The following is a 144,179-nucleotide window of genomic DNA, read 5'->3' as shown; positions in this document are numbered from 1 at the left end:
TTCTTTTCATCGTTTTAGCTTTTTGTCAGTCGTTATCATAGTATTTCCATTTTTATCTAAAAGAGTTGTGTTGTGGTTTCTTTTTTGTAGCCCTGCAATTTCTTTAACCTTTTTATATAGGTTGAATAGGTCGTATTTGTTCTAAAGATCTTCTATCTCTTTACATTTTTCCTCATAGTAAGTTTGTTTTGCCTCTTTTATCATTTTTCTGATTTCATTGTTAATGATTTTGTAATTGTGACCGTCTTTGTTCTTGGCTTGTCTTCTTTGGTCCATCCTGCCGAGTATTTCGTCGGTCATCCAGTTATCTCTCTTTTTATCTCTCTGTTTTCTCATAGGTGTCAGTATCTAATTTATCAAAGTTTTCGTATATTTTCTGTTGGAGTTTGTTTTTTATATCAGCTTCTTTCAGTTTTCTGATATCTAATTTTGGAGTTCTTTGGGGTTTTTTAATACGTTTAAGCGTGACATTAGCGATTAGGGGGTTATGGTCTGATGTAAGATCTGCTCCTGGATATGTTTTAACTGATTTGATGGTGTTACGATATCTCTCTTTAATCATTATATAATCGACTTGGTTTCTTACCACTTTTTCCGGTTTATCTGCTGGTGAGTGCCATGTAAATAACCGTCTCATAGGTAATTTAAAGAACGTGTTTGTGATTACTAGACTTTGTTCTTGGCAGAATTGTATTAGACAATCTCCTCTATCGTTGCGTTCCCCTAGTTCTTGATCTCTCCTTATTGTTCCAGCTCTTCCCTTGCCGACTTTTGCATTGAAATCACCCATAACTACCGTGATTTTCCTGTTACACTGTCATTTTCAGTGCATCTTTAATTTGTTGGTAGAATGTTTCTATATATAATGAATATTTGCCTACCTCGTGTAAATTATACTATGTAGTTAATTAAAAAAATACTTAAGAATTAAATTTATTTTAATTCTTAATTAATTTTTAATTCTTAAATTTTAAGATTGTGTCTGAAAATTTCAAAACTTTAATTCTAAAAATAAACAGTTCAATTTATTTTCAATTTAGTTGAGTGGTGGGGGGGGGGGGGTTGGGGGAGGGCGGAGGATTAATCACCTAGAACGTAAAAAATTAAAAATAATTGAATTTTGGGAGTGAGGGCATTTTGACCATTTTGCCCTTTGATCAAAGATTACTAGAGTTTTGTCAACGAGTCAGTCACGACTATTTTTCCCTGCCTTGCGTTTGTTCTATTATTTGTAGGTATTTATAATTCAATCTCTATTAATTTCTTTTGACCATTGGTGATTTGATTGACAGATTCCTCTTACTTCAGTGGTTTTCGATACCAAATCGATCAAAATGGGTGAAGCGGACTGTATAATATACAATGTCCTGCTAAACTGCATGAAAACTTGGACGTTGGCAATTAACTCATGTTACGAGGGATTGAGGTGTAACTGTTCTGTTACATATTCAAAATCGCATTTGAACAATTTGTAGTGTTTATCACTAGCCTCCACTGAGGAGACTGCATTTAAAGAATAAGTTACAGAGAATTTGTTAATTTGAGTAAGAACAATGTGGTAAATAGTACGTATTCAATTATAGTTTCTAAAATGCTTTAAACTGTTTTGTTATGATATTGATTATTTTATTATTTTGTAGTAATTGTTATTATATTGATCGCTCGGATACTGAAACTTGCTCTACATGAAAACAATATACAAACTCAATAAAGCAGAGACTCGATATACACACAAGTAGGTACATACCATCAGTGCGATAGATGCAAATGCTATTCAAATACGCGTTGCATATTTCACATCAGTCAGATAGTCATGACAAGATGAACCTTATAATTGACAGCTGTAGACGCCGGCAAGGGGCCAAGTTCGACCCGACTAACCCCCGACGGAATGTCAGCACAATACCGGCTATTGACTAAGTTCAATACCTTCTGAGATATTGAATTTTTTGCGTGATATGCCGCGAACATGCCAAGCATTCTCGTCTCTCACTCGATGAGGAATTGCTGTCAAAAGGGCCCACCTTTGTTTTGTTCCTGCAGGATATCAGTTATGACGAGTTTCTCAAATATTTGGACATTTTCGTGTGGCTAGTGGACGCAGAGTATATTAGCGGAATGTGCAATTAATAAATACCTCCAGGTAAAAATATTGCCGGCTGTCAAAGAGATCTATGCGAATTTATATGGTAAAGATAATATAAAAACTTTGTTCGTAAGAATTCCTATCCATTTTTTACTATATAAGTGATAATTATGTACAAATAAAATAAAGATATTTCTGCGTTTTAATTCAAATCAAAACAAATAAAGAAGAAATATATGATTTTCAAATCTATTAGAAAATAAATATAATTTCTAGTTTTAATCAATTTCAATATACTAAACTAAAAATTTCAATATTTGTTTATTTGTTAATTTAGTTTTAATTCATTTATCTGGGTTTTTATTTGAGTTTAAATATATATATATATATATATATATATATATATATATATATATATATATATATATATATATATACCATATATTTCCATTGCAATCAACGTTTCGGCAGGAAACCCTTGCCTTTGTCAAGATTCTAAAATGTACATGTATAAGACAAACAGTTATTGTAAAATATGTATATATATGACTTACCAAAACGTAAAACGGGAGACAGACATTATTGAACTGACAAATAAAAGTTGATATCTGATATCTCATGGTTTACTGTCATTAGTATATAATTATTTTTATATGAGCGTATCATTGATGTTTTCGAAAAAGGTAAAATGAAGATATGTTATGACTTTAAGAGCTTTTTATGGTGATATATTTATTATTATTTAAATCAGATTGAAATATATTTTATTTAGGTTTTGTGTATCTTTTTTGTCATTTATTGCGTTGGTATTTCTTTTTATTTCTATTGATTCGTATATCTTCCTCTTCTTTTTGTTTTGTTCTGTTTTTAAAACTTTGATGTTTTCAAAATCAAATTTATGCTTCTTCTCACTTTCATGTTTTGTGAGCGCAGTGACGTTGTTCTTGTCATATTTGTGAGAGCGAATTCTGGATTGAAGCAGTTGACTAGTTTGACCGATATAGACACCTTTACAGTTAATACATGGTATCTCGTAAACAACATGTGATGTTTTAAGTTTTGGAGTTTGTGTTTTTAGTTTTGTGAAATATTTATTTAAAAGGTTGTTGCCTTTGTGGGCCACTGTTATATTATGTTTGGGTAAAAGATTTGTTAATTGTTCGGATAAACCTTTTATATATGGAAGAGTTGTGTAATTAGTTTTGATGCTGATGGGTTTGTTGTTATTTGTGTTGTTATAAAATTTATTTAGTCTTGATTTGAAAATAGTTTCGATTAGATGTTCGGGATATGCATTCTTTAGAAGGGCATCTTTTGCTTTTTTTATTGCAGTTGGTCTGTATTTTGGATCTGTTAGTTGTATAGATTTATCTGCAAGACTTATAATTACAGACTTCTTATGGGAAAATGGATGATGAGAATTGGAGTTAAGATATCGTGAAGACCATGTTTCTTTTGTAAACCACATGGTTTTTAATGTATTGTTTATGCGATGTAAGGTGATATCCAGAAAATTTATTTTATTATTTTGTTCAATTTCTATAGTAAAATTTAGTTTTGGATGGTAGCTGTTGAAAATATCTAAAATTTCGGTTATTTTATTTGTTGAAATAGCACAGATACAGTCATCGATATAGCGGTAGAAGAATAGTATATTAAAATCTAAATGACTCATGACAGATTCTTCTAAGTCTTCCAGAACCAGTTGGGCAATGACACTAGAAATACTTGCACCCATTGCACATCTATCCATTTGTTGGTATATTTCGTCCTTGTATGTAAAAAAGTATGTTAAGTTTAACGTTAACTCTACAGAAGAATGGAATTCTTGCAATGGGATGTTAGTGTACTCTTTTATGTCATTCCACTTCTTTTTAATGATGTCAGTGGCAAGTTTTATTGGGATGTTATTGTATAGTGAAATGACATCTAAAGATATTAATTTATGGTTATCTGGTACGTGAATGTTTTTAATTTTAGAAATAAGGTCATTGGAATCTTTAATATAATAAGGATTTTTATTTGTGACATTAGAGATAATGTTTTTCAAGAACTTTGAAAGATTTTCTAAAGATGATTGAATGCAGGAAACGATAGGACGTAGAGGTATATTCTCCTTGTGTGTTTTAGGTAAACCATAAACCTAAAACACACAAGGAGAATATACCTCTACGTCCTATCGTTTCCTGCATTCAATCACCAATATATATGCTGACAACATAAGGAAGTAAACGTTAAATATTGGGTTTGCAGCAATAAAAGGTGAGTGTACTCTTATAAATTTTTGATCCAAGCTTTCGGACATTGGTTATGTCCTTCATCAGGGAGCTACCAATGTGATGAATAGTTTGTTAACGTTGGTCTAATTAATTAAAAAATTCCCTACTTACAAACTTATTGAGGTTGTATCATCAATGATGTTATATAATGTTGATACAATTTATCACAGTCTGACATCTTTGTTAAATATAAAACCTCTTCCTATATTTAAAATTCAAACATTACTTCACATTCACAACACTTTGATATATTTGTTTTTATTTGTTATGTCTACTCTCCTTTCCATATATTGCGTTTTTGTTTGGTTTATTATTAATCCGTATCTTTTCGCTATTTCTTCAAACTTCTGGAAAACTTTTTCTAAATGTTTTTTTGTTCTCGCTAGTATCACTACATCATCCGCGTACGCTCTGCACTGTTTCCTGCTATTGAAAATAGTCCTGTTTGCGCTTATATTTGATTTCCTTACTGATCTTCAAGGATCCCCTTGTTTTAAACCTCTATTCACTGTGAACTGTAGTTCACATACCTGTGAGTTTAAAAATACCTTCATATTTATCTAGTGTAACAACAGGAATAGAAGACAATAAATAAAAATCAAATATGTTTAATATTTACAATTAAAAATAATATTAGAATAAATACATTGGAAAATTATTACACGTATTAATATAAATTAATTAGACATATCAATGCTATCCTATCCTGACAAATTGATCTGCGTAGCCCAAATTTAACTAACTTTTGAAGTAGATGTTATCTTATAGAAAATTAACATATAAAACATCAATATTTCATAAAGAGTAAATCTTATATTTTTATAACTGGTTTTTACTTGCAATAAATACTGCAAAACTTAAACTGTAACTTCTATTTATGTCTGTCGTGAATTTCAAAAAGGATATGACTTTTAGTGTGTAAGTAAAACGTGTTGTGTTAAATATATTGAACTATTATCTGAACTTAAAAAATGGTGACAGGTTGACTATTACTGTGTAGCATGTATAAAGTTCTTATAACCATCGAATATTTAAGGTAAAAAATTTTTTTGGTACGCTCCTGGGCTATGTTTAAAATTTCGTTGAGTTTTAGTTTATATTGTGACGTAAGCGTCTGAACACATAAAAAAAAATTGCACTACAAAGTAAAATCATTCATATTTTGCGTTTTAAAAATTCTTGGAATTTCAACCCTAGCCATATTAAGGATGAATCTCCCTTGCAGTCTTTGAAAAGAATTACCATTGGCTAGTCCCTTCGACTTTAAGGGGAATAAGAGGAAACGACGGAGAGCAAGGTCAAGTTTTAGGTTTGGGAGAATTTCTAAAAAGACAACACGCCGCGAGTGGTCGGCGTTAAAAAACCGGCAAATTTGTTGTGAAAAAGTGAATTATACTCAATGTAATGTGTCAGTTTTGATAAAAGTAGCCACTGTTTTATTTCTCATGCAGTCTTTCATCTGAGACATTTGTAAAACGACGTTTTTCAACAAATTTGAAAGATACCCACATGTTTCATTGTTGAGTTTTTAAGAAGCCGAGTGTCAAAGTTGGCGTCCCAGTGAACAGCTTCCATCCTCGTTTTGTTTGCCACAGGTCATCAGTTGGAGATGCATTTGCTTGTGTGGCAGTCAATCTGAATCCAGTTCTTACCTCAGAAATTTTAAGGAAATAAAATTAACATTTAGTGAAATCCAGATAACTTTTTTTGTTGAACTTTTAAAGTAAAAATAGACATTTACTATTAATAATTGCTTTCATAACAGGCTAATAAATTGTATAAATGTTGGGGTATGGCTTAGCTGTCATATTTGTAATGTATGCCTCTTTAGGACCGTGGGACATAATATAACATAAAGCTACTTACGATAGGTTTTATTAAGCTTAATAAGGATATATAAGTTATTATTATTAGTCTTGTTCACATGGAATCCATAACCTAAGTGCGTTGTCCATGTCTGGTTGTCATGTCACAGCTGTCACTCGTGGTTCCGTTTACCAAGAGAAGCGTTGCCAAGTATATGCGTACATGAGAACCATACATAACACGTCGCCTTTAATAAAAACAAAATAAACTAAAAATAATTCACATACTTTATCATAGGTACATAAATAACAATAATTCACAAATATATCAACAGGTAAATCAACAGGAGGGCGAATGACTCTACCACTTCTGGAGGTTTTCAAACCAGGTAAAGTACTGTATGATGTAGAAGGTAGATTAATACCATTGATGGGTGATGTTCCATTAGATGTTGAAGGTACATCAACATCTTTGATAGTCTTATTTGTTTTACATTCTCTTGTATCATCGGGTACATCTGGACAAATAACTGTTCTCGTATTTCCCATACTTGTCCTTCCAGTAGTCACAATATAATTTTCATGACTAGCCTTCACATATGCTTGCTCACAATTTGCATAAGCATGGTGCTCTGCTTCTGACCGTACAGGTCTAAGATGGTGTCTATTACGTCTATAATCAGTATAATTTACTTTAACCATATAATCCCTTGATCCTTTCTTTGCCTCAATCACTACAGGATTCCATTTTCTTTTCTTTTCTTGAAGTAAAATTTGTTGTCCAGATTTTAATTCTGGTAACCTATTTGTTCCTTTGTCACAATAGAGTTTTTGTTTTCTTTGATTTTCTCTCAATTGTGTAAAATTTATTTTATTAGAATGTCTGGGCTTTAGAAATTCGATACTGACTGGTAAGTTGGTTCTGAAATTTCTTCCAGTTAGCAATACACAAGGAGCAGGTAAATTTTGTTTAGGATTTCCCTAAATTCAAAGTTTATCATGTTCACTTTTAGAACATCCAAAATCTAAAATATCACCAAAATACGTTATTAGTTCAGACATATATTTTTGAAAAATTTCAGGTGCACAGGTAAGGCCATATGGTAATCTCAGATATCTATAACGACCAAAAGGTGTAGTAAGAGTACATAAAAGTGAACTTTCATAATTCAAAGGCAACTGAAGAAAAGCAAATGATGCGTCTAATAATGTGAAATAATTAGCCCCTGAAAGCTTAGCAAATAAAGTATCTTGAGTAGGAATTGGAAACCTTTCTCTTTTAACATATTTATTTAGATACACGGGATCCATACATATTCTAATATCAGATCCCTTATTTTTCGGAACATCTACAATAGGATTTTGCCATTCTGTGGGTTCACTAACTGGTACGATAAGGTTTTTACGTACCATATCATCAAGTTTATCTTTAACTTGGCTCCTTATAGCCAGTGAAATTTTTCGTGTCCCACTTATGAATGGCAATGCATCACTAGATAAAGTTATATTAAATTATATACCTGTTGACAGTAGTGATCTTTTTTGTTACACAAAGAACAATATCTGAAAAATAAAGGACACTTACCCCTAATATGCTGAAGTCTAATGGTTACCTGTATTTTTGTCAGTAACTTTGTGGCTTGTAGACTGCTCCTTCTCATACTTTGACTGTGCTGTAGATCCAGGTCTGCTTTCTTCATTTATTTTCGTCACAACACAAACACTTTCACTTTTTTTGGTTATTTCACGTTGAGTAACAGCACTATTTTCTATAGCCCTACATATGTCTATACCTTGTGCTAGTTTTAAATCAGCACATTGTAATAATTTTTCTTGAATTTGTAGATCATGTGTACCCAAAACAATCCTGTCCAAAATTAAAGTATCCTTTTCTTTAAACTCAATATGTTGATGCTAATTGTTTCAAGGCAGTTACAAACTGATCGATACTTTCATTTTGTAATTGATCTCTTTTAAAGAATTTAAAATATTCATAAATTAAATTCTAAAGAGGGCTGCAGTATGTATCAAACTTACACAAAACAACGTTGTACTTCTGATCATCTCTATAATTTTTATACTCGAAGGTATTGAATATCCTTAGCCCTTCATCTCCCAGCTGATTTAGGAGAATAGCAATTTTTATGTGGTCTGGTTTTTCACTTTTGCCGCTGTTAAAAATAACTGGAACTTTTGCTTCCAAAATTTCAACTCGTGTGAAATATTATTTCCTTGGAACCTAAACGATTTTAAGCCTTTACTAGTATCTGTCATCTTGATTCGAGCACAGTATAGTTCCTTTACTTACGTATATTTTTTATATGTTTTTTCACATGCACCGGCTTTTAACACAACTTAACCTATCGTCACTTTTCCGCTACCACCATGTAATGTATGCCTGTTTAGGACTGTGGGACATAATATAACATAAAGCTACTTACGATAGGTTTTATTTAGCTTCATAAGGATATATAAATTCACATTATTATTCTTGTTCACATAGAATCCATAACCTAAGTGTGTTGTCCATGTCTGGTTGTCATGTCACAGCTGTCACTTGTGGTTCTGTTTACCAAGTGCAACGTTGCCAAGTATATGCGTACATGAGAACCATACATAACAATATTAATTATTCTCAAAGTTTAGAATTTAGTATTGAGATTAGACAGTAGCTTTATTTTTTTTGATAGTTGATACATACCTAATCATATTTGAGATTTTGTTTTGCTTCTGTTTTTTAAAAAAGGTTAACCTTGATGTATAGTCCCATTTAAAAAGATATTTTTCATTTGTAATAATTTATTTCTGCTACAAAATATCGCCCAGTAACAATTGTAAGTTCTTATAGTATCTCCAACTTCTAGAGGATGTAAACGGATAGAACATAGTAAGTTTGTTTTTTTGTTATTTTGTATTTTTTGTAACTATTTATATAGTATTCTTTGTACAATTTATATTTGTAACTGTTTGTGGTGAGATAACAATAAATATTTAATTTTTTTCCTAAACCAATTTGTTTATTTCTTTTAAAAACAGTTTCTAACCCCTTTTGTATTTTTTAGGAAGGAAGAGCCTTTCTTTCATCCAGCAGGAAGATTCTTCTAAGCACCGTCCATTCTGAATAGCTTGAGAATCTTCTTGTGTTGTGTTTGTCCCAGGAGATTCATGTAAGTACCCCTTTTTGTTTCATTTTTGTAGTTACCCCAATCCAGCCCCCTTGTCATTCACTCATCCACGATCCAGCTCTCCAGAAAAACCCTGAGTAGCCGTTCGCAAACGTTCCGGTTTGTTTTGCTTACCTGTCACCACCCCAGTAATTCCTGTCCTCAAATTTCAACCCCTTATAGTAATACCCTATGTGGTAGGCAAAATAATCGTTACCAATTGGCGCCCAACGTGGGGAATTATCCGAAAGAGAGGGTTTCATATAAATGAAAGAAAACTAGGGAAAATTGAAAAAAAGATAAATGGCTTAGGGAAAAATTATCTGTCTTACTATGGTAAGACTACTTGTAGGCAAAAAAATGAAAATTGTTGCCACTTTGGCATCAGATGCAGGAGTATTCAGAATTTAGAACATGCCAGCCACGTTGAGCGCTAAATTGTAACGAAAAAAATTAGAAATAAAAAATAGGGTTTACGCTTTTGAACAAAACAGATTAAAATTCATGTGGTTATAATTTACAAATGTTATAATGTTACAAATGAAAATTGTTTATTTTTAAATGAAAAAAGTTTTACAATAAAATGGTAATTGGTATTTCACTCAAATGTTTTTTTTCTTTAAAAATTTCTGAGGTTAGAACTTAATTCAGATTGACTGCAACACAAGCAAATGCATCTCAAACTGATGACCTGGGGCAAACAAAACGAGAATGGAAGATGTCCACTTTAAAAACTGGAGCACATGTAGTTATCCTTCAAATTTGTTGGAAACGCCGCAAATCTCTTAGAAGCAAATCTCTTAGATGAGAGACGGCATAAAAACAAAAAACAGTGATTACTCTTTTCAAAATTATACCAAATAACGTCAACATTACATTAAATATAATTCACTTTTTCACAGCAAATTTGCCGGTTTCTTCAAACTAAACACGCCGTGCCCGCACTCAATCAAATCTCTTCCAAACCTCCTTAACTGCACATAAAACTTCACACTGCTACTATAATACATATTTTTCCATGATAAAGGACAAAAAACGAAAATCCATTTCGAATTTAAAGAAAAAATTCGGACCAACACTGAAACCAACTGCCTTCGACAGCGGCCTCACTGAGAGTGAGTAATTTTTAAAATCATTCGCCCAACTCGGTATAAACAAAACATATAAACGAGAATATTTCTGTTTACTTGGCGCGCAATACATCCTAAAGTGGCTCTCGATCAAATAATACCGAAGAAATATGCACCTGTGATATATAAACAAACTTTAAAATCTGTTTATTATCAATTATCGGTGACGCAAAACGAATTGAAATAACATTTCGGTGTTTTAACTTATACAAGGTGATTTGAAATGCTACAACTGTGGAAAAAGTTTCAAAAATGTGCGGTGTGAGTGTTCGCAAAATTTATGACATCCGCGAAGAGGCTGAGCAAGGCGAACTAAAACCGGTACAAAAAACGGAAGGAAATCAGTTTCCAGTCCAATTCACGTAAGAATACTTACGATAAGGGAGTGAAATTTCGAATAAGGAAAATTGTCCATGATTGTTTTTTTTTTTGGAAAACATACCAACAACCGTCGACAGCATAATGAACAAAATGAAGGATAATGAGGACCTACCAGCTTTGTAAAAAACCACATTTCGTACTAAAAACATGTTTTGAATATGATAAAAGAGGTCGAGATTCGATAATGATTGAAAGAAAAGATATCATATCCTGTAGACACAAGTACTTCAAACAAATAAAAACAATGAGAAAGAAGCATAATGTAAACCTTGTTTATACTGATGAGTCTTGGACTAACGTCGATGCTTCAGTAAAAAAGGAATTGAGGGACACAACGATCACGAATCCACAAGATGCCTTCATAAAAGGGCTCTCTACTGGACTGGAAGATCTAACCCAAAGAGTTTGTTGGGTTTGTTCTTCTTCATGCTGGAAGCGCAACGTCAAAAATAGTTTATAGGGTATTCCATTAAAAAAACACAATTTTAGTTCATTCCGTTCTTTCGAGTGACTATGTATAATTGAAAATAATTTTAAATTATAGTCGTCTTTGATATACATACATCAGGTTTGTTAAAAGAAAATTATACTCCATAGTTTATACATAATCGAAGAAAACCAGCAGTTTGGCGCACCCTGTACATATGCTGATCATTATTTTATATATTTTATTCAAAATATAATTATTTTGTTTATTCTCATAGGAGACAAAGTAGCATTTTACAATTTAAACGTTGGAAAATAATTTTTAGTTGAAAAGTTGTTTTAAATTCACAAAACTTAATTGACTAGCGCATTAAATATACAAAATTTTCGTAAAAAATTATACCAAAACTTTTTAACTTTTCCATTACTGTTTCCCCGATGAAATAATTATTCAACACACCATAATGGATTTTGCTGGTAAAAGTGTTAAATCGTGTAAAACCGTACCTAATTATCAAACATTCAAACTACAATAAAAGAAACAAAACTGTCCAGGTGGCGCTCGTAGCAATTTTAAAGTATCTATTATTTACTACTTTCGAAATATTCTTGCCAAACATCCTACAATTTATTCAAGTTTTTTAGTCTACGACAAGTGGTCAAATTCGAAAAAACGTTTTAATTTACTAGGTCTGTTCACGTTTTATGCTAGTTTATATTTTAGGACTATGTGTCAGTTTTATTTCAAATTTATCTTTAGTTGTAAAATTCAAGAATAAAAAGCGTTTATCACCCAAGTTGTTTAAGTTAGTCATATTTAATTATTCTAAAAGTGTTACAATATACAAAATGTTATCATACAATCAAATTCTATTTTACAATACAACTATATATTATTATGATCTGAAATAAACAAAAGTATGCAATAATTCAAAATTCTCAGAGCTCATTTATCATATTGTAGCGAGATTAAATAAAACTAGCGGTTCGAATTTATATAAATATATTTATTTATAAGTTTACAGTTCGATAGTGTCTTAACAACTAAACTTTACTCCTAACATCGTTACATATATATACCAAAAGTATTATGTTCGAGAATATTCTGGGGTAGTCCCACCTCTAATTCGTCTCATCGAAACCGCATCGAAAGACGGGCGCTATTGAAATGCCAATTCTTACGTTTTCTAGATTTATCTTTCTAAGAATTATGACGTATCGAAGATGGGCTATTTCATTACACTGCTACCCTCTTAGATCTGAGTGTCCCGATCAGCAACTCCAGATGTAGGCCCAGGATGGCGGAATCTACAGAGCTCTTTAGCTCTGCATGAACCCGCCAAGAAGAAATAACAGTCTACAGACTTTGAAGGACACGATCTCTTCGGGTTAATACAACACACAGTAATTTGTACGCCGGTTTCTCGGAAGATCACTTCAAGCATGCTTCTGACAATCTTCCAGTCCAGATTTTCTAGTGCATGGCCAAATTCTTGATGTCATAATTGCACACGATTTTCTTTAAATTAGTTAGAGCACGCCATATATCCTCGTAGCTTGCCCTGTCTGTATACGACTTCCTGGTCACCATATACAGCAAAGATCGAGGACCATCTTCTAATCTCAGTACCCTTCCAACTTTGGGCTGCTGGTTTTTTAACTCGTCCAAACGACCGAACTTCCTATAGAATACAGATGAGATTCCTTTAGTCATCTCAAGATCTTGGGCAACACAGTGGGCTAGAGAGACGTTATGCGGAACACTAAAAAGATCCTGCTGAACTTCTGTCGTCACACCGAATCTAGCACTCTTTCTGTCTGAGTAATTTGACATAAATTCATTAAAGCTTGGTCGCCGGTCATCTTTGATCTCATGTTGAAGGGTTCGTGCTTCTTCTGTTTCATTTGAGCCAGTATATGGTGCAAGACGATTTATGTGAACTACTTTTGGTTTACCTTTCGGCAACTTCTTAATTCGGTATATTACGTCATTTATTCTCTTTTTAATTTCATACTGATCTTCCTATTGTCTTTGCAGTTTGGGAGACAAGCTTCGACGACGTTGTAGATTATAAAGCCAAACAAGATCACCTACTTCATAGCTTTCACTCTTGCATCGAGAATCATATTGATCTTTCATTCTGTCACTGGCTAACTGGATGTGTTGTCGGGCAAGTTCATGAATGTTATTCATTCTTAACTTCAGGCGGTCGACATAATCTTCGCTTGCAACATGTTCTTCAGAAGGTCTGCAGCCAAACTCTAGGTCGCAGGGCAAACGAACTTCACGACCTAACATCAGGCAGGTTGGAGTCTGGCCTATAGTTTTTAATTCACGGCCGAGCGGTAGGCCATTAGGAATAAATGAATGTGCTGGTCCCAATCTCTTTGATTTTCTTATACAACTTTGAACAGGTGTTTACCCATCGTTCAGTTCATCCTCTCGACCATTCCATCTGATTGAGGATGCAGGGGTGTCGTTCTGGTCTTATTGACACCAATCAATTTACAAACGTTTTGGAAAAGGTTTGACTGGAAGTTTCGCCCTTGGTCGGAGTGGATCTCCAAAGGAACGGTAGCAGCAAAGTGGCTCTGCAACGGTAGCAGCTTCTTGATTTGGTATCGCGTAGGCCTCAGTCCATTTCGTAAAATAATCCATAGCTACCGGGATATATTTATTTCCATCATTCGTCTCTGGAAGTGGACCTGCAATGTCGATTGCTACTCTTTCCATAGGACTACCAACATTGTACTGTTTCATGGGTGCCCTCTTTTTACCAACTGGACTATTACTGGTTGCATACAGTTCACATTTCCGGCACCATCTTTTTACATCATCTTTACAGCTCACCCAATAGAACCGTTCTCGAACCCTTTGCAAAGTCTTCATAATACCAAAGTGTCCACCTCATGCACCGTCATGCAACTGACGCAATACTTCTGACCCTCTACTTATAGGTACAATCAACTAAATCTTAGATTCTGTACCATCATCGTTCTCAAAGGTTCTATAAAGAAGATCATCTTTTAGCACTAGGCAATTCCATTGGCTCCAGTAACACTTGACTTTAGGACTACATGCACTAATGTCTTGCTAAGATGGCCTTTCACTTCGACGCATCCAATCCAATACTCTTTTTATACATGGATCATCTGCTTGAGCTTTTTGTAGCTGTTGAGGCTGCCATTGATCATTAATGACGGTGGTTCGTCTCACGGGGCAAAGTCGTTCTTCTAATTCAAGACAATGATTACGATTTGCACTGCATGGCCGTCTTAACTGAGCATCAGCATTAGAATGACTTTTTCCAGCCCTGTGTTAGATTTTTTCTAGCTTTCTGACTGTTGTATTATTTTCTTGCAATTTACGACGAATGTGACCTACGTCGCCATCATTCGAACATCTGGTTTCGTGTCTCCTCGGCATCATGTTACAAACTACTTTCCGTACGATTTCCTCTAGACGTTTATTGCTTTGTTCGTCGCTCTCTTCAGAGGTTTGTACTCGATAGCTTCGTGAAGCTTGACTAGCTGTTTCATGTTCCAAAGCAATAGCGAGCGCTTCATCTAAAACTTTCGGTCTTGCTAGTCGTAAAGCTTTCTGTAGTTCACTGTCTCTAAACTCATTGACGAAGGCATCTACAGCAATTTCTTCCAAAATGTTGTCTGATGCCTCTGGATAGGCCAACAGCGCTATACGAGCAACATCTGCTTCAAACTCTTGCAAATTTTCACTTGCTCGTTGAATTCTACTTCTTAGTTGCGCCTTGTAGACTTGTTGTAGATGGGCATCTCCGTAACGTTTGTCTAGTCGAGTGAACAAGGTCTGGTAACAGTTTTCTTGACCCTTAGGAATCGATCTTAGGATATCCGCAGCATCACCTCGTAAAACAGCAGTCAAGGAAACAGCTTTTTCTTGTTCTGTCCAATGATTGGCTGTCGCAATAGCCTCAAATTGTCTAAGGTATATGGACCAAGAGGACTTTCCATCAAATGGTGGCAATTTGAATCTCATATGATGTGTCGTTTCGTCTCTAGGTGATTCTTCTTTCACTACCGGATCTAAGGCTACTGTATTAACTGGTGGTAGCACTTTTGTATTGGTTATCATGCTCTCTAACTGTTTGATCTTCTTTTCTACTTTATCAAATGTTTTAGAAATTTCTTCAAATTTCTCAAACAAATTGTTCTTATAACTGAAATCACCATAAAAGTCCACTCTTCTTCGAACACTTCTTAATTTTAAAATATTATATTTACAAATTGTATACAAATCATATAGAGGGAATTGAAAATCTATAGTCCCGTGGTCTTTTTCATAAAAAATTATTTTATTTTTGAGTTAATTTTGAAGTACAACAATATATTTATATATTTATTGAATCTGAGGACGGAATTTATTTGATCAGGATTACGTAGGATATCTCATATTGGGTTTGAGTCGATTTGAACATAGAGTTCATATTTTTTGACAAACCGCGTATATGACTGAAAAATTTTTTATAAATAAGTTTTTTTTATAATTCTACAGATAAAATTTTTTTCCATATGGTGCAGACTTAATTGGACCGATGTACTAGATGCCAAAGATATAGCTACACAAAAAATGTCTGCTATCTTTAATACAGGTGTGTAATATAATATAATCTAAATCACTCAATAGCTGACTGCCCTAAAAAAATTCGATCTGATCTGGTAAAATGTGTACTTTGCAGTAATAACCACCCAGCGAATTACAGAGGATGTAGTGTACATAAACAACTGCAGAAAGCAAGATTTACAACCTTAAGAAAGAAATAGTCACCGAATCAACTACACAACAAACAGCTACAAATATAAATACAATACATATACCTACATATGCTCAACTGGTAAATACCAACCATCCAAGAGATTCCACTCATCAGTCAGATAAATGACATATATGAGATAAAGAATATGATGAAAGGGCTTATGACACAAATGAGCACCATGCTAAACTTACTTAAAATACTTGTCTCAAAAATGAATTAATGACTAATGCAGTGAAATTTGCACTATGGAATGCTAATGGCCTGACATAACACAAACATGAGTTGCATGAGTATGCAATAATTAATCTTAAACTAGACATAATACTTATTTTAAAAACACACTTCACGAATAAAAATTTCATAAAATTTAACAACTATAAAATATATCACACAACACATCCAGATGGAACTGCACACTATGGCACAACAATCATCATGAGAAACAACATCAAACATTACCAGACAACCCAGTATCAAAAACCACATATTCAAGTCACAAATTAGTTGTAGAAGATTGGACAGGTCCTATAACTTTTCAGTTATATATTTTCCACCAAAACTGAATGTTTTGAAACAATTAGAATTTAAAACCTTTTTGGTACACTTGTACCTAGGTTTATTTGGATAAGGCATTTCATAAAGTCTGGCATAAAGGTCTCTTATGTAAACTAAAACAAAGTACTATATAATTTTAAAGTCCAATATCACCATCAGATGAGAAAACAAAAAAGTTAAAACTACAGAGAGGGGTTAGAAAAGAAGATTATTTCTCACCCTAGATATTTACTCTTGCTCTAAGAAGTTCCGAACTTTAGAATGAGCAAATAAAAGAATGACGTTATACAGCGAAAACCTGAATCACCTGAGATTTGCCGATGGTAATGCGTTAATAGCAAAAGACAGAGATATGGCTGAGTACATAACTCTGGACAATAATAATACAGAAAAGGCTGAGTCGTATTTATACTTGGGACAAAAAAATCGAATTAACAAAGTTTAACGTAAGCAAACTATTTACTTATGTACACAAACAATATAGACCCTACTGCTTTTGTCTGAAAGAGGTTGGGTGTGGTTCTTTAAAAATTCATATACAAGCTATTTGTGTTATTTTTAACATTAAAATAAATTAGGCACCATTCTTTAATAGTTTACCCTCGTAAGGAAACGAGCTCAGACAAAGAAATAAAGTGAAAAATTTAAAACAACGGTAATCTTTATTATTTTGTAACAAACGAAAAGTTATTAAAAGATTTTACGATAAGAGGTTACGTTATCTCAGAAAAGAAATGAACAGTCTGTGTTTAGGTATCCAGTTACAAATGACAAGTGCTTATACGAAACTAAAATTAAAATCATATCGTAAGAAAACTAACATTTTATATCTTGGCATTAACTTATTAATGAAAAATATTTATATGAAAATAAAATTATACTTTATCCCAAATTTCGAAATTCGTTCACATAAAAAAAAATATATTTATGTATTATGTAGTTATTTATATATTATATAGATACCTATTGTAATTAAAAGAACAATAACAAATCACTTCACTGTTATTTAGTTCATAGATAATCTTTACTGTCCAATAAAAAAATATAAGATTGGTGTAACCTAAATTATTTAAATGGTTGTGTGGCTTGTAGAAAGGATATAATTTTTACCAACTAGGTACTAATATAAACATCATCTAAGTCTATGCTCCCTCTGCAGACAAAGGGGAGAAAGAAGCAATTGAGTTCTATCAGAACATCAACAGTTCATACAGAAAATTCCTCGAAGGAAGTTCTCATCATTATGGGTGATTTTAATGCCAAGATTGGAGCTGGAGATAAGAAACAGTACATTGGAGCACATGGACTTGGAGTCAGAAACGAGAAAGCAGACCTCCTAGAAAAATTCGCAGAAGACTCAGAACTAGTTGTCACCAACACATTCTTCCAATTACCACCTCGCAAGGTGTACACGTGGCAATCCCCTCAAGACAGACCCGGGAGAGTTATTAGGAATCAAATAGACTACATTTTAGTAAATAAAAGATTCTGAAACAGCTTACATCTGTAAAGACTTATCCTGGAGCAGACTTGGAGACCGACCACGTTCCACTGGTGGGAGTATTTCGAGTAAAACTCAAAACAGTGCAGAAAAGGAAAACACAATCATCCGACCTACGTATGCTGAAAGACCTTGATACGAGGATGAGAGTCCAAGCCACGTTAAACGACCAAGTGACTACAATCTACAAAGACGAATCAAACGAAGAACAAACGATAAAACATATTACAGAAATAGTGTAAAATGTAAAGGATAAACACTTAAAGACAGATAGATTAATGAAGAAAAAATCATGGATGACAGATGAGATCCTGAAACTAATGGATGAGAGAAGAGAAGCCAAAAATGACCCAGATAAATATAAAGCCATAAATATATTAATAAGAACGAAAATCAGAAAAGCGAAAGAAAAAGAACCAAGGGAAAGATGCGAAGAAATTGAGACTCTGCAGTCAAAGTACGATAGTCACAATGTACATAGGACAGTTAAAGAACTCACAGGGAGACTAAGACGAAAGCAGAAAGGAAATATAACTGCTCTGACGGAAACATCACCTTGGACAAACAGAATAAAATAAGAACATGAAAAGCATATCTAGAAAAACTATTTGAAAACGGAAGAGATAACACCTTTGCAAAGCAGCAGGCTCTGATAATATAGAAGTAAAACTACTCAAACTAATGGACAATGAATCAATAGCAATAATCGCAAAGATATATCGCAATTCCAAATAAACCAGGAGCCAAAAAATACGAAGATTACCGTACTATAAGCCTCACGAGTTTATCTCCCAAAATTTTTCCTACTAAAGATAATTCATAAGAGAATCTACAAGCTGTGTAAAAGTCAAATTTCCCCCAACCAGTTCGGGTTCACAAATGCTGTTGGTACTAGAGAGGCTTTGTTTTCAGTACAAGTCTTATTCCAGAGATGCAGAGACGTCAACTGCGACGTATACGCATGTCTGTTTGATTACGAGAAAGCGTTTGATCGAGTACAGCACGCCAAGATGATGCAAATACTAAAAGAAACAGAAATAACAACCAAGATCTGAAAATAATTATAAATCTTTACTGGAATCAGCCAGCAAATCTCAGAGTTGAAGGTGAACACACTGACTATGTGAAAATCATGCGTGGAGTGAGGCAAGGCTGTATTTTGTCTCCTCTAATCTTCAATCTGTACTCTGAAAGAATATTTATCGAAGCTTTGCACGAAACTGAAAAAGGTATTCTACTAAATGGTTACCGGCTAAACAACATCAGATATGCAGATGACACCATAGTATTTGCGGACAACTTAGAAGACCTAGAAGTTCTTATGAACAAAATCACGTATTACAGTCAACAATATGGACTCAGTATAAACGTTAAAAAGACAAAGCTTATGATAATTAGCAAGAAAAGGATAACAGAAGGTCAACTCTACGTCAACCATTAGATCACGCATCGGAAAAGCTAGATTCACCTTCAATCGGATGGGGGCCTTCTTCAAGAGTCACAACCTCTCTCTTGATACAAAAGAAAGAATGCTGCGATGCTACGTCTTCTCTGTCCTTTTTTATGGTGTTGAATCGTGAACCTTGAACGAAGATATGTGCAGAAAACTGGAAGTATTTGAGATGTGGCTATATCGGAGAATGCTTAAGATCCCGTGGACTGATCGAGTCACAAATGAGGAGGTCCTCAGAGAATGAATAAGAACCGGAAGAATTTGGAAAACGAGCTCCAGGAAGAAGAAGAACATCTTGGTTAAAGAACCTCAGAATATTGTTCAATACAACATCTGTGCAGCTTTTCCGCGCTGCTGTAGGTAAAATAAAGATTGCCATGATGATCGCCAACATTCGTAACGGATAGGCACATCAAGAAGAAGAAGAGGTTCTCAGGCTGGGATTTTAGAACGTAGAATCTATCGGGAGCAGAAACATAATATCCACCATAAAAATATATAGGATGGGCGGCTAAGCAAACGAAATATTCTTCGAATTGTTGGTTTCAGAACACATTCCATAAATCCATAGCTATTTAGATAAACTCGGGTCAATAAACATAGTTCTGTCAACTATTAGGGCTCCCGGTAAGGGTCTACAATAAATGGTTAAAAGAAAATTTTGTCCTGTCTGTTGGCCGTTCAAAGAGAGAAAGAGAGATGCATGGCGGGGAGTTTACAAACGCTCGAATTTTGACGCCAAGGTCGGAGCTATTGGGAACTACAGTTGGATCCTTGAGGTAATTTAGATGCAGTCGGGGAATAGATGGCGTGAGTAAAGTTGATTTAAATATTCACTAGGAATTAGATAATAAATTTTTGAAACTTTGAAAAATAATTTGAAACTTTTGAAACGGTTACCACTTAAAGGCTGATTTAAATAGATGTTCCTTACATAGTATTTAAACTCCAAGTGACTCCGAAAGATATGTAACGGAGAATGCTCAACATTAAGCTGAGCGATCGCAAGTCCAATAAAGAAATAAGAAAGAAGGCAAACAACAGTTACAGATGCAATCCAAAAGATTGCCATGTTAAAATAGAATTTGACATGACACATAGGAAGAATGGAAGACAACCGTTGGACGAAGCGAATTATTGAATTATTGAATTACAATCGAGTTGACTTTATATTAGTTTAACTGGATATTATGTAAACAGTTTGTACACTTACAGTTTATGTAAATATATTACTGAAATTCACAATTTATAACTTCTATTAAAACATTCGGAGCCCACATTAAATAGAACATTACAGTTTTCGATGCAGAACCGAACTCAAAGCGAAAAATTATTACACCAAAAGTAATATTTTATTCATAATTAACCAATATTGCACCAGCGCTTAAAGCAAATATCATTTCTCGTGATTCTATTATCAAGCATATTCGTGCCCGGGATTCAAAGAGATCGAGTACAAACAAGTCTTTCATACAGTAATATCATCGTGGTTGCAGTCGATCAATACGTAACGTAGATCTCAATATATCTTCAATAAAAAACTTCATCATAGCTCTAACATCGAACACAAACTCATCAAAGGGGCCAGTTAAATAAGCCAGAAAGGCATTTCATCCCAACCGATGGATTGCAGACAAGTGTTTACAGGGTCAATACGGTCCAGATTTCAATTAGAACACAGTATTTGCAGAGCTCTCGTTATGATTTCATATCGAACAATCCGGGCCAGAGTCAACGACAATCTTATATGAGTATCAATATTTGGATTCGTTATTTGTCGGCGAAGTCTTTGTAAACGTTTATATACGAAACCTATTTTTGTGCACGTGATATCACTATATTGCTAGCAGATCAATAAAATAATATTAAAATAGTCTTTCAGTATTTAAATAAAGAACGTTTTTTAGATTTTCATGTAAGTTTGTGACAATTAGGTTTATTTATTCTCATAATTTGTAATAGACATTTTGATATATATGACATACGGGCGCCCGTCCATTAGTCATGACTACGTGCGCCTTGTATTCTGTACACCAACTACTAAAAAACGCAAATAAAAGCCACAACTAGGTATTTTCAATGGATATATTGTACAAAATAAATGTAGGCATATTTTAAAAAATGTCTTAGGCTTAACTCAGACGTACCACTTTCCACCAACAAGACAGTGGTCGTACGGTGGTTGACTTGTCGATCAAAACGACCACTGTCCGTCAACAATTTTGTGGACGTGCTGTGGTCGGATGAACCACAAATCAACCACAAATGAACCACACAAATCACACAGTACAGAGATAGATTTTGAAGAAGAAGCATTATTGTGGCTTTTACTGCGCCAAAAAAGACGGCGTCGTAATAGATTGTATTGGGTTCATCCTATCATCGAAAATAAAAAGGAATGACAATTTCAACAACTTTATCATCATTTAAGACTGTATGATGACAATTTTTTAAATTATTTTCGAATGAGCAAAAGTACATTCGATTATTTGTTAACTGAAACGAGAAGATACATCTATGAGGACAAGTATTCCTCCTGACGAACCCTTCGCAATTGCTCTAAGGTCAGTAAAACCATTTTATTATTTAATGTTTATTGAAATATTTACACAATAAACATGATAAAGTCAATCAAAAATTTGAGATAAAAGCGACTCCTGGAAAAGTGGTGAAAACTCCGGTTGACTTGGCGACAAAGCTTGAACCGGATTCTCATGTGGCAAAAGCTCCGGTTCTGTTGGAGATAGTGGTGCTTGAAGACTACTTCCTTGTGAACATTCCAGTTGAACTCTTGGCGATCGGGTCTCGAAATGCTGGATCTCAGGTCGGTCAGTTCGGATACCATAGCGGTCTTTGGGAAACAGCTGTAATCTCACTTGATATGTATTAGTCGTATTGTAACCATACTCGTGGTCACCATCGAAAGCTCGATCTCTAACATTGTAAGTCTGTATGGGTTCAAGAAAAGAGTATTTTTTAATAACATTTAAAATTTCTATTTGAGCATTCATTTTAAGACGGCTGTCCATCGCTTTAATGCGGTCATGTAACGACATCAAAAAGTGCGTATCACTATCATTGTAAGCTGGCTTTGATTCGTCACTTATCCTATCGGATAGACGGCTTGACTTGTTTATTAGATCTATATCTAGGTTTGTATTTTTTATATTCTTCTTCCGAATACATTTCTCTCGTTGATAATTTTTATTTTGTTCTTCACTTTCTGTAGGGGTAGGGTTCTGAATGGAACTTTCTGTAACCCTCCTCTCAGCTATGGGTTTCAAAAAATTTAAACTGTCGAAATACAAATATTTTCTTCGTTTAGATGCCCAGATCCACTCTTTTGTGTGTTGTTTGTTTTTACTTCTCTATTGTAACAGTGTTTTTAAGTTCACCACTTCCGTTGAAGTTGTACAGCTGTAACAAAAAGAAATTATATTTTTTTATTTGTTACAGATACTATTAAAACGGATGTTCATTTAAGGAAATACATTATACGTTTAGATATGGTGCAACAATAGCCAGTACATCTGAGTTAAGCCTTAACCTCCTCGGACCCCAGGTATCATATATGATACTACTGTTCAACAAATTATTTTTCGCATTCGACGGCAAACGCAGTTATTCTGCCCGTAAGTATCGCCCGTGTTAACCCTTTCACTGCGGTAATAATATACGAATGTAGACATGTGCGGAAATAATTTTTTGCGTATATTCAAATATGATTTATGAATTATGTGAAGGAAATCGGTTGAGAATCTACTGCTAATGGCCATCTTACTTACTTTTTGTTAGACACGATAAGGAAGTAAAAAAAATTGGAAATCTTTGGAGACTTCTGCAGAAGAAATAAAAACGTTTATTGCATGCTGCTTGCATATTGGTATTTATAATTTATCACGAATCCGAATGTTTTGGCAAATGGATACCAGGGTACCAATAGTTTCAGACAACATGTCAACAAATCGTTTTTTTGCCATTCGAACACGACTGAAAATTGTTGACGATGATTTTGTAACCACGGAGACTAAAGAAAATGATAGATTCTGGAAAGTAAGACCATTGTAGTATCAAATTCAAAGGGCCTGTCTGAATAATAAAAAAACCGAAAAAGTGTCAATCGATGAGCAAATGATTCCTTTTCATGGAAAAGTATTATTGAGTTTATGCGAGGAAAACCTAACCCTTTAGGATTGAAGAATTTTGTCATGACGACTACAGAGGGGATTCCACTTGATTTTCACATGTACAAAGGTAAAGGCAGATTTATTGAATCCAGCTTGGTACTTACACCAGAACCGCTGGATATCAGGGGAAGGGTTGTTTTAAAAGTTACAGATACTATGCCAGTAGGAGTACCTATTTTTGTTGACAGATATATTACGTCAAAAATATTAATTCACGGAAGCTTTATGTAACAGGAACACTAATGAAAAATAGAATACCACCGACAATAGATCAGATCTTTACTCTAAGACAGCTGCTTGAAAAAGGATGGGAATTTAATAGAACTATTCATAATCTCCTCATAGATTTCCGTCAAGCGTACGACAGCATTAAAAGGGATCAGATGTGGAATGCAATGGCAAAACTTTCAGTTCCAAACAAACTTATCCAGCTTTTTAAGTTATGTGTGAATAGCTGTGAATCCAGAGTACGGATAGGTACTCAAACAACAAACAAACAAACAACAACCTCTCAAACAACCTCTTAAACAACAAACTCTCTGAGTCTTTCGAAATAAGCAGTGGCCTGAAACAAGGAGATGCGCTGTCACCTCTCCTCTTTAAAATCATCCTGGAGAAAGTAGTAAGAGCAGCACAACTTAAAACAGAATTTTTTAAAACAGATTAGATTTAAAACAGAAAGATTAGAATACATAAAACGGTGATTAGACCAGTGCTCATGTATGGGTGTGAGACGTGGACCCTGACCAAAGAAACTGAAAGAAAACTTGGATGTTTTGAGAGGAAAATCCCCAGAAGAATCTTTGGGCCCTATCACGACATTAATAGCAACCAATATCGAATGAGAACAAATGCTGAGGGCAAGCAGATATATAAAGCGAGCGATATAGTCCAAGAGATTTAATCCCAACGTCTAAGGTGGTTAATCAAATTAGATACTATAAAGAAGTTGGAATAATTTGTGATGTGGTGCTATAGAAAGATTTTGAAAATATCATGGATCCAACGAGTTACAAATGCAGAAGTGTTAAGAAGGCTACAAAAGGATTGCAAGGTCATAAAGCACATCAAAACAAGAAAGCTGGAATATTTAGGCCACATTACCAGAGGTGCAAAATATGAGATATTAAGGCTTATAATGCAAGGTAAAATCAAGGGTAAAATATCCATAGGAAGACGAAGAATTTCCTGACTAAGAAATCTAAGAGAGATCTTTTCAGAGATAAATGTATGATAACCAACCTTCGATAGGAGAAAGAATTACAAGAAGAAGAAGGTTGCCTAAGATTTCTATTTCGTCACACATTTTATTTATACATTTTTCTTTTGCTTATTTAATTTTTGACTCTATGATTCGTTGGATCTCTTCAGAAAAAGATACGAGTTCCAAAATATATTCAGTCATAAATTTTTTCCATTTCGTACTTTTCATATTCTTAGGTACTTATCTTTGTACTCCAACTATGGTATTTTTCAAGGTTTGCCATATATTTGCTATTTCTTCGTATGATTGTTTTTTTTAGGTCTTCATTAAGTTTGTTTGCTACTTTTAAAAAGAACATACTGCATTCATTTTTTTAAATTTTTGTTGAAATTCATTTCTATTTCCCTTTTTTCTTCAGTTTAGGGAAATATTATATCCATTACATTTATTTGATCATTTAAACAACCGTAAATATATTTAGTCAAAATTACTAAATTATTAAACTAGTACATACAAAGTGGACGATGATACTTGCATGCGATTATATTGTAGTATTGAAAAATATATGCATTTGCATGAGCTTTGTCCCCTAGTAATAATAATCATATGAACAGAACATTGGTGAAACCGCAGCACATTCAGAAAGGCAACAATAGAAACCAGCTCGAAAATCGGACAAGTAAACACACTGGCAACGGGGATAATACGTGTAGGTAAACAAAAAGTATGAAATAGTGAGAACTACAAACATTGTATCCCCGCATTACTGACACATTTTTCAAAACGAATATTAGAGTTTGTGCCTTTGTATCAAACCTCTGGGAGCGATGTTTAGTTAAGAGTAGACAGTTGTTTGAATCCTGGGTGATGGATCGTTTTATGTGGCTTAATCGCATCAGGACACTGATGAGGCCGAATTTGATTCACCCCTTTTGTTTGAGATGGATGAGTTGGAAGAAAGTTATTCCTTAAGAAAAAATTAAGCTTTTTTATGTATTCGTAGCATTCACATCCTTATGTCTATTTATACACCATTTTTTTATTTATAAGTTTCAATGAATTAGAAATAAAAAAATCCATTGTTAATCAATGAATTCGGTATAAATAGAAATATAAACGATACATACAATAAGGAATTATTTGCTGAGAAAACAAAAAAAAAACAATAAAATAATATGTAAAAAAGCTGAAGGGTTGTTTATGGAACGGAAAGTAAAGTACCTGTTGTTATAAATCACATGAAGTTGATGAGCTATCTGACGAAGAAAATATAGATGAAAATGCTTTGTTAAGGTACATACTGTTTACTGATTAATGTACACCAATTCATACCCAGAACTATTTATTTAAAGACAGAAAATTTAAAAGACGTGGTTTGGAATGTTTTATTAAATCATATAATGGAGTTTTAAATAAACTGACATTAAACAAATACAAAAAAATGATTGCGTATTATGTACTACGAAATAAAACATTTTTCATGTACGACAAACTTATATTTTATACATTTTTTATTGGTTGTTGAGTGACAAAGGACGTCGGGTTCGTTTTTCTTGGGTAGAAATAAGGTGGTCGATATTGTCGAATCGAAAATTTTGTGTAATCTTGTTTATGGAAGATTGAGAAGTACCAGGTCTTCTTGGAGAAGTTCCAAACATCCTCAACAAGGCTATCGCTATATTTCGACGAAACTGTAGCAAATCCATTTCGTTTTGTTCAGGGATAATGTGTCTCATTCTACGGTAAATTAACCAAGCATTTTGTATAGAGACTTTACGACCCCAGATAAATAAAGACCAATATTATTTCTTGGATCTTATAATTGTTCTGTAATAGGCAACATTTTGGTCGATCGATTTGGAAAATGTGGTTGTGTTGATTTGATTTTTTTGGTTTGGGCAAAGGAGTATCTGTTTGCTTCGTAAACTGGCGTTGTTTTATGGCAATTCGATGTCAAAGTAACTATGCTGTTGTAATTTCATCTATATAAAAGCACCTTATTTTTCTCGTACCAATTTTCGCAAATTCCACGTATGGATTTTTTAAACGTTTTACTGAATGGACACTTTTCTGTTCTATTTGATCGTATGTTTCCTACGTAACCTATTCCCTTCTATGTTAAAAAAATTAATTAGTTTTATAGAGGTGAAATAATTACCAGCATATAAGCAATGACGCATAACCCTATCGCATTGAATTTTAGGAATAAGTTGAACAAACTGCAATAATTTCCTCCTCCAAGGCCAAATTATTTTTTGTATTCATTGGATTTTCCCTTAGCTCCTTCTTCTTCTTCCTACTTTATAAATAGGCAAAATGCCTGTTTTACTTCGGGTTTTAGCCTCAATTGACGTTGTCTAACCATCTTTTCCTCGGTCGTCTCAATGATCTTCTTCCATTTGGCTATTTGTCTCTTACTATTCGTACTATGTATTCTATTTTCTGTCCTTCTTTCGATGTGTTGATTCCATTCCACTTTTCTTCTTTTGGTCCACGCGTTTATTTCCTCTATACCACATCTCGCTCGTATTTCCTCACTTCTTACTGTGTCTCTTAGAGTTTGGTTTGTTATTTTTCGTAAGACTTTCAATTCTGTTGTTTCCAGTAGTCTTTGTGTTTTCGCCGTATCTGCTCTTTTTTCCGCTGTGTACGTCATTATCGGTCTTATTGTTGATTTATATATCCTGGTTTTCGTTTCCGTTGTGAGGTATTTGTTTCTCCAGATTGTGTTGTTGAGACATCCTGCTGCTCTGTTTGCCATGTTCACTTGTTTTCGTACTTCTTCTTCCACTTTTCCGTAGCTTGACAGTTTTATTCCCAAGTATTCAGTTTCCATCGCTTGTTCTATTATTTTGTTATTTACGACTAGTTTACATCTTCTCGGTTCTCGGTTCCTTCCATCTATCGCTTTAGTTTTCTCTGTTGAGATCTCCATGTTGTATATGAGCGCCGTATCTTCGAATTCTTTAATTAATCTTTGTAGGTCATCTTCATTTTCGGCTGTTATTATGGCATCGTCGGCGTAGCATATTATACTTATTTTCTTTTCTTCCATTCTATATCCTCTTCTTTTTTTAACTTTCTTTATGATTTCATCCATTATCAGATTAAATATTAATGGGCTCAGCGAATCTCCTTGTCTAATGCCAGTTTCATATTTGATATGTTGCGATAGTTTTCCTTTACATCTTACCATAGCTATGTTATCTTTATCTATATTCTCAATGGTTTTTACTAAATCCAGTGATATTCCCTTTTCATATAATAAATGTATCGCGTCCCGAATTCTCACTCTATCAAACGCTTTCTTCAAATCTATCAGAGAAGCTCCTTGATACATATTGAAATCTATGAGGTAACCAGATTTCTGATTGTAACAACACGATTTATACCCAAAGCGTGTGGGCTTGCTTTTTATATATTGTTTCATACCATAACGCTTATATTATGGTATGATAGCCTCATTCACGCTAGATTCGGTTTCTCATACAGTGTATTCAGTAAATAATTTAGAGAGAGATTTATGAGCCTTTCAATGTACGGAGAAATTTTGTATGTTTTGTCTAAATGATCTATGTTTAATGGTTATCGTTAAAATGGAGGAATCTTATAATGGTTTCAAATCGCTTACGATGAATATTACTTAAAATCAGTATATTTTTAACGTCATCAGATTCTTCCCAGTATATGCGTCTTCTTGGATTCGTGCTGTACGCACTAACTAGTAAAATCCCTATAAAGGCTTTTAACTCGTCTACTCCAAATTCTAAAGTAGTAGCTTTTTGAAGATTATAACGAACTGTCTCCTTTGCAATATTTGTGAAAAGCTCTTCATTAAAAAAAAATCAAAGATCTGTAAAGAAGTTAGTGGTTATGAATAAAATGAAGGACTGTACGTGTTCCATTGAGTTTTTTTTAAGTTCAATATCCAAATAAAGGGAATTTTTATCTGGTAAATCTCCCTGAATCCATTTCCGTGGTAGGAGAGTTACAATTTTTGCACGAATCTCAGTAGATGCCACTTGAATATCTTTAATTTTTTTATTTTGTGTCCCTATTTCTGTTTCCATCTCAATCCCTTCCGTATCCTTTTCTTCCTGAACTTCTGTCACACTTTAAATATCTGCCTCTTTTCCATATAGATTTATATTTTCTTCGTCGATCCTACTTTCTTCTTCTTGATAAATTACAGCTTCTGATTCCGCACCCAACATATTTTTGTTTAGGTTATTGAATGTTTCTCTACAGTCTTCATCTCCACTGTCTTCATCAGTCAATTCAGTGGAGTCAGGAGGTGCTAGGAAAACATCGGAACTGGTAGCCCACTCCATAATGTTCGATTCTTTCAACATGAATATAATTTTATGAGCCCTTGATTCGTAAAAAATTTACGACCGAAACTGGTCGAGCCAAGTTGATTTGACATCTCATTTTCACCTTCTAGAACAAAAATGAGTTATGTACTAATAATATGCCTTGTGCTCACACTGGGCAAAAAGTTTTGAAAGTAATTTAAAATTTACTTTTAAATATGCGACATACAATAATCGGCATGATTTTACAATGGAAATCACTGACTTAAATATTATTTTGGGTCCGTTTAAAACATACAGGAATACTGAGCGATAAGAAGTATTCACTTCAAAAATAAAAGAAAGTTGTAATGACTATTAAAAAGAAGAAACCGCTCTACCCAGGACAATTATTTTAACCTAGCATGAGAGGAAATTTAAAAGGAAGAAGATGGTTGGAAAAGAGGAGATATTTCTAGTGCAACAAACCTGTGCAAATGATTCAACACTACCAATAATACTATTAAGAGCAGCAGTCTCTAAAGAGGGCATAGCGTTATTGATAGAACGTCCAAAGGTTTGTCCTGCTAGAAGCCTTTTATGTTAAATCATTTATATTCTGAATTCAACAACTTATTAACATGACATAAAAAATTGTATGCGCTTCGGGTAAACTATACCCTCGGGCGACTTACAAACCTTCCTAAAGATCCTGTAAGATTGTCGTCCGCAAAAAACATAAACATCTACTTTGTAACTATTTCGACAAATAAAAATTTTTATTTTTCATGATCATTCGTTTATAAAACATGGTTATGTTGGGCGATGTTGAAAATAAAGTAAATTTTAAAGCGATACTAATTTCGGTGACGAGTGTAACGTTCCACAAAATTGTTCCGAACCAATGGGTTTTATATCTGCTGCAATAACCCATAAACAAGAGGACAGACAAAGCAGGCAATGCTCGTGCATTACATCCGACAATAATTGTGTTTTGCTCTACATGTGTAGGACACGCGTCGCGACGACAGCAATCCACTGCATTTCGACGCCACAACGTCCACTGTTTATATTTGTTCTTTTATGTAGGATAAATCGGAGTAAAATAACTGCGTATTAATAGTTTTTAGATGTATTATTAAAGTTTCAGTACCTATAGTTTATTTACGTGGCAAACAAAACAACAACAATCAAAAACTATTGGAAAGAATATACAGCATAAACAACCTACATCTTTCTCTCTCTTTCTTAATAGAGTTATTATTATCTCATGTGTGAATTTAGTGCGGCAATAGTCCAATAAACAAAAAATAAATTGTAGAGTAATTCGTTTCAGAATGAAAAAATTGATTGCACATGAAAATATGAATTTATGTCAAAATTACCAGTTTAAAATAACGGCGTCATTGTTTAAACATTGATTTTATAGCAAAAATCACCCAAATTCACTCTTTTTATTATTTTCAATACTTCTTTCATAATCAAGCTTTATTTTTTTGAAAAGTTATGCAAAAATGATTAATTTGAGACCTTCTGAATTCAATTTAAAAGCCCTATGGGATAGGAGTTCTCTAGTAGTATAGATCTCAACTTTTTTAGTTCCTGGTCCCTGAACTCGATATGTGACAAGTTGATAACTCTAGTTTTTAGGACCAAAATCAAATTTATTTTCATCTTAGATGGATGTTGAGAATGAAAATTTATGAAACGGTTACTAAAACATGGTTTACGATACCACTCCGTCCTTAGCATGCCATCACTGCCACGATGGAGAAGCATGTCTAAAAAAGGAATCATACTATTCGCCTCTCTCTGAACCGTAAACTTTAGGTGTTCACATTGGACGTTAAGGGTGTTTAAAACATCAGTTACTTTATTTTCAGGGACCGATAAAATCAAATCATCTACATATCGTTTAATAAAAGGTATGTAAAATGGTATCTTTTCTTTACACGTTGTTATAAGTTCATCCAAAACAAAGTTACATAGTATGGGGATATTTTGCTGCCCATTGAAGTGCCAAGGATTTGTTTAAAAAAATTACCATTGAACAAAAAGATGTTAGAGTCAAATATAAATAAATCCGTAAACTAATTTTCGAAACCAAGTTCAGATTTCTGCTTTAATCTGTGCCTTCTAAGAATAGCAAGGCAAAACAGAGGTGGATAAAGATGTTATTAGAGACATGGAGAATCTAAAATTGCATTCCACAACATATCTCCTCAACTAAGCACAAATCCTTAGCGAATTGGTTTCTCGTACTCATAAAGAGTAAATCGGAATAAAAAGAAAAGACAGTTAAGATTTGACAAGAAAAGACAAATCTTAACTGCCTTTTCTGAGATATGTTGTGGATTGTAATTTTAGATTCCACATGTCTCTAATAACATCTTTATCAACGTCTGATTTGCCTTGCAATTCTTAGAAGGCACATATTGAAGCAGAAATCTGAACTTGGTTTCGAAAATTAGTTAACGGATTTTTTTTATCAGATGTCGCTATTGCGTCCAGATCGAAGCCATTTTATAGTTGCTTCTAATATGACAGGAAAGATTATTTTCACGTTCAGAGCGGTTGTGAATAGCCGCTCAGAAGATCCCTTTTAGGGTGAAATACGTATAAGCGGATACACAAACGCCCTGTACGTGAAATCAAATCTTAATTGTCTTTTCTTTGAAAAATTCTTGAAAATTTACAATGCAGTTGCACCTAGGTTTTATACACTGCCTAAAGTTCACAAACCCACTATTTCAATGAGGCCTATTGTCTCTTCCATTGATGCTCCTAATAGTAAACTTGCTAAACACCTTACAGATATTCTCACAAATTCCTACAATGAATCCAATGAATTCTATATTAGAGATTATTTCAAGTCTAGTAACTTCATTAACAATGTTAAATTTCCGAATAATTATATATTGATTAGTTTATATGTTGTGTCACTGTTTACAAACTTACCACTAGATGTTATTCTTAACAGCATCAAAAATAACTGGAACAGCATCTCACCGCATACCAAGATCAGTTTAGATGATTTCATAAGAATTTATATTTGACTCTAACATCTTTTTGTTCAATGATAATTTTTTTTAAAACAAATCTTTGATACTCCAATGGGCAGCAAAATATCCCCATACTATGTAACTTTGTTTTGGATGAACTTATAACAACTTGTAAAGAAAAGATACCATTTCACATACCTTTTATTAAACGATATCTAGATGATTTGATTTTATCGGTCCCTGAAAACAAAGTAACTGATGTTTTAAACACCTCTAACGCCCTATGGGAACACCTAAAGTTTACAGTTGAAAGAGAGGCTGATAGTATGATTCCTTTTTTAGACATGCTTCTCCATCGTGGCAGTGATGGCATGCTAAGGACGGAGTGGTATCGTAAACCTTGTTTTAGTAACCGTTTCATAAATTTTCATTCTCAACATCCACCTAAGATGAAAACAAATTTGATTTTGGCCCTAAAAACTAGGGTTATCAACTTGTCACACATCGTGTTCAGGGAGAAGGGACTAAAAAAGTTGATATCTATACTACTAGAGAACTCCTATCCCATAGGGCTTTTAAATAAACTCATTTTCCGTTCTCCTTTTCCTTCGCAATTTTCTGATAACCAAAATTTTCATAATAATGAGGTCCGACAATTGACATTGACATACAACACATCAGTATTACCATCTAAAATAACTTACGGTTGCCTATCCTACATTCCAGTTCTGACACCTAAGCTAATGAATATATTCAGAAATGTTAGTGGCTTAAAAATTACAACTAAGAATGTGAAAACGGTATCGAAGTTATACACAAAAACAAAAGATCCTTTCACAATACAGGAGTCATCGAATGTTGTTTATTCTATACCGTGTACCAATTGTAACAACGTATACATGGGAGAATCATCTCGTAATTTCCACAGGGTGATCTCACATCGTAGTGACATAAAAACCAAAAAAATAAATGCATGTGCACTTACAGAACATGCATTAACTTTGAAACATAAGTTTACATGTTTTGAAACATAAGTTTACGTGAAACATAAACATGTTTTTTTGGAAATGTGTTTCATAAAATCTAGTACGTCTTGCATAAATAAAAAGTCTGACATAGACAAACTGAGCAACATTTATTGTTATTTACTGGAAAAACATCAACAATAAAATAAATATTTACCTCTACATATCCACGTCATAATATACCTGTATGCATAACATGTTGCATACCATTAAGACAGGTTTAAAAATTAAAAAGTAAAATTACTCATGATGGGCCTCTTGGTTCTTGAAAAGAAATACAATATTAAGAACACCTAATTACATTTTAATCATATTGTTTTTTATTTCTGTTCTCTATGCATCAGAGTTAAAACACACACCATCAAAAGATGTCATAAACTAAGTTTTACTATCCTTATCTAAATTTTAGAATGTATTTTGTCCATTATTTTATATTTTATATTTTATATTTTATATTTTATATTTTATATTTTATATTTTATATTTTATATTTTATATTTTATATTTTATATTTTATATTTTATATTTTATATTTTATATTTTATATTTTATATTTTATATTTTATATTTTATATTTTATATTTTATATTTTATATTTTATATTTTATATTTTATATTTTATATTTTATATTTTATATTTTATATTTTATATTTTATATTTTATATTTTATATTTTATATTTTATATTTTATATTTTATATTTTATATTTTATATTTTATATTTTATATTTTATATTTTATATTTTATATTTTATATTTTATATTTTATATTTTATATTTTATATTTTATATTTTATATTTTATATTTTATATTTTATATTTTATATTTTATATTTTATATTTTATATTTTATATTTTATATTTTATATTTTATATTTTATATTTTATATTTTATATTTTATATTTTATATTTTATATTTTATATTTTATATTTTATATTTTATATTTTATATTTTATATTTTATATTTTATATTTTATATTTTATATTTTATATTTTATATTTTATATTTTATATTTTATATTTTATATTTTATATTTTATATTTTATATTTTATATTTTATATTTTATATTTTATATTTTATATTTTATATTTTATATTTTATATTTTATATTTTATATTTTATATTTTATATTTTATATTTTATATTTTATATTTTATATTTTATATTTTATATTTTATATTTTATATTTTATATTTTATATTTTATATTTTATATTTTATATTTTATATTTTATATTTTATATTTTATATTTTATATTTTATATTTTATATTTTATATTTTATATTTTATATTTTATATTTTATATTTTATATTTTATATTTTATATTTTATATTTTATATTTTATATTTTATATTTTATATTTTATATTTTATATTTTATATTTTATATTTTATATTTTATATTTTATATTTTATATTTTATATTTTATATTTTATATTTTATATTTTATATTTTATATTTTATATTTTATATTTTATATTTTATATTTTATATTTTATATTTTATATTTTATATTTTATATTTTATATTTTATATTTTATATTTTATATTTTATATTTTATATTTTATATTTTATATTTTATATTTTATATTTTATATTTTATATTTTATATTTTATATTTTATATTTTATATTTTATATTTTATATTTTATATTTTATATTTTATATTTTATATTTTATATTTTATATTTTATATTTTATATTTTATATTTTATATTTTATATTTTATATTTTATATTTTATATTTTATATTTGTGTTATTAATGTTGAGTGTCAAAGCTTTTTATAAATAATCTCAACGACTAGTAAGTTGCACTGAGGAATTGTGATATTTTGTAAATATTTACATATTCTTTTTATCTATATTACAGTGTCTTGAAAAAGGAATAAAATTCCGAAAGCTAGACAAAAAGCCAAGAGTGTTTCTTTAACATCCCGGCCAAACTTTTGGCTGCAGCCCTAATAAACTGTGTTGTTTGTATATATATATATATATATATATATATATATATATATATATATATATATATATATATATATATATATATATATATATATATATGTATAACAAGAGATTTATTTGTAGTAGTTAGTCTAAGGAATAAATTGTTAGCATTAAGTAATAAATATTAAAAATTAATTAATTGTGTTATTAGTGTTAGTATAAATAAATTAAAGTGTTAGAAATCTGTAAAAAAAACTAAAATAAAACGTCACAGCATGTTAAGTCTTCAAGCCTAGCCTTTATTTTAGTCTTCAATAAAAGTTGCACTAGGACAGTGAGGATTTAAAAGTGATCTCATGGTTTCCTCTTTGATTTCTGAACATTAATCGTTTAGTTTTTTAAGTCGAAAACATCCGAGTGGTTTTTTGAGACTTAACGGCAGGTATAATTACATTAGTCTACTTAATTTACCAATTTTAAATAAAATTTATTCGCCTTGATTATTTATTTAATATTATAACATATTATATTCGGATGATCTGGATCTAGAGTATTTTCACGATAACTATGGCATTTCCAGTAAAAACTATCATCAGAAGAGACATTATGAAACCAAGCAGTTTTAAGGCACCTTGTTGTTTTTCTCCTGCTAACCTAAAATAAAAAAATTAGTAAGTAAACCGAACACTTTTAGTGATCGTAGATGATATTAATTTTTTATATATGTCTTTAGTTTTATAAGACAGAAAAATGTCATTTTTATTAAACGTCAACATCTACTTAATAAGTATTCAAAGCACGTGGTGTTCGTGTGTATTAAGGTATAAAAAAAATTGCTTATTACAAGCTTAAATTTTTATTTTAAGAAGATCTTTTCGGAATTAAATCATTCCATCATCAGTTAACTAAAAGAGAGAGTAAAAATACCAATATTAAAAAACACAAGTTAAAATTTAAATATATAGAAATAACACGTTGGCTTTTTACTACTTACATAAAAAGTTGTTAAAAAACATTGTATGGCCACTTAAAAAAACTTTCGAAGGACATCCGTATTAAAATATAATCCTCATGGTTTTATCAAGGTAAATGCAATAGACTTAACTTATTGATTATTAAAAACTGAAGATGGGGGCATCTTACATGACCCCCTGTAGCTGGTGAAGTTTTTTCGACTTACATTACCTCTGATCTGTTCTGGAGTCTTGGGCTAACTGATATAAAGATGGTATGAAAAATCAGTTAGTACCCATCAATGTCAAGTGGAATGATGTAGTAGGAGCAAAAGTCATTGTGCTTAAGTTTGTGAATAGGCAGTTTTTAGTGAAGTATTGTGTTTTGTGTGTAGTAAAATCAATAGCAATTTTTGGTATTTTAAAGAGGTGGTAGAAAGTAAAACAATGAGTGACTGTGATGTAATTTACATTCTACCTACTTACTATTTACATTCTACCACCTCTTTAAAATACCAAAAATTGCTATTGATTTTACTACACACAAAACACAATACTTCACTAAAAACTGCCTATTCACAAACTCAAGCACAATGACTTTTGCTCCTACTACATCATTCCACTTGACATTGATGGGTACTAACTGATTTTTCATACCATCTTTATATCAGTTAGCCCAAGACTCCAGAACAGATCAGAGGTAATGTAAGTCGAAAAAACTTCACCAGCTACAGGGGGTCATGTAAGATGCCCCCATCTTCAGTTTTTAATAATCAATAAGTTAAGTCTATTGCATTTACCTTGATAAAACCATGAGGATTATATTTTAATACGGATGTCCTTCGAAAGTTTTTTTAAGTGGCCATACAATGTATTTTAACAACTTTTTATGTAAGTAGTAAAAAACCAACGTGTTATTTCTATATATTTAAATTTTAACTTGTGTTTTTTAATATTGGTATTTTTACTCTCTCTTTTAGTTAACTGATGATGGAATGATTTAATTCCGAAAAGATCTTCTTAAAATAAAAATTTAAGCTTGTAATAAGCAATTTTTTTTATACCTTAATACACACGAACACCACGTGCTTTGTATTCAACAGGTATACTAGCCACTCCTGGATATTTCCACTTCATGGATTGTTCCAGTTTCACTTTTAACCTTTTAATAATAAGTATTCCTTAAACTGCTTATTGTAACATTGTGAATCAGTTTACACTCACAGAATTTGTCGGATTGGAATATTGGAATATTAGTCGTACTTATCCGTAACTGTCAAATGTAATCAAAAAGTACCATATATATTTTTTTATTATATTTATCGTCGTACGAACCACTAATATTATAGACTACAACAACGGAAGAACACATACACATTATAAGTATTTCGAAAGCCTCAAGGCGATTTAAATTCACAGTCCTAGACTCGACACCATAAAGTAAGAACTAGAACACGTAGCAGCGAAGTAGGCAGATATGCAATGCCAATTTCAGGTCCCTGATATATATAATATCTTGGACATTCTTCTAAAAGCGGCTCTGGCCTTCTCAATATATATATATATATATATATATATATATATATATATATATATATATATATATATATATATATATATATATATATAATGGCTATACACCCCAGGGTGGGGTTAAACCGCGAATGCTTTCTAGATCCTATTTCTTGAGTGGATCAGTCTCTTTTGTTTATCTTATCTTCTAAACAATATCCCCCATTTTTTCCTGTCTCTAGTTCTTCCTCTTCATTCTCTGACTCCTGCCCTTTGGAGGTCTTCTTCAACTTCTTGCAGCCACTTTGAGCTCGGTCTTCCCTTTCTCTTTCTTCCTCCTGAATTCCATTCTATCATTGGCCTGCTCAATGCTGGATCTAATTTCACCGTAACTCTTTGCAGTACAATTTATAACTGATATCCAAGGTAAACAATTTGTGCAAGTTGAATGAACTTGCTCAAGTTTGGTACTATTTACATATATAGACGGTTTTATATTCTGTTAGTTACTTGTTTCGACTATTTTGGTTTTTCGTATGTTCAGATCCAGACCTGCTTCCTTATAGCTCCCGACGATACTGTCAAGTAATGTTTGCAGATCTTCTTGAGTAGAAGCTAAGAATACTCTGTCATTTGCATATCGGAAATTATTGATGATTTCACCGTTCACTATTATTTCATTTTGTTTTTTAGAAAGTGAATTTCTGAAATTTCTGAAATTTTTTTCGAAGTAAACGTTGAAAAGCATCAAGGGAGCAAGGCAGCAAGGGACATACTTGCCGTACTCCTCTTTTAATATTAAGAGCCCGTGATTCCAAATAGTGTATTAAAGTGTACTGGCAAGTTTACTTGCAAGTAATGGCTTTTTTGAGTGGTGTTTTTGTTCGGTCCACCTTAATAAGCACGACTATTTCACTAGACTATTTTTAATTGATAAAACATCAGAGCAACGCTACGTTTCCTACTGATAAAACTGCTTTTTGTCCGTGATTTCTCAGCGACCAAATTATGACAGATCCGTCAATTAAGGCGTAATCAATTTTGGATAATAATAATAAGTCAGGTGAAGATATCAAAAAATTGGTTTTGGAAAAAGTCCCTGATCTTAAGGTCTTAAGAGGAATACTTGATACAATCTTTGAAAACGTTATCTCATAATCTTGAAAACTCTATGTAGTAACAGATGTAATATCCTTTATAAGCATAAGGAATAGGTAAAGGAAGCATTTAGGAAATTAAAGAATAGAAAATCACAAGGAGAAGACAAAAGTGGAAGAAGAACTAATCGACTCTATTGAAGCTGACAATGGAATAAGACACGGAGGTTCCATGAGTCCTCTATTGTTCAACCTGATTATGGATGAAATGATAAGAAAACAACTTAAAATAATCTGATATGCAGACGACGCAATACTACTTTCTCAAAGTGAAGACGATTTACAACGTATGTTGCACCAATTTAACATAACCGCCAGAAAATTTAACGTTAATTTCACCAAAAAAGACAAAATGCATGGCATACATTATCTAGCTACGGAAAGCTCTACACTGAAGTGGAAGATCAAGTGAATAGAGCAAACAGAGCCGCAGGCTGTGTGATTGAAACAATATGGAGAAATAAAAATATAGGGAAAGAAATGAAAGGCAGAATTTACAAAACAGTCATCAGACCAATAATGACATATGCGGCAGAAACACGACCTAACACAGAGAGGACAAAGAAGATGTTACAAACAGCAGAGATGAAAACACAAACTGATGGCAAGACACTATCGAACAGAGCTAGAAGTACATATATACGACGTAGATGCCATGCGGACCATATCAAGAACTGGGTAAGAAATAGAAGAGCAGATTGGAACAATCATATAAGCCGAATGACAACAAATAGAGTAGTAAAGACAGCAAGAGACGGTTCCCCAATAGGAAGACGATTAGTAGGAAGACGACGAAAATGATGGAATGACAACTTACTGGAGGCACATTAAAAAACAGAGAGTGTCATGTCTACATAAAAATAAGAAGAAGAAGCATAAGTAGGCTACGATGTCACGAGCAAACAAAAACTGTTCTTATACGAACAGCTTTATTCCTGCCTGTTATAAATAAGACAACGATCACGTGAAAACTGGGATGTAATGATGATTTAGTCGAGAGCATGAGAAAAATTGGTGCAGCAAGCAGACTGGCAACGGTTCGTAATGAACAGAAAATGGCTGAGAAGAAAGATCTAGAATCATCTAGGAATATCATCATTATATTTTGCTCGAGAAGTCTGTGGATCCTGGCCTGAATTGGTCAGTTGGTCTGTGTCTTTTGAACTGACAAGAACCACGTCACGTGTTCCAGTCGAGCAAGTAACCATGTTGCTCTTTAAGTATTAACATTTACAACCAATGTCATCGACCTAGGGTCACAATATATTTTAAATTTATAATATGTAAACCACATGTTGATGTCTCCACTTCAATTTTTGTGTTAGCTACAAGTACTAACAGAATGCACTGAGGATGATCTGATTCAGATTGAAAACGTTATGCATTTTTCATTTTTGGATTTTGCAACAATTTTAATAAGTTTTAATAAAAAATTTTATATTTATACCAATATACAAATTTGAAGTTTCTACTTCTGTATTAGATAATTAAATCTATTAAAAGGCCAAAATGATCAGCTGTAAGAGGTCAGTGTCATTTATTCCTTTAAGTATGTTCGTCAGGTTCATTCAACTTTTCTAACGTATAAAATGAATAGCTATTTAAAAACAAATCAATTATCTTTTATACCAAACATATAAATAAATGTAAATTTAGATTATCATTCTATTATATTATCATTATTATCATTCATTTTTATTGGCTGGCTTATATGCAAAATCCAAGGTTTCATAGTCATGGCAAATTACCAAAACGTTGAATTTAAAAATTATATAAATGTACACTATTTGACTTAACGTTGTAATTCTAATCCTTTTAGTACACTTTTATGGCCAAAATCAGATACTATAAATCTTATACTAAGTAGCAATACCACAGGCTAATAAATAAATCTTGTAAATCTAGATCCTATTATAAAACTAATTCTATTCTATAGATAAAACAAATTTAAATTATAATAGTATTTATTATAATAGTATCTAATGCCTACAATTAAATAATACCATCTAAAACATTGTTTAAATATATGACAACATGCATTCTTATTTTTCGTTTCTTTTATATATGGATATTGCCCATTTTTCTTAAATGTTGCGTTTCATGCTATTGAACATTTATCATTCCATCTGTTTCTAGGAGGATCAGTACCCGCTTCTCCTGATTGGTGACTTATCTTGGGCTGTTCTAACTATTCTATTCTCTGCGGTTCCATAATGTGGCTGTTGGATTCTTCCTTTCTAACTTATGGACAAAAATATCAAATATTTTGGAATTTTCATTTTTTTTTTGTAGTCACTATTAATTCAAAATCATTTTAGATTACTGATGTTAGTCATATGGTGGATTGATGTACTCAATTGGTTTGAAATATTTTAACGTTTATTTTCACGTTTATTCAGCGTTTAGTGCCTAGACGCCCTGTCAAAGTTCCACATCTTCTCCAAAAGAATAAAGCTGGTCAAAGAGATCAAAATACTATTATGGAAGCCAGATGGTCAAAACCACGTCTACAGAAGCGTTGGAGAATGATTCGCCACCTGCAACCTCAGCCAGACCGTTAGTTTTGGAGATTGTGACATCATGCTTTGGGGAGGTATTAGTTGAAAAGGACGCATCGCACTAGTGGAAGTGATTGGACGGATGACTGGGGACTCTTACGTTCAAAACACCCTGCAAGATCATGTTTGCAATATGTTGGTTACAATGGATATAACAGATTCATGTTACTGCATGATAATGCTTGACCACACGCTGCTTCCACAGTGAATTATTATCTTGATGAGGTCCAAATTCGAGTATTAGATTCGCCACCATTAAGCTCTGATTTAAATCCAACAGAACAAACGTTGGATCAAAGAAATCCCGTTCCAAATACGATAGAGCAGCTTCGGCATGCTGCACAGAATGAGTGGGATCATATCCCAAAGGATATGTTCACAACTTTCTTGAGCAGTAATAAGAGCTAGAGGGGGAAATACTCGTTACTGATCATGCACTTGTTTAAGTTAAAATACTTGTTTAAGCAATTTAAATTAGTATTTAAGTTTATAGTAAAATAACCTTATTTCCCTAACATTAAACATTATTTTTTTGCAATTTTCTCCGCATAAAATCTTAAAATTGTTTATTAAACATTGGTAAAATAAACTATTTTTCACGATAAATGACTTTATTAGAATTTAGTTTTCAAAGATAAAAATTCGCAAATATTCGATATTTTTGTCCATGAGTAAATGTTGCTCTCACTCATTTATGTTGAGTTCAAAAATATGTATAAAATTTTAATTTATGTATTTCAAATTCCGTTTTCTATGAAAATTTGTTTCACGTATTTTAAATTCCATTTGATTTAGAAATCAGTAACTTTTATTCGATCCTATATGGGATTTTAAAACATGCTATACATATTGTCGAATGTTTGTATTAACTTAAGTGAAGTGCTTCCTCATTGAATTGCGTTAGTGGCAGTAAATATTTATGGTTATTTTTAAAACTTCCTTTCTTGATTGGGCAAAATCATCACCCGATAAAACCTGCAGCGTAATTTCGATGGGGAATGGGCAAAATTTTCAACAAGTGCCTCTCATTGCATTCAGGTAGGTAGAGTGGGGGTCTAGCCTTTGGCAAGGTTGAATGTGCAATTGCAATTGCTGTAGTCCTCGTATTCTTCAGTTTTAAGTGGTTTGAGCCCTTAGATTTCTCTTTAGTTTACTTGCCGAAGTATAGCAGTGGTATATCGTTATTTTTGGTTTTTGATTAATGAGAAACTTGCCATGATTTGGTTATTATTGGGAAATAGTCTATATTCTATTTAAAGAACTAAAATGTCTACAATGGAAGCAAGTTAAGTAAAACGAAGGATTGGCAGTTTTTACCTAATGTTTATGTACTATGCAATAGCCAATAATTGTTGACCTGAATATTTCCATTTGATGGTCATTTTAAAAAAGAGAACTTATGATTTTTATTTTGCTGCTAATGTACCCAGTGTAGTGTAGTGTTGGTGATTTTTGAAGGGAATTTTTTTAAATAACATTCAATATTAAGATCATTTACAAATATGTTTACCAAGGTCACCAAGAGAAATTTATATTAAACTTTCTATAAAGATGTAAGTAAGAATGTATTAATTTTTAATGGACATTTCTGTTTGTAGCATCTTAATTAAAATGTCGAGCTAAATCTATGTTATGATTAATAATAAATATGGCTTGTACTTAATATTATTAAATTGTTTTTAATTTCTCTATCAATCTTTCTTTTTCTTGGAACACTAATAAATAATTTCTAACATGTTTGCTGAGCAAGCATACGAAATAAGTGTGATAAATACTCTTTATTTGTCTATGTATGTATTTTGGTTATTGTTTATTGTATTTTTTTATATACGCCTTTTGACTTTGTAGTGTCTTTATCCCTAAAAAAAACACAAAGTGGCCCCTTTTTGGCAAATTTTTTAGAACTTCGTTTCTGCCATTTTTGGCAAATTATTTATGACTTTTCTTTATACATCTTATATTTCTGGTTTAGCTCTAGTAGCTATCATCTCATTGATTTTTCTTCTTTTCAATTTGTCTTTTGTTTCTGAGCTAGTAAGTATGATACAAAGAACCACGCCCTCATCTCCATCGATTCTGAGCAACGCAACCTCGTTCATGTTGCTTGCCTTAAACATCACCAACGTTTGTTGTGCTACATCATTAAATACTGCTACTTCTGCAATATGGGAAAGCGTGTGCGGGAATATGAAAAGTTAATAGAGGAATATTGGATGGTGCATAGAAATCACATCGAAGCAATTGACCCAGTCAGCATTTACAATCCAAATGAAGATACCGACGCCAGGGATTGTGAGTAGTAGATTGTGGATCTAATTTTTAACTACACTATAACGTAATATATTTTCATTTCTTGATGAAACGTTTTGAGCGTTATTGTTATTACTTTATTAGTAAATACCTAGCACTACAATTTAGAAACAATAGAATTTGTCGTTTTCCTCTATTTTTGCACTAATACTAGGGCCAGCAGACTAAAGCACATAAGTCAAAAAAATCGATTTTTCTTTTTGTACATGCAGCTGTCTATATATTTTTTCTTCATCGACTTACTTAAGCAGGTAAGTCTTACACGTTTATTTTACATTGATTTTAAGTAGCGTACTTTTTCAACCTTTCAATTCCTACAAATCTTTAGACGTTATAAAGAACATAAGTTGACTTGTGACTTGTGATAAGTTGTGAAAAAGTACAACTGATATATTCAGTTTTACTGATTTATAGGAATGTTCCTCAAGTGCTTGACGTGATCGTCTTACTTGTTAAAGAATATACAGATATTTAACTTTAGGTACCTCTTAAATGCCGTCTACACTCTCGATCGAATTTCTTCGGATGAAGTGTCGAAGTGAAGATAATCGAGGCGAGGTGATTCTCTACATACTCGTTGAATTGCCAAAAAAACTCCGTCGGTGTCGGTAGGCAGGCTTTATTGCGCTAGCAATGACACAGTATATTACTAAAGAATTCTCTATTAGCAATATACTATTATGGCTATGATATCGAGTAAAGTGAAGTCAAGTAATAAAATGTGACACTTCGTATTCGAACTTCGTGCCTTTTGACTCGGACGCGAAAAACTGACACAGAACGGAAGTAGATCGAGGCGGCGAAGCGAAGTCGCATGCAGTACCTGTCTATACTCTCGTATTTGTTGATTCGTTAAACAATAATGATTATTTTGAGTTTAAATTGTATAAATTCAGTTAGTTTTGTTCTACGATTATTAAAGAACGGTGATACTTAAAGATATTTTTATTGTAAAGAGCCACAAGAATGGATTCTTATAACGGAAAAAAACTAGTAAATTTATTTTTGGTAAAAGCTATTGTCGAAGGTAAGTGTAAAACATTTTTTAAATAAAAAGTAGGCAATTTGACGATTTTTCGTATGAATATTTTTGTTCCTACATTGGTCTTTATTGACGTTTTATTTTTCAGGTCACCGAAATCAGCAAACAACAAGCAGTTATTTGATCGAGAATGAACTTTCAACATCATCAAGCCTTCATGGGAACACGTTTATTCCATAAGATTTGGATTTTTCAAGTGATGATTCCATACAAGATCCACATTCAAGGTGCAGAAATAAAAACAGTACATTCAAGTTCAAGTGATAAATTGACTTGACGAATCTCTCCGACAGTGTTACCAAAAAAGAGCCTTCGCTCCATTAACGACAAGAAAAAAAACGAAAAGAAATCTGGGTATGTCATATAAAACTCTTAAAGGAAAAGTTATCGCTGATAAATCCATAAAAGAACTGCTAGCATGTCGCATGAAATGCAAGGAGCGTATAACTTTGGCTAAGAGTCAAGCGATATTCAATGAATATTGGCTAATGGGTACATACCAAAAAAGGTCTGCTTACATGTCATTATTAATAGAGATTGAAGACAAAGCTACCCAAACACAACGCGCAATAGATCTTTGTCAAGATGAGCAAAACAAAACTGAAATAACTTCGCAACATGATGATCATAAAATCGCAGCAGATCAAGCTTACGAATCGAAAAATAAATGACACACAGGTGTATCAAAATGATAGTACCGTACAAGTGTATACATTTGATTTACAACAGTGTTTACCGACTCCATTATTGACTTCTGTAGGTTTTCATTAACGTCAGTTGTGGATGTTCAATTTGACCATACGTGACAATACCGGAAGAGCAGTATGTTATGTATGGTATGAATCTATTGCTGCTCGAGGAGCGAATCAGATTGTATCTTGTCACTTTAAACATCTTCAAACAAACCTATCTAATAACACAAGAAGCGTAATATTTTACTCTGATACCTGTGGAGGTCAGAATAGAAATTCTCACGTCAGTTCTATGTTTACGTGGGTTGTACATAAGTTACAGTTAGAGAGAATCGACCATAAATTTATGGTTCCCGGATATAGCTGTTTAAAAGTTGATACAGATCACGGGATAATAGAAAAGAAGAAAAAGAAAACAGAAATTAAAATATATCATCCTCATGACTAGATACAACTTATTAGGTCCAGCAGTAACAAATTTGAAGTTGTGGAAATGCAGAATACTGACTTTTTGGACTTTGCATCGGTACTGAAAGGTTCTTTGGTATTAAGAAATAAAGATGTAGATGGAAAGTAGTTTAAATGGTTGGACAAAAGGTGGCTGTGCTATGACACGGAATGATTTCTTAGAAAGACACCTTTTGCAAATGGAATCAGAATTTCATATATATATATATATATATATATATATATATATATATATATATATATATATATATATATATATATATATATATATATATATATATATATATATATATATCTACGGCATTAAGTGAACTCCGCCCATGTTAAAATTCAGGTTCAATTGAGCTCCGTGGTCAAGTGGATACCGATATACGGAGCTCACTTGACAATTCCGTAATATTGGTTCAGTCGATTCATCAGCATGTAGAGTTTAATAATTTATAAAAATTTTTTGGAGCCCGTAAATACCCCTGTATCATAAATGTATATCGCTTAGTTCACGTGTATATATTATAGGGGTCGTTCAGATCTTCTTCATTGTATATTTGAACCATACGTTTATCGGTTTAACTAAGCTCTGAGAGTTTGGCAACTGTGCGATTATACCGTATATTTTCAACATATACCCTGAACGGTTTATATGGGCTCCTTATTTTTATCTACTGTTTGTAGACAGTGGAATGTCATACGCATAACACTGTGTAACAGAGGATATCATATTACCTGGTATAACTACGTACTAAAATGTAACTGGTTCTTTAAAAAACAGGTATGAAGATACAAAAGGATTTGGGCTTATTATTGAATGGAATGTTCGCTTGCATAGAAAATTTTATTTTTTCTGTATTTTTAAAGATGTTGTTTTTTCATTTAATATAATTTTATTAGTTCAATGCCGGACTTGATGTTTTTTTTTTAATTACAGAAATTTCGTAATATATTTTGTTTACGTGAGTGTCTTTGTACATTTTATGTAAGCATCTGATTAATAAAAACTACTTTTATTTTATTCAATCTTCTGCGATATATTATATAAAGCTTTTTTAATATTTTAGTTCTGGTCTTATTTGTGTACTACATGTGATATCTCGATAGAAGGTTATCTCAAAATAAATATGGTTAAGTGCTACAATAGATATTTTTGTGTTAAAATGGGTAGTAGTGTGCACAAAAAGAAAGAATGGTTAATTTGTCTAACAAGGTATATTTGGCAGCAGAAGCATATAGTACAAGCGTCTATGTTTTAAGGGCGGAAGGACGTGCGCCTCATTTTTAGCTGACAAGCTTGCGAAGAATATTATTTCTGGTCCTCAATTTACCTTTTAGTTTTAAACAATAATCTATGACTGACCCGGTGTGATACAAACTATTTTCAAGGAATTCATAGGAAGTTTACAGTTCAATGATTTTATGACAAGATTGGATGTTCAGTTTTGTGAAAACGTCTATGTTGAGGAAATTGAAGGAGCACCCACGAGTTTTTCAGGGGTTTTGGCTGAAAATTTATTCATAGTTTATTTTTATTGTGCAATAATAGGTGTCTCGTCTATATAATAGAAGTCCTAGTATCTACCGGTATGGATCGTTTGTTTGTGTAAATGTTATACAGTGTAGGTGCCTTTATGCTACCCCAAGCGAGACTGTTCTTCATCTGCCACTCTTACCAGTGAGTGATACAAAAAATATTCTCTGATGTTGGCATACGCAGACAATGTAAGTGAGCTTGTTATCTAAGGGGATATCATATAGTTTTTGGAGAAATATTCTGTAATTTAAGGTGTCGTAAGCGGCATTTAGATTGAAAAATACCACCCCTGATACCGGATATTTTTCGTACCCGTCTTTTTTTTGCCAAGTTTAAGCAAGGTAACAACTTTGGCTTGTCTCTAAATTTTGGCTATCTCCATAATTTGAATACAGTTGTTCATCATGCGGATAAGCCATTGTAGAGTGTTTTTGGTCCAGGTTTCGTAATAAGCTTTGTGCTCAGATCCTCAATGTCGGTAGTTGTATTATTTTTCATTAAATATGTAGATGGTGGATCCAAGCTCAACATCGTTAAAAGGTTCTCTCGGCTGACTGGTTTTGTCCTTTCTTACTTTAAGTTATTCTTTGCTTCTTTTGCGACAGAAATAGCATGTCTATATCTATGATCTGGTTTTCAGCGATCAGCTATATACCAAATACCCTAGGTTAGACCCTATATGTGTTTCCTGCACTAGAGATAAGTTACATTCGTGTTTAGCTCATATGTCTGATAAGTTTAAGTAAAGTAAAGTTTCTTGATCTCTAGATAAACCCTTAACAGTTATAGACATATGTTATTAGAATAGTTGGTTCTAAAAAGGACCAATTTGACAAAATCATATTAAAGGGGTGACTGAAGAATTAGCCGATTAATTAATTAATCATTACCCGGGGTATGCCCGATTGCGGTGATCTTATTAGTACTTCAATCTTCCTTAACGCGCGTTCTTTGAATCCCATAAGTAATGCCTAATCTTTTACTTTTTATTAAAAATTTAAATTTTACATGCCGTGTATTACTTTTTGACGATATTTCGAATCAGATTTGTATAGTAATAATTTTAGGTATTAACGAGCCTCTTTGTGAAAAATAAATAAGTTTGTGATATCGGTCGCAACTCATATCTAGATAATAACAAAATAAACAGTTAAAATAAGTGTAAACAATTTCAACTACATATATCGGTGCCACTGTTCAGGTGATGGGTTTATCAGAGATTATCAAAGATTACATTTTAATTCAATGTTCTATTTACGTATTTTCAATATTAAAAAAGTAGGAAAAGACATGTTTATGCTTTTATTTTTTTAAATCTATTCTATTTTCTTTTTAGAGTTCCGTCTTTTTTGAACGACCTGTGTTCTTTTTTTAATTGGGCACTTGTCCAAAGCTATGACAAATACTCTTTCCTCTACTATTCTACATTAATATGACTGATTCATTATTTTCTCTAAACACTCTGTCCTCTGCTATTCTACATTAATATGACTGATTTATTTTATCTTTCTTGCAGCAATTTTAATGTTTATCCTGTGTATCTTCTTCTTCTATTTATATAGACATGACTGTCATTTTTCAATGTGCCTCCAGTAAGTTGCCGTTCCATCGTTTTCGTGATCTTCCTACTGATCGTCTTCCTACGGGTTGACCGTCTCTTGCCATCTTTACTACTCTATTTGTTGTCATTCGGCTTATATGATCGTTCCATTCTACTCTTCTATTTCTTAACCAGTTCTTGATCTTCTCCATCTTGCATCTACGTCGTATATCTGTACTTCTAGCTCTGTCCCATAGTGGCTTACCATCAATTTTTCTAAGTGTTTTTATCTCTGCTGTTTCTTATATCCTTTTTGTCCTCTCTGTGTCAGGTCTTGTTTCTGCCGCGTATGTCATTGGTCTGATGACTGTTTTGTAAATTCTGCCTTTCGTTTCTTTCCCGATAGTTTTATTGCTTCATATTGTTTCATTTAGTTAGCCTGCGGCTCTGTTTGCTCTATTCACTGGATCTTCCACTTCAGTTTCGAGCTTTCCGTAGCTAGATAATGTGATGGCTAGATATTTAAACTCCATCACTTGTTCTATTATCTGACCTTTCAGCTCCAATTAACATCTTAGTAAATTTGCTGTTGTAACCATGAATTTTGTCTCTTTTGGGGAAATTAACATGTTAAATTTTCTGGCAGTTATATGAAATTGGTGCAGCACACGTTGTAAATCATCTTCATTTTGAAAGAGTAGTATTGCCTCGTTTGCACAGCAATTTTAATTTGTTTTTCTTCCATTTGGTATCTTTTTTTAGTTCTTACTTTTTTATTATTTCATCCATAATCAGGTTGAACAATAGAGGACTCAGGAAATATCCCTGCCTTATCCCATTGTCAGCTTTATTAGGGTCGGTTGGTTCTTCTTCTACTTTTACTTTTATTGTGTTATTTTGGTATATATTTTCGGTCGTTTTGATTTTTCCTAGAGGTATCTCTCTTGCGTACAATAAGTGGATAACGTTTTTTAATTTGTGTTTCTTCTGCATATCATTATTTCTTCTGTGTATTAAAAGTTAAATTTTGCTTATTATTAAGATTCCCTTAACGTGTTTATTAATTGTCTTGTTTCTGCAGTACGAATATATGTGTATCATGATAGATTGTAATGCATATTTCATTTGCGTTTGCCAATTACTTTTTCACTTCCTCAGCGATAGGTCTTTTTTTCCTCATCAATAACCTTATCTTATCCTCGCTCGATACAGGTATTCTAAGATATTTATATTTCACTATATGCTCTATCATTTGATTTTTATCTCAAATTTGCACCTATGACGAAATTTATAATACATATCTAATATCTGGTGCTTTCATATGAAACTGGAATAAAACACTTGGTAGATAATATTTATTTGTTTTGAGTACACTTTTTTTAGAACCTAGTACATAAAGGAATAAATATTTGTCTGTTTAGTGTTTTCCAAGTCTGTAAAACATAAACAGGCTTAAATATTAGATTATACATTTATTAAGAATATTCAATATCGAAATTGAAGATTTTGTATCACAAAATATGAATAGGTTTTTACATTTTGTTTGACGTTTTAATCTTCTAATCGGAGTTCATTTTTCGAAAAACTATAAAATTGTGAGAACAAATTGCTATATAAAAGTACGAGGCAATATTCTCATGCTGTGAGCTTTGCTGCTCTGTTACTTGTATAACGCTTAAGCTATTTTTAATTTTTTGTCAATATTTTTGAGGTGTTTCCTTAAATGACCATGTTTAAGGTTAGTACGTTTGATTAAATGAAATTGACATTAATTTAATAGTTTCCATTTTATTAGTACTGATGGTATATAACTAGCATCTGTTGGTACTATATATCAATTTTAACATGTGGAAGTGAGAGCACTCTCTTGTTAGTATTTTTAGTGTAAATTATGTGGCAGCCGTAGCTCAGTGGCTGTGTTACTGGTTTAACAAGCTGGAGGGCCCGGGTTTGAATCCTGGCACCGACAAAATTTTCAATTTCTAATTTAACTGCGCTGCCACCGTGCTTCGGAGGGTACGTAAAGCCGTCGGTCCCGGCTACGAAAGTAGTCGTTAAGTCATGTTAGGGGCGCTTGCGCGACCTGAAAACCCTAACACTAGACCTTAGCCAGAAGGTTACACGAACTTACTTACTTACTAGTGTAAATTATGACGAAACCAGAAATAACCCATAATATTCCCCCCGTGTGATCTTAGTATTTCCATTGATTGAATAATATAGGGTCTCCAATATTTCAGTCAATGGTATGTCAGAGTGGTTTTTATTAATTTTTATATATATTTGCAACATGAAGAAGAAAGTTCAGTATAGGCAGTTAAACAGCTAACCTGTCAATTTAAAAGTAAGAGCAAGTACCAACTTGCTGAAAAGCATACCCATACACAAAAGGGATGATAAAATGTACTGCACACACTATAGCGGTATAAGCTATATATTAATTATTAGGATATACAGATTTTTTTCTAATAAACCTATAACGATTGAGTGAATAGGTGAACTATCAAATAGGAGACTATTAGTGTGGAATTAGAAAAAACTTAATAGAGACCTGGACAAAGAAATGAGAGATCAAGTACTAAAAGCAAATAGACTGGCAGGATGCCTTAATAACACTATATGGCTAAACAGACACATTAACACTGAGATGATATCAATTTATAAAGCCAGTGTAAGACAAATAATGACATATGCTTCAAAAACAAGACCCGGCACAGCCACAACGCAAAGAATAATGGAAACGGCAGAGATGAGAGTACTGAGAACAATTATAGGAAATACACTGAGAAATCAAAAGAGAAGTGAAGACATTAGAAGAAAATGTAACGTAAAGTGTATAAATGAATTTACACAAAATAGAAAAAAAGAATGGAATAATTACATAAGCAGAATGGAGGAGACCCGTGACGTCAAAATTGGAAGAGATAAGTCACGAATCGGCAGAAGAAGTATCGGACGATCGCGCAAAAAATGAAGTGATAACCTTCCATAGAGGTATTATTCCACCAATGAACAAGTAAAATTGCTTATAAAGAGAAATAATAACAAGAAAAAAAAGTAACATCTCTCAAATAAATAAGCGGAACAACAGAAACTGAGTATAAACGTGAAATTCCAGAATTAACATTAAATAAATTACCGCAAATCGTACGAACTGAAATAAGTATTATTTTCTGCTCATATATATATAATAAGAACTATATTTAAACCAAGTGACAGAAAAAAAATTATATATACATTTACTTCTAAATGATTAAGGTCTATAAAATTATTATTAAAGTTAAAGCTTATACAAGCGACAAAGTTTTTAAAACAATTAGACCGAACATAATATCATAACTGAAAACATAAAATATACGGAAACAATAAAGAAATAGATATGTTTAGTGGTTATGAAACCGCTTGTCGTCTGCCATGAATTTTATTACAGAATCAAGTTACCAATACCATAAGACACCAAAATATTTTGTCTGAGTAATGACTTACTACGATAAAAAGAAATAGAATACTTTTATAATACAGAACGTTATAACGTTGTGTAAACGCATGTTAATAACAATTGGTAATAAAGACATAAAGATACCCACTAGAAAGTTTAAAATTTCAAAACTACAGTAAAATAAAGTTCAAGTATATTATTTTCATTATTTGTTCAATACTGATGCCATCAATTTTTATTTTACATCTAGTTGGTTCTTTGCTGACTACTATTGTTTTAGTTTTCTGAGATGAAATTGTCATAATAAATTCATAATGCCAGGTATTTTATTTCCATTACCTATGTGGTTATTCCATTCTTTTTTTTTTCTATTTTGTATCTATTCATTTATACACTATACGTTACATTTTCTTTTCGATTTCTCAGAGTATTTCCTGTAATTCTTCTCAGTACTCTCATCTCTGCCGCGTCCATTATTCTTTGCGTTGTGGCTGTGTCGGGTCTTGTTTCTGCTAATGCCATCAATTTCTATTTTACATCTGTGGTCCTTTGCTGACTACTATGGTTTTAGTTTTCTAAGATGAGATTGTCATATTAAATTCTTTTGCTCTTATGTTAAATTTGTGGACCAATCTTTGCAGACTATCTTCATCTTGGGCTATTAATATTGCGTCATCTGCGTAACGGAGTATTTTAATTTCTTTGTTTCCTATTCTGTATCCTCTTCGTTTGTTAACGCTTTTGATGATTTGATCCATGATCAAATTGAAGAGCATGGGGCTCAATCTCAACGAATCCCCTTGTCTGATTCTGCTGCCTATTTCTATAGGTTCTGTAAGTTGTCCCTCTATTCTGACTTCAATTTTGTTGTTTTGGTCGATGTTTGCGATAGTTTTTATAATATTTAGGAGAGCTTCTCTATTATACAGAAGATGGATTACATCTTTCAGTCTTACTCTGTCAAACGCTTTCTTTAGGTCAATCAGACACAGAAATGCTAGTCTATTATACTTCAGTGATTTCTCAGTAATTTGCTTTATAACGAATTTTGCATCTGTACACGATCTACCACTTAAAAAACCCGGTTGTTCATGTGCTAAACTTATATTGTGATTAATTAGCACTTGTAAAATTTTAGTTGTAAGTTTTAGCGTAGTATTTAACAAGTTTATACTTCTGTAGTTTTTTGTCTGTTTTTATCTTCTTTTTTATATAGTAGAGTTAGTTCGCTCCTTCTCCATTCTTCCGGCATTTTATTGTGTTTTATGATTTTATTAATTAATATTGTTAATTGTTGTGTCATTGCTGCTCCACAATATTTCAGTATTCGTTTGGTATCTCGTCTTGACCTGCTGCTTTTCAAGTATTCTCCGAACTTCCTGTACATTTATATTAAGTTCTTTATATGTTGTAATTTCTGATGTTTCCGGTTCTAGCGTCGTTTGTTCTTCTCCTGTATATAGCTTTTTTAGGTAGTCAATCCACGTATCATTTTTTATGTATTTTAGTTCTATTAGTTACTTTACCTCCGTTCTTTGACGTCTGATGAAGCGCTATATTTCCTTTTGCAGACGAGAAAAATTATGTTCCATTTCTTTCGAAAAACGTTCCCAGTGACCATTTTTTATTTTTCTTATAAGTGCATGTGTTACGTTTCTAATTGTCTTGTAATTATGTTATGCCTCTTGTGTTTTGGTTGACATGTATTTCAGGTAAGCTTTTTTGTTTTCTTTACATTTTTCCTTCACTTTACTTATATTTCTTTTACCGAGAACTTTCTTGGCCGAGGCTAAGATATTAGACTTAAGTATTGTTCAGCTTTCTTCGACTCCATTACTTTCTGTGATATATGTATTTCTGTTTTTCTCGGTTCTTCTTTTCTGGAATAGGTATCTTGTCGAGTCATCCTGTAAGCTTTCGACTTTTATCTTTGTGGTGTATTTCGGTGTTTTGTTATCACATATATGTGTTTTCATTCGGCACAATACCAATTTGTGATCGCTTCCTATTTCTGCTGATGTTAGTGCTATCTATTCAACAGAATATAGTCTATAATAGATCTTTGTCCTCTACTGTTTTCAAAAATGTATTTGTATTGTTCTTTGTGAGGGAAAAATGTATTATTATTACGTATCTGGTTTTTGCTGCAGAGGTCCGTTAGAAGGTTTCCGTTTTCATTTCTGATATTTTCGTTATATCGCTGTTTTATCGCTGGAACTAAATCATTGCCAACACGGGCGTTAAAATCACCCATAATGATTATATATTTATCATTTGGGGTCTCGTTTATTACAGTCTGAAGGTGATCCTAGAAGTTTTCCCTTGTGGTGGTATCTTTGTTGTTCTCTGGAAGTGAATTGCTACCACATGCAGAGGTTTAACATCCAGTATAATTTTAACACCTACTATTTTTATACTTGGTGTAAAAAATTTTTGTGTACTAACAGAGCGACTCCTTCTTTGGCTCTGGTTTCTTTGGCAACACCACTGTAAATCATGAGATGGTCATCTATAATAATTTGACCTTTTCCTTTTTTCTTTGTATCTTTTAACGCACACATGTCTATATTTTTTTTTCTACAAGCTCTTTTGTAATTTTCTGCTCTCTTGTAGAGACTTTACGTTCAAAGCACCGATAAGTGTATTTCTCGTTTATCACAAATTCGTTCTCCTCTTTCTCCCGTTAGTCGTCGTAATGAAATCATTCCTGTCCCGAGGCATAATTCTGTTTCTATGAGCTGTATGGTTTTAAAGTCTATCAGTAGGGTGCTAAACTGGCTGTAGACCCCCTCCTCCTTTATTTGGGCTTGGAACCGGCAACAGTTCTGTCGAGCTACTCAATCTACCCAAAAAAACTGCAGGCGGATTTGAGATATGTTACTTAAGGATGTACTTAATCTCTATTAATTCTTTGATCTGTTTTTTATTCTCTTTCAGATCTATTTTATATTAGGTAAATTCTTATTTCATTCCTTTGGTAAATTCTTATTTTAAACCCTCCGGCGCACTTTCAGGTCTACATATTATATAAGTATTTTAGTTTTTTTTTTTTCATTTTACTTTTACCTCTTTTTGTACTTACTTTACTTTCCGTGTCCGGAACACCAACAGCTTTAAATTTGGTATTTCCAATGGTTGGCTACATAAATGGCCCTGTCATTCGCTAAAAATAAATCTTCTTCTGTGTAGGTCTCTCTCATGTAGGTCTCTGTGTATGCTAGTAGATTTTTTGTGGTAACAAACTTTATGATCATACCGAAGGGGCTTCTAATTTCAGAAACTGTTACACGATTACTCTATTTGATATATGTACATGTAAGTACTAAATGTTTTAGTGCCAATGCATTTTAATAAAAAATACTAATTAATAAAAACGGAGATTTTCGCTTTTCCAAGTTTATAATACACACTTTCTTATGTTTGAAAATATATAAAAGTAATATAAATTACCGCCTTGCTTATTAAAACCAAAAAGTAAAATAAAGGTATATGGCGGTTAACAATTTATATTTAACTACATAAATTAGCCAAATAGTCCTTAAATTCCTCCATGATTAAATTGATGGATATTTAAATAAATTTCAAGTTCCAGAATGTATCTGCTGTAAAATTTGAAAATCTACTACTAATACAATTATTGGCAACATCGCAGGAGTTTAGAAGTATAAGCAATATCGTAAATACGGATCCCAAAAATGGTTTATCCTTTTGTGGAGTCCACTTAATCCTACGTGTTGGTCGGAGTCTACATAAAGCGCTACTTAGATAATAAAATACACGGTGTATATTCTACTGGAGTTAGTATAATACCGTTTTAGAACGGAGCTTACATTAACCGCTAGATGTATATATATATATATATATATATATATAGATCTAGCGGTTAATGGGGGCTCCGTACTAAAACGGTATTATACTAACTCCAGGCGAATATACATCGTGTATATTATTATCTGGGTAGCGCTTTATGTGGACTCCGACCAACACGTCGGATTAAGTGGACTCCGTAATAGGTTAAAACACTTTTGGGATCCGTATACATTTCTTTGCGTATACAACTAAACTCCTCCGATGTTGCCAATCATTTGATTAGTCGTAGATTTTTAAATTTTACAGCAGGTACGTTTTGGAACTTTAAATTTATTTAAATATCAATCAATTTAGTCATCGAGAAATTTCACAAATAGGTACTTGGTTAATGTAGTTAAATATTTTATGGTGGTTATTTATATTACTGGCTTTAATTATTTTCAAACTTAAAAAAGTATTTATTATAAACTTGGAAATGGCTAGTTTTCGTTTTATTTATTATTATTTTTTGTTAAAATGTATATGCACTTAAACATTTAGTCTCTAAATGTACTAACATCGAGTAGAGTAGTCGTGTAACAGTTTAAGAAAGTAGAAGCCCTTCGGTAGGATTATAATAAACTACATAAAATTAAATGAAACTCTGTAAACAGGAGATCTTTGTAATTTTTCAATTCCTGCAATTTATGACGTGCAATATTTGTTTCATAAAGTAGTTAAATTAAAACTATAATAATTTATGGAAAGCGTTTAAAGAAGTAATCGCTAACCTTAATTAGAATACGGCACAATAAGAAGATGAAACTTACTGTATTTTTACTTATTATATTCACAAAAAGAATATCCAAAGTAAAATTTAACACGTTTTAATGGAGTTGTAGTGAAATTTGACTTCTTATTACGATACCGGATAATGTAAAAATTTTTTTTTTTTTTTTTTTTTATTTAAAATTAACGTGTCTCGACAGCTTATGGTCATTGACACGGGCACAGTAGTTTACAACATTATACATATTTTATATAGGTATAGGTACAAGAATTTAATATGAACATTTTTTTTTTTTATAGAAAGGTTAGAACAATAAAGCTTATCACTATGCACTGTTTATATTAGCTGAAATAAACTTGTTTCTTTTAAAAATCTAAGAACACTGTCAAAACGGTTTGGAACACTGAGAATGTCTTTTAGATTTCCTTTTAGGCTGTGCTTGTTTCTGGAAGAGTCATACTGGCAGCAGTCCACTATCACGTGTTTGATGGAAAGGACGTTATTACAGTAGTGGCATACTGGAGGGTTTTCTGATGCCATAAGGTATCCATGTGTGAGACGTGTATGCCCTATTCGTAGTCGGTGAATAACTGATTTTTCTTTCCTGTTCATAGAGGAGATATTGACGCGAGATAAGTTGGGCTGAACTTCATGCAGCTTAGTTTTTGTTTTACTCCACTGGTCCGCCCATTAGCTGAGGATTTTTTGTTTTACCAATATTTTAAGATCCGTATGGATTTGGACCTCTTGGAAGGCTATGTCAGAAGAACATGCTGCTTTAGCGGCTTGGTCTGCTTTTTCGTTTCCCAATATACCAACATGAGATGGAGTCCAGATCATTACGACTTTTATGTTAGCAGAATATAGTTGGTTACAGATAGTGTGGATTTCCTGGACTAGTGGGTTTTTCGAGAAAATGCATCTTATTGAATAAATCGAGGAAAGAGAATCAGTGCAAATGGCGATTTTTATGCTTTCATTTGAAGTAGGACGGATTGAAGTATTTAATGCTTGGAGTATTCCATATAATTCTGCGGCATAGATACTACAACTTTTAGGCAATCGCACAGAGCTTATTGTCGTCGTCAGTGTGGACACAGCAGAGCCACAACAGTCTTCATTCTTGGACGCATCGGTGTATAAAATTTCATCAAATTGTGTTAAGTTAAGGATGTTTTGGAAGGATTTTCTAAGGATTAAGTTTGGGGTTTCTGTTTTGTCGAATCTGCATAAATCAGTATTGAATATTGGAAGATTGTGCATCCATGGAGCTGTCTTGGGGGTATAAATAGAAGTAGTATTGGAGAGGTTGATGGAATCTAATAAAGGAGATAATATTTGTGGTAATGTGAGAGACTGATTGGAAGCGTTTACTGGGGTAGGTTCTCTGGGATTGATTAGATTTATTACCGGGTTACTTGGGTTTGCTGATATTCTTACAAAGTATGAAAGTAGAAGCTGCTGCCTTCTTAGATGGAGTGGTGGCTCTGAAGATTCAACGCACAGACTTTCAGCGGGGCTTGATTTGAAAACACCGAGGCATAGTCGTAGGGATGTATTTTGAATCTTGTTTAGAGACTTTAGTAGTATATACTGCCATAATCTAGCTTAGAGCGAATTAACGCTCTATATATTTTAAGAAAAGATTCTTCGTCAGCTCCCCAAGAGAAACTAGCAAGAGATTTAAGTAAATTGATTCTTTGGGTACAGTTTCCTTTAAGTTTCTGAATATGCTGTCTCCAGATAAGCTTTTTATCAAAGGTGATACCAAGAAGTGTCAAATAATTAACTGTTTGTAAACGAAGTCCGTTTAGAGTTATAGAAGGTGGATTAGGTCTATGCTTTTTGGTAAAGTGAATTATTTTGGATTTAGGAGCTGAAAACACAAATCCAGCACGCGTAGACCAGGTGTCTATTTTGTTTATTGTGTTTTGTAGCAAAGTGCTGGTGGTAGCTGTGACTCTGCCTCGGCAGTATAATATAATATCATCAGCATATATCGAGTACCTGACTGGTGGTTCTATATATGAGGAAAAGTCATTCATGCTAAGTAAAAATAAGGTAGTGCTTAAGACTGAGCCCTGAGGCAAACCGTTGTCCAAAGCGTGTGGTTTTGATATTTTTCCATTTGTTAATACTCTAAAATATCGACTTGTTAAAAATTTTTTTAAAAATAAATAAATGTTACCAGTTAAATTATATTCCGTTAATTTTCTTAGAATTAGAGGTCTTTGTACAGTGTCGAAGGCACTTTGGATATCTAAAGTTACTGCTATGACTTCGCTTCTATTCGAAAATGCATTAACAATGTCAGTATGTAGTGTGACCAGGTTATCCATTGTACTTCGATTTGATCTGAAACCTGTTTGGAATGGGTCAAGGATATTATTTCTTTCTAGATACCATAGTAAGCGTTTATTGACCATCTTTTCTAACAGTTTACATAGTGAACAAGTGAGAGAAATTGGTCTATATGATTTTAGAAGATTTGGAGATGAGTCATTCTTTTTAATAGGAATTGTAGTCGCTTGTCGCCATAACGTTGGGAACTGGTTTTGAGACCAGATCTTATTATACAACTCTAGCAGTTTGAGATGTGTGTCTGGATGGAGATTTTTTAAGAATATTGATGGGATATCGTCAGGACCGGCTGCTGAGTTTTTCAATGAAGATATGGCTTCGTTTAATTCTAGGAGATTAAAAGGAAGATTCATAGAGCTGGTGTTAGAAAATATTTTGGGGCTGGAAATGTTGGTATCTGAGTTATTGGAAAGATTCGGAATATTTGACTTATCTGAAAAGTGAGAGGCAAAGATATCTGCAATATGTTGATCATCGGTAACTGTATGATCCTGCAGGGAGATGGCGGCTATTTTGCTGGATGTAGTATGACCTTTCATACGTCTTATCTTTGACCACATTTGCGCGGGAGAAGTATCTTTTGTGATTGAACTAACATATTGATTCCATGAGGCTTTCTTACTTTCTTTTAAAATACGCCTAGAATTGGCCCTAAGTTTTTTAAAATTTATTAAATCCGTGGTGGTACGGGTCTTCCGGAATTTATTTAATGCTTTTTTGCATTGTTTGACAGCTATTTTGCACGACTCATTCCACCACGGAACAGGTTTCTTGGAAGGATCAATCGCGCATTTACCAATACATTCCTCAGCAGATTCAGTTAAACAATTATTTAATAGTTTTACATCTGTATCTATATCATTGTTAAAAAGTAATTCATCGGTTTTTCCCTTAACAGTGGTTCTGAAAAGATCCCAGTTTGCTTGAGTGATTTTCAATTTTGTTATAATTCTTGAGGGCATTTTTGACTGGTCAGAGATAAGAATAGGAAAATGATTACTATCATAGAGACTGTTTAATGTGTACCATGAAAGTAAAGGAAATATTCCGGGATTACAGAAAGATAAATCTATGGAAGAGAAACTACCTGATTGGATGTGAAAGTATGTACTACTTCCTGAATTTAGTAAGTTTATATTTACGTTATTTAGGAAATTTTCGATTGTTTTACCTCTTCCAAATGTCTTTTCGGATCCCCACATAGTATTATGTGCATTAAAGTCACCTACTAAGATAAAAGGTGTAGGAAGCTGAGAAGTTAAATCTTCAAGATCGGAACTTATTAAACAGTAGTTTGGAGGGATGTATATGCAACAAATTGTAATTTTGTAGGGACACCAAGCTGTAACGGCTATAGCTTCGAGGTTTGTGTTTAGCGGAAATTCTTTATGGAAAATATCAGTGGAAACAAAAATTGATGCTCCGCCACTGGCACGAAGTTGGGTAGTTCGAATATAGTGGTAACCTGTAAAATTTTTAAGTTGTCCGGAATATTTATCAGTGAAGTTTGTTTCTTGTAGGCATAGAAAGTCAGGAGAAGACTCAGATATGAGCTGTTCAAGGCGTGGACGACGGGGATAAAATCCGTCACAATTCCATTGTATCAGTGTGAAGGTTGAAATTAATATGTAGAGTGTTTGGATGTTTGCGAGGTTTGTGAACTATCAGACAGGTATTCTTTTTCACAAGCATCCTGGGAATTATCAAGACTGTTTATACTTTCAGAATCATCTGTTGCAGAATGTATTTTAGTTTTAATTTTTTTAATTAAGCGTGTAATTCTGATTTTTGTAGACCTATCTTTAAAATTAGGGTTTATTGATTGCAAAGTTAGAATGAGTGATTTAATATCTGTTGTGAATTTAAATGCTTCTGAGACAGGGTCACAGCTGCCGTATGCGTTCTCGATAAAGGCAATTATATTATCAGGAGGAACTGCAAAAGCTTCTGGGTTTTGTTTATAGGCTTCGTGTATTGCTTGCTTGGAGTCAGTGGATAGACTGGGGTCGAGAGAAGAACTACGTTTTCGTTTCTTTTTTGTGTTGGAGGTGCTAGAGGAACTAGGAACTGTTTGTTTGGGAGGAAACATAGTTTGTTCTATTGCAGGGTTTTCCCCAGATTGAATGGTCTTATCGCTTATAGATGATACAGATGAGCGTGGCCTTTTCTGTGAAAGATGAGAACTTAAACATAGTTTATCTGACTTTTCAGATATTGTATCATTTTCGCAATTCTCTGGGGAAGAAGACAAATAAAATAGATTTGTTTGGAAGGAAGATGATTCAGAATGAGATGGAAATTGTGTATTCTGTTGCTGTGACGTTGATTCGGTGGGGGGATTTGGGAGGACATGGGAAACAGTAGGATTTTCAGATGATAAGTTGTCAGATGAAGTATTGGGACAATTAGAAGCAACATGTCCCGATTGTTTGCATAAGAAACATTCCATTTTGTCCGTAGACAGAAAAATTCTATTATCATTGCCTTCAAAAGGAATTAACAAGGAGGTGTGAAGCTCAAAATTATCAGAGGGGGGAAAATATATACTTGACGGCGGAAGCTAAGGATGTGGGCGTATTCATCACCTGGAATGCCCGCTTTAAGAAAGGACACGGGGGAGGCTATTTGAAAACCAAGACTTTTCACTGCATTTTCGGCCAGTTCATGGGGAATGTAAGGAGAGATGTTCGAAATTAATATTCTTTTTGTTGGGGAGACAAGTTTACGAATACTTAAAGTAAGGCGTCCGATTTGAACGGTTGGATGGGATTTCAGAAGTTGATCAACGAGATTTGAGTTCACTAGATATATGCAGATCCTATTGTTAGATATTCTGGATGCAAAGGAAATATTTTTTGGTCCGATGATGTCACCAATGGCTTTAACGTAGTCTAGAAGTTTAAGGTTTTCTTCTGCGTGAAGAACTATCGCCTGTTCTTTTTTTGGGAAAGATGGTTTCGGTGTAGATTTTGCAGCGGTTACGTATGAAAGAGGTGTAGTTGCTGGAATGTTGTTTGTAGCAGTTTGAAGGGCCATTGTTAAGGTAGAAACTGTAGGAGTATTGTTTATATTTGTACTGTCCATGTAAATACAGACAGTAACCTCGTTTTATTACTCTTCTTTAACTAATTTTGCTATCCAAATTTGTATTAAAATCCATTGAAGTGGATGGCCAGCAAGAACCAGCAGACTGGTAAAACCAGTCTCTGGTATGCACTTTGTATAAATTAAATATAATTTATATGATTTAATAATATAACAAAAGCAATACGTACAAAACTTGTCCAGAAATCACTTTTCGAAATTACACTATTAAATCTAAATTAAACACTAATTACTACCGATAAGGCAAACTGGATTTTAATTGTACTTGGCACACGTCTTACTCGTTCGAGTGCTAGAACAGGAATCGTAAAAATTTTAAATACATTAAATCTCCCGTAAATTATTAAACTTATTTTTAGAATAAAATAACAAACTTCTTAGTAATTAGGTACAATATACCGTTCACAATTATGTGATAATTTGTAGGTGTCAAGATTGCACGGTCATGTGCCATAAGGTTTCATCTTTCATATAAACATCGATAGTTTTTAACTTTGGGTGTATTTGATTCCACCGTCCTGTAACCGATCCAACTTGAAAAGTGTTATTTTACATAAAATTAGCACGTTGGCCCTAATAATGACCTATAAATATACATTGCTAAAAATTGTATACATTTATCAATTTAAAACATTCTTTGTCGTCTTCTGATCTTCATCTCCATTCGTTCCTAATTAAGCACATGTTATTTACAGGATACCTCTCTCATTTTTAAATCATTACTCTTTTTGCCTTTTGCCATGGATTTCTTTATTTTGTTTATTCATATCGTTTTTACTTATAACAAATATTGGGTAGATTATTGTATCATTAAACTTTCTCCTTATATGTCCGTATCATATAAGTTGTCTAGTTATTTTAGCGTATATAATGTCGTATGTTAATTCCATTTTGTTTAACAATAAAACAGCAAAACTTCTACAAAATTATTTCTATCTTATCACTACAGCTGTTTCGGAGAGTGCCTATCTCAAGTCTCAAGTTTCTCGAATCCATCAATCATCCATTGTATTTCTTATACTTTCATTTTAATCCTCTCCAATCAAAGATTTTGAAGCAGCTTTGCTCCATAGTCCATTTTTGTTGCTTTTTGTCACTGTTTCTCCTTTCTCTTTATCATTATCAATACGTAGCGCTACAACACTGGGTAGGTCTTCGCTGATTACAACTTATCTCCAAGTTGATCGATTTTCCACGAATCTGCAATCAAATGAAATGTTCATTTTTTGAGATATGATTGGATGTTTTCTCTCTATTGTATACTGACATGCCCAAGTGGCATTCTTCTGTGCTAACTTCCTTCCACACCAGTTCTACAAGTTTGACATCTTGACGTCTATGCACGTGTCCGATATACCTTAAGGGATTTATTTTCCTGAACAATATCGTTATGCGAGCTTTCTTTATTCAGTATGTTTTCTTATTCTATACGGATTTGTAGCGATATGATAATGAGTTCTGAAGCTATTTTCTTGTGGCATTTTAAAGTAATTACTATTTAAATGGGAATAAGCCACAATTAAAGCTTAAAGTTAGTTTATTGACGTTTCAATTTCCACTTCGGAAATCGTTCTCAAAATACAAACATTAGTGAGAATGATTTCCGAAGTGGAAATTGAAACGTCAATAAACTAACTTTAACCTCTAATTGTGGCTTATTCCCATTTAAATAGTAGTTATGATAATGGGGTTAAATAAAAATTTCTGATTATTTTTCTTTCAAATATTCGGAGTGCTTCCTTATTTGTTTTAGTCATTCTCCATGACTCACATCCATGTATTAAAATAGGTCTGAAGTTTGAATTATGCTCTGTATTTCTTTAGTGGCATTATTACTAACCGTGATTAGTGATCTAAGATATTTAAAGTGTTCCATACTTTCGAAATTGTAGTTGTTGACTTTAATGTTTTTTCTAAATTTTTTGAATTGGTTGATTGGTTTTCTGTTGATTCGCTTGTATTTGGTTTTTATTTCGTTGATTTTAAGTCAAACATTTTTTGTGCTCTCTTCACTTTATTGAAGTTTGTGGACGAAAGAGTTTCTCATTAGAGTTATGAGTTCTATATCATTAGCATATGCTAGGAGTGCTTTGTCCCTTGGGCCGTTAATAGATTATATCTTAAATAGGCGTTATTTCTATTTTAGTAAGCTGTTCATTAATTTTTTGATTATTGGAATCGAGAATCTGTATTTTATTCGACTGTTTTATAACACAGAGTTTCTTGGAGCATATTTTTATCTTTGGTTTCCAGTATCATTATTATAAGGATTTTGCTGGATATGGACATAGTGAACCCGGTGGTATGTACATGATGTTTTCATAACCAACGTTCAAAAATTTTTCTTACTGTAAATTTATGATTATTTTACTAGGAAATATAGTGTTGTTTAATAATAATAAAGTTCAAGCAACAATTTCTATATGCATTAACTCGGTAATGATAATTCTGCTCCCCGATACCAGGTAGCAGTACCGAAAACATTAAAACTGCTACACTCATGCTTCTCATTATCCAACAATTAGCCAGTTCAGAACTATACGCCTTATTATGGTACTGATATTGCTGCTGCTCCTCATAAGTGAATAGAATATGCAAGGAAGGTTTTGACAATTTAATAGGATTTTGTGTGTTAGAATATTATTTCTCCGAGAAAGTGAAGAATATCTATTTGCTATCCGGATTTAATCCATAAATTAAATAATAGAATGCTCTAAAATAATGCTAGTAGCAGCAAAAAAAACGGTCTAATAGTCATCATCATCATCAATCTGTCATGAGTTGTCCATTGTTGAACATAGGCCTCCTCTAGACTTTTCCATCTGCTTCTGTTCTGCACCTCTGGTATCCAATTGGTCACGATTCTTTTAAGGTCGTTGGTCCATCGCTTTGGGGGTCTTCCTCGGCTTCGCTTGTCAGCCCGTGGTCTCCACTCAAGCAATTTTTTGGTCCAACTGTTGTCTTTCATTCTTGCAACATGTCCTGCCCATCTCCATTTTCTTTTGTAATATGTTCGATAATGTCTTCCACTCCGGTTCGTCTACGAACTTCCTCGTTTCTTATTCTATTGCTTAAGTTTATTCCAAGCATTGATCTCTCCATATTTCGTTGTGTCCTTCTCAATTTTTCGGCTGATGTTTTTGTGAGAGTTAAGGTTTCTGCTCCGTATGTGAGGACTGGTAGAACGCACTGGTTAAAAGCTTTTCTTTTTAAATGGATCGGTATATTTGTTTTAAATACGTCTCTCATTTTTCCGAATGCAGCGCAACCCAGACTTATTCTTTTGAGTAGCTCGCATGTTTGGTTATCTCGCGTTAACCTTATTTCGTGACCCAAATACACATATTTTTCTACAAGTTCTATGGGCGACTTTTTGATTTCTATTAGCTCATTGGGGACGAGATTGGTCATCATTTTTGTTTTTCCATGGTTTATTTTTAAACCGACTTTCTGGGTTACTTGCTGTAGTTGTTGTAGCATAACTCTGGCTTCTCCTAAGTTGTCTGTTATGAGAACAATATCATCGGCATATCTGAGATGATTGAATATCTTTCCATCAATTCTAATACCCTTTGATTCCCACTCTAGCCTTTTAAATGCGTACTCCATGACTGTTATAAATAGTTTTGGCGACAAGGTATCTCCCTGCCGCACCCCTCTGCCAATTTTTATCTTCTCAGTGCAATGGAGGTTAACGGTTGTTGTCGCATTTTCGTATATATTTCAAATAATATTTGCATACCTTTGATATATTCTGCATTCTGATAGTGCTTTTAAGATAGCAACTGTTTCGACTGTGTCAAATGCTTTGTGGAAGTCGACAAAGATAAGAGCAAGGGGTCTGTTATATTCGATAGACTTTTCAACTAGAGTTTTAAGGCATTGCAAATGGTCGTTTGTTCCGTGTCCCGCTCGAAATCCTGCCTGTTCTTCTGATTGAAAGAAATCGAGTTTTGCTTCTAATCTGTTTGTGAGTATTCGAGTAAAGAGCTTGTATAGGTAGTTAATCAAACTAATTGGCCTATAGTTTTCGAGATCTGCTTTATCCCCTTTTTTGTGGAGGATGATTGTAACCGAATTTTTCCCTTTACTTAGAATGTTTTCACTATGCAGACATAGATTAAAAAGTGTTTGGATTCGGGACATCAAAACCTTCTAGTTTAATTGTCTCAATGACTACTCCATCTTCCCCCGGACCTCTATTATGTTTCATATTTTTGAGGGCATGTTGAATTTCTTCTCGTGATATATCTGGTATATCCTCCGATCCTACATTATGTACCTTTTGTATTGGTTGTTCGATGAGCTCTGGAATAAGTTGACTTTTATATAATGTTTCCATATTTTTCTTTAAGTTGGAAGATTTCTTTTTTGTCATTTTCTATTTTTCTCCTCAACGCTTTAATGCTTTTGTTGTCTTCTATAGTTTTTATAATTTTCTCGTTGTTGTATTTTCTAATATCCCGTCTGATGGCTTTAGAGATTTCTTTATTTATGTTGTTTATATCTTGTAAGTCAACATTTCCTTGACTTCTCAGCATTCTACGATCTTCCATTTTTTGTTTCGTTTCTTTACTATTTTTTTGTTCTTTTCCATGTTTAGGGCCAAATTTTTCCTGATCTTGTGTTAATGTATCTACTATTTCTTCGTTTAGGTTATTTATGTCTTCTCTTGTTGTATTTCTGAGTAAGTTACTGGTGATATATTTTTCAAACTCAAGTTCATTCGTTGGGCGCATCCAAGGTTTGAATTTTTTACTTTTTATCATCTTCAGTCTTTCGTGCTTAATATTGACTTCTACAGTTGCTCGGACCATTCTATGATCGCTTGCAACCGAAAATTGATTTAAAGACTGTAACATCTTTGACTATATGTTTTTTGTCAGTGATGATGAAGTCGATCTCATTTTTTGTCTTACCATAGGGGCTCTTCCAAGTCCATCTTCTATGGATCTTCTTATAGAAGAAGCTATTCATTAAATATAGATTGTTTTCTAATAGGAAATTTAAGAGTATTTCGCTCCTTTCGTTTCTACCTGGTGTGCCAAAATTTCCGAGGGCATTTTCAGCTGGGTCAGTGCTTATTCCTATTTTGTCATTAAAGTCGCCACATATTACCGTAAAATGTTCTTGGTCTTCTGAAACAGCTGTGTACAAGTCATCATAGAACTGTTTTATTTCTTCGTCAGCGTGACTCGATATTGGTACATAGACTTGAATGATCTTTATGGAGTAACGGGTGTTTAGTTGTAATTTTGCAAGTATAACTCTTGTGGAAACTGCTTTTACTGATATGATATTCTCAGCTAGTTTTTTATTAATAAAGAGCCCAATGCCTCCATTCCCATAGTTTTCTCCGACATGATAGAAAATGTGACCGGATTTTAAAGTGGTTAGGCTTTCTTTAGTAGATGTTCTAGTAGATGTTCTTTAACATACAAAAGAGAGGATCGAGGGTAGGGCATAACGGAACAATAAAGCCATATAATTTTGAAAGATTGCAGCGTCTTAGATGCCGTAGGTAATGTTACATAAAAAATAAAAGGGAATATTTAGGTAGCTAACTGATGTTTATGTATATATAACCCTCTTTTAAATCCAGAAGTCTAATTCGAATCTCTAGAATCAGGATATATAAAATATTGATCAAACCAGTGCTAATGTGTGGATACGTGACGAGAACGTATTAATTAGACTAGGATTGCTAGAAAAGCCATCAGAGGTATTTTCCGACTTACAGAGGTCCGAGTACTAACCAATACCGAACAGAGCTAATTCCAAGATCAAACACATATATAAAGATAGCAACGTCGTACAAGAAACTAAATCTCAGTGCTAAAGTTGCGCTGGCTTTATCCAAAGACTCTATAATAACTGCATTGCCAAGTTAAATTGGGAGGATGACCCAAGAGAAAAAATGCCTTTAAGACTTCCACAAATGTAGGAGGAGGTAACATATGGTCAGATTTAGGAATAATGAGACTATCTACCGACCCATTATATTTATCAACACCTGCTATCCTACCTACAATCAATACTTATCTGTTGTGGAATATCAAATCAATTACATGTAATCAAACGAACTGGGCTTAAAAAAAATTATCCAAGGAAAGGCACTTCAGAAATATTGACATAGATTTTAAAAACGTCATTTACCTGGCTGTATTTTCAATAGGAAAGGGAAGACAAAGAAGAAAAGGCAATAGAATCTTGTTCCGTTCTGACTATACGATGACGATGATCTTTATATAACATATAGGGAGAAAGAGAGAATAATTTTTATGTTTAATTTAGAATTCGCTGGTTTTCTCCCTTTTGAATTGGGTATGTATATGTATTATCATAGAAAATAAAAGCAAGAGAACTATAATTATAAAACAAAAAGATTACGAAATAAAAAGATTATATAAATCCCTTATATTTACACAGACTGTTTTACAAAAGGTGAACAAATGAGCATAAACGGACAGCTGTTTTACAAACTTAATATTATTAGACGCATTTAGGATCAATTTCACTCAAAATATGATATGCTAAAATATGATACGACACGAAAAAGGCAATGACTTTTACAGCTGATTGCCACATAAATATCAATGTAATGTTTTTTCTAAATTTATTAAATTGGTCTCTTCTGTTGATTCGCTTGTATTTGGTTTTCATTTCGTTGATTTTAAGTGAAACATTTTTCGTGCACTTTGTTAAAGATGTTTGCGGACCGGAGAAAGTTTCTTATGAGATCCATATCATTAGCATATGCCAGGAGTGCTTTGTACCTTGGCCCGTTAATGGATTACATCTTAAATAGGCGTTATTTCTATTTTACTAAGCTGTTTAATGATTTATTGACTATTTGAATCAAGAATCTGTAGTTTATTCGACTGTTGAATAAAACAGACTTTCTTGGTGCATATTTTTATCTCTGGATTTTTGTTTGCCGTCTCCTTATTACAACGATTTTGCTGGATATCGACATAGGGAACCTGGTGGTATGTACATGATGTTTCCATAACCAACGTTCGAAAATTTGTCTTACTGTAAAGTCATGATGATTTTACTAGAAAATATAGTGTTGTTTAATAATAATAAAGTTCAAGCAACAATTACTATATGCATTAACTTGGTACTAATATCTCTGCACTCCGCTAACAGATGGCAGTCCCGAAAACATTAAAACTCATGCTTCCCATTATCCAACGATTAGCCAGTCCAGTACTATACGCCTTATTATGGTACTGATATTGCTGCTGCCCCTCATAAGTGAATAGAATATGCAAGGAAGGTTTTGGCAATTTAATAGGACTTTGTGTGTTAGAATATTATTTTTCCGAGAAAGTGAAGAATATCAATTTGCTATCCGGATTTAATCCATAAATTATTAGAATACTATAAAATAATGATATTAACATAAAAAAAACGGTCTAATAGTCAGTAATAAAGCATATAAATGTTCTTTAACATACAAAAGAGATGACGTAGAGTACGGCATAACGTAACAATAGACCCATATAATTTTAAAGGATTGCAACATTTTAGATATCGTAGATAACGTTGTAATACAAGAAATAAAAGGAAATATTCAGGTAGCTAACTGATGTATATATAACTCTTATAATACTTTTAAATTCAGAGGTCTAATACGACTTTCTTAAATCAGAATATATAAAACAGTGATTAAACCAGTGCTAATGTGTGGATAAGTGGCCAGAACGCTAACAAAACAATGTACGTAAAACTCAGGTATTAATTAGATCAGGATTGCTAGAAAAGCCATCAAAAGTATTTTCCGACTTACAAAGGTCCGCGTACTAACCAATACCGAACGGAACTAATGCCAAGGCCAAACACATATATAAAGACAACAACGTCGTGTAAGAAGCTAAATCTCAATGCTAAAGTTGCGCTGGCTATATCCAAAGGCTCTATAATAACTACATTGCCAAGTTAAATTGGGAGGATGCCCCAAGAGAAAAAATGCCTTTAGGACTTCCACAAATGAAGGGGGAAGGTAACATGAGGTCAGATTTAGGAATAATGAGACTATCTACCGACCCATCATATTTATCAACACATGCCTGTTCAACTACCTGCTATCCTACCTATAGTCAATACTCATCTGTTGGGGACTATCAAATCAATTACATGTAATCAAACAAACCAGGCTTAAAAAAAATCTCAGGAAAGGCACTTTTAAAACGTTATTTACGTGACTTATTAAAATTTAAATTTTTAATGAAAAGTAAAAGATTAGCCATTTGTTATGGGGTTCAGAGAAGAACCTTCACGATGTTAATTTTTTGAGATATGATTGGATGTTTTCTCTTCATTGCACACTGAGACGCCCAAGTGGTATTCTTCTGTGCTAACTTCCTTCCATACCAGTTTTACAAGTTTGACATCTTGGCGTCTATGCATGTGTACGATCTACCTTAAGCAATGTATTTGCCTAAACAATATCGTTATATGAGCTTTCTTTATTAAGTATGTGTTCTTCTTCTATACGGATTTGTAGCGATATGATAATGAGGTTAAAACAATTTTCCTATTATTTTCCTTTCAAATATTCGTAGTTCTTCCTTATCCGTTTTAGTCATTGTCCATGATTAGCATCTATGTATTAAAATAGGTAAAAAGTTTAAATTATGATCTGTATTTTTTTAGTGGCATTATTATTAACCGTGATTATTAATCTAAGATATTTAAAGTGTTCCATATTTACGAAATTGTAGTTGTTAACTTTAATATTTTATCAAGATCTATTAAATTGGTCTCTTCTGTTGATTCGCTTGTATTTCTTCTTAGCTTGAAGAATTCTTCTTTTTTCATTCTGTGAACTACTAGTGGGTACTTTTTACGGAATTTTTTCATCACGTTTAGGTAATCATCAACGGTATATAAACGTTGTTGAAATTTTAGGGCGTTTTCAAAATCTCCAAAATCACTACTATTGGGTAAAAGCTATGACTAGGAAATAAATAGCGTAATGTAATTTTTTCAATGGTAGGATGAGTTTCCAAAATCATTTTCAGAATCAAAACTATTTTAATGCTGCGGTTTTGGCCGCCACAAAAGTCTGACCACAAAATTACATGTTTTGCAGAAGTAACATTTTCTTCAATGTGTTTCTTAAGACAAATGCCTACGTCCTGGGCTCCCCGACCAGCTTTACCTTCTATTCAAATATAACAATGACTTTTTTATCCTTGGCGCTATGAATACCAAGGTTGTAAATACATAATTGACGCTTATAATATACAATATTTATTAGAATTCTCGAAAGGGGAAGAGTTTTTCTTTAAATCAAAACAAAAGGTTTCCACTTCTGGTTGATCGTTGCTTATCTTCATGTCTAGCTTTCTTTCTTCTAAGTGCACATTTTTTCTTTTTTTAACGCTTAATTGTTCTTTATCTTCGCAATTTTTAATTTCTAATTCGAAACAATCACATCTACTACAAGTATCTTTTTTCAACTTTTTTCTTTGAAGATTAAATCGTGTTAAAAACATTTTTTTGTAACGAAAATTTAACAAGATCATTGTCTGCTTCTTCAATATACAATTCATACATTTTACTTAATGTTATGTCTTTTGTTAAGTGTTCTCTTTCTGTGTTAGCTCTTCTGTAATGTGACTATTATAGAAAAATTTAAGCAATAACTGCCACTACTTCTTAACCTAAACGCGTCAACAAGTTGCCAACGTCACCATTGTTAACCACGTTTATGTACATATGTTGCCAAATATTCGATTTACAATCATTAAAACGCTCGCAAGAGGCGCTTGGTCCAAAACTAATACACAAAAATTAGTCGCTTGCTCTAGTTATGCAAAATTCAAAATCCAAAATAAAAAGAAAGGTACTTAATCTTTTTAAATATATCTGGTTATCCGTTACTAACAGGTTAATGGGATTTATTATGTAGATAGTTTATGCATTTTTCTATCTTCTTCTTTAAGTTCCATCTTCTATCGAAGGTTGGAAATCATCATGGCTATACGGACTCTGTTGACTGCCGCTCTATAAAGTTCTGCACTACTGCATTCAAACCATTCCCTTAAGTTTGAAGCCAGAATATTCTTCGTCTTCCCACATTTCGCTTTCCTCGGATTTTGCCTTGCATAATAAGTTGTAATAATGCGTATTTTTGCCCTCTCATCACATGTCCTAAGTACTCAAGTTTTCGTCTTTTGATAGTTAATATTATTTCCGCCCCATTTCCTATCATTCTAGTTACTTCCACGTTTGACATTCTTTGAATCCATGATATTCGTAGGATTCTTCTGTAACACCAAAATTCAAAGGCGGCCAACTTATTCAGATGGACTTGTTTTAGTGTTCACGCTTCCAAGCCATAAAGAAAAGTAGAGAACACGTAACATCGAAGCATTCTCAGGCTCTAACTTTATATCCCGAAAACAAAGAAACTTTTAAAGTTTAAAAAATAATGCACGTGCTATTTCAATGCGTGTCCTAATTTCTTTTGTTTGGTCTACATCTGATGTTATCCTGTTGTTCCTCTTTTCCACCAGAAAGCGCCATAATCCACAATTTAAGAAATTGGGGCTGGGTCTAGTGATGCATAACGCCGTTCATATAGCAATTTGTTGTCACATGTTTATAGTTTTTCAAAAAATGAACTCCGATTTAAAGATTAAAACTTAAAATAAAATATAAAAACCTATTGAATCTTATTCAGAAAATTTCAGAAAAGAATAACTTTTGTGAAAGATTGTAGGACACAGTCATATTTTAAGATAAAAACTTCAATTCAGAGAGTGGACATTCTTAATAAATGTATAATCTAATATGGAAGCATGTTTATGTTTTACAGACTTAGAAAGCACTGAGCACACAAGTATTTATTTTTTTATGTACTAGGTCGTAAAATAAGTATACTCAAAACAAATAAATATTATCTACCAAGTATTCTACTCCACTTTAATATCAATGCATCAGATATATTATAAAGATTTCGTCGTAGTTGTAAATTAATAGGAGATAAAGCCAAATGTAGAGCATATAGTGAAATCTGAATATCTTAGAATAACTATATCGAGCGGGAACATTATTGATGAGCAAAAGGGAGACCCATCGCTGAGAAAGCAAAGCAATTGGCAAAAGCAAAGGGTACTTTGTACTAAAGTACCCATACTCTAAAGCATAAGCAGGTCTTTTCGTACTCTTTTAGTAAGTGATAGATTCGACCGTTACTTGATGGAAATTCATTTTATCTAACAATTAAACAGGTATGCGTTTACACGTCATATTTTGTAACTGAATAAGTTGAGGAGGGGATAACTGTTTGTCTCAAGTTGGTCATTCAGAATTATGTCTGTATTTTTTAATTTGCTAATTTTCATAGATTCTAATATTCATGGAATCTACAGATAGCTTAAGGCCTTTATTATAAATACACTTTTTTTGTAATAAAAATATATAAATAGAACCTAGAATACGCCTGTAAAAGTATGTAACCTTTGATCTCTGGGATAAACCCATCTCCTAAATAATGGTGCCGATATATGTAGGTAAAATTTTCTACACCTATTTTAACCTGTTTATTTACTCATTTACTTATGGAGACTATATATTGACTATAGTTATTACTATACAAATCTGACTCGAAATATCGTCTTAAAATAACAGTAACAGAAAAGTGAAAGATTAGTCATTTTTTATGAAGTTTAAAGTAGAAGCGTTCACGAAAATTGAAGTACTAGTAAGACCACCGCAATCGGGCGTACCCTGGGTAATGAATAATTAAGTAATCGTTAATTCTTAAATCACCCGTTCAATATGTTTTTTGTCAAATCGGTCCTTTTTAGGACCAACTATTCTAATTATGTGTATAAATATTAATATATCTAGAGATAAAGACACTCCACTTTACATATGCGCTTAACAAAATGCAGGAAACACGTAGATGGCCAATCCTATGGTATTTGGTATTAAGCTAATCGCTGAAAATTACATATTAAATGCAGGCAAAGAAGCAAAGAAAAACTTATAATAAGAGAAAACAAAACCAGTCAGCTGAGAGAACCTTTCAACGATGTTGAGCTTGGATCCGCTATCCACGTATATAATGAACAATATTACGGCTCCTGGCTGAGGATCTGAGCACAAAACTAACTATAAAATTGGAACTAAAAATACAACAATAGCTAATATTCAAAGTCTTTAGACAAGCAAAGCAAAGACAAAGTTGTTGCCTTGCTTAAACCTGGCAAAAACTCCAACGACCACAAAAGCTATCGGCCAATATATCTATTTATTTTGTCAGCTATACAGAATACTTCTGTACATGATCCTTAATATAAACCGATAATAGAAGAAAAACTCAAATTAAAAGACAAAAGTGGCTATATATGACAGGTTAGATCATATATGTCACAAATACTAAATCTTGCCCAACACAGCGAAGAGAAGTACGAAAAATATCAGGTATGAGGAGTGGTATTTGTTAATCTAAATGCCGCTTATAAATAGTTATTTAAATAACTTATAAAATAATTAGTTATAAATTAGTCAGCCAAATTCAGGGAATATTAAGACTCACATCCATACATAAGCTCTACAATATCGTAGCTATCAGTCCACCTAATATCCGAAGATAAGTAGCTAGAGAGCAAAAAAAACAAAGTCCAGATTCGTGACATCCACTCCACGAATACCAGCCCATTTTATGACTAGAATCAAAGAAAAACTGGCTATATCAACACATCTGCAAGATATACAAACAAAAATAAGCTGCTCCTCTCCATCTGATCCCTCGAACGGAACTTCCTTATGGTAGTTATCTTCCTTAAATCTGCCAGGAGGACTCTTGCCTGCAAACACCGGTTAACTTGTGTGCATGTGGGGTGGTACAAGACTTATCGCACTTTCTTAGTTAACTTTACCGTTCAAATCGCTCTTTTTGAAGGAACAAGGTTTATTTATGTGAACTGAACATGTAAAGACAGTCAGTAAGCTATTACTTATAAAGATCATTGCCAATTTGACACTAACTCCACTTATATTGATTACATATTACTCCTAAATACGAGATAAAACATTCAGAAATATGTAATATTGGTGAAGTGGTATAATTCATGTTAGAAAAATTAATCATTCTTCCCTTTTTTGTGCACTACTACCCATTTTAACAAAAAAAAAAATCTATTTTAACACTTAAATATTTATTTTGAGGTAACCTATCCAGAATTAAAAAATAGAATAATAAGAAATAGAATCCAGAAAAAAATAAAATAATAAAATAGAAGAATTAAAATAATAAAAAAGCTGTATATAAGATATCATGAAACAATGGATGAAATAAAAGAAGTTCTTATTAACCGGATTCTTAAATAAAACGTATAAAGACATACTCACGTTAACAAAATACATTAGGAAATTTTCGCATATGAAAAAACACATCCAACTTGGTAATGAAATCCTTTTGTATCTATAAATCTATTTTTAGAAAAGCACGTACCTACCAAAAACAGGTATTTGGTAATACACATATCTGTTACATACTGTAATGCGTATGAATGATAACAAAAGTAAGGAGTCTATATGAACCGTTTAGAATATACGCTGAAAATAAACGGCTTAATCCCATAGTTGCCAAACTATCAGAGCTTACTTAAACCGATATACGTATGGTTCCAATATACACGGAACAAGATCTGAACGACCCCTATAATATATACACGTGAACTAAGCGATATACATTCATGATACAGGGGTACTTAGGGGCTCCACAAAATTTTTAAAAATTGTGAAACTATACATGTTGACGAATCGACAGAGCCAATATTATAGAATGGTCAAGTGAGCTCCGTATATCGGTGGCCACTTGACCACGGAGCTCTCTTGAACCTGAATTTTAACATGGGCGGAGTCCACTTTATGCCGTAGATATATATATATATATATATACATAATATATATATATATATATATATATAAAATATATAACTGTTTTGGATGGGTTGGAGTCAATAATAGGGCTATTGGTTAACTATTTTTTTATTCTCGAGCTTTCAATTGTGTTTACAATTATTATCAAGAGCTAAAAAAGACAAAATACTTACAAGGTTGAACTAAAAAGAAAAAACAATTTTTGTTAACTTACCCAATAAAAATTAGTTTGGTAAGTAAAAATCACTGTTTACATGTTCAAAATATTTAATATAAAAATGTTTTGATCTAACAAATGTTTCTCCGAAAATTTTTTATAATTTTGAAAACATTTTTTTTAATATAAAAATAATTGAATTTATAAATAAGTTCAAATAGCAACCAATTACAAATAGCCTCAATGTCATAAATGCCAACATAAAATTTTTATTTTTGACAATTATATTGCCAAAAGTAAAACTTCGTTTAAACATTCTTTTTTGTTTAGTAACAAAAAGAAGAAGATTTATTCACCCTTGACAGATGTCTGAAAGAATGTGATAGATATATGGAGAATTAAATATGACATTTTACAAGTTTTATATATAAATATACATATATTTTATATATATATATATACATAATATATATATATATATATATATATACATAATATATATATATATATATATATATATATATATATATATATATATATATATAATTTTGATGTTATATACATAACATATATAACATCAAAGTTATATATAGAAAAAAAATGACTTAATTTCTCTACTAACATTGATACCAAATGTTTTCCATAAATTTTATATAGTTTTGCCTAGTAAGGATAATGTAGCTAATATGGATCCTGATATTTTAGATGATGAGGATGAATAATATTAAGAAAATATTGTGATGTAACAAACTAAAATACCCAGTTGTGCTGTTAAACATAAGTCATATATGCCAATTTTCTTTTTAACATAAGTCAGGAAAAACAATTGTCCATACTTTTTTATGGAGTCATACTTAGCTACTAGTAAATATGTTGTACACACCTCTCATAAAATGCAATAAACGTTTTTAAGAAATATTGAAATATTTTTGTATATAGATTTATTCAATTTCTGAAAATCTACAGTTTTCGACTTATGTACTTTAGTCTGCCGACCCTACGATTGTATATTTCTCTAAATGAATGCAAAATAGATTATTCAAATCATGTGAATGCAAATATTGTGAAATGTGCTATTTTTGTATTATTGTGGAGGTTTTCCGGTCCAATCCTATATAAAAGTTTAAACATAATACAATATTCAATAATTCGAAAAAATATACTAAATTGGGATCATGAAAAATACGAGATGAATAAAGCTTAAATAGTTTAGCTATTTTAATTCTCGAAAAAATATTAAAAAATACTTACGGCCTGACACTCATAAAAGCAATATTCAGCAAAAATCCCTGAGTTATGGCATTAAAAATATGGCACGTGAGAAATTGCCAATCACGATCGAATATCACAGGTAACGTCCTCGGTTGTGCATTACTATATATGTAAAAAGGTACGATCAATACTCTTAATATTGAAGCAATTATGTAAAACCATTTGTTTGAATGCTGAAATATCAATTTTTCTATTAGTTATAAAAATAAAATATGGCAATATAAAATATCCTCTTACCACTACTATCTTTAAAGAGATATATGGTTGAATGCTCGAATAAATGTACTTTGTGTGTGTGTTTGGTGAGTTGGCTTGGAAACCAGTCCTTTAGTCACAGAATTGTAATAAAAGATATTAGTTTTTAAATAATGTATCCAACTTTAAAATGAAAGTTACATATTAGTTCGTATACTTCTCTACTATTTAAAGAGATAAATGGGTAATATTTATGGGAGTCTGATTTTTTTTTTAAGTTCTGATAGTTTTGAATACAGCTGATCTGTTTCATACTTATGTTTATCGCACATAAAAAGAATATGGTTGATGTCACATTGTGATATATTATCGCATGAGCATACCCCAGAAGGGATAATATTTAACTTAGCCAAGTGAGCTGGGAATGCACCGTGATTAGTTTTCAGACGTGTAATTGTGGCTGTCAACTTCTTTGGCATTGCGTATTTAAAAATATAGGCAACATCTTGTGGTAAGGAGGGGTGGATGGAATAATACTGGTTATTTGAATTAATTGCTATGTTTTTCCATTTTTCTTTCCAATTTATAGAAGTTTTGTTATAATAATGTTGTTGTAAGTCTTCCAATGTGAATATAGGAATATATAGTCCAACATGGGTTGCATCTTTAGCAAGCTGGTCAACCAGTTCATTTCTCTGGATACCAGTGTGACTTTTTACCCAAATAACTGTAATATCTTTACTATATGTTTTATTTTTAATAGCACAAAGAATACTATTTCTTTTATGTTGAGTCATATCTGAGTTTAATCCTTTAATGACCGATAATGAATCTGATAATATCACTACTTTATTTAAATTGTGTAAATCTAGCCAATCTAACGTGTTTTTGGTTGCTACCGCTTCAGCAGTATATATTGAACAATATGATTAAAGTTTAATTTTCAAATATTCGCTTTTATGTGGAATATAAACTGCACAACCTGTGGCACCATCCACTTTTTTGGAACCATCGGTATACATTATTACGTGGTCATTATAGTCACTCAATATGGATTTAAGTAAGACAAAGTTTATTTGTGGGGATTCTGTGTACTTTGGTATAATGACTTTAGGTTTATTTAATGTTACCTGAAAATCAGCTTTTTATATTGGTAATATTTTTTCTTTACCATAGATATTAGAATACTCATTACTTTCTAAGAAAGCATCAGCAAGTGGGGGAGAATTTTTTATGCGCCAGTATTTATTTGAGAGGTTTTCAATAGATAAATGCCTCTGATCCATATGTGAGAACGGGGACTATCAGTGTTCTATACAGCCTTATACGAGTTTTTTGAGACAGACGTTTGTTAGCTAAGTACTTTGATAGACCATGATAACACCTGTTTGCAATTATTATTCGCCTTTTTATTTCCTCAGATGTATTATTATTGGGGTTAACCGATGTCCCTAGATATATGAACTCTTTGACTGCTTCGAAGTTTTGGTCATTGATGATTAAATTTGTGTCAACATTTCCAGCTCTTGTGTTTGTGTTAGTCGCCATGAATTTGGTTTTATTTTGATTTATCTGTAACCCCATTCGTTCTGCTGCTGCTACTAGCTCGGTTAGGATTTCCGCAGTTCTCGCCCTAGTTCTTGTTATAATGTCCACGTCGTCTGCATATGCTAGAATTTGGACTGATCTATTAAATATTGTTCCCCTGCTATCTAAATTAGCGTCTCGTACAACTTTTTCTAAGGCGACATTAAAAAGCTGACACGCCAGCGCATCTCCCTGCCTTAACCCCCTATGTACTTGAAATGGGGTTGACGAGTCGTTTTGAATTTTAACTGCTGATAACATCTTCGCCATTGTCACTTTTATCAAACATATGAGTTTTTTTGGAATTCCCAACTCATTCATAGCATTGTAAAGAATTGGTCTTAAGACACTGTCATATGCCGCTTTAAAATCGACAAAAATATGATACATATCTATGTTAAACTCTTGCGCTTTTTCAAGGATCTGTCGTAGTGTAAAGATCTGGTTAATGGTTGAACGTCCACGCCTGAATCCCGCCTGATATTCTCCTAGAAACATTTCAGTATAAGGCTTTAATCTCTCGTGCAAAATATTTGACAATATCTTGTATGCTTTAATCAAATCAAATGTTAATATAGAGCTCAGTTTTTTATTTAATCTTGCCCAAGTAAAATTCGCTTATAGAGCATCTTTAGGAGCAATTCGTTAAAATTGTAGGCAGCAGTCCAGCATTTCTGTGAATGTTATAAACGTTAAATAATACATTTATTAAATGTATTATTACATATACACAATGTCTAGGGTAGTGTAAATTGCCTCTGAAGATGCTCTGTAAGCGAATTTTACTTGGGCAAGATTTAATAAAAACCTGAGCTCGATATCTGCCTTTTATTTGATTAATGTATTATTATCTTTGTCGAAAATGAATTCAAAACAGAATGATATTTTATTTCTTTTTGTTTACTAAACAAAAATGAATAATTACATAAAAATCTTACCGTAATATATAGTGTTTTAGATAGGAATCTACCCATCAATGAAGTTAAGTCCATTGATAACATAACTGCAACAGGTATCCAATATTTTGCTAAAAAGAGTTAGTGTTAGTTTACTGATCTGGGATTTTTTCCTAGAAAACTACCAAATAAATTGCAATTCTACAAAAATCTTTATAGTCTTTAACCGTTAGGTACAAGAATATTTTCACAAGAATAAATGGTTTTTATCTTGCTAAAAACATGGATCCAAATATTTAGAATATGCCTCTAGGACTAATCAAAACTATCGAAAATATCGTCCAAAACCACAAAATAAAAGTAAAAGTAGAAGAAGAACTAAGTGGCCCGATTAAAGCTAGCAATGGAAAAAGATAGGGAAATTCCTTGAGTCCTCTATTGTTCAACCTTATTATGGATGAAACAATAAAAAAAGTAAGAACTAAAAAAGAATACCAAATAAAAACAACTTAAAATAATCTGCTACGTACTCGAAGCAATACTACTCTCTCAAAGTAAAGATGTTTTACAACGTATACTGCGCCAATTTAATATAACCGCCAGTACATTTAACATGTTTCCTCAAAAACGACAAAATACATGCAAATTTACATATAACAGCAAATTTACTAAGATGTAAATTGAAGTTGGAAGGCCAGATAATACAATAAGTGATAACTAGAGCAAACAGAGCCGCAGGTTGCATGAATGAAACAATACGGAGAAATAAAAATATCGGGAAAGAAATGAAATGCAAATTTACAAAACAGTCATCAGACCAATAATGACATACGTGGCAGAAACACGACCTGACACAAAGAGGACAAAAAGGATGTTAGAAATAGCAGAGATGAAAACGCTTACAAAAATTGATGAGAAAACACTGTGGGACAGAGCTAGAAGTATTTATGTACGATGTAGATGCAAGGTGAAGAACTTTAAGGACTGAGTAAGAAATAGAAAAGTAGAATAGAACGATCATATAAGCCAAATCACAACATATAGAGAGTAAAGACGGCAAGAGACGGTTATCCAATAGGAAGACGATCGGTAGAAAGACCACGTAAACGATGGAATGACAACTTTCTGGAGGCACGTTGAAAAATAAACAGAGTCATGTCTACATCAAAAATAAGAAGAATGAGATGAGATTTTTTGACTTTTATTATATTCTTTATTACTTAGAACTCAAAATATAAATACTTACTGGTCCAAAGCGAACCGTCTCCGTCATTTTCAGATACCACCAAAGTGGAAATCGGCGATGTACAAGTTGCCACAAATATGACCACGATAAGGATCATCACAGATGGCCATACTAGGATAAATACATCTTTAGTTTCGGACCAGTGAAGAGTTTCTCCTTTGCCTTCTTTCACGTTCTCTACATCGTAATATTGAAAAAATTTTGATTTTCTACAAATTATTAAAATCACATACGTTAAAAGTACAGTTAATGTACCAACAGTAAAGTAAAGTAGTCCAGACTCCACGCTCGTTTCTGTTACTGCTAGGGAAAGAATTTGGAGTAGAGTGCTAATGAAATTTCCATTTTGTCCAAGAAGAAAAAGAAACATGAATCTGTGATGGAGGCGTGCTACTATCACCATTGATGACATACCAAGTATTGATGCAAAAGCTGAAAATCGGTATAAAGTTTGTAAAATCATCAAAAATAGACGTACATAATTATTAATGTAAATTGAACAGTTCCATATTTTAGTCAAATTACTACAAAAATAAACTTACCACTTTTGATAACTAGTAGGATCATTGTGATTACGAAGAATTCGGTTTGCCCTATAAAATAAATTAATCCAGTTTATATTCTTCAACTGTCAGATAGGTTTGCATATAAGGGCGGCAATAAAATATAATTATTATAACTAATAAATAATATATAAACAATATAATTGTTTGAATAAAAACTAAAAAAAACTAAGGTATACAAAAATTATTATTATTATCGTAGCGCAAACAAACGACTTATTATCTCCTAAAAGGATGGTCTGAATTGTACAAAAACTGGCCTATGTCTATTTTGCAATATGGAGATTTTACATTATATGAGTGAAATGTTGCCAGATTTAACATTTTTCCAACATTATTATTAATTTTTTGTTTAAAGAGAGCAAGATACGTTTTTGTTTACGTTTTGTGGTTGGCCAGAAATAGATTTTTTTACGTGCGAGAAAGGCAAGCTAGGTTTGATTCCTGAAAAAATATATATATGAGCAGTCCCAGATAAGTTTAGAAGAGATAAAGTGGCGCTCTTCGTAAAATTATAAAAAAAAATTTTTCACTAATTTATTACCACCCTATTAATTTTTTACCTCCAAACCAGCCTTAAGGGGAGCGATTCTGCTGGCTTAAGGTTCAGGCTAGCAGAATTCGAAAAAAACACTTTTTGAATATGGCATATTTTTTTTACCCATTTTTCACTAATTTATCACCACCCTAATAATTTTTCACCACCAAACTACAAGGGGAGCGATTCTGCTGGTTTACGACTAAAACTAGCAGAATTAAAAAAATATTTATGATATACCACAGTGTTCTGCTAGTTTTTTACGAATTTATTATCACCTTAGTAATTTTTCACCCCTCAGCTACCCTTTATGGAAAGTCCATAATTCTATTAGATGAAAATTTAAGGGTAAAAATTCTTTTTTTTTTCAAATTCCTAAACCAATCTTATTTGGAAACGTTCTTGCTAGCTTAATATTGAAGCCAGCAGAATTAATAAAAAATATTTTTGAAATACCACAGTGTTATGCTAGGTTTTTAAGAATTTATTACCACCCTAGTAATTTTTCACCCCTTAACTACTCTTTGTGGAAAGTCAATATTATACTATTAAGCGGAAGCTCGAATATTAAGCTTGCCAATTCAAATAACAATTTTGAAATATTACATGATTTTGCTCGATTTATACTAATTTTTCGCCTCCCAACTGACCCGTGGTAGCTTAGGTTAAAATAAAAAAAAGAAATTTTTAAATACCACTATGTGCTACAAAGCTTTTCCAATTGATTTACCACCTTCACAATTGTTTACCCCTATATGAGAAGTCAATAATTCTGCTAGGTTGAATTTTGAACTGACAAAACAAAATTAAAAAAGGTGTTTTTAATAATTTTTTTTTGTGTTGTACTTTTACTTTAACCTTTTTACTATTTTACTTACCTTACTATTTTTTTCTATTTTTATATTTTTCACCTCACACACTGGGTGTGAATTCCGCACTTTACGCTCTAATTTTGGGGGCGTAAAGTCATCCTTTTTACACTGGTTTTTACTAATAAAAATTACTCAAAAACTATTGTACTTAGCACAAAATACACAGTACAGAGGCGCTATATTTGCAATTTATTGTCAAAGTTGAATAATAGTGAAGAGGGCGGTATCAATCTAATATCCGATTAAGACTGCACTCCTTGATTGGCGATATATTTCGCACAGGTCTAAGGATATTTTAACAATAAGTGCGCAAGGTGTCCCGACCCCCCTTTACAATTAGGTAATTAATGTAATAAACATAATAAAACTATTTCAATATGAATATTTCTTACCTGGTAATTATTCTGAGAAATATAACAATTCCATTGTATTTACTAAAACTCAACTTGATTTCAGCTATTTTATATTCATAAAAGGGATTCACGATTCGATTTCGCTTAGCCATGTACTTACGACTCGATTCAGAGTCAATATTTTAAAATAGTTGAAATTTATAATTTTTGAAATACAGTATTTTCATATATTCAATATTTAAACATTTAAAAAATAAATATTAGTTAGCATTGAGTAACATTTCAGAATGTTTTTAATTAGGGTAGTTAAGAAAACAATGACTAGGCTGGTAAAAATATAGTAAAAATCTAGCAGAGCACTTTTGTATTTCCAAAAAGATTTTGCATTTAGCTAGCGTGAATGCGTAGCTTGTTGAATGTTTCCCATTAACTGTAGCTTAGGGGGTCAAAAATTATGAGGGTGGATAAAATTCAGTAAAAACCTGGCAAGTAATTTATACTTTCAGTTACAAGTAGAGTACAATAAAATTGTAAAAATAGATTTTTTATCACCTTAAATATTAACCCAACAGAAATATTGACTTCTCATAAGGAGTAGTTGTGGGGTGAATAATACCACTAGTGTGGTAATATATTTGTAAAAACCTAGGAAAGCACTATGGTATATCATAAATATTTTTTTTTTTAATTAACTAGCTTTAACTAGAATATACTAGCTTTAACCGTAAGCCAGCAGAATCGCTCCCCTTAAGGATAGTTTGGTTGTGAAAAATTATTAGGATGGTAATAAATTAGTGAAAAATGGGTGAATAAATATTACGTAGGTTAAAATGGATTCCGCTCATTTGTCCCCGCTAGCTTAAGGGTCATTAATAAGGGATCAAAGAAGAGGCAATATAAATGTGAAAGATGCATTGCTGATGATTAAAATGAGAAATTACTTTAATGAAATTATTATTAATTTTTTTGTATTAATTTGTGATTTTGTATTTAAATAAAATTTGTTTTTCTAATTACTTAGTTTTTTACTTTCTACACAAGCAAAAATCCAAACTAAGCAACTTATTTTAATCTGGCAAAAAGCAATTTATAAAGAACGGATAAGTAATTCCGACTTTGTACCATAACATACGAAGATATATTTCAATGACTTTTAAACGGCTATTTACGAACTTTAATCATGTATGGGACAATTTCGGAATAGTTACTGTTTTTTCTAATTTTTCATAAAAGTTGTAATTTCCCATTTAAATTAGTGTTTTTGGCAATGTTAATTATAGAGTATTACGAGCCACTTCCCATATCAGTTGGCCCAACGTTAGGTTGATAAGAAAATTAAATTTTAGAGAACAAAAATAAAAGCGCAGCGTAAATTTTAGAAGTTTTAATGCATCGAACAACATTTTTGAATTTCCTAATTACAGAAAATATTTTATAACGTAATAAAAACTATTGATTAAACAGAATAATAATAAATTTACAAAAAACGCGTAACATATGTATATTAACAAAAAAAAATCTGAAAGTTTATCACTGAGTTACTTCCTTTTTATTGTTAATGACATCCACAATTCTTCGAGACATAGTTTTTATCAAGTTATGACAAAATTCTAATGTACCAAACCCATATTTCTTGCAATTTTCCCTTCAATTCGTTGACGGACCTAGCAGGATTTTTTCTCAAACCTTTTTTTATTTCGCGTCACAGTCTCTATCGGGGACAAGTCGGGACTGTTAGAAACCCATTCCAGAAGTGGTATGCCATGGCCTTCAATCCATTTTAAACACTTTTTTGCGGTATAACCTGCACCGTCTTGTTGGAAGACAAAATCTTAAGCTGATGTTAAAAGGTGTTTAATCGATAAAAGAGATTCTTCTAAAATATTCAAATATTTGTCAGCGTTTACAATCCTATCGATAAAATGTAACTTTCCCACACCTTTAGATAACATGCTGCCCCAGATCATGATAGATGCAGGAAATTTGACTCTTCTCTCTTCACACAGTTGATATGGAAAGCTTCATTTTCCTGCGAACGACGCAACTCCTACTGTCTCCAACACACACTTCAAATCTGGACTCATCACTCCATCGTATTGAATACTATTGCGACTATTACGATTGAGTCCAATCTTTATGCTCTTTTGACAAGCTTAGTATATTTTTCTTTTATTGTAATGTTGAAAGTGGCTTTTCTTCGTGTATTGTAATGAAATTTATTAAAAACAATTCGTATTAATTTTTTTAACTATAAAACTAACTTTGTAAGTACCAAATCCTAATTTGTGCGCCTCTCCGTGACATGTTGATCTCATGTGTCTTCCAGTAACGTCACTCCATAAAACGTTTAACTTCATATAATTTGCTCGTCGATTCTTCACTATAATGCGTCTTATTGTCCTGTGATCTGCTTCGGTTATTTTACTTTTTCGTACATTTCCAAGTTTCGTGACGACCGAACCTGTATTTTTGTATCCTCTGACTATATTTCTTACACCAGAGCTTAAAAATTACAACATTTTGCAATTTCCGAATTGGATTTTCCAGAATTAAAAAATCTGAAAATGATTGAACAAATTTTCTCGTCGATAACTTTACCTCGACCCATTGTACAATCCACAAATGGCAAAAAGCTTTACAATACCTACTACAAAATACATTTGACATTAACTGACAATATTTTTTTTGATGTCATTTTTCCATAGCTACCTCTGGATTTAACGTAATTATGAAAAAATCAACGTATGTTGACATAACTGAATGTGAATGCATAGCCAGGGTTTTGTGAAATTTTTTTTATTGTTGAAAATAAATAAAAAACCATAAGGGTAATGTTTTTAATAAATACTAATAAAAATGCCATATTAATTAATATGGGAACTTATAAAAACATGCAGAGTATAATTTGTTTATGATAATCGACTTATCGACTTAAACTGCAAATTCCATAGCTCGGCCAACTGATATGGGAAGAGGCCCCAATGTTACTCCACGCTGATACCAATAAAATTTTAATTATTCGAAATAAAATTAAAAAAAAATATAGTCACACTTAACAAAAACCTGTCCGAACTTACCCAACTCCACCTTATTAATATAGATAAAAACGATAAGAACTTACATGTGTCAGAATTTACTTGCGTAAATATTGTAAATACTACGAAAACTCCAAACAAAGCTGCTGTTGAATGGACTAATCGAAACATTGCTGGTATTTTGTGGCCATAAAACGTTAACAATGTAGTAAACAGTACAGATGGTATTGTACTGACTGTCAAAGATACTGATTGATAATATGATTGCAGAGTGGTCCTATCAACTCCAACCGTCACATCACCACTTATTGTTGTATTTCGAAGTTTGTACATCCAATACTAAAAAGTTCTATATAAAAATGTAGATGTGCTACACTAAGTATTCTTTATTATTTTTAACATTTAAACTTAATATTAATTTTTATTAGTTTGGTTATATCTCCAAAGATGTCATTGTCAAAATTTAAATAAAATCTATGCGTTAATTACTGTGATAATTTTTCGACTGTTTTAACAACCATTCAAATTTCGTCATTTTGTGTCATGTGGAACAATTTCACCCAATCATGTCAACATTAGACTGATAATTGCATTCAGTGCAATTTTCAATCCCTATGACAATGAGAATGTTCAAAGTATAAATGCGCTAATCAAAGAAAAAAATCCCAGAAATACAATCTACAGTCACAAATATATTTGGGGAATGTTCATGGAATTTTGCTGCGGACGAGAATATGAGTTGAATGAACATAGAAGCTTAGAAGAATTGGCGTTAATACTAAAAGATTGGGCCGTCAATATGAGAAAGAAAAACATGGACGAATTCAAAGAGGCAACGGTGAAGACAATGTGGAACGTTTCATGCCAACTATTGCAAGAAAAGTACTATAATGACTATAATATTATGATTGACCCGTTTAACAATATAGTGTTTAAACCAGCCCGAGATGCCCGCGATGCAATCAGGAAGAAACTACAAGCAGATCCATGTAAACGTAAGGCCACTTCAGTTTCGTTAAATTGGTCTGAAATTAACAAAATAGTATTGCTTTGGGATGAAGATACCCCTGAAGGTCTTATGCGTAAATTTTACCATATTGCTGCTGTAGAATTAGCGTGGCGAGGAGGAGAGGCAGTTGTTTGTCTGGTGGATTTTTTTCAAATCGAGAAAAATAACGATGACACTCCAACAAATCGCATTGAATACAATCCGGTATTCAGTAAAACGTGCCAAGGTGGTTCTAAAAGCTGTGCAAGTAGTAAATGGTTGGTTATCAATAGTGAGAGACAAAGATGCCCTGTACGTCTGTTTCATAAACTGATATCAAATCAAGGCGACAATATTACCTCACCACGACTGTTCTTAAAACCGAATCGACACTGGAAAAATGAAACTGACAAATGGTACGATAATGTACCTGTTGGAAGAAATACAATGAATGGATGGACTAAATCTTCTGCTGAAGCAATTGGCTTGAATGTAAAGGAGAAAAAGATAACAAATCACTCGAATAGATCAACTGCTGTTAGCGAATTAGCAAAAAGTGGTATAGAAGAACAAAAATTGCTAAAAATTACTGGTCATGGCAATCAGAATTCTATAAAACCATACTTGAATCTCAATCAAGAACACCACAACAAGAATATAAATATTATGCGTGGTAATAGATCTTCTATAGTAGAGAACAGCAACGAATCTAATGTTAACTTAAATTTTAATAATTGTACTTTCACTAACTGTACTTTTAATAAATAAATGTTTCGTTATGTTGAGTTATGATTTTTTTTTTTCGAAAAATTATCCGCCGAATATCCCTCGGACATTGAATGCCTCATAACTTCATGACAAATTTCTCAAGCTGGTTGCTTGGTAACAGCACTCAACCTTCGGCTTCGTGCTGTTACCAAGGAACGAGCTTTCGATTGTCATGAAATTATCTCGTCTGTTATCAATGTCCTAGGGATATTACTACAGAAAATAAAAGTTTATTGCTATGCTAAAACCTAAAACATAATTATTAAAAAAACTACAGGCCAATAATAGCCTCTCAGACATCTCTCAGCATAAATACTGCTGAGCTGCCAAAGGATCCAAGTAGTGATGAGAGTTGACATTAGCACACCGAAAAAGTAGTGAAAAGAATTCCTCATCGGTTCTAGCTTCTATACTCTTTAACTTCCACATCCAGACATACCAGGAACCAAACCGAGAAAGTTTCGCCGGTGACAGGATCCTTGCAACAAGGCATAAATAAATCATTTGAAGAAATTGAGAAAACCCTCAAGACGAATTTTGATAAAGAGAGAAAGTACTTACGTAAATGGTGTCTCCAGCAAATAAAACGTCAAAATACCTAGGGGTACACCTAGGTAGAAACTTATACCTCAAAGAGTATCTGACGGAAAGAGCGGAAAAACTGAAATGTATGGCACAACATGAGGAGCATCAGCATCTAGACTGCGATCATGTTTTCTGGGCCTACTTTCCTTGTCAGCGGGATACTGTTCTAAAAATATACTTTCAACTAAACAATACAAAGAGAATTATTGCTGGGGTTCTCAAATCCACCATAGTGATTCCAGTCCTAAACCACAATGCATCACTTGAATTACGACGCATATACTTTCTTACAAATGAGTACAGAAAGGTCATTAACAACTGTAATCCACCAATCCACCGAGACATAGATGCTGCTAACACTGATACGTTATTATTGCTTAGCAGAACAAATATCACATCAGATGAAGTGGAAAAAGCAATATCACAACTAAAAGATGGCAAAGCTAATGGACCTGACAATACGTATGCTGAATTCATAAAGCTTTTTAACACCGACTGTACTCAACGACTAACAAAAATATTAGAATGACGAGTAATACCAGGATCATGGCTGAAGACGTTTATTGCTCTATCAAAGAAAACAAATTCCGTATCATGCAATGATGTCCAGACCATCAGCTTAATGAGCCACATTTTAAAGTTATTTCTAAAAATCATACATCAAAGGATATATAGGCTATGCGAAAAAAAAATCAGCCGTACATAGTTTGGTATTCGGAATGCAGTGGGTAAGATAGAGGATGTGAATTGCAATATTTATGCGTGCTTCATTGATTACCATAAAGTGTTCCATACAGTAAAACACGACAAGCTGATGGAGATATTAACAAATATTGGAATAAACATCTGCGATCTAAGAAGTATTAGCAATCTTTACTGGAATTAAACATTGTCTATCCGTACAGAGGCAGCAGAATCGGATGATATCAAAATCAAAGGTGGGGTCCGACAAGGATATGTACTATCACAGTCGCTGTTCAACATATACTCTAAGGAAATCTTTTAAGAAGCAGTAGAGGAGGTTGAAGCTGGAATTAAAATTAACGGAGAATGTATCAATAACATCAGATACGCGGATGAAACGGTAGTATTCGATGAGAGTTATGAAGCCCTCCAGGAAGGAGGGCTTCATAACTCTCATAACTCTCATAACTATTAATGAATAGAATCACAGAAGTGAGTCAGAGATATGGACTTTCACTGAACATTAAGAAAACAAAATGTATGATGATCTCTAAGAAGGAACAGCAAATTGAAAGAATCAGTGTAAATGGTCAACCAGGTTACTACGATGCTATATCTTTCCTATACTGTTGTACGAAGTTGAGTCGTGGACTCTCACAGACGCTAACTGCAAGAAATTTGAGGCCTTAGAAATATGGCTTTATCGTCGAATCCTGAAGATATCCTATACCGACCACGTTACTAACCAGGACGTTTTATTAAGAATGCAAAAAGGAAAAAAGAGTTGTTAACCACAATAAAAACAGCCAAAATCGAATATCTCGGTCACATCATGAGGAACAACGAAAGATATGGGTTGGTGCAATTAATTCTACAAGGAAAAGTAGAAGGACAACGAGGACCAAGAAGAAGAAGGATCTCCTGGCTAAAAAATCTACGTACGTGGTTGAACACAATAACCACAAATCTTTTCAGAGCAGCAGTTTGCAAAATACAAATTGCCATGATGGTCGCCCACATCCGAAACGGATAGGAATAACAAGAAGAAGAAGAAAAAGAAGGCATTCGCTGGACAATGACCACAACAAAAGTGTTTTGTACACACCAAAACCATGGGCTCTTTAGAGACAAAAAACTGTTACCATTCAAAGATTATAAGATCTTGGAGAGGCATTTACTATCTCACCAAATCATAAGGTTATAGTCTAAGAGAATTTTAAGATATTTTAATAATTTTCCGGTCTCAATTCTATAAACCATTTAATATGGAGAGAAATACACCATATGGAGAATTAAATAGTTTTTTCAAAAACTAACATGTTGCAAAGACCATAGTTTTTATTAGAGAAAGAAGAACTTATTGAAATACATAATATATTTTCTTGGTTAAATTGTTCGTTGTTAAATCTTGCCGTATTTCAGTACAATAGATTATTGAAGTAAGACTTGTGTAATGCATACACAACCGTAATAAAATAGCAAAAAAACTGTACTGATTCAGTTAGAATCAAGACAATCTTAAAAAAACTGCCTGGTTTCAAAAAAACTCTCGCATATTTTGACATCATAATATGTAAAATTTTATAAAATTCGTAATTTGTCTCGATGTAAAGACGGCTCTAAAAATAAATAAGACCTTCCAAGAAAACTTTGTAGGTGTATCGCAAATAAAATAGAAGATATATAAAAAAAAAAGAAAAAACTTACCGCCTGCGCTGTACTAAAAAACATAGTTGGCATGATATTCATAAAACCTAAGAGAAAACATAAAATGTGAATTATGAAAAAAGGATCATTCGGTTCATGCTCATCCTTTTTGTACAAACTATATTCTTTCTTTTCTTCATTTTCTTTATATATTACGTGGGACACTAAAATAAACAATATTTTATAAGAATTATAAATATCTACAAATAACGTTTTTAATGATATATAAAAGGCTTGTTAGTTGTAGAATTACAAATTTTCAGTTTTTTAAGAGAAATAACATCAATTCACTAATAAGGAATCCTTATTAGTGCTCATGATTAAGGTTATAAAGCAATCTTTTTGAGATAAAAATATGTTACTTTGAGGAATACTTCTAAGTTGGTATGAAAGATTTTTTCTTTTACACACACCGTCCTACAATCAATTGAATTATTGTAGATCTTTCATTGGTCCATGTAAATCCTTGGGCAGATGTACTACATATAAGCTCTAAAGTTAGGGTACTATTGGGACAGCTAGTACAGCTGAAAATGAGCGAGTTTGATGCTTTATTGAAGTCATTGTTGCTGGATATAATTAGGTGTTCGGAAACAGAGCACTGGACACCGAAATGTTGCCTATTGCTCGAACGATGCTGTTACTACTCGGAGTAAGGAACGCATCAAGTCAAAATGACATATACTACGTCTAAATATGAGAGATGATGTGGATACACGGAAAGAGGTGATGTGTTGATAACTGGAAGGATCGGGGGATTACCTCTTTTCGTACTAAAATACTCTGGAAAAATATTAGCCTCTTACCTGCTGCACCTTGTCGTAGAGACTAAATAACTCTGGAAAAATATTAGCCTCTTACCTGCTGCACCTTGACTAAATATAGAAGAGGCACTAGGACCAGAAGTTTGCAACTTGCGGTGAAAAGAGTGTTTGTGGAGATAAGTGTAAAATCGATGATGGATTTGTATGAATTCTTGTCGAGTGATATTTTTTCAAGGGTTCTAGAAGTAAAGAAAATTTGTTCTAATTAAGAATAAATAAAAACAGAGAATGAGCCAAAGTATACAGCACTATGCTTACATGATGACAAAGGTTTCTAAATGTTTTTTATGCAACAGACTGCTGGGAGAGATCTAAAAAGTGCAACGTCCATCTTAGGTACAGTATAACTTTGAGTGAGATGGTTTCATGATGCAGTTATGAGGTGAAAGAGATTTATTTAACACTGGTACACGACATACTAGGAGCTATTGTGATCTAGAGATATTAGATATAAAACTTTAGTTCAGCATCCTAGGGAGAATTCTCTAGAAGATAAGCAAAAGATAAGTGATCTCTATATAGTTCGAGTAATAAAGAACTACCTAAATAATAGGGAAATATATTTATATAATTCAGGTGTTTACAGCACATGGCTTTTTCGGTTCCTACCTTATTACTTAGGTGGGTGGACCACAGTGGGGTTGCTGGTTAAATTAGGTGTTCACAGAATTGTAGAAGCAGTCCACAGGAGCATGGTGGCAGTGCGGTATACATCAAAGACAAGTTGAGTTGAGTATTCCGCTGCAGAGGTGCGAATTGATAAGAAGAAGATTGTAATCCTCACCATATACCGAACAGAAGACCCACAAGTTTTAATAAACAAATTAGACCAAATACTTTGTGATTTATTTATTTTTTTTTGGTTAAATGGCATAGGCAAGTGCCATACAGCCAGTCACAACATGAAAATATTCTACCCAGAAAGAAGATTGTGTAGTACAATATAAAAAGATAATATAAATTTCAAACTTAAGTAGCATTACAAATTTTAAGCATTAAAATTATTATTAAGGATAGGATAGAGATAAAACATGGACACTCGTTTCTCGTCTAGGGACCCATCAAGGCATTGCTTTTAAGACAAACTAGATTGGGTCACGGATAAAAGGTAATAACAAATGGGGTAAAACAGAGGTTAGGATTCTAATTACAGTTAAATATTAAGCTTACTTTTGCAAATAAATTCCATCAAACATTCATTTACAACTCTTATATTTAGAGATAGCAGATAGCACATATTGAACGGAGAACAAATTTTGATGTTATGTGAGCGGAACAAATACAGTGCGTGGTGTATAAGTGCAACAAATATCAACCACTACATAAAAAAGATGATGTTACTAAGATGGAGAACTATAGACCAATAAGCCTTCTTCCATAATTCTCGAAAATATTCGAAAAAGCTATATATTCCAGATTACAAAACTTTTTTACTACAAACAACTTATTTAGTAGTTCGCAGAGTGGTTTTCTCGCAAGGCGATCTGTTGGGAGGGATAGGCTTTCGATAGCCTATATCATGTTCTCTTATTACAAAAATTTCATCGTTGTCTTCGCGAAGTTCGCCGGGAACATTAAGAAGAAGCAGAACTAATCTGACTTCTGAATAGAGTCAGAAATACTGGATATTATTGACTGTCGATATAAACAAACAACACAGTTTATTAGGGCTGCAGCCCTAATAAACTGTGTTGTTTGTATATATATATATATATATATATATATATATATATATATATATATATATATATATATATTGTTATGATGTGTTTTTTGTTTGAATGATGAGCAATGAGTATTTTTAATAATATAGGGTTTTTATCGCGGTTCTCAAAGAATTAGCTTGTAAGTACTTTTTTAAATTATCTTTATTATAACTATTATGAAACACACATATATATCTAACCTAGTCAATGTAAATTTAAAATAAACTATCTTTAAACTGATATTCTTATAAAACTAATTAAATTCTATAGACAATCTAAAATTTAAACAAACTATCTTCAAAATTGAAATTGTTATGACACTAACTAAATTATATTAACAAAATTTTGTACCTTTCTTTCACTGAATGCCTAAATGAACTATTTTCCACTAAGTATATAGATTCTAATCACCACTGAATGTCTTCGTACTTCAGTTATCCTTGTTTTTTGTGAAATTACTTTTTCAATTATCAGCTTCTACCAATTTAAGATATATTTTTCTTCACCAGCATCTATAATACACCACCAACCAAACCAGCAAACAGCATTTATATTTATTCTTCTTTTCAATATACCAATATCCAATTATTATAAGTTGATTTATACTAATCTCCAACCAGAATATAATTTAATTTCTTCCAATATACCTTTTTTTATCTTCAATAATTATTTGTGTATAATTATAAATGTGCATTAAATTATATGCATAATTTTTAATCTTCATTTAACTCACTATATTAAACTATTGGACTATTTGTACTTGATTCACTGACTCTAACTAACTTTCATAATAAACTGCTTGACTTCTGACTAAAAAAACTTAAAAACTGCCAAAAACTCTTCTGACTGCACTATCTACAACTTTTCTGACTAAAAACTTTCAAAAACTCCCTCTTGAATCCAAATCACGGGTATTTATATGTTTTTTGGATTTCTAGAACCATCTCGTAAGATATCATGTTCTATTCAGTTCTATTTAATACATGTCTGAATTTTCTGGAACAAACCATTTCGCAAACATGGCCATCTCCGGAGATCCAGAGAATTCCATTCTTTTCTATTAATAATTTTGTTTACATTTAGGCTTTTCAGATCAGAATATATAATTAAATTAGTAACTTAACATTCTAATTTAATAAAATACACATTTCAAACAATATATTATTATAACCCACTTTATATTCGTAAATATTCTTAAACGTCACTTCAGAGTATAAATATCTGTCAATCTCCGAGAGTATTTTTGGTTGCCTAAGCACATGGCTCACTTATATATATTTACAATATTAAAATACAACTTTTTATAATTATTATATGCTAATTTATTAAAAATGCCCTCACATAAATATATTTTTATTAAATTCTCTAGTATATAACTTATTTAAAACAACCAAATATCTAATATTATGTAGTATATAACTTATAAATTATTTTCTATAAACCCTAATCGTCACAATACCCCAAAAATAATATTTAAAATAAATAATTTACTTATTATTTTTTTAAATATTAATTTTCTCATACCTTATTAAATTTAATAAATTAATAATTCAATTTTTTATTATTATTTAAAGTGTGTTAAATACATCCCTGTTCGCTGTCTATGTCAAATCACAACAGAGAACAACGGATCACAGTTCGGCTATTCTATGGTCAAACTGTCATGTCAAATGGAGAGAATAAAATATAACCTTAATTAAAAATATAATGGATATTGTTTTCTGTTTATTTATAGACAAAATCTAGGAATTATTTCTATTCAAAATAACTTTCATCAATATAAATTGGTAAGTTTTTTCACTTTATTATATTAGAAAGACATTTTTATAGCAATTATAGTATCAATTTTGTGTCTAACCCCAAATTATGATTTTTAGGGTACAAATTAATTTCCATATATACAAAATTCAACAAGTATGATGTCAAATTGATTCAAAATAATGAAATCTACCATCTACCATTTAACAAATCAAGTCTATTGAATAAAATGGATATATCAGTAAGTTATTAGTGTTATTATATTTGTGTTAAAGGTATAGAAAATATTATTCAATCTCTTCATGATATTGAAAAATGTCGTTGATATGAAATATGCCTCTTAGTCTGTTCTCTGCATCTATTAACACATAACTATTTAGTCCATTCTGATTTTCAATTGTATATGGACCTTCAAACATTGGTTGTAATTTCTTACAACGGTTTTCTTTAACATTACTTTTTCTAAGTGAACGAATTAACACTTGGTCTCCTTTTTGAAATGTGATTGGTTTTTTTATATTTCGATTTTGTCTTCTGATATATTTTTCAGCTTTCCTCCTAATTCGGTTATTCACTTTCTGCATTACTTGTTCTAACATATCCTGATTATATTCACTAATCCACTTTCTGTTTCCTATATGGCCAAACATTAAATATTCTGGTACTTCTTCTGTATTCAAATTATGTGTATTATTTAAAAAATACTCTACTTGTGGTATATGTTGCTGCCAAGTTTCATGTTGGTTTTGGCACAGTATCCTTAAATATTTTATAACTTCTTTAATATATCTTTCTGCAGGATTTGCCTGAGGATGTCTGATACTTGTAAAATGAATGTTGATTCCCTTTTTCTCACAAAATGTCCGAAATTTTTGGTTGTTAAAATATGTAGCATTATCTATTATGCAATTTCTAAATGGTCCTATTTCTTCGAAAAATTGATTAATATATAATTTTAATGTTTTAACATTTGTTCTAGAGCAGGGATATAGTTTAATAAATTTTGTATATAAATCAACTATCACTAGTATATGCTTTTTTCCTGTTGGACTGAGAACTAAATTTGAAATAAAATCCATGGAAACTGTATTTAGTTTTTCATATACAACATTAGATTTATATGTGTTCTGGTTTTTGAAATTCTTTTCTTTGTTTAGTTGACATATTGGGCATTGGGTAGTAATTTCTTTTGCTATACTTATGTCATTCTTTGCAAAATAATTGTCCCTAAATAGCATCCATAGCTTTCTTGAACCAATATGCATATAATTGTTATGTAAATTTTTCAATATTTTCTTTGCTAAAGTTCTAGTTATTACATATACTTCTATGCCATTTATTATTTTATAATATACCCCATCTTTCCTAAGGACTTTTTGTTTTTCACTCAAATTGATCTGATCTCTTATAATTTCTTCTTTAGAATATAATCCAGTACTTTCTACTAATTGATTTAATCCAATTTTTATTGTTCGCTGCCCTTTTTGTGGTGTATTTTCTAACCTTGATAAAGCATCTGCCACTATATTGGATTTTCCAGAAATGTATTTGATTTCAAAGCAGTATTCACTAAGTATTAGACTCCACCGATGTATTCTACTGTTTCCATATTTGTTATTTAATATAGACGTTAAAGCTTGGTGATCTGTTTCTATTGTAAATTCATTACCCAACAAATAAAATCTTAATTTTGTGACACAGTGTATTATACTTGCTAGTTCTAATTCTGAAACTGAGTAACCCTTTTCATGTGGCTTTGTAATTCTTGAAATGAATTGTATTGGGTATTCGACCCCATCATGTATTTGTAATAATACCCCTGATAATCTCTCTATGGATGCATCTGTTCTTAATATGAATGGCTGTGTGTAGTCAGGATAGTATATTTTCAAATTTGACAGAAAAATGTTCTTAATCTCTTGGAATGCTAGTTCTCTTCTCTGATCCCATCTCCATTTTACACCTTTTCTCAGTAGTTCAAGTAATGGAATTTCTTTTATACTTAGATCTGGTATCATCCTTTTATAATAATTAATTATTCCAATAAATCCTCTTAAAGTTCTTAAATTGTGTGGTGTTTTATATTCCTGAATGACTTGTGTCCGTTCTGGATCCATTTCGATTCCCTTAGTGTTAAGTTTATAACCTAGATATATGACTTCTTTTTGAAAAAATGTACATTTTTCTTGATTTATTTTTAGTCCAACTTTGTCTAATCTATTTATTATAATTTTTAGGTGTTTCTCATGATCTTCAGCCGTTTTAGAAAAAATTAAGATATCATCAATGTAGTGAATTACAAAATGTTCATATTGATCCAAAATATCATGAAGACATCTACATAGAGCACTGCAAGATGATTGAAGTCCAAATGGTACTACTTTGAATTGATATACTACTCCATCTATCTGAAATCCTGTATACTGTCTACTTTTTCTTTCTAGAGGTATTAACCAGAAACTATGCTGTAAATCGATTTTAGTGAAAAATGACATTCCTGTAATTCTTCCTAATATTCCATCTATACTCATTGGTGCTTCAAATTGCTTTTCAGTAATCTTGTTAATATTCCTTGCATCCAAACATAACCTGATTTCACCTGATCTTTTTCGTACTACTACTATGGGGTTAATAAAACGTGTGTCTGCCTTCTCAATGATCCCATCTTCTAACATATTATTAATTGTTTTGTTTACTTCTTCTCTGTATTTATATGGTATTGGGTATGATTTTGTTTTAAAATCTTTTTCTTCTTTAACTTTTATACTATGGATATAATTTTGTGCAATTCTATTTTCTTTATTGACAAGTCCCTTGTGTTGCTGTAATATGGAAATGACTATTGATTTATATTCTTCAGGGCAATTTAAAACTTTTATCATATCTTCTTCTTTACAAATCACATTATTCTTCAATATGTACTCATTATTCCTTGCTTCCAATTTTACGCACTCCGCCTCGTAGGCATCCATCTGCTTAAAATTTCCATTCCTTAAATATTCACTACAATAATTATTCTTTACATTCTTCTGGGACATTTCCCTATCATCAAAATACATTTCTTCTTCATAAACATCATTATTTTCTTTTAATAATATCCTATCAACTCTTATTCCTTCTTCTACCTCATCTTTCTGCATAAATTTAATTATTTGCCCTTCCAAAGTTACCATTTTTTCTTCAAAATCTATCTTTACTTTCTTCTTTTCCAATTCATCATTTCCCATTAATATATCAACACATAAATCCTTGACAATAAATCCTTGCATATTAATTTCTTTATTAAGAATATTAATTTTAAAATTGGCTAGTTTATCAATTTCACCCAACTTCTTATTATTTGCACCAATAATTTTAATTTTTGGAATCTTTATTATATCTGATAGTTTTAATGTATTAAAAATAAAATTCTCCGAGACTAAAGTACTTTCTGAACCAGTATCTATCATAATCTTAATCATTTTATTTTTGGCCAAAGCATTTATATAAATTAAATTAATAGATTCAATAATTTTATCTTCATCTAAAGAAATAAATTCAGAAGGTTTTTCATAATAGCAATGGCCTAACTTGTAATTCAGAAAGTTTACTGCACAAAATTTTGATTATTAGAATTGTCAGATTGTATCTGACCACTTGGATCTGATGTACTATGTCTTTCCCTACTATGACTTCTACTCACATTTTCCTGCCTTGTACTACTTCGTTCCCTGTCTTCGCAGCTTCTATTCCTTCGAACACAATTTACCTGTCTGTTATAGTTAGGTCGCTCTGTATTTCTTCTATTGTTAAAATCTTGTCTATTATTATTAGTAGTGTTATTAAAATGTTGTCTATTATAACTAGTATTGTTACTACAATTTTGTCTAATTTGATTACTGTTATTATTATTAAAATTTTGTAAATTATTACCATACCTAGTATTATTGTTATATGATTGTCTATATTGTTGATTATCATTTTTATTATATTGAAAGTTATTATTGTTTTTTCTGTTGTTATTATTACTTGTCATATTGCCTCTTTGTATTCTTTGAATAAAATTAATAAAACTATCTATTGTTTGAATATTTTGTACAGTTACGGTTTGCACAACATCAGCATCAAAATGTCTAGATACATTTAAGACTGTTTCATCCTCTCTAAGTGGTGGTTCTAAATATTTTGCAACTGTTATCAATTTCAATGCATAATCTACCATATTTGATTTTAAATTTTGATTATACTTTCCAAAATATAGAATTTCTCTAAACTTGGCTTGCTCTAGTTCACCCCAATAATAATTTAAAAATTTATTTTCAAATGTTTGAAAATTATCTAAATCATTCTCAATACTAGCAAACCAAGTTGCTGCATTGTCATTTAATGTCATTCTAATATAATCTTTAATATCATTAATATTATTCACCAATCTTAATTTATGTTTTAAACTATTTATGTATACTCTAGGATGCAAATTTTTTATATTACCAGAGAATTTAATCCCAGTCTCATTTGTTAAATTTAAGTAAGGTCTCCCTATGTCTCTCATTTGTGAAATATCATCTATTCTCTGTTCCACATTTCTTATTTGATTACAATTTATTTGGATATTTTGTTGTATATCGTCTAATTTTTCTTCTGTGTTTCTCCTGTCTTCGTTAATTTTTACTTCTAAGTTACATTTCTGTAACTCTATTTTCTGTTCTATATCTATCTTATTATCTTGAATAATCCTCTTTACTTCTGTCCTCTCATTGTCTATCCTTTTCTTGTAGTCATTCCGTATACTTTTTATTTCATTTGCTACTTTTTTCTCTGCAGCTTCAAGTTTTTTATCCATTTGTTTTACAATTTTATTATTATTATCTTCTATTTTCTTTTCTAATTTTCTATAATTCTCTTCCAATTTCTGTTCCATTTTTTTCATGTCTTCTTTGACTTCTTTTGAATTCTCTTCCAATTTTTTCGTATTCTCTTCCATTTTCTGTTCCATTTTTTTCATGTCTTCTTTGATTTCTTTTGAATTCTCTTCCATTGTCTTGTTCATCTGCATCATTAATGACATCAAAGCTGCCATATTGACATTTTCCTCTCTTTCTGGATTCATTTCTGCAGTATCTTGTGGAACTTGAACTAAACTCTCCTCTTGTATAGGTTGTGTTTCTACTTCCACATCTTCTTCATTCTTTTTGCTTCTTGTACCTTTCTTTCCTTGAGACATTTTGAGACTTTACTTGTTCAAATATAATTAAAAATAAAATCTATAATTTTTTCTTTCTACTGATAATTAATTTACTTATATGAGAGCACTTATCTTCCCAAACTAATTCTTTTAAATAGAGAGCCACCGCGTTGGGTGCCAAATTGTTATGATGTATTTTTTTGTTTGAATTATGAGCAATGAGTATTTTTAATAATATAGGGTTTTTATCGCGGTTCTCAAAGAATTAGCTTGTAAGTACTTTTTTAAATTATCTTTATTATAACTATTATGAAACACACATATATATCTAACCTAGTCAATGTAAATTTAAAATAAACTATCTTTAAACTGATATTCTTATAAAACTAATTAAATTCTATAGACAGTCTAAAATTTAAACAAACTATCTTCAAAATTGAAATTGTTATGACACTAACTAAATTATATTAACAAAATTTTGTACCTTTCTTTCACTGAATGCCTAAATGAACTATTTTCCACTAAGTATATAGATTCTAATCACCACTGAATGTCTTCGTACTTCAGTTATCCTTGTTTTTTGTGAAATTACTTTTTCAATTATCAGCTTCTACCAATTTAAGATATATTTTTCTTCACCAGCATCTATAATACACCACCAACCAAACCAGCAAACAGCATTTATATTTATTCTTCTTTTCAATATACCAATATCCAATTATTATAAGTTGATTTATACTAATCTCCAACCAGAATATAATTTAATTTCTTCCAATATACCTTTTTTTATCTTCAATAATTATTTGTGTATAATTATAAATGTGCATTAAATTATATGCATAATTTTTAATCTTCATTTAACTCACTATATTAAACTATTGGACTATTTGTACTTGATTCACTGACTCTAACTAACTTTCATAATAAACTGCTTGACTTCTGACTAAAAAAACTTAAAAACTGCCAAAAACTCTTCTGACTGCACTATCTACAACTTTTCTGACTAAAAACTTTCAAAAACTCCCTCTTGAATCCAAATCACGGGTATTTATATGTTTTTTGGATTTCTAGAACCATCTCGTAAGATATCATGTTCTATTCAGTTCTATTTAATACATGTCTGAATTTTCTGGAACAAACCATTTCGCAAACATGGCCATCTCCGGAGATCCAGAGAATTCCATTCTTTTCTATTAATAATTTTGTTTACATTTAGGCTTTTCAGATCAGAATATATAATTAAATTAGTAACTTAACATTCTAATTTAATAAAATACACATTTCAAACAATATATTATTATAACCCACTTTATATTCGTAAATATTCTTAAACGTCACTTCAGAGTATAAATATCTGTCAATCTCCGAGAGTATTTTTGGTTGCCTAAGCACATGGCTCACTTATATATATTTACAATATTAAAATACAACTTTTTATAATTATTATATGCTAATTTATTAAAAATGCCCTCACATAAATATATTTTTATTAAATTCTCTAGTATATAACTTATTTAAAACAACCAAATATCTAATATTATGTAGTATATAACTTATAAATTATTTTCTATAAACCCTAATCGTCACATATATATATATATATATATATATATATATATATATATATATATATATATATATATATGGTTTTATTTTGAAAGAAGTTACCCGCACTATTCTTATATTAAGAAATTATATGAAGTTTGAAGTGAAATAAAATATTACAGCAAACATATCCTTAAAGTTAACAAATACAAATCTCCCATAAAAGACACAAGTATTAAATAAAAATAATTCATAACAATTACCTTTCTTTGGAACTTCTGTATCAGCATCTACATCCATTGCCGTATCTAGGAAGGAGTGTCGTTGTCGTGATAATCATACAGATCTGTCTTAATAAAAACAAAACTTTTAGCATTTGTCCTACTAAACCTTGCTTCATCAAAACTTTATCAATTTACTTGATAACATTATTTTCTTTATGATAATATATAAGTAGGTAACGGATTAGTACTAGTATAATAAACTTTACTACTCAAAATTTTTGTTTGATGTTAATATTGTTTAAATATCTGTTTTAAACGGATTAAATTGTTTTAAATATAGTTAGGCACCGTCCCAACGTCAATAAAAGAAGGCTCAGATACAGATTATAAACTGAATATTTCTGTATATAAGTAAAACAATAAAACACGAGTATGATTGCTGGGCATTATATTTACGAAGGTAAAAAAGGATGAAATAACAAAAAGAAAAATGTTTTTAATAGATAGATATTATCTAGGTATATATCGATACCATCGTAATGTGCAGATTTTCAATTATTCTGTTATGAGTGACTCCATATTTATTTTCTGTAATATGTTGCTGTTTTTCATCTATTTTATTTCAGCTGTTTTATTTTTTTATCAAAGAAAAATTCAATAGACGTAAACTATTCTCCAAATCTCTAAAAGAACAAAAGAAATAAAGAAAAATATACAGTAGATTATGAAGATCAAAATAAGGGCGAAATAAACTTTCCAATATCAATGGATGAATTAGAAGCGGCAATGAAAATCTAACGAACATTTACTCAGCATCTACAACGAAATCTTCTCGAAAAATATATTTCAAAAATCCTGGAGAAATTAATAATAATTCCTATTCTTAAACGAAGTAATTCAAAATCAGATTCCGAAACATATTGGACAATACCTCTTACTTGTATTGTAGGCACAATGCTAGAGAAATTATAAATAACAGACTCAAGTAATATCTGGAATCCAAGAAATTAATTATACCAGAACAGGGTGGCTTACGAAAACCTCGTTCTACTGTAGACAATCTTATTGATGTAGAACTGGAAAAACATGAGGGTTTCGCAATTAAACAACACTGTATCGGAATATTTTTGGCATTAATAAAGCCTGCAGTTCAATATGGAAATACTTAATTTCAAAAACCCTTAGCGAATGAAAAATAAGAGATAATGTACTGAAATATATCAAACTTATTAAAAAATAGACAGCTTTAAGTGACAGTATATGGTATATATTCCTCAACAAGAAATCAAGTAAATGTTATAACACAGGGCTTGATCTTGTTTCACAAGATCAAGGCACAACTCTGTTTCTTATAGCTATGAACTCTGTTACCACAAAAATTAAACATCCTGTAAAAGTTAGGATATGCAGATGATTTAGTTATACTTGGTAGAGGGAAGAACCTAACATCCATATCCATCTCCAAAAAGCCGTAAATCATATTGAAGAATGGTCATTAACAAGTTCACTTCAATACCCTTAAAACCAAAGCAGCATGTTTTACGAAAAGTCACCAAATAACTTATATTAAAATGAAGGATAGCTTAAACATGTAGATGAAGTTAGATTCCTTGCTATAATCTTATATATATCTTATATATAATAATATAATCTACCAACAACTAACTCGAAAGACACATTTAGAATATATAAAAAAGACAGGTTAGTCTGGAGTGAATTTATTACGATCTATTGTAAACAACAAATGGAACGCCGATTTTTTACATTACTGTATATTTACAAGGCCCTATTATGTTCCAAACTCTACTATAGTATGATTAATAGTTTACAACTTCTCCAAAAAAATAAGTACCTAAAAACAATAGATGTGATTCAAAATACAAGTCTTAAAATTTCTTTAGGAGCACAACACAGCTCAGAAGTCTAATACAAACCTATACTGGGAAACTTCTTCTTCTTTGAGTGCCTCTCCTATCGGAGATTGGATATCATTAGGGCGATTCTAAATTTATTTACTGCTGTTTTGAATAATTCGTTAGTGGTACAACCAAACCACTCTCTTAAATTTCTCATCCAGGACATTCTTCTACGGCCTGGATTTCTGCGTCCTTGGATTTTTCCTTGCATTATATTTTGTAAGACTGTGTACTTTTGTCCTCTCATCAGGTGGCCAAAGTATTCAAGTTTTCTCTTTTCATATTCAGTATAACTTCTGGATCGTTATTTATTCTGCGTATTACCTCTTCATTTGTAATTTTATCCACCCAACTTATTTTGAGTATACGGCGGTAGCACCACATCTCAAAGCTTTCAAGATTTTTAACATTCTTCTGTTTAAGAGTCCATGCCTCAATACCGTAAAGCAAAGTACTGAATACATAGCATTTTAACATTCTAGTTCGTAGCTGAATACTAATATTACGATTACAAAATAGTTTTTTCATTTTTATAAAGGTAGACCTGGCAATTTCAATACGTCTTTTTATCTCGTGATTTTGGTCACCTGTTTCATTAATGAGGGTTCCCAAGTATTTGTATTTGTTTACTTTTTCGAGTTGGGAACCGTTTATTGCGATACTAGTGTCATGTATTGGATTCTTACTGAAGGTCATATATTTTTTTTTTGACATTCATCCTTATGCCGTAGTTATTACATATCTTATTTATACTTCCAACTAGATGTTATCTTCCGCTGTTCTTGCCATTATGACAGTATCGTCAGCATATCGAATGTTATTAATAACTTCTTCATTGACTATTATCCCTTCGTTTGCATGTGAGAGAGCTTCTTGGCATATTTGTTCGCTGTAGATATTAAACAAGAGCGGTGACAATATACAACCCTGTCGTACTTCTCTACGTATTTCTATTTTGTCCGATGTTTGGTCTTCTATTTTTATATTAGCTCGCTGATTACAGTACAGATTTAATATTATTTGTATGTCCCTGGTGTCGATGTTCTTACCCTCCAGGATTTCTTTGAGTATATTGTGGCGTACTTTGTCAAAGGCCTTTTCAAAGTCTATAAAGCAGGCGTGTAGCTCTTAGTTAACATCTAGACATCTCTGTATTAGGACGTTTAAGGCAAAGAGAGCTTCTCTTGTACATAATCCTTTTCTGAATCCCATCTGTGTATCGTTAATATCGATATCTAATTTTTGATATATTCGGTTGTGGATGACTCGAAGAAATATTTTAAGCAGATGACTCATCAAGGAGATTGTTCGATGATCAGAACATTGCGTTGCCTTAGTTTTCTTCGGTATGGTGACAAACGTAGACAGCAACCATTCTTGAGGTATTATACCAGTACTGTATATTGTATTGAATAGATGTAATACTATGGTTACGGATTTATCATTCAAAAGCTTTAACAGTTCTGTAGGAATTTCATCAGGTCCATTTGCTTTTCCATTTTTAGCGTTACTTATTGCGTATTCTACTTCTTCTTTCAATATGTCTGGCCCAGTTGCATTGATTATCTGAGTTAAGTTCTTTCTGTCGTCTTCAAATAATTCATTCAGGTATTCTATCCATCTTTTTATTTTATTCTTTAGATCTACAATATGATTTCCATTATGCTTCCTGTTATCTCTTTCACTTTTTTATGCGTATTAAACGCATCGTACTTTTTCTCATAGGTTTCCATTTCTTCACACTGTTCTTTAATCCACGCCTCTTTGGCTTCTTTTATTCTCTTTTTTATGTGTTAGTTTATTTCTTTGTATTTGTCTAGGTAATTCTTCATATTTCTTTTTTGTTCCATTACGTCTAGTATATCTTGTGTCGTCCACCACTTATTCTTTGTTGTTGTTTTTGTAAGATGTTTCTTTCCTGCTGTTTGTATAGCTGTATTTATGTACTTTAATTTTTGGTTGACATTAGTTGTATTGTTAATTTGTTGCTACACTGAACGGAGATTTTCATTTATTTCTTTTCCTGTTTCTTGTCGTATATTTTTGTTTCTAAGTTTATTTAAATCTAGTGCCTTTCTGTGTGGTCTTCTAATCTTTTTTGGTCTCGCCTCTATCACAGTAACTACCGGATTATGATCTGAGCCTATATCAGCTCCTGGGTACGTCTTAGTACATTTAACAGCATTACGATACCTCCTTGCTATCATAATGTACTCTATTTGATTTCTCACTATTTTTTCTTTGGTATATTGTGGAGATATCCATGTATATAACCGTCGAGGAGGTAATTTGAAAAAGGTGTTTGTTACTGGGAAACTATAGATATCCTACTCAGGTTTAATATATAATATTGTAGCGTGATTAAATAAAACGAGCGGTTCGAATTTATATACATATATTTATTTATAAGTTTACAGTTCGGTACTCTCTTATCAACTAAACTCCTAATCATCGTTACTTGTATATATACTAAAGTTACTATTCGAGAACATTCTGGCGTTGTCCCACCTCTAATTGCCTGATCGACGATGCGGTTTTCTAGATTCGTCCTTCTAAGAATTATGACGTTTCGGAGATGGGCTATTTCGTTACACTGCTCCCCTCTTAAATCTGATCGTCCCGATCAGCAACTCTATATGTAGGCACAGGATGGCGGAATCTACAGGACTCTCCAGCTCTGCATGAACCCTTTAGAAAGAAATAACAGTCTACTGACTTTGAAGGATGCGATCTCATCGGGTTAATGCAACACACAGTAATTCGTACGCCGGTTTCTCGGAAGATTACTTCAAGCATGCTTCTGACAATCTTCCAGTCCAGATTATCTAGTGCATGGCCTATCTTGGGTAAGGCCAAATTCTTGATGTCGTAATTGCACACAATTTTCTTCAAATTAGTTAGAGCACGCCATATATCCTCGTAGCTTGCCCTGTCTGTATACGACTTCCTGGTCACCATATACAGCAAAGATCGAGAACCATCTTCTAATCTCAGTACTCTTCCAACTTTAGGCTGCTGGTTTTTTAACTCGTCCAAACGACCGAATTTCTTATAAAATACGGATGAGATTCCTTTAGTCATCTCAAGATCTTGGGCAACACAGTGGGCTAGAGAGACGTTATGCGGAACACTAAAAAGATCCTGCTGAACTTCTGTGATCACGCCGAATCTAGCACTCTTTCTCTCTGCGTAATTTGACATAAATTCATTAAAGCTTGGTCGCCGGTCATCTTTGATCTCATGTTGAAGGGTTCGTGCTTCTTCTGTGTCATTTGAGCCAGCATATGGTGCAAGACGATTTATGTGAACTACTTTTGGTTTACCTTTCGGCAACTTCTTAATTCGGTATATTACGTCATTTATTTTCTTTTTAATTTCATACGGACCTTCCCATTGTCTTTGCAGTTTGGGAGACAAGCCTCGACGACGTTGTGGATTATAAAGCCACACAAGATCACCTACTTCGTAGCTTCCACTCTTGCATCGAGAATCATATTGATCTTTCATTCTGTCACTGGCTATCTGGATGTGTTGTCGGGCAAGTTCATGAATGTAGTTCATTCTTAACTTTAGGCGGTCGACATAATCTTCGCTTGCAACATGTTCTTCGGAAGGTCTGCAGCCAAACTCTAGGTCGCAGGGCAAACGAACTTCACGACCTAACATCAGGCAGGTTGGAGTCTGGCCTGTAGTTTCATTTACGGCCGAGCGGTAGGCCATTAGGAATAAATGAATGTGCTGGTCCCAATCTCTTTGGTGTTCTGATACAACTTTGGACAGGTGTTTACCCATCGTTCGGTTCATTCTCTCGACCATTCCATCTGATTGAGGATGCAGGGGTGTCGTCCTGGTCTTATTGACACCAATCAATTTACAAACGTTTTGGAAAAGGGTTGACTCGAAGTTTCGCCCTTGGTCGGAGTGGATCTCCAAGGGAACACCAAATCGGCTAAAGAATTCTTTAACAAGTACCTCTGCAACGGTAGCAGATTCTTGATTTGGTATCGCATAGGCCTCAGTCCATTTCGTAAAATAATCCATGGCTACCAGGATATATTTATTTCCATCATTTGTCTCTGGAAGTGGACCTGCAATGTCGATTGCTACTCTTTCCATAGGACTACCAACATTGTACTGTCTCATGGGTGCCCTCTTTTTACCAACTGGACCATTACTGGTTGCACACAGTTCACATTTCCGGCACCACCTTCTTACATCATCTTTACAGTTTACCCAATAGAACCGTTCTCGAACCTTTTGCAGAGTCTTCGTGATACCAAAGTGTCCACCTGGTGCACCGTCATGTAACTGACGCAATACTTCTGACACTTTACTTTTAGGTACAATCAACTGAAGCTTAGTTTCTGTACCATCATCGTTCTCAAAGGTTCTATACAGAAGATCATCTTTCAGCACTAGGCAATTCCATTGGCTCCAGTAACACTTGACTTCTGGACTACATGCACTAATGTCATGCCAAGAAGGTCTTTCACTTCGACGCATCCAATCCAATACTCTTTTTATACATGGATCATCTGTTTGAGCGTCTTGTAGCTGTTGAGGCTGCCATTGCTCATTAATGACGGTGGTTCGTCTCACGGGGCAAAGTCGTTCTTCTAATTTAAGACAGTGATTACAATTTGCACTGCACGGCCGTCTCGAAAGGGCATCAGCATTTGAATGAACTGTGCCAGCCCTGTGTTCGATCTCGTAATCATATTCTTGTAATCGTTCTAACCATCTTGCCATCTGGCCCTCTGGATTACGAAATTGTAGGAGCCATTTTAGAGCAGCGTTATCCGTGCGAAGAAGAAACTTTCTGCCATACAAGTATTTATGGAAATGCTCACAAGCCTTCACTACGCCTAGCAATTCTCTCCTGGTAACGCAATAGTTTCTTTCTGGTTTTGACAAGACTTTGCTAAAGTAAGCGATGACTTTCTTCTGCCCATCTTGGATTTGGGAAAGAACAGCTCCTATTGCACTGTTGCTTGCATCTGTGTCCAACACAAATTTTCCTGCCTGTCTAGGGTAGCTTAAAATCGGTGCGCTGATCAGAGCCATTTGTAAGTGTTCGAAAGCTCTTTGACACTCCTCGCTCCATGTATATTCTTTGCCTTCTTCTGTCAACTTTGTTAATGGCTTGGAGATGTTGGCAAATCCTTGGACAAAACGGCGGTAATATGTACATAGGCCAAGAAAACTTCTAATTTCGTGTTTATCTCTTGGTACTGGCCAATCCTTAATTGCTGCAAGTTTTTCAGGATCAGCTGTTACACCATTACTTGCTACAATATGTCCCAAGTACTTCACTTCTCGTCGAAACAAGTGACATTTCTTCGGACTCCACTTCAGATTCGCTGCCCGCAATCGTTGAAAGACTTCTGTTAGATTATTGGCATGTTCATGGAAGGATCTTCCAACTACAATTACATCATCCAAATAAACCAGGCATGTTTTCCATGTTAGACCTCTTAAAACTGCATCCATTAATCTTTCAAATGTGGCCGGGGCATTACATAAACCAAAGGGCATAACTGTGAACTGCCAAAGCCCTGATCCTATCGAGAATGCGGTTTTTTCACGATCAGCTGGCTCCATGTCTACTTGCCAATATCCACTTTTCAGATCGAGTGTGGAGAACCAACGAGAACCAGAAAGTGTATCCAAAGTATCGTCTATTCTGGGCAAAGGATAACTATCTTTTTTAGTTACTGCATTGAGCTGTCGGTAGTCAATACAAAAACGTGTTGAACCATCTTTCTTCTTTACTAGGACTACTGGTGATGTCCATGGACTGTTTGATGGTTCAATTACCCCTTGTTTGTTCATATCTTTGATGATGTCTTCGGCTTCATCTCTTTTCGAAAATGGAAGTCGTCTAGGTTGTTGTCTGATTGGCTGAGCGTCTCCGGTATTAATTTTATGCTTTACTATGCTTGTTTTGCCATTATCCTTCTTATCCATGGCAAAAACATCTTGAAATTCTATCAGCATAGACTTCACTTTTTTAGTTCGTTCATCATCAAGATCTTGGCACGTTTTAATCATCGTCTCAACAAGCTCCTTTGGATACTTAGATTTCGACGGTTTCTCATTAGTATTCATGGAACAAATCGAAGCCACGGGAACACACTGTCCGATCAAAGTTCTTTTACTTAACTTAATAGCAGTTCCCTTTAAATTCATAACTCTTACAGGAACGACATCTCGAATTCTCACCAAAGCTTTTGCCGTTAGGAACTCGGCATTATTCACATCTTCGACCATCCTTAAACTTCCCTCTCGGCAGTAACCTTTAGGTCTGGTCATCAAAATTTTCTCACTATTACCGGGTATTGTTACGTCACAAGTAGTTATTAAGCTGATAACATCTTCTTTGTCTTCATGAAACGGCAACTCTTCACCACTGATCTCGAGAACTCCATCTTTGACATTCAATACAGCCCCAACTTTCCTTAGTAAATCCATCCCCAATATGAACTCATCGGAGATCTCTGCAATTAATACTGTATGTTTCACTGTGGTCTGGCCAATGGATACTGACATATTAGCCTCGCCATATGTATTAATTATCTCACCAGTTGCTGTTCTAAGCTTTACTGTTGCAGGCAATAATTTAAGATGGCCTCGTACTACTTCTGGCCGTGCAATAGTTCTCGTTGCACCTGTATCTACCAAAAACGATCTACATTTATTATTGATACGACCCTCTATGTACAAGCTATGAATTCCACCTGAGGACGTAATGTTCACAGTTACTATGGGGGCTGTGTTTCTCGAGGTCGGCAGTTGCCCCTTGTTGTCGACCCGTTCTAGTTTTCCGACTGTTGTATCATTTTCTTGCAATTACGGCGCATATGACCTACGTCACCGCAATTCCAACATCTGGGCTCGCGTCTCTTCGGCATCGTGTTACGAACTACTTTTCGTACCATTTCTTCCAGACGTTCATCGTTTGGTTCGTCGCCTTCTTCAATGGTTCTTACTCGATGACTCCGTGAAGTTTGACTAGCTGTTTCATGTTCCAAGGCAATAGCGAGCGCTTCATCTAGAACTTTCGGTCTTGCTAGTCGTAAAGCTTTCTGTAATTCAGTTTCTTTTAACCCATTGACGAAGGTATCTACAGCAATTTCTTCTAAAATGCTGTCTGGTACCTCCGGATAAGCCAACCGCACTATACGAGCAACATCTGCTTCAAACTCTTGCAAATTTTCACTTGCTCGTTGAATTCTACTTCTTAGTTGCGCCTTGTAGACTTGCTGTAGATGAGCATCTCCATAACGTTTGTCTAGTCGGGTAAACAAGGTCTGGTAACATTTTTCTTGACCCTTAGGAATCGATCTTAGGATATCTGCAGCATCACCTCGTAAAGCAGCAGTCAAGGAAACAGCTTTTTCTTGTTCTGTCCAATGATTGGCTGTCGCAATAGCTTCAAATTGTCTAAGGTATATGGACCAAGAAGACTTTCCATCAAATGGTGGCAATTTGAATCTCATATTATGTGTCGTTTCGTCTCTAGGTGATTCTTCTTTCACTACCGGATCTAAGGCTATTGTGTTAACTGGTGGTAGCACTTTTGTATTAGTTATCATGCTCTCTAACTGTTTGATCTTCTCTTCTACTTTATCGAATGTTCTTGTGACTTCTTCAAATTTGTCATTGTTTTGATTACATACTTCGTCGAATCTTCTAGACATATTTTCGAATTTCTCGTCGTTTTGTCTAGCTATTTCTTTAATAGTTTGAGACGTTTCATTGAATCTTTCATCATTCTTTCGAGAAGATTCTTCAATCATTTGAGACGTTTCATTGAATCTTTCATCATTCTTTCGAAAAGATTCTTCTATCATTTGAGACGATTCATTGAATCTTTCATCATTCTTTCGAGAGGATTCTTCAATTTTTTGCGAAGTTACTTCAATCATTTGAGACGTTTCATCGAATCTTTTGGAAACAGTCTCGAATTTATCATCAGTTTTTTTAGAAGTTTCTTCAATTTTTTTAGAAGTTTCTTCTATCTTCATTAAAACTGCTTCTTCCGCTGACTGAAACTGGAATGTCTCTGGGTCATCTCCATTCTTGTTAAGAACATTCTTCAGTCGTTCTTGAAGTATCTTTTTGGACCCGCTGCAATCTTCATCGCGTTCTTCCAGTTGCTCACGCAACTGTTTTACTGAAAGTTGTACTAGCAGCATCTTTGGTCAGGCACACACGTACTTTTTAAATGTTCTTTCGTACAAAGGACACTACCGGATGTACTAACTACGCGGATGTTCCCGACGAACAATACTTTTCAAAAGTTCAAAAGTCTTTTTCAAAAGTCACTGCTGAATTTATTTGCAAATCTCACACCGGACACCAACTGTAGCGTGATTAAATAAAACGAGCGGTTCGAATTTATATACATATATTTATTTATAAGTTTACAGTTCGGTACTCTCTTATCAACTAAACTCCTAATCATCGTTACTTGTATATATACTAAAGTTACTATTCGAGAACATTCTGGCGTTGTCCCACCTCTAATTGCCTGATCGACATCACCCGTCCGAAAGACGGGAGCTATTGATATGCCGATTCTTACGTTTTCTAGATTCGTCCTTCTAAGAATTATGACGTTTCGGAGATGGGCTATTTCGTTACAATATCTAAGACTTTCTTATGCCACTTTTACACAACGTATTCGCTGACTGCTTTAAAGGTTGTTTCCAAACTTCAAATCGGACTGATCACCCTTTCTATTACCTCTTACAATACGATACCTACGATATTTACTCAATCCAAACCTCCTTGAACAATTCGGCTTCCCTCTACTGACACCAGCTTATTGCGCCTAAACAAACCAGGAACGCCATCAAGTTAAATTAATCAAGAATTTCTTGAAATATTAAGCAAATACGGTAGCTCCATATTTGTGTATCGGTGTAAACTTTCTTCAAAGTTTAAACCGATGTCACCAAGAACTAACACGAAACTGGGGCATCAATATACACCTTCGTATACAACAACGTTGACTACTTAACTATTTGCATTACTAAAAGCACTAGTTCTGGTAGTTAATAAAAATAAAAAGAGAAATATCATTATTACAGATTCTCTCAGTTCAATAATAGCATTAAACCAAGCCCACTGTTATCATACACTACTACCTATTAAACTAAAATATGCAGAAAATATGGAGAAGACGCACGTCCTGGCTAAATAATATGAGACAATGGAGTGGGAATACGTCAATAGAACTTTTAGGCACAATATCCTTAGGCACGTTAAGAAGAATGCAGAAAATATAAATACTAAAGTTTAATTGATTGGTGTACTGTCACATACTGTAGGCGAAGGTAACAAGATTGTGGAAAAAATAGAAAAGAATGTACCTTCTAACCCAAATCTAAAAGAAAATATATGAAATCTGTATACACCTCCCTGAGAGCATATTTTAAAGAAAAGACTACTACAATATGGTTTGATACAAAGAACATGTAACCTTTACTTACCTTGGGATGGGTCATACTTGGTTATTACATGATTACCTACTAAAACGGGCTGACAAACCTGTTTGTGCCATATGTAAAAGTGTCTTAACGGTAAAATATCGTTTATTGCAGTGTCCCAAGTATCAGAACCAGAAACAACGGAACATTAAATAGTGCTCTTGGAAAAGATAGTGATACAAAAAATATTTTTGCCTTCCTCAAAGACTACTACAAGCTCTTATTAAAAATTTAGTATTATATTTTGTATATATTTAGGGCTATTTCCCATTATCTAATTATATATTAATTCCAATTTTGTAACACAATCCATATTCGCTAATTACCCTGCGTGGTTGATACGTCATGCCAATTAAAAATATTTTCTTCTAAGCAAGTTGGTCATTAGGGGACATAATTATATGAAATTAAATATATTCTGCGTTTACAACTACAAACTTAATTCAAAAAGCAGTAAATGAACTACCTTTTCGGTCTATAAGTTTTGGTATTAATTTCTCTACTGAAAAATCAAAAGTACTCAAATTCAGTCGAAGAACACGTAGCATATTATTACCTTAAATTACATTAAATTCCGCTCACAGTAGCTACTAAACACAAGATACTGGGTTTAATTTTTTATAGTCGACTAACACGGAAACACAGATTACAAACTTCAAAGCTAATTGCTTAACTAGATTAAAGCTATTACAATATCTAGCATTACTAATATGTCTCGGACATTTCAGATCCAGTCCCGCCGAAAGTCTTCGCTGTGAAATAGGTGAACTTCCCCTTTCGCTTCACAGACAACAACATCTTCTGATGTACTTTGCTAGAGTGTCCTCGAATCAAAACAACCCTATATGTAAGCTCAATTACAAACCCTATAATTGTAAGCCTAAAAGTGAATACCAGACATTACCTTAAATTTTAATTTACCTTTCACGACCTGTTGATTTCTCAATAATAGATACTCATATACTGTCATCAACTCCTCCTTGGATTAATAACATACCAAAAATTAACCTTTCGCTTAATAATTATCACAAAAATGAAACCAACTGCCAAATTCTGAGGCAATCTTTCCTAGAGCTGGTTAACACAAACTCATATGTCGAAATGCTCTACACAGATGCATCTAAAACTGAGACAGGAGTCGGATATTCTGTAACAACTGCAAATAGTATCATTCAGAAGTTCTGCCTTCCACCATCCACCTTTATCTATACAGGAGAGCTGTACGCCATCCTACAAACATTAAAATTCTTATGTAACCAAACTAAAGCTAAGAATACTGCAATATATACAGATTCGATGTCCTCCATCGACTCGGTTAAAAAATTTATTCCGGACATCCATTGATACATACCATACATGAAGCAATAAACTGTCTCACTACTTCTGGAACAAACATAACATTAACCTGGATTCCTACAAACATTGGCATTTTAGGTAATGAGACTGCTGATACTGATGTAAAAGAAGCAATTACAACGAAAACAGACATCAAATCTGTTCAACTAGCATCAGATCCAAAACCACTTTTCAGGTTCCAAATAAAAAAACCTTGGCAAAACCAATGGAAGAATTTAACCTCGAAATTACAGAAAATACAGCTTACTATCGCAACCTGCAGCTACCTAACTTAAGTAGAAGAGACAAATTAATCGTTCGCAGGCTAAGGATTGGTCACACACGGCTGACACATGGACACCTGATGGCTTCGCAGAAGTCACCTGTTTGTAAAAAGTGTAGAGAATCATTAACAGTTCAACCTATTCTTAAACAGAGTATCAAGTACGAGCAAGAACAAAACAATACTCTATACAAGTGTGTACAACACACTTGTATAGAGTATATTCTTACAAATGTGATCCTGAGTCAATTAGAACTTGTTCAGAAGGTACTAGATTTCTTTCGAGAAACACATTTGTATTACAAAATTTTGTGTTTTCTTTTTTTTTTTTCATTCTCTTTTAGATATTCTTCTTATAGCCCAGTCTGGTTAAAAAAAAGGTCGAAAAATTTTTCGCCGATATCTGAAGCTTTTAAGACATAGGTGGAGGTTACTAGATGACGAATAGATGAAAAAGTACTCATATTTTTACCTTGCGTTTTTTTTTCAACAATAATTTATGATCCCAATTTGATTTTTTGTCTATAAGTTTTTTCTCTTATATTTTACATAAACAATATTTATATCACTTTTTTATATCAAGAATATCTTTATTTTCCTGTTTTTCCAATTAAAATTGATAAATAATTTACGGAGATATTTGCAAAAAAGCAGTTTTTTTGCACTAATTTATAAATTTTATTAATTTTTTTATTAACAAAATAAAATGTTATTAATACCTTTGAACACCGAGGAATTATTGTCTTTTAAATTTGTGCGAAATTTCCCCCCGATCGGTCAAATAGTTTAAAAGGTATTTATTTTATTTATCCCTGAGGCTAAATATTTAAACTATTGAACTTGCTCTATTATTGATAGACATTTAGCAAATTTCATAGGATTCTTTAATTAGAATTCTGAAATTATTTACAAAATAAACGTTTGAAAAAGGAGTATGTTTTTTACTTATAAACAATTGTAATAACTTCTACATTTTTCAAGCTACAGACTTGTACGTACAACCATTGGATAGCTGGTAAAAAAATTTACATTTAAAAAAACCCTCCAAGACCAATAGGAACGAAGTTAGGGACTATTTTTTAAAAAATCATATCTCCATTGTTTATAAACATTAAGAAGTAAAATTTGCACAAATTTTGAAAGAAAATCTAAACTTTATATTGCAACTTATAGCTTATAAACTTCATCCTATTTTCCGAAACTTACAGCCCTTTGAAACGAAGGTACTTTCGAAAGATAGAGATAGGAAAGTGGAAGGGATAACTGTTTCAGCTCCGTTTTTTTTTTCGAGATCGGAACTTCAAATTAAAACACGTAGAAAAAATTTAAATTATCTCGGCTTTCATTGCAGCTAGAAGCCTCTTTTTTTTAATCTGGAGTAGCTCGTCGAAATATGAATAACTACATAGTTTTCACTGGCCGGATAATATGGGAAATCTCGGAAAAATAGAGACCATTTGAAATTGACTGTAAAAACTTTTTTTTAATTTGGCTGGAATAGTCTGTCACAGTATTAATAATGATGACATTATTTTCACCCCTCCGGAAATCCCGGAAAATCAACATAATTATAATTAATGTAAGGAATATAATAATATTTTGTGTAAAAAATTACCTGAAATTTAACTTATAAAATATATAAGTATTATTACATCATTGATATAAAATATAAAAAGTATATGTTGATTTTCCGGGATTTTCCGAGATTTCCGGGGGGGTGGGGGTGAAAATTATGCCATCATTTTGTCAGTTTTTACGGTGAATTTTTAAAATGGACTCGAGTTTTTAAGAGGGTTTCCATATTTCCCGGCCAGTGAAAACTATGTAGGTATTTATATTTCGACGAGCTACCTCAGATTAAAAAGAGGAGTCTTCTAGCTGCAATGGAAACCGAGATAAAGTAAAGTTTTCCTACGTGTTTCAATTTGAAGTTCCGATCTCGAAAAAAAAACGGAGTTGAAACAGCCATCCACTTTCCTATCTCTATCTTTCGAAAGTACCTTCGTTTCAAAGGGCTGTAAGTTTCGAAAAATGGGATAAGGTTTATAGCTATAAGTTTCAGTATAAAGTTTAGATTTTCGTTCAAAATTTGTGCAAATTTTACTTCTTAATATTTATAAACAATGGAGATATGATTTTTTTAAAAATAGTCCCTAACTTCGTTCCTATTGGTCGTAGAAGGTTTTTTTTTTGTTAAATGTGAGTTTTTTTATCAGCTATCCAATGTTTGCACGTACAAGTCTGTAGCTTAAAAAATATAGAAGTTATCACAATTGTTTATAAGTAAAAAATATACCAATTTTTTAAACGTTTATTTTGTAAATAATTTCGATGAAAAGGAAATACGCATTTAACTTCTGAGATAGTTTTAGTCTTAAAGAATGCTATTAAATTTGCTAAATGTGTCTAGCATCATTAATAGAGCAAGTTCAATAGTTTAAATATTTAGTCTCAGGGATAAATAAATTAAATAACGTTTAAACTGTTTGACCGATCGGGGGGAAATTTCGCACAAATTTAAAAGATGGTAATTCCTCAATGTTCAAATGTATTAATAACATTTTATTTTGTTAATAAAAAAATTATTAAAATTTATAAATAAGTGCAAAAAAACTGCTTTTTTACTTATAGACAACAAATCAAATGTGACCATAAATTCATGTTTAGAAAAAACGCAAGGTAAAAATACGAGTATTTTTTCATCTATTCGTCATCTAGTAACTCCCACCTATGATTTAAAAGCTTTAGATATCTGCGAAAAATTTTGCCGTGAAATCGATGATTTTTGCATAACCAGACTGGGCTATTATGTAAATTATACCTAATGTAAAGTAAAATGTATAGAAACCTATGTATAGACCCAGTGTCAATAACGTTGTAGTTGAGACACAAGAAACTAAATAAAAAAAATATATATGTATATTCTGCAGAAATAACAGTGATGTGTTTTAAGTTTTATTTTACATTTGAAACGAACCAGCAATATATTTAAATATTAAAATGTCTAAAAAGTGTAGTAAAATTTGGAACCACTTTGAAGATAGAGACCATAAAAGCAAGTACAGTAATTATTGCTCAGAGTTAGTCAGTATTTCAGCGAGTTCCGCCAGAAATTTGGCTAGACACTTACGTATAAAAGACCTAGGTAAATTTTTTTTATAATTATATTTATCAGCTTATACCTATTTCCAAAAATAATTAATTACAAAAAAATACATATTATATATACAAAATATTTGAATATTTTAGGAGTTCTGAAGAATCGAGAAACTATTGAAAGAAACATGGGTTTAGAGCTCATCTACACTAGAAATTGTTTTAAAGAAAGTAAGAAATGCATAAGTTTTTACAGTTATCCCGGACGTAGCAGTTTCATCCGTAACTTCTGCCTCGTCGTCAGAGATTCTACAAAACAAAACCAGAAAAAGAAGATATCGAGTCATATAAGAGCGGAGAAATTAACATTAATGAAAAAGATAGTGGAAAATGTAAGGATAGTGCAGAGAAAAGAGTCATGTTTGGAATCACTAAAAGAGACGGAAAGCCGAATAACACCATCAGACAATAAACGAAGCGACTAAGTAAACAGAATATCTGTGAATGATGTCCAGATTTCCACCATTGTTGACAATACAACAATAGTGACAATTTTAGTGTCAAAAGCCCAACTGATAATTAACAGCAATTATAAAAAAATAAAATTATTAATGCAATATGCTTCACAAAGAATATTTTATAATACATTATTGTTACCTGCTGTAAATTGAAGAATCAATGTTACTGAAAGATTCAGCTTTTAATCAACTTCTAAAATCAAATTAAGTCACTAATATTAACTGATATCACAATATTTCATCAACGCATCAGGTGCTTTTTTATTTCATTGCGAATTGTAACCTATTTATTCTAACCAAAAGCCTTACTACCAAACATGTTTACTAACAATTACCGTTTAAAATTAAAATACATTGTCGTTTAATAACCAAAAATGTTATCGTTTGAACATAATTACTTTTTTTCTATTTTGTTGATATGTTTACGTTAGGTCTTTAAATAGACGTATCGCTCGTGTATAACTAGAGTATTCGTTAAATTTTTTTTAATTACTTACTTTTTAATTACAGCGTTAACAAGCATTTAAGGCCCATTTCTGAATTGATAATTTCCATTGTTTTCTTTTCTTAGCTGCCAGCTTCCAATTTCTGATTCCCATCTCTCTGACATCTTCCATCACTACATTTCTTCGTTTCTTTATTGGTCTTCCTCTCTTTTTTGCCCTCAGGTACACTCTAGTTAATATGCTTGACTTGTCTAGACTTTCCATTCTTTCTAGATGTCCGAGCTATTCTAGTCTACGTTTTATCACTACTTCTGTTATTGTAGGGTTAGCATACAATTGGTACACTTCTACATTAATTCGTCTTCTCCATTCTCCCTCTTCTACTTCTCCACCAAACATTTTGCAAAGTATCTTTTTTCCCATGCTTTCAATCTGTTCTGTATGGTTTTGTTCATAGTCTATATCTCGACAGCATAGCATACTAAGTCTAATTATTATTTTGTATAATCTTTTTTTTATTACGAGATGTATCTTTGGCCTTAATTATTTTATTCATGGCCGCAGCATATTTGTTGCTTTTGGTCAGTCTCACGTTGATTTCAATTTCTTTGTTACATGTGTGACCAATATCAATATCTAAGTGCAGATATTGTAGCATTTCGATTTCCCCGATGGTACGATGAAACGCCAAAGCGTTTGGTTTTACGTTTTAGTCCGGATTTTCTTCAAATTCATTATTTTTTTTGGTTATTCGTTTTTTTTGTTGTCATCGAAAAATAGTGAAGTGCAGTTAGAGTGGATATTTGGAGTTGGAAGAGATAGCTTTCGGCGTGTAGTCTTCAAAGTCGGCAATTTTTTGTAAGTTGAGAGGTGAATTTGTGCTCAAAATGTTATTTGGCAATTCTTGTTGAGTTAATCACCGATTGTTTGTGCTGTGCCCTTTGTGAGGGATTTGTAAGACGGCGTTTCCAGCCATTTGAGAGGTCCACATGGTTTTAAGAAGGAATTAAGTGGCCGAGTTGAAGATTTCAATTTGTTGTTATCCAGGTTAATCCGAAGCCCGAATCAGTGTCCAACTTCCCAATATTTGTCCATTTTTATGTTCCATGGTCACCTCAGACTATTTGCAGACTCCGCGTCTAATTTAAAGGAGTTCCTGGTCTTAATTCGTTTTTTGCTCGAGATTTGTGTACTTAGATTTATTAATATTAACTTTCAGTCCCATTTTAGAGCTTTTTCGAATCAGTCTTTTTGCTATACATGCCAGTTCTTTTCCATTTCTTGCAATGCGAACCACATCGTCAGCTTACGCTAAGCATTAGTGCTATTTGTAGAAAAGAGTGCTGTACCTATTTATTGCACTATAATAATGGAGTGTATTCTGTAATATTTCCGTTAAATTTAAGAGGCCTTTAAAATTTAACTTTTAACGGCCCTCTTAAAGTTTTTGGTACCATTGACACTCTAATAAGACATAATTATTATAGAGCATCGCTAAAAGAATTTTTTTAAAGATCCACTAAAAGACTTTTAATTAAATACGGCAACGTTTAAACTACTACTTGTGATGTAGAAATTGAAAAAAAAACTGATTCTCCAGAACACTTAAGAAAAAAGAAGAAGAAAATTTTATAGTTCGCTGAAAATATTTTATTTTATTTGTGTTTGTTTTTGTTAATATTCGTTTTCTGAGCTTTCTGGATAACTGGGCCAGATACTTCGAAGAGATAAATACTCTCTTCTGCATGTCATCATGCAAGGTGGAGTAGAGGAAAGCAAAGGCTTGGGAAGAAAGAAGAAATCTTAACTAAGGTATATCAGAACTTGGACTAACCTCAGTGTTGAACAGATATTTTACGTTGCAAAAGATGTTTAAAGAAGCGTTTAAAGAAGTCATCGCCAACCTTCGTTAGAAGACGGCACAATAAGAAGAAGATGGAAGGGCCGGGTACAGTTCTGGTGGAGATATGAGGTCGTTTAAGGATAACGTACCGTTATTTGGGAGGGGGCCTTGTAAACCGTTAAGGGTGCGTTGAAGTGGTGGGGAATGGGGGTTTAGAACAAGGTGTTAAGTAACAGTGTTTTTTTACTTAAATAAAAAAACTGTGATCTTAAAGTCTCCCAAGTTAGCAATTCTTTCCGCTTATGTTTTACGGGGAATGGGAATCCCCCGATTGTATTTTACAATATTATTATTTTGCTTCTTTTATTTACATTTTACGGGAAATTCTTCGACTGCATTGTACGTACTATTTATTTTGTTTTCATTGTCAGTAATATACATAAACTCGTTGCTGTAGTTAGTGTTGTTACATTGACTTCATATCACCAATAGTTGAAAAAACAAGCGAAAATTGGCAACTACGATGTTTCGCCGGTATTTTCATTCACCCATCTCTTCCATTCATTTCTATTTCCTACCATTATTTTCAATTCCTCGAGTAATTTTTGTTTAACTTTTTCCGAGTCTTCTACTTGCTGTATCCATTTTTTACTTGGTTTGCCTCCTTCTTTTTACGATATTCTTTGCTTCATGGACATTTCATTTGTCCCTTTACTATTTTATTCGACTGGTTTTTGGCTGCCATTCTTCTAAAAGTCTCATTGCTTAATCTATCCCATTTCGTCTTTCTAACTATGCTATCCCATAATCTATCCCATTTTCTGCTCTTATGTTTTTCCAGAGTTGTCCAGTTTTTACTTGCATAGAGCACAGTCTGGATCACTATTGTGTTATATGTTTTTATTCTTATCTCTCGTGTAAGTTTTCTTTTTCCCAGTTGTGGGGCTAATGCATAGTATAACTTGTTTAATTTCTTTGCTCTATTTGTTATTTCACAGTCTATTTTTCTGTCGTTATTATACCTCGCTGGTATTCGTAAGTTGGACTATTTTCAATTCTGAGTCTTTACATTGTATCTTTATTTCATTATCTTCTTTATCTTTTTTGCCGCTGATTATCATTATATTACTTTTTTTCTCGTTAGTTTCTAGACTTCTCAAGAAACTGGAATCCTTTGAAAGCTGGGTGTATCGGAGAATCCTACGAATAAGTTGGGTGGATAGAGTGTGTAACGAAGTTGTTGTGCATCGGATGGGAAAAGTTACGGAAGTCGTCAAAACAGTTAAAAATCGCAAACTTGAATATTTTGGTCATGTTATGCGCCACCCAGAGAGATATAATATACTCCATTTAATAATACAAGGCAAGGTAGACGGAAGAAGGGGGCCAGGTCGAAGAAGAACGTCATGGCTTAGAAAATTGAGAAAATTGGTTTAACAGATCCTCTGCATCTCTTTTCTGAGCTGCCGTCAACAAAATTACTATAGACAATTTGATAGCCAACGCTCGATAATCGAGCTCGGCACATGAAGAAGAAAAAGATATATCCATTAGTTTTTGCATTTTATTCTCGGAATCTGCTATTAGTACTATGTCTGAAACTGAAATTTAAATTCTATAAAATTGTCATTGCTATAAGACATTGTATACACATGGCGGAAATGAGAATGCTTAGATGGAGGAGTGAATTGAGCACAAAGAATAAAATTAACAATATTAGGGGAAAACTATAGTGATTTGTTGCAATTTGTTCAAGATATTAGTTTTACATAACTGCAATCTTCTGTTTCGTTATAGCTTTTGACAGTATAATTTGTTGTAACAATCATATTTGATTGGAATAATTATGGTACTTATAAATTATACTAGGGAACACCTATGGTAAATAAGGTATATCGTATTATATGTAAGTGTGTTTACAGGAAATAGCATTTGGCATTATCTTTGACGAAAGTTATCTAAACAAATCAAACACTGACTGTCTGTATGACCAAACTGAAACAATATACGAATATAAAAAAATAATAATAACCGTTGGATATTCTTATACCAATGATCAAATTACCATCGACTATATAATACTTATACGTGCTTTATACAATAACATTAACAGCAATACAATATCGGTCAAATATTTGTCAAGCCGTTGTGTTTATATATAATTATTTCAATATTACATAAACAAAATACGACATCTAAAAGAAATAAAATATAATGCCAAGTGTATTCTATAACTCCATATGTCTCAAAAAGAATAATCATATCTTTTCGGGATTTTCAACCTTTGCTTAAGCTAAATTTCTTCCAGAAAATCAAAAATACGTATTTTCTAAAAATCATACGCACAAGCTGAATTTTGCTGAGAATGTCAAGTCTTGGATCTCGAAAAACATACAAAAAAGACATTGATTTGAGATAATTTTGAATAAAAATGTTTGTTATGTGTAGAATGAACCGATTTTTCAGAAACAACGCTAAGCGATCGCTTTGAAAGTTCAGCAACGCGTGCTTTTTTAAATAAAATTTGTATCAACTTGACGCTAAAAATTCGATATCTTATGATCAGACTGTCCTATCGACAAAAATCAAGATGCATTTTAAAGGTTAAGAGTGTCGCTTTTGTACGTAATTTTTTCATTTTGCCGAAAATGAAATCAGTTCCTATAAAGCTGTTAAATAAATAAATGTTGCGCAATTTTTGTCATTTTTTGCGATGCTCATGATATCAATATTAACCGGTCGTTATGGAATTTCCATAACTACTTTAATTATTTCCTATTTTAGAAAAATCCTTAGTTGCTATAAAAATCGTACCCAGATATACACGGATGGTTCAAAAACAACTGAAGATGTGGGACGGTCTGAAGTAACTCCAGAGAAGGTCTTTAAATTCAAACTACCTAATGTTACTAAAGTAGACTCCCTCTATAACGAGAACTGAAATGGCAGACTAATTACCTCGTTATAAGCCGATCTCGTTATATCAGACAACAATAATACTGTGCATACATATGAATATGTAGTTTTATAAAACATTAACTTCCTATAGTGAAACCATTCGGAGCAATATAAGATGCTAATAAATATTGTTTGAAATGCGTTTTTGAAAAAAAGTTGTTTATTTTTATTGTCAATGAAATATATTAAAACAAAAGAGTTTTTTTTATTGTCAATGATATAGGTTAAAACAAAAAATCTGTACTTGCATTTTTCCCAACTGCATAATGTATAAAGCCCATTTTCAAGGATAACATAAACTATTGCTTCTGCAATTGGAAGAATTCTCTAATTTTTGACTGCTTTAAATTGTTCAGTATTATTCTATCTATCATATTTTCTAAATATGTGAAACAGTTGTATTTACTGTAAAGAAGTTTATTGCGGGCGGCAGTTATATTTATTGCGGGGCCGTTTAAAAAGGTATTTATTTATAGCCCCGTCCGGGCCAAAAACGTAAAAAACCCGTTTTTCAATTTTATTTTCTCTGTTTTTGTTTGTGCTGTGCCCTTTGTGTTATAACCAAATTTGCCTCGCTCTAGAGGGTTATAGTTCAATAGAAATTTTACGGGACATCTAATGTACGTCGTTATAAGCGAAACCTCGTAATAACCGTGTTCGTTATAGAGGGAGTATACTGTAGGCTCTCAAAGAAATAATCAATCTGACAATAAACTGCAAATATATTATCTTAACCGACTCACTTAATGCTAGTCCTTTATCAGGCTCATATCAATCATAATGAGATAAATTTTATTTGGATTCCATCTCATATAGGAATAAAAGGCAAGAAAATTGCTGACTATAGTGTTAATGACGCGATTGTGGGTGATGTTTCAGAAATTGTAAACACATTGGTATCAACGGACAAAAAATCTTGTATAAAAAATACCATTAGGAGTGTGGAAAAATAAATATATTTGTCAAATTCAAAGTTAAAACAAATCAAACCCCGCATTGTGACAAGAAATATGTTACCGAGGATCGAGGAGCCAAGAAATAATAATAATGTCCCCTTTATAATAGTCAACGAAGTAATAAGATACCAGCAACACTTCTGGAAGCTCTAGGTGCAGACTGTAATGTCAACAATATTCTAAATTTCTTGCATAGTGCATTAGCAAAATTTAATAAACTTGTGAAATCTATTAATATGTGTCGCTAATGGCCATTTGGTCGATGCGATTACGATATAATTAATATAACGAAACGAGATAGGGGAAGATCTTAATAAAGAATTGTAGATAATTTTCGAACCAGTAGGAAAGAAATGAGTTGGAAACTAAGAAGAGAAGATGATGACTTATAAAGTAACCACTTAATCAGTGAAATATTTAAAAGCAATAAATCCTTTGATGAATATCTAAAAATCAAATATAACGTATTTTCAATACAGTGTGTCCATAAAGTATGGAATAAATTCGATATTCCCTAAACGAAAAGCATTTTTAAAAAAACCTAAAACACGTCGATTTTTAAATTTAATGTTCTTTATTTTACAGTAAAATTTCATTATACAAGGTGATACACATTACAGTGATGACGTCATCGGCTCTGTTTTTAAATATAACACCCTGTATTTTAGGACATTTTTAGATCGATAAAAATAAGCTGATTCCAAAAAAGTATAATACTGGAGGTATAACGGATATAATTTGAAAGATATGCGTTTAGAAAATTAATTTTTATTGATTATAATATTAATAAATTATAAATAAATAATAATGAATTACTTAAAAGTAATCCAGTAATTAATACATGACTTAATTTGAAATGTTCGAATTGTAGCCCTTCTTGTATTTGACAGTTACCCAAACGTTGTACAAATTCTTGTAGAACCTTGTTTGCGCTTTCTTGAGAAATATTGTTTATTTCTTTACGAATTCTTGTTTTTAAGTCTCCAATATTTGCAGGTTTCGTTTTATAAACAACATTCTTTAAATGACCCCACATAAGATAATCCAAAGGATTGAGGTCTGGCGACCTCGCTGGCCATTCAATATGTCCACGTATTCCAATCCACGTGTTCGGAAAAATTTCGTTTAGGTACCTTCGAAAATCTAAAGCATAATGCGGAGGCGCACTATCCTGTTGAAACCATAAACTTTTATCAAAACCTCCAAGATTAATTGTACTGGGGAATAAATTAACTGAAGTAGGTACGAGCTATCCACTTAAAAACTGAAGGTATGCTGGCCCGTTTAAATTACCTTCGAAATAGTAGGCTCCAATGATTTTATTTCTTACAATGCCAGCCCATACGTTTACCTTTTGCGGGTATTGTGTATGATGTTCCCGCATCCAGTTGGAGTTTTCTTTTGCCCAGTATCTACAATTCTGACGGTTGACCTCGCCATTTAATTTGAATGTAGCCTCATCAGAAAAAATAATATTTTGAACCAGAAGAGGGTTTCGGTGGCTGTTATCCATCATTATTTCGCAAAATTGTATTCTTTTATCTGGATCATCCTCGTTGAATTCCTGTACAACTGTGCATTTAACTTAGTTTACTTACTTTTACGTACTTTGTGTATCGTTGTTTTGCAAACATCGAGATCACTACTAACCTTACGAACAGAAGTGTGCGCATCTTTTTCAAAATCAAGTAGAACATCTAATGTGGTAACATAATTTACAGAGGGACGGCCTGATTAGCGTGCATTTTCAACCGTACCAGTTTCTCGAAATTTCTTTTCAATCTTACTTACTGTTGACTGCGTGATGGGTATTTCTGGATATTTATCATTAAATAAATTACACACTTCCATCTGAGTTCGCGATTTGTCTCCATGCCCAATCATCATGAGTATTTCAATTCTTTGCTTTACACTCAAATTCATTTTTACTTAAAATTAATTCTAAGCAATAATACAGAACATTCACGAATAAATACATTTATTGTAATACTTAATTGTTATTGAACGTTACTAAAAATAATTACAGTTTACCAAAAACTAGAAGTAGGCTACTTTTTTGCAATTGATAATAAATAATTTTTTCTTCAAACGTCAAATAATGATGACATTACTTATCTAACTTGATCCTGTCAAAGTTTGATGTCTCCGCCGGCAGCAGTTTTTTTTTCCATTTCTTTACGGCGGAGGGAAAAATGTTGTCATGGCAACAATATGAAACATGTCACAAAGCAACAATACAAATGTCATTAACAGCAATTAAACATCATTTTTATTTATAGTAATATTAAAAGTACAATTAGTTAATGAGGCATTTTCAAAATTGAAACCGTGCAAAAATGTTCCCGACTCTTGATACGCATTGGTAATTGTTGATGATACTGATGGTCGAGAACAACTTTCAGCAATCATTCCCGATGTTGGCGAATCATGAGGGTTAAAAATTTTTTGAGCATTATCGTTCTTATTTCTTATTGAATCCTCTATATATCCTTCGGCAACCGTGCTTGATTTCCAGCCCCCGTTTGTTTGAGGCATTCTAGATTTCCGCCTCCATCAATTAAAAGTGTTGCTGAAGTTCGTCGTAAAGAGTGACCCGTGTATGCGCTTGCATCGTTTAAATTTAAATAACTAGCTACTTTTTGGGCTACTGCGCTGATCGCGGAACACTTTCCATTTTGGTACTTGATAAAAAATCGGTTTTCTGTGAAATTTTCAGGCCGCAGTGATGCATACTTTTTATACAGTTTAATGTAGTTTTGACCAATTATCGTAAAAGATCTAATTTGTCGTGTTTTACTGTCTGGGATTTTGATAATTATTACATTTTCTTTATCCTCAATGTCCACAGTCTTCATTTTTACCATTTCGTCGCATCGACAGACGCCGGTAACCCCAATTAACAAAACAATCTGAAATATTTTTATAATTTAGTAGAGTATACTACATGCTTTGCAATATAATTTTTTTTACCTTTAATCCTAAATACAACTTATCTGGCGCTTCAAACAAAAATTTATCAAACTCGTCTTTACTGAAAACTTTAGACTTCTTTGCAGTATATCCCTCGCTTGTTTTTTTTTCAGAAAGGCACGTAACTTTAAAGATTTGCTTATATCCACATTTTTTCTAATAACTAACTCGGATTTTATCATAGAGTATCGTGACCACATTGTAGACGATTTTCATTTTCCATAATATTAAAATATGCCAGTAAAACGTCTTCGGTAACTTGCCGTACCCCTCTTGTATCGCACCACTCTTGGAAGTGCTTGTACGCTAACCGATACTTTATTCCGGACTTGGAGGGCCCCAAACGTGCTACTGCATCATTAGCCGCGGACTCAATTTCGTTTAGGTTTTCCATTTTCGCACTAAATTTGCGCTTGCGGTTGCAACAACAATAAGCTGTCTTTAATAATTGCAAATAACTGTCAAACAACTGTAACCAGGGAGACGCAAATCCCACCGACGACTTAATTATTTTAATTTCTAACATCTAGACGACTTTGATAGTTGTCACAGTTAATTTCGAGTAAAAATAGCGTATGAATTGTACTATTTATGGTTGAAAATTGCTACGTTTGAAGAAAAAATAGTATACTTTATTCGGCAAAGAAGCGACTTTTCTTGACTTGCCCTCTATCAAGCTTCTCCGCCTCATAAAATAATATACTATATTTTCTAAGCGCATATCTTTCAAATTATATCCATTAGACCCGAGTATTATACTTTTTTGAAATCAGCTCATTTTTATTGTTCTAAAAATGTCCTAAAATACTTGGTGTTACATTTAAAAAAAGAGCCGATGACATCATCACTGTATTGTGTATCACCTTGTATAATGAAATTTTATTGTAATATGTAGAACATTAAATTTAAAAATCGACGTATTTTAGATATTTTTAAAAAGTCTTTTCATTTAGGAAATATCGAATTTATTCCATACTTTACGGACACACTTTATATATAAATATTTGATTCGTATAATATAGAATTGTAACAAGAAAATAGTTTTAGAATCATATTAGATCACTGTGTCGCAGTATTGTTGAGAGCAAGGCGAACTACAATAATTAACCAAATGTGGTGCAAGATGAAGTCGTTTGCAACCAAAAACAAATAAAGGTAAAGAAAAAGCCACTTGTAAAATATTATATAATCCGAAAACAAAAATAAGCTATCAATTTTTAGAATATAATAAGTAATTGACTTACCTTTTTTACATAATAATCTAAAACTATTATTACTATGGTAAATATTTTACCTTGAATCTCTCACCGACTGCACTTATGCTTGTTGAGGAACTGTTTTTAGTTACACATGTTTAACAATCATCAACACAACTATATGTTAATAAGAACTAAGATACAGAGTAAATATTTAAATATAAATAAATTAATATTGTTCTAAAGTTATTTTCTTCTGATATTTTAATTAGTTTATCATTTTTATTGTGAATGATCATTATTTTAAATTTAAAATATGTTTATGTTTGACATTTCGATTTCCACTGAAAAAATAGTTCTCAAAATACAAATTGACCAAATTTTTGTTTTTGTTACTTGGTAATACAAAAATTCTTGTAATAATTTAATTTTATCCGATTCATTCATATTGAGAATTCAGAGATATTGTAGATATAGTAAAGTAGACGACTTTAAAATTATATTGTCAATATTTTTGAGTTGCGTTCCTGGGACGACTTTATTAGAAGACCGTGTATTCGACTAGGGGTCGTTCAAGTATTACTTAACGAAATTTTTGAAGATTTTTGGCCCAAACATTTTTATTTGCCGCCTCAAATCCAACTAAATTGTTCTTACACCCGTACCATTAACAAAATATTTCAATGTGTTTTTTGCGAAGTCCAATGCTCTGTCTTTTACGTGGTTTTTCAAAGAAATAAATAACCCTTCTTTTTCTTCTTTTTGTAGTGCTTATTCATTTTGGATGTTGGCAAACATCATGGCAATCAGTATTTTGCAAACGGCTACTATGAAAATATTTGTGGTTGTTGTGTTGAACCACGTATTTAGATTTTTCAGCCAGGAAATCCTTTGCTTTCCTGGTCCTCGTTTTCTTTCTACCTTTCCTTGTGGAATTAATTGCAGAAAACCATATCTTTACTCATTATGGGTATTCGATTTTGTCTGTTTTTATAGTGATTAAAAACTCTTTTCCTTTTTGTATTCTTAATAAAACGTCCTGATTAGCAACGTGGTCGGTATAGGATATCTTCAAGATTCGACGATAAAGCCACATTTCTAGAGCCTTAATTTTCTTGCAGGTAGCGTCTGTGAGAGTCCACCACTCAACTCCGTACAACAGTATAGGAAAGATATAACATCGTAGTAACCTGATTTTTATGGGCACTGATAAATCATGGCATTTCAATAGCTTAGCAATTTATTGAAAAATAGATCTTATTCTCTATCCTACATTTGATTTCTAGGGAATGGTCCCAATTTTAATTGACGTTCGTACCACGGTAGGTGTATTTTTTTTAGTCTTGGTTGACCATTCCCACTGATTCTTTCAATTTGCTGTTCCTTCTTAGAGATCATCATACATTTTGTTTTCCTAATGAACCGGGTGGTCCAATATGCCGATCTCTCTGCTATATATCAGAAACTATTCATGTTATAACTTTAGGAGAAAAAATTCCACACAAAGATGTAATCTTTCGCGCGTAGACATAACAGCTGCGTCAATCTCAGCTGTTGATATACTATTTATTGCGTTTATAATGTGCTGTTTCATGTCGTCTCACGTGGTTGGTCGAGTTTGGTACACTAAGTCCTTCAATCTTCCCCACAGCTACGTCCAGACATGTTAAGTCTGGAGATCTAGCTGGCCATGAAAATATACTTCCCCTTCCAATCCATTTATTTGGATAACTTGCATACAATTAATCTTGAACTCGTCTGGAAAAGTGCGCAGGACACCCGTCATATTGTTATATCAGATCTCTTCTTGTTTGTAAGGAAATATCTTCCAATAAAACAGGCAACTGATTTTCCAGAAAATTCAAATATATTTCGCCATTTAAAGTTCTATCAAAGAAATATGGACCTACGATCTTTCCATCAACTATACCACACCAAACATTAAGACTCCATCTACCTTGAACCTGTACCTCATGTATCCAGTGCGGATTTTTTTCAGCCCAATAATGCATATTATGCAGATTAACACCACCCGCACTATTAAACGTAGCCTCGTCTGTCCACACAATCTTTGACATGATATGCGGATCCAGCCTTGCATCAAAATCTCTCCCATGTAAAGCTTGGTGGAGAACTACATGATAAGGACGCAGTCTAAAAAACAGAACAACAAATATTGGTGAAAAAGAAACCACTATATTTATTAAAACTCAGAAAACCTATTGAAATTAAAAAAAAGTATTTTTAAGAAAAGGATAAAAGGATAATAGCGCTGTGTGCCGTTTTTATAGGAATATTAAAATAACAGTTGAATCTAAAGTTTAAAGGTAATTCCAAGTTTCTGAACTAAACGTTTACCTTTAAAATCCGTAGAACAGTAGTTTTGGGTATGTTTAATTCTATAGAGATTTGCCGACTACTTATATGTAGATTCTGTTGAATTAAAGCAAGAACATTGATTGAATTATTTTCGGTCATACCTCTACTACGTCGTTTAAAACAAGGACGATGAAAACTACCAGTTTCTCTGAATCTTTTTGCCTTTCTTTCAAATACTTCTTTGCCATAATCTCTCCTGTCAGGATATCTTACAGAATATATACGTGAGGCAATAGCGGCATTTTGGTGACATTCGAAATAAACTCCAATCATATCATACAATTCTGCATTATTTGATATACTCATCACGAATTATTAGTACTAATAATTAATTACTAATACTACCAATATTAATATATATTAAACAAAAGTGCAATCTTCAATTTGAATTATAATATAACACCTCTTAAAAATGTTTTGACTGCTGTCAATAAATAAACAATATGAACTCCCCGTCAAATTCATTATCGTAGCCTACTTAGTTTCGAATAATTATTTTTAATCACATGAAACACCAATGGTCAAAAGTGGTATCAACATTAAGATTGTTCTGCTATAAAAAAATTTGAAAGTATCTACTGACTTATTTTTTAATTTAATTTATAATACAGGGTGAGTCAATACTATACTTACTTATGTTTATCCGTTTTTATTCATATCTCGAGTTCGACAAAAGCTATTTACATGCGGTTTACGCCATTTTGTTACGAATTTAATCCAATTCCATTATAATTTACAATAAATAGGTGTTTCTATTAAACATTATGCAGAAAAACAAATTTTAATTTTTTCTATTCGAAAGTACCGTCTACCTATGACAATTAAAACTAAATGCAATTATTTTATAGTAGATGTAAATTAATTCATCCACATTCTTTCTAATGACACTAATTTCGTTAAAATCGGTTTACCCAAACCAAAGTTATAGGTATTTATCCACAAATATTTTAACACTCTCCCCCACCCTTTATTTAAAAAAAAAAAAAAAAATACTTGAACAACTTTGTGCAGAATTTAGGCTTCTTTCTAGTTTACTTATTTAACACTTGGTATAATTAAGCATCCCAAAAAACTGGTTTTCAAAGTTTTCTTCACAGGTTACGCCCCCTGGCGTTTAACCCAGAAACTTGAAAGTTATTTCCAGCGATTTCTCTTGGCCACTTTTACTAAGGAATTTTTTCTCCTAAAGTTATAACATGAATAGTTTCCGATAAATAGCCGAAAAATCGGCTTATTGGACCACCCGGTACAGTGAAAGTCCATATATCTGACTCACTTCTGTGATTCTATTAATTAACTCCTGGAGGGCTTTATAACTGTCAGCGAATACCACCGTGTCCTCCGCGTATCTGATGTTATTGATACATTCTCCGTTAATTCCAATTCCGGCTTCAACATCCTTTACTGGTTCTTGAAAGATTTCCTCACAGTATATGTTGAACATCAAGGGTGATAGTACACATCTCTGTCGGGTCCCACGTTTGATTTTGATATCATCGGATTCTCCGGCCTCTGTACGAATAGACGATGTTTGTCATCATCATCATCAGCTTGTCGTGTTTTACTGTAGCGAACGCTTCATGGTAATCAATGAAGCATACATAAATATCGCAATTCACATCTCTACATCGTTGAAATAGCACTTGTATGCTAAAGAGAGCCTCTCTCGTACCCACCGAAAACCAAACTGTGTACACTTGATTTTTTCTTCGCATAGTATCTTTTGATGTATGATTTTTAAAAATAACTTTAAAATGTGGCTCATTAAACTGATGGTCAGGAAATCATTGCAGGATACGGATTTTGTTTTTTTTTTGGTAGAGCAATAAACGTTGACTTCAGCCATGATCTTGGTATTACTTCGTTTAAATGTATGTCATTGAATATTTTTGTTAGTCGTTGAGTACCATCGGTGTTAAATCGCTTTATGAGTTTAGCATATGTCAGGTCCAGGAGCTTTGCCATCTTTTAGTTGTGATATTGCTTTTTTTCCACATCATCTGATGTGATTGGTAAGTTGTCATTACATATGTAGGACGGAGGTTGTTTGGACCTATCATCGTTAAAGAGTTCTTGTATGTATTTGGTCCATATGCATATTTCTTGATTTTTATCTGTGATGGTGTTTGCTTGTTGATCTTGCAATTTGATAGCTGTGTTGTATTTTTGAAGACCAGCTGGTTCTTTTACCTTTTTATGCATGTTAAATGTATCGTGTTTTTGTTCCAACAACACCATCTCTTTACATTGTATTTTTAACCAATTTTCTTTGGCATTTCGTATTTCGGTTCTTATTTGTCTCTGAATATTTTTGTATATTCTTTTGTTATTCTTTGGTTTTCTTATTTCTTCAATAATTTTCTTCTTTCTTCACATATATTCTGGAGTGATTCTGGATCATATGTTTGTTCCATGTTACTTAGCTTTTCTGAAAGAATCCGTGCGACCGTCTCTTTTGTTTCCTTGTCTTTTAGCCTTATCATATCACCTGTTTTGTTACTATTCTTTTTTGTAACCTTTTTAAATCTAAACTTAAATTTACCAATAACAGGAATATATGACCTGACGATACGTCAACACCGGGATAACTGATAGGCATTCATTACGGAATCTCTTGTTCACTATTATGTAATAAATTTGATTTCTTATTATGTTTTCTGGTTGATCTTACGGAGAGACTCAAGTATACAAACGTCTTGGTTTAACTAACCTGTATAAAGGAAAATTGTAGATTTTTCTACCAAAATTGGATCTCTCTTAAGTAATGATTTTTTAAAAACTTGACCATATCTCTGAGGATGGCTTTGTAAGCCAAAAGATCTCAGCTAGGAAATAAATTTTACAAACTTTAAAAATATTCATTTTTCCATTCTTTGATTTGTCATAAGTGTGTACAAAATAATATCAGTTTTTTATTATATTTATTTTTACATTTGGCAATACAATTAAAAACGGAACCCCAACTGAAATAAAACATTTTATTTAAAATAAAAATCGTATTCTTAACAAAAATTTAAAATAAAATCAGGAGGTAGGTATCTTCTTCTTTCGGTGAGATATCAGGTCCCCCTAACGTTGACAATAATTACATTGGCAAATTTTTAACTCTCTTCAGCTAATCAATATAGTTATTTAGCACCACGTATTCCTATTCAATTGTTCAAGTATTCTTGAGCCATGTCTTCTTCCTTCCAATTTCTCTGCCATTTTAGCTCTTATGACGAGCTGAAGGATTCTGTACCGGTCTTTTCGAAGAATATGCCCTCGAAGAAGATATGAAATCTTTCTTATTATATTAGTTTTTAAAATGCCATGAACGGCATAATTATGCTCTATTTTATTTTAATCACATCTCAAGTGTCTAGGAGATTGATTCATCAGCCTTCAGAGTTCAGGTCTTATGCTATGAACCAACAATGTCCAAATATAGCATTTGGTTATTTCTTGACGCAATTTTAGGGTTAAAATGTGGTCACAAAAGAATTTTTTCATTTTTAGAAACCTTATGCGAGTTGCTTTATTTCTGCACTGGGTCTCTTTACTTGGCTCTAGTTGGTCCGTAAATAGTTAAAGTGAGTAAATCTCTCAGTGTTTTCTGTCTATCTGTGTAGGGGAGCATCATCGTGAGGTTGGAAACTGAAATCATTAATTTTTTTCTTAGAAACATTCATTATTAGACCCATTTCTTTCTAGATTTATATCCCAGTAGATAATAAATACAGCGGGGACAGAATATAGCATTCATTGGTTATCCTCCCATATACGACTGCTTCTAATATAACACGAAGATCTTTACCTCCAATGCCATTGGTTCTTAATATGTTTAAAAGCGTTCCACGCTTTACACTAGCCCTAACAAAAGCAATTTCATAATCGAAGAAACCCATGTAATAGTTATTTATGCATTACGGATGTTATTTTAAGATGATTACTCCCAGAGGGCAACATAATCTAGCCAGAGGGCCTCTGGCGTGAGGGATAGATTCTGCTCGATGGACCTATTTATTCAGTAACACCAGTGGTACATACAAAATTTTATTTTTCACTTCACATAATATAAAAACTAAAATTGAGACATTTTTACTTTTTATTTTACTGCACCTGCAAAAAACAAATGTATATGTTTAGTAGTCTACGACAGTTATCAGTTGGATTTATATATTCAGTTATGGATTTACCACAAAATATTTAAGAAAAGATACAGAAAATCTATTGCCGCTTCAATCCAGGTCATTGTACGACAAAAACTACAAAATATTTATTCAATGGAAATTAAAAAATAAAATAGCTGACATAAATCTATAATATAAAAATGAATCGCAAAATGTGTTGGTAAGCGCATAATTCAACAACGCATAGACCAATCTTAACATTTCTTTTTTTAAAATGTTCCTTGAAGTCTAAGGATGGTTTTTACAGCAAAAATTCGAATAATTTCCGGGAAAACCCTAAAACAGCTCTTTTTTTTTCCCATGCAAATATTTTCTAACTAAATGTAGAGTCAATTTGAACTTTATTGCTATTTAATAAAATTTATATTAAATTACAAGCACTCACTGTTGTCTAAACAATGTAGGTGTTTTCCTTTTAATAAATCACACAGAGGGTTGCAAAATGAGACGAAAAAATAACTTTATTTTTACACTCTGTATATGGGTAAAACATTCACATTTCCCAGACAACATTAATACAGTTGTTACTTAGAAATAGATCTGCAATGATCTTTCTTCCATAAATAAATAAAATCTTTTATAAATAAATAAATAAATAAAAATAAAATTTTTTCATAAATCTTTTTCCCATACAAATATTTTCCCACTTACACCACCCATTTGGTGGTGCAATGATTTTATTAGCAGTAGATTATCGTCAAACATTGCCAACGGTCATCGCCAGCTGATGAACTTAATGCATGTTTAAAGTCCTCCAATTTGTGGAAACATGTCAAGGTATTACACTTAAGCAAGAATATGTGTGTCGAGTTGCAAAATGACCAATCTGGAGAAATATTCTCTAAACAACTCATTGACATTAGTAATGGCAAATTTCATATAGACACCTTGACTGGTTCCATTAACTTTCCTCAAAATTTTTGTCAGTTAACTCGACCAAAAGATGAAATTATTTAAAAGGTGTTTCCAGATGTTGCTCAAAATTACAGAAACCATGATTGGTCGAGCGAACGGGCTATATTGGCTGCTAAAAACATATATGTAAATGAATTAAATTTCAAAATTCAAGAACAAATTACAGGCGAATTGAGGATATATAAATCAGTTGATTCGGCTACTAACCAAGATGATGTCGTTAACTATTCGCCTGAATTTTTAAACTCGCTGGATTTACCAGGATTGCCACCTCACAATCTTCAATTAAAGGTTGGATCGGTAGTTATAATGTTGAGAAATATACCAACCGCATCTTTGCAACGGCACACGGTTAGCGATAAAAAAATTATTGAACAACGTAATAGAAGCAACTATTCTGTAAGGAAAGTATAAAGGTGAAGACGTTTTGATACCACGCATCCCATTGATTCCGACTGATGTACCATTTGAATTTAAACTACTACAGTTTCCAGCGCGACTTGCTTTTGCTATGACCATAAAAAAGTCTCAGGGGCAATCATTAGGTGTTTGTGATATTAATCTAGAAAACCCACGTTTCTTACATGGTTAATTGTATGTTGCCTGTTCCCGTGTTGGAAAACCATCAGATTTGTTTGTATATTCACCAGGTAATCAAACAAAAAACATTGTATAGCATAAAATAAAACAATAAAAATAAAACAGATTTTTGTTAATAATTATGATTCACTTGATTTACAATAAAGCGATTACTGAAAATACTTATATACGTCTTATTTCATTATTCTGTGTTACATCGGTTATTAACCCTATGTTAATAATAATAAATAATTAATTATCTCTATGTTTTGTCATTGAAGCTTTATAAATATTTGTCGCACTTGAAACTTAAGTTCCCCTCTTAGTTTGAAGCCCTCTGGCAGATATCCCAGTCCGGATTTTTAGTAGGTCCAAAAGGGTGGCCAAAGTTCTGGTAGCGAAGATACTTAGGTCACCCGAGCTGACCCTCACACACCACCCTATCATCATGGTGACGGTTCTGTTCAGGAGAATTAAAGAAATAAACTGCCATATTCCAAATCTGTTTGACAGAACGAAGTCTGTCGGGTCCGCTAATAAGACCATAATATTGGCATACTTTCAGGAATTAGTATGTTAATTTTTGTTTTTGTTACGTCTAGTTGACGTTTCTGATTAAACTATTTAAGTCCAAAAATATTCTTCAAATTCCTTGTGGACTAAATATTCCATTTTGAAATTCAGATTAATTGTTAACGAAAATGCTGGTATTTCCGATTTTTGACCTCTAATATCGTTTTTAAAAATGAAATCTAAAGGATACATCCCGAAAAAGTCCAAGGTTTTGGAACCGAATCAGGTTCCAAATTTTATCAATGGTTATGGTTACAAAATGTTAGTTCTATAATATTTACTCCTTCAAAAATTCTTTAAAATAAAACAAAACGACAGTTTCTTTTTTATAATAATTAACGGCAGTTCTGGAACATGCTTTCAAAAAATTGGATTGGGAAGAATTTATGTAGACATGACTGTGTCTGTTTTTCAATATGTCTGCAGTAAGTTGTCGTTTTATCGTTTACGTGGTCTTCATACTAATCGTCTTCCTATTGGGGAACCGTCTCTTGCCGTCTTAACTACTCTACTTTATGCCATTCGGCTTATATGATCGTTCCATTCTACTCCTCTATTTCTTACCCAGTCCTTGATGTTCTCCCCCTTGCATCTACGTCGTATATCTCTACTTCTAACTCTGTCCCATAGTGTTTTACTATCAATTTTGCCACGTGTTTTCATCTCTGCTGTTTCTAACATTCTTTTTGTCTTCTCTGTGTTAGGTTGTGTTTCTGCTGCGTATGTCATTATTGGTCTGATGACTGTTTTAAAACTTTTGCCTTTCATTTCTTCCTCGATATTTTTATTTCTCCATATTGTTTTATTCAGGCAACCTGTGGCTCTGTTTGCTCTATTCACTTCATCTTTCACTTCTGTTTTGAGTTTTTCGTAGCTAGATAATGTGGTGCCTAGATATTTAAATTCCACCACTTGTTCTATTATCTGACCTTCCAGTTCCAATTTACATCTTAGTAAATTTTCTGTTATAACCATGCATTTTGTCCTTTTTGGGAAAATTAACATGTTAAATTTTCTGGCGGTTATATTAAATTGGTGCAGCATACGTTGTAAATCATCTTTACTTTGAGAGAGTAGTATTACGTCTTCTATATATCAGATTATTATTTGTACTCTTCTCTCATTTGGTATCCTTTTTTAGTTCTTACTTTTTTTATTATTTCAACCATATTCATGTTAAACAATAGAGGACTCAGGGAATCTCCTATCTGATCCCATTGCCATCTTCAATAGGGTCCGTTTGTTCTTCTTCTACTTTTACTTTTATTGTGTTGTATTGATTTTCTGTTTTTTATTTTTGATTTTTGATCGTTTTGATTATTCCTAAAGGTATCTCTCTTGCGTATAATAAGTGGATGACGTCCTGTAATTTGACCTGGACCTTTGACCTTAAGGTCTACGAAACATAGATATACGGGTTTGTTGTATTCTAATGTTTTCTCTTGCACTTGCCTTATTATAAATATAGCGTCGGTGCATGATCTTCCCGACCTGAAACCTTGTTGTTCTTCTGCTAGTATTATAATTTCATTCAGTTTATTTGTTATCACTTCAGCTGTTAATTATAGTGTTGTATTTAATAAATTAATTAATCTGTAATTTTCCGGGTCCGATTTGTCTCCCTTTTTGAAGAGAGGTCTTAGGCTGCTTGATATCCATTCTCGATGAATTCTGTTTTGTTCTATTATTTTTGTAATTTGTGTGATGTAGGTACAAAGTAATGTCCAAAAAGTGCGATTGTGGTGATGATGTTACAAACTGCATGTAAAGTGTGAAGCACATGTGAATAGCCATTGAGATGTTGCTGAGTCAGAGGCGTCAGAAGCTGGCTGGATATTTTGTTGTTCTTTCCAGTAATGTAGAAAAAGTTTATTTGACGATGACAGCAGCTGTATTTTCTAGTGGTTATTGTTCCTGCAACTGTTTATACATTTAAGTCAGTTCAAGGACTAGTATATTGCAATAAAATTCTTATTTTCTGACCATCCACGTTAAAGGTCAGGCCTCATCAGCTTTCGAAAAACAGTCCCTGTCACCGTTAAGATCGTACCGGCTATTTCATCGGAGTGGATAGGTATTATTGTGTAATGAGATTGGGCAACCGCAAGAAACCAATCTCGCCCTGTCTGGAGTTAGGTGTGGGATTAGAACATGAAGGTTCTAAAGGCCAATGGCGAGTTTATGCACGCATGGATTTGTTCGCGCCAGTAGCCAGGCCAGTCCTGTTAGCATATCAGTGAATGTTTATACAAGATTGAATAGAACAGAATATTTTGGCACACCAGTTTCATTTTTAAGTTTGCATAGTGGAATATTCTTTTTAATTCCGACAAGTTCTGATGGTTTACATAAAATAAAATTTAGAGTCCGTGTAGGGTGTCGTTTAATTCCAAAAAGTATTGTTGAAGAGATGATATGTAGTGTGGAAAATAGAAGAAATGATAAGCGGAGAGGCCGAATTTTGATTAGAAACTGGATTGCTACAATGTACTGTGAACTTCATTTTTTACCTCGTGAACCGCTCATTTCAAGTGATATTTGTTAGATTTGCTTAACCGCAAATTTAAACATATTATAATATTATAAAATATTTTCTATATATTATAGTAATAATTGTAAAAAATATTATAATTTAAAATAACCACAAAACATAATTGTTAACAAGTGTCATTTTATTTTACTGGCGCGCCCACAACTATTGGCGCCAGCAAATCCATGCGTGTATAAACTCGCCCTAAGTTTATCCCCTCGATAATTCTCAGGACGTTTAAAATGTTATGGATTTCTAGCGAGGGAATTGCCAGGTTTTATAGTTCTGCACTACGCAGAATACAGCGTTCGGTACTCAGAAGTTTTCGTTTCTGAGAGTCTTTCAGGAGGCAGATGATCGATTTATATTCTATAACGGGTCGAACGTAGGTTTTGTAAGCGTGGATAAAAGTTGTCACGTGTGTTTTACAAATTTTTACTTCAACTGGATAAAGGAGTCGTGCTCTGGTTCTCACTTGATGCAAAAATGTCTTAAGATCAGAGTCACAGCTGAGAATCCTGGTGAACAGTACCTCCAGATAGGTCGGAATAGTACCTCTAGATAGGTCGCTGTTGGGCTGATAGAGAGCCTTTCTCCCTTTATTCCGTTATATATGATTTTATCCGATGCTGTTAAGTTGCGAAAGACTATTGTCTGCGTTTTGTTTTGTGTAACTGTCGCTTATTATACCATTGTTCAAATCGCTTAGTAGACATTGAGGTCTTAGAAATGTTATCTCAGGATTGTACTGTTTGGTTGTTATTAGTAGGGCTTTATCGTCTACATAGAGTGTACCTGGAGTATTTTTATAGATGATGTACAACAGTGATGCTAGTATTGAACCTTGTGGGAATCTAGCTTGTCAAGTAAACAGTTAGTCTTAATATACCAAGTATCACTTACAAAACAATCCAATATGCTGATGACTTCCTAGTCTATACAGAAAGGAGTAAATATGAAACTTCTCTTACAATTTTAAGAAAATTACATGAACATTTCTCAAACTGGTTTTGTAAAAATGGTTTTAATTTATCCACTAATAAATCAAACGTGTGCATTTTTTCACGACATAATATTCCAAACATAAATACTATTTTATTAAATGGCCAAAGTTTAAATTTCTGTAAGTCAATAAAATATCTAGGTATGTTTCTAGATCAAAAGTTAACATGGAAAGTACACATCGAGTATATGCTTGGCAAAAGCAATAAAGGTCTCAATTTTTTAAAATCAATTTCTAAAACTTGGTGGGGTGCTGACGTAGAAACAGCTTTGCTTTTTTACAAATCTTATATCAGATCCATTCTGGACTATGGATGTATACTTTATGGATCAGCAAGTAAACAAATTTTAAATAAAATTGATGTATTTCAACGGACTGTTCTACGTACTTGTATGGGAGCAATGAAGTCTACTCCAATAGCTCCATTGCATGTTGAAGCTTTAGAACCTCCTTTAAATTTTAGACGGGATTATCTAAGTGAAAAATTTGTAGTGAAAATTTCATATATCAACAATTCTTTATATTCTGGCATAATCTCGCTAAATACCGAGGATCTAACAAACAGTTACTGGATTCATAAAAATTCACCAACCCTTTGCACGGCCTTTAGAGCCATGTGTAACAATAAGTATACCAACAGTATTAGCAACCTTGAGATTAACGACTATTTCGCATTTTTTAATGAAGCTGATATATACATACCAACATATTATAGTATTCCATCATTAGATTCGTGCATCTTAAATTCTTACATAAAAAAATGGCCCATGGCAACTGTAATCTATACAGATGCATCCAAAACATCGGAAGGGACCGGATGTGCTTTCTACATTCCATCCAAGTCAATAGAAAAAATGTTCAAACTACCTCTCAATTGCTCAATTTTTAGTGCCGAAGCTCTTGCAATTCTTGAAGCCTTGAAATATTTCGACAGTTTAAACAATAATGCAGTTTTAATAATATCCGATTCATTATCAGTCTTATTATCTCTCAAAAATACAAAGTTACCCAATTATAATTCTAATCCTTTTATTTACCAAATTAAAAACATACTTGTTAACCTCAAAAATAAAAATAAAACTACGAATTTTATTTGGGTAAAGGCTCATGTTGGTATAAAACATAATGAACATGTTGATTACATTGCAAAAGCTGCAATAACCTCGACAGCTGAAATTTTACCAGATGAGAGAATTTGTGTTCCTGATGCTTTTCTCATCTCTAAAAGAAATCAAACAGATCGTTGGAATACCGCCTGGCAAACTTTTTGCGACAACTCAACAACACAATACGTGCATATACAACCACACATCCCTAATTCCAGATGGTTTAAGAATTTCAATACCGCTCGTAAATATACAACAACTTTAATAAGATTGAGATTTGGCCACGCTTGTTATCCTGTTCATCTTGCTCAAATCAAAATATATAATTCAGACTTATGCGAAACTTGTCAAGAACAAGGAGATCTTAACCATATCTTTTTTAAGTGTTCCAAATATCTTCAGCATTCAGGATCTCTTTTAAACAACTTGCAAACTCTAAAAATATTTCCTCCATATCAAATAAATAACCTGTTGGCTACTAATAATAAAAAAGTTTATGATTGTTTGATTAAATTTATACATAGTGCAAATGTGTGTCTGTAGTCAATCTCAGCTAAGCTCGTTAACCTTTGTTCTAACCCAATTGTTTATTTACCTTTCTTTCCGTGACCTATTGCTAGTAATGTCTTAAACAAATGTCCTGATGGGTCTCTGGACGAGAAGTGAGTATCCCTGTTGTTCCTTATATTTGTTTTTTCTTGATATAATTTTCTCTTTTTGTTTGATTCAGTTATAGGGATTTTATGAGGTTTTTTGACTCGAATAGATACACTTTTTGCACTAGCAATTAATAGTATAGATTATACACTTATGTATGTATACACTGTATAATGTACACTTATGTATGCACTTATGTGTATA

At 32.5% G+C, this 144,179-nt stretch overlaps 1 protein-coding gene across 2 annotated transcripts; it reads right to left on the bottom strand.

Moving 5' to 3' along the window:
• Positions 1-35,720: 35,720 nt before the first annotated feature.
• On the bottom strand, positions 35,721-120,030 carry LOC140445688 (equilibrative nucleoside transporter 3-like). Of its 2 annotated transcripts, none has more exons than XM_072537943.1 (9): positions 119,832-120,030; positions 103,090-103,176; positions 91,830-91,993; positions 87,184-87,436; positions 82,279-82,329; positions 81,737-82,168; positions 80,533-80,621; positions 77,792-77,985; positions 35,721-35,888 (listed from the first exon to the last, which is right to left on the bottom strand). In XM_072537943.1, exons 2-9 carry the CDS (start codon positions 103,124-103,126, stop codon positions 35,780-35,782), a joined length of 1,329 nt encoding a protein of 442 aa, XP_072394044.1. In that variant the 5' UTR covers positions 103,127-103,176; positions 119,832-120,030; the 3' UTR covers positions 35,721-35,779. The 2 variants fall into 2 exon arrangements, with proteins under 2 accessions (XP_072394044.1, XP_072394045.1); XM_072537944.1 differs by having other exon boundaries at positions 103,090-103,172.
• Between the last annotated feature and the right edge of the window lie 24,149 nt (positions 120,031-144,179).

This window comes from Diabrotica undecimpunctata, chromosome 7 (genome assembly GCF_040954645.1).
Source record: "Diabrotica undecimpunctata isolate CICGRU chromosome 7, icDiaUnde3, whole genome shotgun sequence".
Taxonomy (NCBI): Eukaryota; Metazoa; Arthropoda; class Insecta; order Coleoptera; family Chrysomelidae; genus Diabrotica; species Diabrotica undecimpunctata.
This window is presented reverse-complemented; position numbering and strand designations above follow the sequence as displayed.

What these genes read in the sequence shown, in the direction of transcription:
- LOC140445688 (XM_072537943.1), bottom strand. Translation starts at nt 103,126, where the DNA reads ATGGATGTAGATGCTGATACAGAAGTTCCAAAGAAAG. An exon ending in AGACGGTTCGCTTTGGACCA is followed by an intron (nt 80,622 to 81,736) that starts GTAAGTATTTAT and finishes AACTCTTTTTAG; the next exon opens with CAAAATATTGGATACCTGTT. An exon ending in CTAAAACACTATATATTACG is followed by an intron (nt 77,986 to 80,532) that starts GTAAGATTTTTA and finishes TTGATATTTCAG; the next exon opens with CATTCAAACAAATGGTTTTA.